Source organism: Spermophilus citellus, assembly GCF_964194105.1.
Source record: "Spermophilus citellus genome assembly, chromosome: 11".
NCBI classification, from domain to species: domain Eukaryota; kingdom Metazoa; phylum Chordata; class Mammalia; order Rodentia; family Sciuridae; genus Spermophilus; species Spermophilus citellus.
In genome coordinates, this window is record NC_138192.1 from 108971514 (window position 1) to 109115692 (window position 144179).

General features: G+C 37.1%; 1 protein-coding gene across 1 annotated transcript; it reads left to right on the plus strand.

Annotated features, from left to right (window-relative positions):
• Window positions 1-4337: 4337 nt before the first annotated feature.
• On the plus strand, window positions 4338-105890 carry PTH2R (parathyroid hormone 2 receptor). Its single transcript, XM_081260631.1, has 13 exons — window positions 4338-4733; window positions 36375-36477; window positions 43805-43915; window positions 44043-44158; window positions 53529-53626; window positions 55621-55810; window positions 56986-57139; window positions 63360-63420; window positions 70913-70976; window positions 89927-90021; window positions 97103-97241; window positions 98768-98809; window positions 104573-105890. The coding sequence occupies exons 1-13, from the start codon at window positions 4659-4661 to the stop codon at window positions 104963-104965; spliced, it is 1641 nt and encodes a 546-aa protein (XP_081116757.1). The 5' UTR covers window positions 4338-4658; the 3' UTR covers window positions 104966-105890.
• The last annotated feature ends 38289 nt before the right edge of the window (window positions 105891-144179 follow it).

Consider the following 144179-nt stretch of genomic DNA (forward strand, 5'->3'; position numbering starts at 1 on the left):
CAATGGGACAGGATTGATCCCAGTCACAAGTGGTCTAACAGTTAATAAAAACAAACTGTTCTCATATTCTATATTTGCAGCTAGATAAAATCGTCACAGCATAAGAATAGGAGTTTGATATGGAGGGGGTTCATGCTACCCCCAAACTTAACAGTATTAGAAGTAAATATAGCTATTTATATTTGTGACTTGGACAGGGCTGATGCTTTACTTGGTGTCAGCTGATGCAACTCAACTTGGGTTACCCCCCCATTTCCAACTCTTTCTCTCTTATGGCTATCGAGCTGTTGCTTGCAATATCAGTTAGAGGGGAGTCCTGAGATCCTCAGTGGTCTCCATGGGAATTTCCTACAAGCTTATAAGAAGACTTCCCTCACAGCGTTATGGTGGAATTGCCAGAATCAAAGTGAGTCCTAGAGCTTAGAAGTAGAAGGTGGCAGTCTCTAAGACCACTGTTCACTTCTATTGTATCAAGCAGCCATGGAGCTCAGAATCATGGGAAAGAGACATAACCCTCCTCCCCTCTCAATATGAAGTGTATGCCAAAGAATTTGGGGACTTTTTAAAGTTGTTCATGGATATTTATTTATTTATATGTGGTGCTTAGAATCAAGCCCAGTGCCTCACATGCTAGGCAAGCACTCTACCACTGAGCTACACCCCAGCCCCTTGGGAACATATTTTTAAAATTTCTGCAGATAATGCAAGAGGGAACAGAGGATAGAAGAGCATTAAGTTTTGAAGGACAAACCTGAGTTGGTGCCATTAGCTGAGGAGAGGTTTTCATCTAATTTTCCAAGAAACAAATTAAAAACATGAACAATTGAACAAGTTAGGGCCAATGTAGATTTAGGAGAGAGGAAATGGGATGGCGCCAAACACATAATTGTACAACTTTTGAATTTTATTTGGTTTTATCTTGACCAAGTGGGTCCTGGGTTTATTAATTATGTTCTTTAATCCTAGGGAAATTTTAAGATTTTCTGTTGCTTCCTTTTCATTATTTTTCTTACCCTACAAATTAATCACTGAGTGTTTTACAATAGATTTTGCATATTAATAATTATAAATTGAATGTGATTGCTATATGAAAGTATTCTGCTGCTGAGGGCCATTACCAAGTAGGAATGATGCATCGATTTCCTTGCCAGGGTACCCCATGTTAAATTTGCTGTGACCTTGCATGTGTGTTTGAGAAAGATGACCCTACTCAAGGACGAGGGTGGATCCAGGATTAGGGTGTATCCTGCAGTTTGAGGAAGTATAGTATCCCGGTCCTTGGGTTTAGGGCGTTCCCAGTTTAAGACCTTGGGTTTTAGGGAAGTTCGATGTTGAGGATTATTGCTGCTGGAAATAGGGCGTTCCTGCTACCTGAGCTCCCGTTGAGCTCTCGTGAGATTCAGAGAGCATTTTGGGAAAAAAGCCTGGTGGAGTAGGTGAATTGTGTGGCAGCTGAACTGGGATTGCCCCAGAACGTGTGTGGAGGCCGGTGTGAGTTCGGGAATAAAGAGTTGCTGTTTGAATCTACAAAGCTGTGTGGTGGCTCGTGATTCTGTGCCCAGCCAAGACTGCGGCATTCTGCAAATACCAAGCTTACTGTCCATTTGTATAATTCTATACAAATGAAAATTTCTTTGACATTGTAATTATCTCACTTAATTCTCATACAGTCATTGTGAGGTGAGCTGTTTTCATTAATAACAGTCTTTCCAGATTAAATGGAGAGAAAACCACTTGCACGTGAGCCATGCACATTAGTTTGGAGTAAAACAGAGGTCCTCACCTGGTGATGTGCATTTTCCCTTCTGATATACCTGATGAATAATATCACATTTAAATGGCCAGGATTTTTTCCCCTGCTTTTATTGCTCTTATTCCTGTGTTTCAGCCAGGAAATGCTCAGAACTGTCTCAGAGGCCTAATTTTTTTATAGCTTTCCCAATCTGACAGTTGGAAACTTAGAGGGAACATTATCACCAGTTTGATAGGGGCCTTTGACATCTGGGCTTGATGAATGGGATTCCACCCTGGGTGAAATGGAGAGGATCAGTCAAATCATCTGCAAACACAAATTTAATTCCCAAACCACTCTAGCAGAGCAACCTAACGTGGAGCTGAAGTTGCAATTTTAGAGACATGAGCAAACTTTCTTCCTCCACCTCCCTCTAAAATATCTTTCCTATTAAAAAGATGGATTCTTTCTATGCCATGTTAACTGGTATTTGGAGAAATTGTTAGAGAACCATTAAAAGTTGACACTCTAAAATGTTAAATATCAAATTATGAAACTAGGAAAAAATTAGAAAAACAATCTGATGAAAAGATATTCTAATTTTTAGTATTTAGTATTTTTAAAGTTTAGTAATTATTTAGTGTTTTAGTGATTTCTTGGCATAAAAGCTAAGGAAGAAACTATAAAAAGGATCGACTGATTTAGATTTATAAATTCTTAAAAAACTTCAACACTGAACAAGGTATTAAAAATTAGTACAGTTGGGAGCAGTTGTGCACACCTGCAACCCCAGTGACTTGGGAAACTAAGGCAGGAGGATTGCAAGTTCAAGGTCAGCCTCAGCAATTTAGTGAGGCCCTAAGAAACTTAGTGAGGCCCTATCTCAAAATTTAAAAAATATGACTGGCGATGTGACTCAATGGTAAATCATCCCTGGGTTAAATCCATAGTGCTGCCTCCCCCGCCAAAAAAAAATTAGTGCAAAAATAAAGTTGGAAAAACATCTCTTCATTTATGTCAGAAAAAAATTTAATATTCTAAATATACTCAGTACTTTTCTACACAAACAGGAAACATTTAAATTCACCATAGTCCTTTGACCGTCGCAGCCTGTGGTCACAAGACCAAAGTCGTCATCATCATCATCATCATTGGCAGCAGCAACACTAATCCATCACAGCTGACACTGGACATGTGTCCTTGACCTGGCATTGTTCTAAGTACTCTGTGAACTCATTTAATTTTTCCAAGAAACTCTTGAGAGAGTACAATGGACTGAATGTTTATGCTCCCCCCAAATGTGTATGTTAAAGTCCTAACCTCTCAGGTGATATTATTAGGAGGTAGAGCCTTTGGCAGGTGCTTTGGTCAAGACATGATCTCATATAAGACCCTAGGGAGATCCCCTACCTCTTCTGCCACCTGAGGTACTGTGAGAGGATGATGGCAGTTCAGTGGACCCTCATCAGGCAAGGGCTCTCTTATTTTCCCCATTTTGTAATTATAAATTGGAGATTAAAACAAAAAGAGGTCGCCATCTAATTTGCCCAGCATTATGTGGCCAGGAAATGGCAGAGTTAGGATTCAGACTCAGAGTCTCCAGCTTCAGAGGGTGGGCCACTTCATTTCTTCCCTTAAGAGGCAAGAACAGAAGCCTTAAAAAAATAATCAATGGGCTAATAAATGTATAGATGTATGGTCAACCATACTGATAAACTAAAAATTAAAGCAATAATGAGATGTCATCTTTGCTAAATTATCAAGTTTCTGAAAAAAACACACAAACTAGCAAACAAGGCAAGAGTGCAGGGAAATGCTTCACCAGAAATAGAATGGGTTCATGTTTTTAAAAGTTCACAATAAGCCTTCAGTTTAAGCATACCTTTTTTACAGTTTTAATTTTAAAAAAATTTACTGCAGACAATATTCAGTGATTTACATAAAACTACATGTTCAAGGATAATCATTACAGCATGCAGTGAGCCTGAGGAAAAGCTCGGGAATATGCATTTTGATAAACTTGGCAGCTAACTCTGGTGTTGGAGGTCAGACTGTGACATAGTGGACCTGCAAAAGCCAAAAACAAACAAAAACCCTCCAAACAAAACAAAAACAAAACAAACCTATAAATAACAGCAACAAAACAAAACAAAACTTTGCCAGGCATACCGGATCATGTCCTTGGCACTGTGATGGTCTCAGGATTGAGTTCCTTTATTATCAAAATTCTGTTTTTCGTAGGTACTTGGGGATGATTATATCACGTGCCATACACATACTGTAGTATAGGGGTTAGGAGGAAATCAGAGAACTTTAGAGGGCTGTACATTGTTCAGAGCCAGATTCGGACCCGCCTGGCCTCAGAAGCCTTTTAAACTACACGGTTGGGAGGTCCCTTGGCTGACAGCTGGTTAGCACGCGTTTGTGCAGGAGGGAACTTTTCGATCACTCCTCGGGGACCCAGGGCGCCCCTAGAGACGGCTCTAGGACACAGGAACTAGTGGAGGGAAACGAAGACCGTGGCAGTGGACGGTGGCGGCAGCAGCATCTCTGGATCTGTTGCTCTCGAGGCTCCTGGGCTGCGGGACCGAGTGATTCCGAGGAGCTCGGGTAGCGGTGGGGCGCTGGGGCCGCCCCTTTCCCGCAGGGGGCGGCGCAGGACTTCGAGTGGAGGCCGGGACGCGAGCGGTTCCGTCTGGAGGACGCGACCTCCCGGAGCCGCGGGGCGGCAGGACCTGGGAAACGGATCTCTGAAACGCTCGGGGTGCTGGCGGTGCGATCCCGAGCATCCTGGTTGGTGGCCCCAGGCTCTGCTGCCCCAGCTGCGTCTCTCTCCCGGCCAGAAGTTTGCCACGCGCCGGCCAAGTTGGAGAGTCTGGAGGCTCCAGGAAGAAGCTCCCCTCTTCTGGCTCCTGCGGTTCCAGGCATGGCCGGGCTGGGGGCTTCACCCTACATGTGCTGGTGGCTGATTCTCGGCAGCTGTCTCCTCGCCCAAGCCCAGGTAAGCGCGGTACCCGCGGCACCTGCTTCCTGAGCCTCCCGCGTTACCAAGACCCAGAAGGCGCACGCGGGCTCTCACGCTCACACATCCACACACCCGCACCCGGCAGGTTTGACAGGCAGGTTAGTGGAGCTGCAAGGCGAGTGCTGTCCAGGGGCGCGCACTGTTGGGATCAGCATCTTGGCATCTGCAAACTAAGGGGGTATCTTTGAACAGCGGAGTTCTGCATCAGACCTGCATGGAAGGTGAAGGAACTTTTCTTTCTCCTAGACCATGGTATTCGTTTAAATAATCCAAATGAGTTTTGGCTGCTGGAAATTTACCATCGCTTTTGAGAACTTAAAACTTCTAGATCCGATTGTGCCACTGTCTGAAAGGATCACTAGCCCTGATACAGGATCACGTACCATTAAAGCAAAGAGACTAGATAGAATAAAACTATAGTGTTAAATGTTAACAAGCAGCTCGGTTTGTTCCTGTTAGGAATAAGTGGTGGTTGTCATTTTCCTACTGTATTATTGTTTAGGGATTTGCTGAGTGATCTTTCACAACGGAGCCTCTTTAATGCACAAAGCACAATTCATCGGCACTTCCCCCCCCCCTTTTTGAGTCAAATCCAATGTAAGGTTTACAGTTTTTCAGATGAGCTAGAAAGAAATGCATATGGTTGTGGGTGTTACGCAGTGTGAGACCTGTGAATTTAAACGGACTCAAGGTTATTTCTGTCCGATTCGGTAGAGGGCGCATTTGACCGTCAAATGAAGTCCCAAATTTTATTTAAAAAAATCTTTCGTTTTACAAAATGAAGGCGTTGAGGGATCAATGTATGTTCTGGCATTTTCTAAACTTAAAACTATGTTCTTGAATTTCAAATAACTGGTTTAAATTTTAATCATTCTAAATGGTAGTTAACGGCGGTAGCGCACTCGTCTGGCATGCGTGCGGCCCGCCCGGGTTCGACCCTCAGCACCACATGCCAACAAGGATGTTGTGTCCGCCGAGAACTAAAAAATGGATATTAAGGGAAGGTTCTCTCTCTCTCTCTCCTCTCTCTCTCTCTCTCTCTTAAAAAAAAAATCGACCTATCATAGTCAAAAATCACATAAAGTAAAACTCAGGAGTTTCTAGAAAATAAATGTCTTGGGATTTACTGGGATTTACCTATCATGAGCAGGATATTTCATGTAAATTTATTTTGTTAAAAATAAAACAATTTGTGTCTCATACATTGATTAATAATATTAGCAAAGGCTGCTTAAAAGAAGGGTACATTCAAAAGTCATCAAGTTAACAGAAGGAATATGAATTTGGAAAAAGTCCCCAAGGATTTGGTGATACATTTTCATTACAGCTATTTAAACTCTGGTGATCTCTAATGTACTACATCTCTAATGTACTACATTTCCTCTCATATTTGGAAAATATGCTTGAAACCACCACCTCCTAGTATAAGGGGCAAATTAATTCTAACCATTTATTTATTTCAGAGTTCTAGATCATTTCTAAGGAAATGGGGAGATATTACATAGTACAAATTAAAACACTATGGAACCACATAGAATATTCCCTTTTCTTTTTGCTTTCAATAATACAGACACTGAACATCTTATAATAACTTTAGATCCAGTTTCTCAACTTTGATACTATTGACATTTTGGGTCATGCAATTCCTTGTTTTGGGGTTTGTCTTGTATATTGTAAGATATTTAGTACTATCCTTGTCCTCTATCTACTAGATGCTAGTGGCATCTCTCCCCCACCACCCAGTGACAACCAGAAGTGTTTGTAGATATTGCCAAATGTCCTTGGGTAGCAAGATCACTCCTGGTTGAAAATCATTACCTTACACTGATTGGTATTTAATTATGTTTATAGGTAAAGAATTATATAAAATGGCAATTTGTGATAATGTTTCATTCATCAATTTTGGGGGCTTTAAAGAAAACTCGCAGATATGTTTATAATTCTCTGACCTTCATGTTTATAATTCTTCAAAAGAGTCACATTGGACTAAGATTCTTTTAATTCTATTATTTTTGGTTTATTACATTAAGTTACAGTCATTATCTGCTTTGAAATTCAATAGAGACCAAACACATTCTGTGTATTATTTACTCCAAGATTTAGTTGCTGATTTTATTAGCCCAAGTATGAGAGACAGGCATTTATGAAAATGTTTCAATTTGCTTTTTAAAAGCACCTAGTTATTGATGAATAGTCTCCTAGCTTAAATTATAATGATAGAACACCAAAGGGAACTCACCAAAGCAGAATGAATCTGTGTAGAATAAATACTTAGTATAAGAAACATCAGATCATATGACAAAATAGATGATAGACTAGTGCTCATCAATTGTTTGCAAGACCTCTGTGGGTTTTGGGTGGTAAAGATGCTGCCTTTGCCTCAATGCCCAGTTCAAAACCCAAGCCTTCATTTGTTGTGTGTCAGTACAGAGCCTAGCAATGCATTTCCTGAAGTCAAGTTATCGAATGGGAATGAGGACCATTATATAAATGTGCTTGGTACTTTCATTGTTGTGCGAGTGGGTCCCTCTGGTAACAGACATTGAGATGGAGTTAGGGGTGCAAGAAGTTTGTTGGGGGAGGGGATAATGCCCATGAAAGATAAAAAAGTGAGGAAGCGGGATGAAGCAGGTATAGCTAGCAAACTGGGACAGTTTCAGCCACGAATGGAGAGTCCTGGGGGCAAAGGTTGCCCATGGGGAGTCCCAGGTTATGAAAAATGGCCAGGTTCTAGTTCCTGTGCTCAGTCATCAGCTGGAGTTTATTTAAAAGATCAGAGACTTAGCTCAAAAGCTGAGACAGATGCTTCAAAGCACCTCAGCTGGAGGCTGTCAGGGAACTGTTCTCTTTACAGATGAATGACTTGTTCTTTTTGGAAGGACCATCCCTTCTTGACTGCCTCCATTACAAAATTATCAAGAAATAACCTTGGTTTTGCTGGGTTTGAGAATGGGATGGTTGCTGCATGACTTGGTTGCCTACTGTGGCTCCGAGACAGCGTGAGTGTTGGGAAATGAATGCAAATCATCACTATGACTGGAAAAAAACACCAGAAGCTCATGATGTAGAGTCGAAGTATGTGATTTTCTCATGGTACTTGGTGTGGGCAGATCCCAATGGGCAGATTTTGGTTCCTAGTTCTTACTAATTTTTCCTGCATGGAGTCCCAGTGCTGCCATCAGCATTCTGGTACAGGAGAAGGGGCATTGGACTGGAAACCCAGAAAGCTGCACTTAGATTCCTGCCCAGGTAATACCCAGCCTCCTCTTATGTGCAGCAAGGAGGGTGAGCTCTAATGACCTCTAGAAAGAAGATTCAGCGGGGCTGGGGATGTGGCTCAAGCGGTAGAGTGCTCGCCTGGCATGTGTGCGGCCCGGGTTTGATCCTCAGCACCACATACAAAACAAAGATGTTGTGTCCGCCGATAACTAAAAAAAAAAAAAAATAATAAAATTCCCTCTCTCTCTCTCTCTCTCTTTAAAAAAAAAAAAGATTCAGCATCTACTAGAAAGTAAAAAAAAAAAAAAAACAACAAACTCTTACTGGGTAGAAAAAAAGGGCAATTCTTCATGCCATTTATTTACTTACCAAGTACCAAATGCTATACCAAGTACTTTATTCTCTTACTGGATTCTTGTAGTAGCTTTGTGAGACAGGTACTATAATTACTTATATTTTTAAAAATGAGATTACTGTGCTAAGAGATGTTAGTATACTCAACGCACATGCCTAACAGTACTGTAGCCATGATTTATGCTCTTGGTTCTGTCTTCAGAGCCTAACTCCCCTATGGGTGCCCTTGCCGTGGGGTCAGTTTGGCACTGTTTAGCTTAAGTATGTATACATACGTTCTATCACAGCAATACCCACCCCTGGGAATCTAGCCTTTGGAATTTCTCACACAGGTAATGATCATTGTGGCAATTCTATGATGTTAGAGAATTGGGCACAGTCTGAGTGTTTTAACGGTTTATTATGCAGCAATAAAAAGCAATGCATTAAATGTATGCAAACCAGCATGGTGAGATTGTAAGAACAAGATAAGATGTGACAGAGAAACAATGACATGTATTTCTATACCTTAAAATATATGCATACCCTCCTCTGTGAAGTGTTTGTTCATGTCCAAGAGCTTTGTAATGTTGTGAACATCCAATAAAAAAAAAAAGAAAGCAAAAGATTAAAATCTTTGTTTTCTGCAAAAAAAAAAAAATATATATATATGCATACAAAACAGGAATACATGTTGTGTATACCCATATCAAAGATGTGTGTGTCTCACCTAAGTGTTTGTAGAGAAGGAGGGGGATAGAGATAAAAGGGGGCAAATCAATCAAATACGCTTACACTCTGCACCTCTCTGAGTTTCTTGTGTTAATTGGAAAATGTGGTTATAGATGGAATTACCAACAGGTCATGACTGGTAGAATTAAGCATGAGGATAGTCACGGGACATGGGCGTGTCCTCCATGGTTAGCTAAGCTGGGAGACCATCCTTAGCACAGTTAAATGGAAACATGACTGTGTCACTTTATTGTGCTTATTACTACCAGCACGGTTATAGCTGCACATCCCATACTTGGATTGTTCTTTTTCTTTCCTGTTGACAGCCAGACTGTTTCCATTTGTCCTCTAGTTACATGGCAGCATTCTCTTCCTGAAGGGGTGGACTTCTCAGTAGCTGCACTAATTACCCGTAGTCTCTTCAGTCCCAGTAGCCCACAGGCAGATGTGGATTTTTCCTTGGCAGTGCACACAAAGTAAACTTCATTTCTCCAGAATGTCTTCAATTCTTTGTGAGTAAAAATACGACTTTCCAACTAACATCCATGCATTCTGTTTATTTTCCATCTGGCCTCAATTGTCATCTGCCAGAACACATCCATGTCCTTCTTTCTTCCCTCTCTGTATTGTTTTTTTTTTGTCTTTCTCGGAGCTTTCTTTAATATACTGGGGATCAAATCCAGGGGTGCCTAACCACTGAGCCACATCTCCAGTCCTTTTTATTTTTTTTTATTTAGAGGCAGGGTTGTGCTAAGTTGCTTAGGTCCTTGCTAAGTTACTGAGGCTGGCTTTAAACTTGTGATCCTCTTGCCTCAGCCTCTAGAATGCTGGGATTACAGGCCTGCACCACTGCACCTGGTTTATTCTTTAAAATTTGTAATGCCTGTGTGATTTTAGAAAGTGCATTTCATCTCTTTGACTCTTATTTCCTCCACTGTAAAACAGAGGCAATAATAGCATCTGCCTATAAAATCTAAGAGTCTTGAATTTAAAAATATATATGAACAAGCAGAAGCCTTAAGCTTTATGAGAATTAATATGCCAGCCCTTTCCTCTTTTTTTTTCCCTAGCAGATTAGTCAAGATTTCATTTTAAGTAGGTGATTCTTTAGAGAGTATTTCTGAATCTGATTGGGAGCTGCTGAAGGTTTTCAATGGAGGTGAGTGTGTGAGAATTTTGCGAGGCTATTTCCTCTGCCTGGCCATGCTCTTTCTTTTATTCCTTATGGCTTCTGCTTCCTAACTTCTTTTTGATAGCAATTGTACATTTTACTTATAAAGCGGATGACTTAGAATAGATCCATTAATATGAATACTTGATTGATAGCTCCCTCCCTCTTTCATTCTGAAGGTAGAGTAACTATCAGAAGCTCTTTGCCTTAGTCCTAATAATCCCTGGTGTAACCTTGTAGAAGTTGAGATGCAAGGAAGAAGATTGTTAGTAGATGTCTAGATGTTGGATTATAGAGCTTAAGAAAGAATGTAGAAAAGGTATTTAGCATCATTAGCCTGTAGAAAATCCCTGAATCCACATGCACAATGACAATATACTGGAATTAAAAGGCTGGCCAAGTTGCTTAAAAGGGACATGTAATTTTTCTTTCTTTTTTTTTAAAATAAGATTCTTATTGGATTGTAAACTCACAAGGGCAAAGGACTATATAATAAACCATTTGGAACTCCTTGTGACAATTACCATAGTGCCTTTGGGTTACAGGTTCCCCATAAGTGTTTGAATATGCTCATTTGTATTTCTTTAATTCCAAGAAAATTCGTCTTCTTTGATCTCATCTTGGAACTCAAATCTCTAACCATTTGCTCCAGTTTTAATTTTAGAAAGGGTCCCTCTCTTCTGGGGCAGAAGTGGGGTACTAATGATGCAACTGAACCTGCATCTGGTCACAATGACATGCAGAGAGGTGAGTGCTGCTGGCCTGGTAATGCATGTCTCTTGGAGAGTTTGATGTTTCTGGAATCTTTTGCCTTAGTAACTGATAAAGGAGCAGGCTGTCTCTAGCGAGGTTGGTATTCTATGGATTGATGGAGTTTTATGGACTTTCGAAGAAAGAAAAGTTGTAGCTCCCTGGGGTGGAAGGGGACTATACAAATAGGAAAAGTTGGGGACTGTGATATCACAACTGAATCTGTAGTCTATGTTTTCTCCTCTCTAGCTAGTACTTAATGTCTCAAAAAGACTTAGCTTCTTCATTTAAAAGTGGTGATGGTCTGATACCAAATTCATTGCTTCTCAGGAGCAGCATTTAATGCACTGCCTATAACATAGTTTGTTCTCTGTAAGTGCTGGCTATCAGGGTTGTCATTGCTGCCATAATCAATGTTGTCATAAATTCTGTTATATTTTCTAGTCAGTTATTGCTGGTATATAAAATCTCAGTTACTTTTATTGATTGATTTATTATATGTACCAAGTTTATTCCTGAACAGCAACACTTTTCTCCCAAATCTGCACCTGTTATTTCTTTTTGTCATTTACCTTATCATATTGCATTAACTAGAACTCTCAGTACATCATTGAATGGTATTAATTACTGTGAGCACCTTATGCTTCCTCCCTCAATGGGATTGCTTCTAGAAATTTATCAGTAAGCATGATATTTGCTGTGTTAATCAAAATGACATTAAGCATGTTATTTTTTAAAAAAAACAGGTCACATTAGTCAGGCATGGTGGTGCACGCCTATAATCCCAGCAACTTGGGAGGCTGAGGCAGAAGGATTACAAGTTTGAGACCAGGCTTAGCAACTTAGTGAGGCCCTAAGGATTTAGCAAGACACTGTGTCAAAATAAAACATGAAAAAGGGCTGGGAATGTGGTTCAGTGGTTAAATGCCCCTGGGTTCAATCCCGGGTACCAAAAAGCAAAGCACAGGTCATATTAGTTATACTGAGTGTCTGCCATGGATATTGAACTACTTGAGAGAAAACCAGATTCATAATCATTTTTCCACAGTTCGTAGTACCTAGAAAATGCTCATTAAATATTGTTAAATATTTGAATGAGCATAGGAAGGTGGTCATTATATATTACTACTTGAATTAGCAAATATGTAAAATACTTTTGTTAATATAATAAGACACAGCTTGATAACAAATGAAAATATTCAGTAACCCCCAAATAGCCTAATTCTTCCTAGCCAAATATAGAGGTGATAAGATTGGAATACACTTATATGTGTAATGTCCCTGAAGGTAAATTTCTGCCCCTCCTTTATGAAACTGCTTGTATCTGATTGCAAATTGGCTGACATTTCCTGAATGAGAATAATTTATACTACTTGTTACTTTCTTCACTTGTGTAATGAGACTACCTCTGTTTTCTGAGATGGCTGTTTTTTAATTTATGTTTTTAAATAGTTCTTTTCCTCTGAGAGCAATGATTTCATAATGCATTTTAAACAATTTTGTGGGCATGAGCTAGGTCTGCGTTTGCATCGCCCCCTGCTTCGACTGCTGGAGAAAATGCTTTCAGGAAGGCACCATGCACATAATGAATATCAAAGTGAACTCCACTCAACGTGTATTCTAGTGTCTTATTTTCTGGATGGATTAGCATGTGTAACATCATATCTAGAGTTTTCAGTAGTTATGTAAACAAAACTTAAGCACAGTTTTCATGTTGATTAATTGAGCTTGGAGTTCTGTAAAGGCTGAAAGAAACTTTGAGTAGACTCATGGGGCTTTTTTGCAGCCTCAAAAAATATCTCCTTAAAATCAATCTTAGAGACAGCATCCTTCTATTTCCCATTATATTAGGAATATATCAGTAATAACTTTTTGTATGTGAGTATACTGAATTTTTATCACTCATGATAATTGTGTTGTAAAAGCCCAATGTCCATATAGCACTTCCTGGCCTACTGAGGGCCAAATCCATAGTTTGGATTTCTTTATATCTATCTCCTAACATATGGTCAATAGATGGTATTTTGTCCATGTTAGGTCTCAACAAATACTTGTAGAATAAATATACTTATGATGCCTCACTACTAAACCAGCCAATCAATGTAGAATGAAATGATCAACTAAAATTGTGTGTGTGTGTGTGTGTGTGTGTGTGTGTGTGTAAATATGGAGGTGCCCTTCAGTTAAAATTCTTCTTTTCTAGGTCTTTAAAATAAAATTGCACTGGACTGCTAAGTATTATATTTACTGTGCAGGCTCTTGGAGTGAGGAAGACATGTATCAACTCTCAAAGAATTTCCACTCCAGAGAAAGAGACAGATTTCCAATACTGTAAAAATGAGCTCTTTGCATCTGCTCTGGACTTCCATCTCCCTTCCTCAGTAGGAGGGAATTTTATTTTCCTGATGTATTTGTCTGTCCTTTACTTTCATATCTATGCAGTGTGCGTGGTATCTCCTCAATTAGAGCAAAAAAAAAAAACCCAAACAAACAAACAAACAAAAAAACCAAAAAACTACCTGATTTCTGCCACAGCTTCCTCATGTTCAGCAAATTTTTTTTCCATTTTGCTCTTCCATCATGTTTATTTTCGTCAATTATAGTTAGGCAGTGATAAAAGTACAAATCTGATGATAACAGCAATAATAATAGGCCACATTTATGCAGTGTTTGCTATATGAAAAAGTACTTAATTAGGTGTTCTGTATGCCTTATTTTCTGTGACCCTCAAAAACAACCTATAAGGAAGGTAAATGTACCTTTTGATCTTTTGATTACCACATCCCACTACATCCTTCCATTCCTCACCAATTAATTGTTCATTAAAAAAAAAAAAAGGGCTGGGGTTGTGGCTCAGAGGTAGAGCGCTCGCCTAGCATGTGCAAGGCCCTGGGTTCAATCCTCAGCACCACATGAAAATAAATAAAATAAAGGTATTGTGTTCAACTACAACTAAAATAAATAAACAAACAACAACAACAACAAAGATAAGTGATAAAGTAAGGATTTATTGAAAAAACTGCAAAACTGAAAATCCCTGTCCCTCATTAAGTTTGCATTCTCTCCTTTTCTAGAAGCCTGTCCTACCTGTGAATTCAAATATATCTACCAAGAAATTTCTTAATAGATAAATGTATAATAGGGACAATTTTAAATCAAAAGCAAATAAGTTTTGCTCTTTGTATGAGTTCTGGAAAACAAAGATTGCTTTCCACAACAAACATGCAAACAACAACTCTTGGCCCTTCAACTCAGCCCAGGGTCCAAGGGCCTCTCCTGGGCCAGACACTCTTGAGAGTCACTGGAAACAACAATACAATGAAACACATGCCCACATTTTCAAAAGCATCATGCAGTCATTTTAGAAATGCTTCTAAATTGGAATTGGTGTTTGAAATAAGCTTTGAGTGATAATGGTTTCTGTAGGAGAGGAAGTCAATCTAATCAGCTACCTCTTGTGTTTCTCCTCCTTGTCTGTCTAAAAGTTTGTCCCCAGATTACACTTAGATCTCATGATCTTCTCATATATAACTTTTTTTTTTTGGCTCTCATTGGGTTTTACTTTGCTTCCAGTAACAACACACAAACTCTTAACTCTTTTAGAAACCCTTAATTGTTCCCAGATCTGTTATGTATGTGTGCATGCATGTTTGGTACTAAGGATTGAATCCAAGGATGCTCAACCACTGAGCCACATCTCTAACCCTTTTAATTTTTTTTTTTATCTTGAAAAAGGTCTGCCTAAGTTGCTTAGGGCCTTGCTAAGTTGCTAGGGCTGGTCTCCAATTTGCATTCCTCCTGCCTCAGTCTCCTGAGTTGCTGGAATTACAGGCATGTGCCACTGTTCCCAGATCTGTTATTTAAATTGCCTCAGGACATCTTCTTATTTTTTTCCCAATATATTCACCCAACTGAGAATAATTTCTCTGACTGTGGATGTGGCTCAGTGGTTGAGTCAAGTGCTTGCAGAGCACTAGTGCTTCCTCAGGGATGAAAAAAAAAATGTGCTTGTTTGTATATATGTGATTCAATAAAGGTACTTTTAAAAAAATAAAGAAATAGTTTCTCCTTGGCTTCCTCTCTTTCACCTGTAAATATGACTGTTGTCTGATGAATAACTATAACTTTATATCAAAATTTAGGGAAACTGAGGCTGAATTCCAGTATAAGTCTTTTTTTTGAAAGACCACATAAAATTGTTTAATTGATAAGGCCTCATAGTAAATTTCCTTTATGCTCCTAATCTGTATGCATAGTTGTTAAAACATGGATGCACACAGTTTCTACTGTCTATAAATTTATGTTATAGTTTGTTGACTTATTGTGAATGGTGATTTTACCTCATTGCTTTTGCTCAAATATGGCCTTCTCATTGCTGATGGATATGAACCATATTACTTTTCCCAGTCTCTACTCTTCCCCAGGTTGGCAAAGTTGTGCTGTATGACAGATATGTTGCCTCGGGTGTGACCCTAATTACAAATGGGTATAACTTTGGCCACTGCTACTGTTATGTATTGACTTGTAATTGGCTTAAAGCCTGATTTTGTATAATTTTGAATTCTGGTAGCCAACTGCCTGAAGGAAATGATCTTCTTGATCATCTGTCATGTCCAAAAGCAGGTCAACACTGTGTGGATAGTCATAATGACTGTCTGCTTTCATTCTCCATTAGAGAACTGTGCTTCTGTAGAATTGTCTTGAATGACAAAAGGAGTGAATGAAAATTCTACTGGGAGATAGGGAAACTGGTTTGTTGTCCATGTTTTAGTAAAAATTAACTGGACAGCCACTGATAAGGGGGCAAACTCTTCCCTTTTTAAATTTATTTTTAATTTTTTTTATGAAGAAAAAAACATTTTGAAGTCTAATATACAGAGGATTCGGATTTCTTTAGGTTATCAACACAGCATTAGCTTTAAAGAGAACTTTTCACATTTGACTCAATTGGGTTTTCTGAATTTGATGTGGTCAGGTCCTTTTTCCTGACATTTTATTTTTTTATATTGGTGGTTCAAAACATTACATAGTTCTTGATATATCATATTTCACACTTTGATTCAAGTGGGTTATGAACTCCCATTTTTACCCCGTATACAGATTGCAGAGTCACATCAGTTACACTTCCACTGATTTACATATTGACATACTCATGTCTGTTGTATTCTGCTGCCTTTCCTATCCTCTACTATCCCCCCTCCCCTCCCCTCCCCTCCCCTCTTCTCTCTCTACCCCCTCTACTGTAATTCATTTCTCCCCCTTGTATTATTTTTCCCTTTCCCCTCACTTCCTCTTGTATGTAATTTTGTATAACCCTGAGGGTCTCCTTCCATTTCCAAGCAATTTCCCTTCTCTCTCCCTGTCCTTCCCACCTCTCATCCCTGTTTAATGTTAGTCATCTTCTCATGCTCTTCTTCCCTACTCTGTTCTTAGTTACTCTCCTTATATCAAAGAAGACATTTGGCATTTGTTTTTTAGGGATTGGCTAGCTTCACTTAGCATAATCTGCTCTAATGCCATCCATTTCCCTCCAAATAATATAATTTCGTCATTTTTTAATGCAGAGTAATACTCCATTGTGTATAAATGCCACATTTTTTTTTTATCCATTCGTCTATTGAAGGGCATCTAGGTTGCTTCCACAGTCTTGCTATTGTGAATTTTACTGCTATGAACATCGATGTAGCAGTGTCCCTGTAGCATGCTGTTTTTAGGTCTTTAGGGAATAGACCGAGAAGGGGAATAGCTGGATCAAATGGTGGTTCCATTCCCAGCTTTCCAAGAAATCTCCATACTGCTTTCCAAATTGGTTGCACCAATTTGCAGTCCCACCAACAATGTACAAGTGTACCCTTTTCCCCACATCCTTGCCAGCACTTGTTGTTGTTTGACTTCATAATGGCTGCCAATCTTACTGGAGTGAGATGATATCTTACGGTGGTTTTGATTTGCATTTCTCTGACTGCTAGCGATGGTGAGCATTTTTTCATGTACTTGTTGATTGATTGTATGTCCTCCTCTGAGAAGTGTCTGTTTAGGTCCTTGGCCCATTTGTTGATTGGGTTATTTGTTATCTTATTGTCTAATTTTTTGAGTTCTTTATATACTCTGGATATTAGGGCTCTATCTGAAGTGTGAGGAGTAAAGATTTGTTCCCATGATGTAGGCTCCCTATTTACCTCTCTTATTGTTTCTTTTGCTGAGAAAAAACTTTTTAGTTTGAGCAAGTCCCATTTGTTGATTCTAGATATTAACTCTTGTGCTATGGGTGTCCTATTGAGGAATTTGGAGCCCGACCCCACAGTATGTAGGTCGTAGCCAACTTTTTCTTCTATCAGATGCCTTGTCTCTGGTTTGATATCAAGCTCCTTGATCCATTTTGAGTTAACTTTTGTGCATGGCGAGAGAAAGGGATTCAGTTTCATTTTGTTGCATATGGATTTCCAGTTTTCCCAGCACCATTTGTTGAAGATGCTATCCTTCCTCCATTGCATGCTTTTAGCCCCTTTATCAAATATAAGAAAGTTGTAGTTTTGTGGGTTGGTTTCTGTGTCCTCTATTCTGTACCATTGGTCCACCCGCCTGTTTTGGTACCAATACCATGCTGTTTTTGTTACTATTGCTCTGTAGTATAGTTTGAAGTCTGGTATCGCTATACCACCTGATTCACACTTCCTGCTTAGCATTGTTTTTGCTATTCTGGGTCTTTTATTTTTCCATATGAATTTCATGATTGCTTTCTCTATTTCTACAAGAAATGCCATTGGGATTTTGATTGGCATTGCATTAAACCTATAGAGAACTTTTGGTAATATCGCCATTTTGATGATGTTAGTTCTGCCTATCCATGAACAGGGTATATTTTTCCATCTTCTAAGATCTTCTTCAATTTCTCTCCTTAGGGTTCTGTAGTTTTCATTGTATAAGTCTTTTACCTCTTTGGTTAGGTTGATTCCCAAGTATTTTATTATTTTTGAGGATATTGTGAATGGAGTGGTTTTCCTCATTTCCATTTCAGAGGGTTTGTCGCTGATATACAGGAATGCCTTTGATTTATGCATGTTGATTTTATATCCTGCCACTTTGCTGAATTCATTTATTAGCTCTAATAGTTTCTTTGTAGACCCTTTTGGGTCTGCTAGGTATAGAATCATGTCATCTGCAAATAGTGATAATTTAAGTTCTTCTTTTCCTATTTTTATGCCTTTAATTTCTTTCATCTGTCTAATTGCTCTGGCCAGTGTTTCGAGAACTATGTTGAACAGAAGTGGTGAGAGAGGGCATCCCTGTCTTGTTCCAGATTTTAGAGGGAATGCCTTCAATTTTTCTCCATTCAGAATGATGCTAGCCTGGGGCTTAGCGTAGATTGCTTTTACAATGTTGAGGTAAGTTCCTGTTATCCCTATTTTTTCGAGAGTTTTGAACAAAAAGGGATGCTGTACTTTGTCGAATGCTTTTTCCGCATCTATCGAGATGATCATATGGTTCTTATTTTTAAGTCTATTGATGTGGAGAATAACATTTATTGATTTCCGTATATTGAACCAGCCTTGCATCCCAGGGATGAATCCTACTTCATCATGGTGTACAATTTTTTTGATATGATTTTGTATCTGATTCGCCAGAATTTTATTGAGGATTTTTGCGTCTAGGTTCATTAGAGATATAGGTCTGTAGTTTTCTTTCTTTGAAGTGTCTTTGTCTGGTTTAGGAATCAGGGTGATGTTGGCCTTGTAGAATGAATTTGGAAGTTCTCCCTCTTTTTCTATTTCCTGAAATAGCTTGAAAAGTATTGGTATTAGTTCCTCTTTAAAGGTTTTGTAAAACTCTGCTGTATACCCATCCGGACCTGGGCTTTTCTAGTTGGTAATCTTTTGATGGTTTCTTCTATTTCCTCAATTGATATTGGTCTGTTTAGGTTGTCTATATCCTCCGTCTCAATCTGGGAAGATCATATGACTTAAGAAATTTATCGATGCCTTCACTATCTTCTATTTTATTAGAGTATAAGGATTCAAAATAATTTCTGATTATCTTCTGTATTTCTGAAGTGTCTGTTGTGATATTGCCTTTTTCATCCTGTATGCTAGTAATTTGAGTTCTCTCTCTTCTTCTCTTCGTTGGCATGGCTAAGGGTCTGTTGACCTTATTTATTTTTTCAAAGAACCAACTTTTAGTTTTATCAATTTTTTCAATTGTTTCTTTTGTTTCGATTTCATTAATTTCAGCTCTGATTTTAATTATTTCTTGCCTTCTACTTCTTTTGCTGTTATTTTGCTCTTCTTTTTCTAGGATTTTGAGATGAAGTATGAGATCATTTATTTGTTGGTTTTTTCTTTTTTTAAGGAATGAACTCCATGCAATGAATTTTCCTCTTAGAACTGCTTTCAATGTGTCCCATAGATTCCAATATGTTGTGTCTGTGTTTTCATTTATCTCTAAGAATTTTTTAATTTCCTCCTTAATGTCTTCTATAACCCATTGATCATTCAGTAACCTATTGTTCATTCTCCAAGTGATGCATGATTTTTCCTTCCTTCTTTTATCGTTGATTTTCAGTTTCATTCCATTATGGTCAGATAAGATGCATGGTATTATCTCTACTCCTTTATATTGTCTAAGAGTTGCCCTGTGACATGATATATGATCTATTTTTGAGAAGGATCCATGTGCTGCTGAGAAAAAAGTGTAACTGCTTGATGTTGGGTGGTATATTCTATATATGTCAATTAAGTCTAGGTTGTTAATTGTGTTATTGAGTTCTACAGTTTCCTTATTCAACTTTTGTTTGGAAGATCTGTCCAGTGGTGAGAGAGGTGTGTTGAAGTCTCCCATGATTATTGTATGGTGGTCTATTAGACTCTTGAACTTGAGAAGAGTTTGTTTGATGAACATAGCTGCACCATTGTTTGGGGCATATATATTTATGATTGTTATGTCTTGTTGGTGTATGGTTCCCTTGAGCGGTATGTAGTGTCCCTCTTTATCCCTTTTGATTAACTTTGGCTTGAAATCTATTTTATTTGATATGAATATGGACACTCCTGCTTGTTTCCGAAGTCCATATGAGTGATATGATTTTTCCCAACCTTTCACCTTCAGTCTATGTATGTCTTTTCCTATCAAATGCGTCTCCTGTAGGCAGCATATTGTTGGGTCATGTTTTGTGATCCATTCTACTAGCCTGTGTCTCTTAATTGGTGAGTTTAAGCCATTAACATTTAGGGTTATTATTGAGATATGGGTTATTCTTCCAGCCATATTTGTTTATTTATGTTACTGAATATGGTTTGTTTTCCTCTTTGATTATTTTCCCCCCTTTACTGTCCTACCTTCCACTGTTGGTTTTCATTGTTATTTTTCATTTCCTCTTCCTGTAATGTTTTGCTGAGGATTTTTTGGAGAGATGGTTTTCTAGCTACAAATTCTTTTAACTTTTGTTTATCGTGGAAGGTTTTAATTTCATCTTCCATCTTGAAGCTTAATTTTGCTGGATACACAATTCTTGGTTGGAACCCATTTTCTTTCAGTGTTTGAAATATGTTATTCTAGGATCTTCTAGCTTTCAAAGTCTGAGTTGAGTGATCAGCTGTTATCCTGATTGGTTTACCCCTAAATGTAATCTGCTTCCTTTCTCTTGTAGCTTTTAAAATTCTCTCCTTATTCTGTATGTTGGGCATCTTCATTATAATGTGTCTAGGTGTGGATCTCTTATGATTTTGCACATTCGGCGTCCTGTAGGCTTCTGTCTCGTTCTTCAAGTCTGGGAAGTTTTCTCGAATTATTTCATTGAATAGATTGCTCATTCCTTTGGTTTGGAGCTCTGTGCCTTCCTATATCCCAATGACTCTTAAGTTTGGTCTTTTAATGTTATCCCATATTTCTTGGATGTTCTGCTCATGGTTTCTTAACAGTCTTGCTGAGCTGTCTATGTTCTTTTCAAGTTGAAATACTTTGTCTTCATTGTCTGATGTTCTATCTTCTAAGTGTTCTACTCTGCTGGTAGTATTCTCAATTGAGTTTTTAAGTTGGTTTATTGCTTCCTGCCTTTCTAGGATTTCTGTTTGTTTTTTATAACCTCTATCTCCCTGTATAGTTGATCTTTTGCTTCCTGGATTTGTTTATGTATTTCATTGTTGAAGAGATCTTTCATTGTCTGATTTTGCTGTCTAATGTCTTCCTTGAGACTCCAGATCATCTGAAGCATGTATCTTCTGAATTCTTTATCTGACATTCCATCTGCTGCAGAAATTACCTCTTCTAACGTTGAGTTGACCTGCATTGCTTGTGGTCCTTTCTTTCCTTGTCTCTTCATACTGTTCGCGTTTCTTTCTGCTTACTGAGACTGTTGTGTTATTGAATTTTCCCCCTATAGATTTGTATTACTCTTGTATAGTTGCAAAGTCTCCCGCGCAGGCGCGGGCAGGGGCTCTGCTCCTCCTCTAATTGGGGCACTGTGCCTACCACATCGGTAGGCCGCTGGGCCTGTTCTGCTGGTTGGTAGCAGGTGCACCTACCTTGCAGGCGCGTGGGGCGGCTCTGCCACTCCCAGGTTGCTGGGCCTGACCTGCTGGTGAGTTGCAGGTCCGGCTACCTTGCAGGCGCGGGCGGAGGGCACACACCTATTTGTATTTAGACAGTTAGGCGAAATGGAGGACGTAATGCTTGGGATGAAAGTTGGGGGGAAGGGGAAGGTAGGTGCTCTTGAAAAGAAAGAAGGAGAGGGAGATAGATAGCATAGAGGAGAATGGAAAGAGCAGTAAAACTTGGAAGGGGAGAGAGAGAGGGAAAAGGGAGAGAAAAAATTAAAATGAAATAGGAAATAAAATTCGGTCTTAGAGATCCATTTTCTTCTCTTCCCATAGGCAAAGCTGTGCCCTCCGGGCTGAGTTTTGCCCTCAATGTGTCAACAGCAATCCCTGTAAGGCGGTTCCTGGGAGTCTCTCAATCCTGTTGGTCCAGAGCCGTTTCACTTCTACGGCCCCTCCTCCCCTTCCTCCTGCCAGCCAGCCAGGTCCTGCTCACCGGAGGCAGTTCCCCAAGGATTTGGTTACACTTTCAGCCCCACGGAGTGCTCTATTTTCCTAACTACTGAGCACTCTCGCTGTCATTCATCTAAGACCCAGTGCTGTGGAGCTGTGGTCTGGGAGTCAATTGTTTAATTTTTCCGGACCCCTTTGGTGGGCACACCTTCGGAATCTGGCAGCTAAGACCACTGGTGTCGCTGCTGGTGGTAATAGGAGTTGGGGGTCGAGGATCCCCTCTACTTCCCTCAGCCCCTACAGTCACAACCACTCTGCTGGCGGTAGGAGGAGTTGGGGGTTTGGAGTGTCCTCTGTTTCCCTCCGCCCCTACCGTCACACCCTCTCAGTTCGCGGTTGGGGGAGTTGGGGGTGGGGAGTCTTCTCTGCTTCCCTCTGCCCCAACAGTCACGCCCACGTCACTGGCAGTAGGGGGAGTTGGGGGTCGAGAGTCCTTTGGCCCTTATGGTCACGCCCACGGAGAGATTTTGAAGTTTCCTGGTTGTTTGTATCTGGTGTGGGTGGGAGTCACACACCTGCTAAAGTAGATTCCGCTGGGAAGGAATCTCTTTGGCCGAACTTTGGTGACTTCCCCTCTCTGCTATGGCGGGCCCCTGGCTCCTTGCTGGAGTATCCGAAGGGAGGGGTGGAACTGGCTTGTCTCTGGTCTGACAGAATCTCTGGTTTTAGTTCCCAGTTCGCTATTTCGTAAAGGGTTGGTTAAATTCCCTTCACGCTGTCTCGGGGGGGGGGGAGCCGTTTGCCGGGTGGGCGGGGCTGTTAGTAGAGCCGGGAGGGCACGGGCTGTCTTCTGGGCCAGGCGGGGACACTTCTCGCTGCACCGGGCCGCCGGGGGCTGCCTGTAGAGCCAGGCAGCTGCGGCCGAGTGGCTAAGATCCGCTTTCTGAAGCGGCTGGTGGCTGCGGGATTGTACCTCTGCACCCGCCGGGGGGCCGCCTGTAGAGCCGGGCAGCTGCGGCCGCGTGGCTACGCGCCTGGCAGGCATGGTGGCCATTCGCAGAGCGAGAGCAGGGCCTCCCCGGGACGGCGGGATGGCGGGTGCCGTCTGCGGGTTCGGGCGGGCCGCGCCGCTCTGGGCCGCCGGCCGCTTGCAGAAGCGGCTGGTGGCTGCGGGACTGGACCTCCTCGCCCGCCTGGCCGGCTAAGATCCACTTGTCTGGGACAAACTGACACTTCTAATAAACCTACCAATTCCCTGCAGGTCCCCTCTTAACGGAATTTTGCTAGAAGTTCCTCAGTAGGTAGACTGCCGCTGTTCCAATGGGTCTTTCTGATCCCGTTAATGTGGAGACATTGGAATCGCTGCTTCCTTGCCGGCGGCCATGTTGGATCTCCTTTCCTGACATTTTAAATTCACAAATAAATACTATTCTATGGATAATATTTTGACTTTTTGGATATCTCCTATATAGTTACATTCAATTAAATAAAACATTATGTAATAAAAAAGAGAACTTTTCACATTATAATGTAATTATAATACATTATAACATAATATAATTTTTTGCATATGATATATTTTTTGGCATTATGATATAATATAACTATAAAGATAAATATAATGGGAGTTCAAGAAAAAAACACCCACATCTCCCTTTAGTCCTTGGATCTATGCATATTCAACATACATACTTTTCATTGTATCATAAGTGAAATTTTATATATTACATTTTCCCATGATACAATCAATTTTTTCATGTTACTGCAACTACTTTCCTGTTTTATAGATTCATTTTCTTTCCCTCTCATTACTGTTCTGTCACCTCCCAGTTCCACTTAGATTGTAAGGTATGACCTTCTGTCCCTTTCTCTCTAGCTCATTTGAAAACAAAGTATAAAGTATAAGCCTTATTCTAGTCTTGCTTGTTTAAAAAGTTACCACCAAGCAAACATGTGTGCACATATGTGTGCAGGTGTGCACACACACACATGAACAATGTTTACAAAAATGTAAGATTGGTAATTAGAATTTTAAGTTATGTTACAAAAGTGCAGAGAGCTGCCATTTGGGATCTTGGTTGTATCTTCTCACATGCTCTCCTTGTGACACCAACATAACAATTTCAGACCCAGCCACAGAGCCAATGGGCACTATCCAGTATTGCTGATATGCAGAAAGAAAAATTAGGCTTAAAGGAATGAGGGCATCCAAAAGATTCTGAGCTTGGGAATATTAAAGTGAGTTATTTCAGAATGGATTTGAGTTTTGTTATGATTTCAGTGGTGAAAGAAGTATACTTAAATATTCCTGCATTCAGCATATTTGACATGGGGAGTGTAAGATATTGATGAAATTGGTCCTGTATTATTTTCACATTTCTAACAAGTTCTATTATTGAATAAAATCTTTTATTGATCAATAAAATCTTTTATTGATCCATATTACCTAATTAGCTACCTCGAGTAATTTCACAATTAAAACCAAAGTAATGTTCACTTCATAACCTACATGTTTGATGTAGGTGGTGATAATCATAGTTACTGATTTTTTAAATTGAATCTTGTCTGTATATAGATAAATATCCTGTATAGATACATCACGCATCAGATTCCTTTAAGTCCTCTGAAGCAACAGCCAGTAGACAGCTTCTTTTTCCGATTATCTTATAAATCTTTTGTCAGCTAATGGGGTGGAGCCTCATTTGTTTCAATTATTCTCATTAGAATAGGTAATTTTGAGTTGGTGCAAATTTTATTCCAGAATTTTTACCCACTAAAACAAGAATTGGCAAACTATAGTCTGTTATTTGAATCTGGCCCACCACCTATTTTTATATGCCCTGTGAACTAAGAATGGTTTTCACATTTTTAAATGTTTGAATAAAAATCAGAAGAAGCAGGGCTGAAGATGTAGCTCAGTGGTAGAGCACTTGCCCAACAGCATGAGCCCCTGGGTTTCATCCCCAGCACTACAAAAAAAAAAAAAAAAAAAAAAAAGTAAAATAAACAAATTAATCAAAATCAAAAGAAGAACCTAGGTTAATATAACATTGAGGTAATACTTGTTATATGTACTTTTGATATGACTTTTTTATGAATGCTGCTTTACCTCTATGGTTTTCTTTCCTAAAGCATTACCCCATTTCAATTATAATAAAACCAGTATAATGTCTGGGGAATAAGTATCGGGATATATGAGAATTCCCTGTACCATCTCCCATAATTTGCAATTTTTCTGTAAAGCAAAAACTGTTCTAAAATTAAAAAAAAATTTAAGTTAAAAGTATATTTTATAGATGTGAAAATTGTATGAAATCAAAATTTCAGTGTTCCTAAAATGTTTTATATGAATACACATTAATTTGCTTACTTATTGTCTATAACTGCTTTCATGTGGCCTGGTAGAGTTGAGAAGTCATGACAGAACATTGTTTTCACGGCTGGTTGGTCCATTATGTTTTGCAGTGATGTGGTTTTAAGCCAATATTTTTTCAGTGCTGCTGCATGCATCGCTGTACATTTTTGCTTTACTTTTACTTTTTAAAACATTACCAGTGCAAACCCATTAGGTCAATCTGAGGAGGAAAACAGAATTAATATTTTGCTTCTAAGACACAGTGTAATACAGATGCTTTTGTTATCAAATCAACTAAAAAAGTCTTGTTATTCAATGATACTATAGTTGTGCTAATAGAATGTAATATATGTTACACTAGACTAAGTACAATGTTCCCAACTCATAGTGTAGCACTGAGTCAGAAAAATTTGATGATTTAAGATGGGATATTGAATTGCAAAATTTCTTTAATAAATGAGGTAAGCCAATCAAGGAAGGACATTTACCAAAGACAAACTATTTAAATCATGTTTGATTATAGCAGCTAAAGAAAAGTATCCCGAGAAAGGAGCTAGTTTAAGACTACTTATCTTTTGGAGAGAATAGTTGCTTAGAGTTGAATATGTTGTAACAATATTAATAGTCAATTAGAAAGCAAAGCAAATGATGTTAAGGGATTTTCCTGGGCTTTTGATGAGTTAACAGATGTTACTGATATTGGTTAGAGGTTTATTTAAGGAGTCAATGCTGAGTTTGGTGTTACTAAAGGATTTGCCTTTATGAATTGTCTCTGTGTGAACTTTTCCAAATAAGTTGAGAAAAAACACTAATTTACTTCAATCTGAAGTAGAAGCTCCTAATATGTGTTATAAGTGATGGTGTTAATAACTTCTGTGGAGTAGAAAGAAAGTTCTACTTGCTTAACCTCTTTTCTGAAACAAATTAGCTGGACAAATTTAAAGCTTGGGAAAATGTAAAGTGTTATTTGTTGTACGATTTATTGGCAAGTACTTTGTGGAAAGTATTTGAATCTATCATGTCATTGAAGCAATAATGTTAATAGACAATTTTGTTCACTCTTGTGGACTTAACTATGGTTAAATTTTTGTCTGAAATAGAAGTTGAATATTTTGACTTCCCTGCCATGTCTTAGTCCTGGTAACATTTTACATTGATTTATCTGAGCTCAGGGTTAAAATGTTGAAAGTACATGAATTGCTTTTTCAAGGTATCTGACACATGTACCCCTCAGAACAAAGGTGGAGAAAGAAAGAAAGAAAAAAAGGATAATGCAAAAAAAGTTCAATTTTAACTATCTAACAAGAGATTCTTGAGTTTTGGTACTTTTTTTTTTTTTTTTTTTAAGAAAAGGCTTTTTAGTAATGACAAGTGACTCCCATGTAAGTTTCAAGAAAATTGTGGACATTGTTAAAGTCTTTCCTAGATCTCAGTAGTTATCTCTGAAAATGCATTTTATTTAATTGTAAAATTAGTCCTTTTTTGCTCTATCTTGGAAGTTGAGGACTAGGGATGTGCATAAGGAAGGCAGAAAGAGGAACGTGATATGCCATATCAATCTGAAGTAGAGGTTTGAAATTGGAGGGTAGTTATTTGTTTTCTGTCTTTGATGTTGACAAGACACAGATTTATGTATTTAACCAAATTCCAGATCCATTTCTCTCAATTAATTTGCTCATTAAACACAAGTACTTGTTGAGAAAGAAGTACTATTCATGTTAGAAATCTATGGTCTAATAGGAATGGAAGGTTATTAGAATGAGCTGGAAAAAGTAAGAGGAGTTGAATAGTAAATCCAGGAGTAACTATGTAGGTCAGCCATTCTTGAAGGTAGAGAAGTCAAATATCACAAAGATAGATCAGTCTTACCGTCTTGGCAAACATGAAAAATCAATCCCAGCTCTATATGAATACACATTCCTAATGAACACTTTGGACTTTCTGTGGGTTCTCTCATTTTTAGACAAAAGCATTTACAGCATTTGGTAATTCTATTATGAAAAAACCATGAGAATTTATTAAAAACCATTGAATCTAGAAGTACACCAATATGACCAGGAATGATATAAGAGTATAGTTTGGCTTGTAGTTCCAGAGGTTTAGTCCATGGTTGGCCAAGCCCATTGTTCTGGGCCCAGAGTGAGGCAGAACATCATGGTGGAAAGTTCTGGGGGATGAGCACTGCTCCATTCATGGCATCAGGAAGCAGAGGAAAAGAAAGCATGAGGGGAAAGGGCTCATGATGAATCCTTCTAGGGAAGGCTCCTGGTGACTCACCTCCTCCAGTCATGTCCCACCTGTCCACAGCTACCACCCAGTCAGTCCATTCAAACTAGGATGGACTAAATAGGCTACAGTTCTCACAATCTAATCATTTCACCTTTGAACATTCCTGACGTAACACAGGAGCTTTGGGGGGACACCTCAGATCCTAACCATAACACTAGGAGACTATCTTGTGTTTAATTTAAAATGTGGTCCATGTTTCTCATATTTATAGTTAAACTAAACAATTCATTAAAAACTTCATGAGTTTGAAAAAAGGTATTTCAAGAGAATTATAGATTCACATGCAACATAAGAAAGCATATAGAGGTACCGAATTCATTTCACCTAGTTTCTCTCCGTGGTCACATCTTTCATAAGTGTAGTACAATATCTTATTCAGGAAATTGATATTGATAGGACTTACCTACCTAATTCAGATTCCAAAGGCTATACATGCATGTGTGTGCATGTGTGTGTTTAACTCTATGTAGTTTTATCACACGTGTAGTTGCATGTGATGGCCCATCTTGGTTCCAATACAGAGGCATTCCAGCACAGGAATGTCTTCTACTATCTTTTTATAGCCATAAACACTTCCTTTCCCTCTCCCTTCCAACACATGGCAACTGCTGATTTATTCTCCATCTCTTTTTTTTTTAAAAAGAGAGATTAATATTTATTTATTATTATTATTTTTTAGTTTTCAGCGGACACAACATCTTCGTTTGTATGTGGTGCTGAGGATCGAACCCGGGCCGCACGCTTGCCAGGCGAGTGCGCTACCGCTTGAGCCACATCCCAGCCTCCTTATTCTCCATCTCTATAACCATTATATGACTCTTAGAAAATAATCATGCTTCATCTCTAACTGGTAATTGGAGCTCTACAAATATCTACAATAAATTCACATGTAGTTAAAATGAAAGAGAAAGGAATGAGTAATAGGTTGAAAGGGTGACAGCTCAATGTGATCTCATATCTAATGTTGTCATTTAAGTCTTTCTGAGACACACTATAGATATTTATTTTTAACTAGTTTTCAATTGATTTCTTGCATGAACAAGGCATTGGAATTTTTTTAAACAGCCAAATGTATAAAAAATGTCATTTTGTGAAAGGATTAAAGAATTGGGAGCCCTGATATTTATAATATCTGTATGTGTGCATGTTTGTCTGTGTATTTGTGAACAAATTTATGCTGTGTATTTCATCTGTTTGCTTGTTTTATGTTGAATTAAAAAGAAGGAAAAATGGAAATACTTTCATAGTGCTTTAGTTAAAGATGGATGATTCAATAATATCCCCAAAGTTCTCAGTTTATTAGAACATATTCTTTTTCTCTATTTTAATCCAATATTACAGACAACAAATTCAGAATAGTTAAAAACTTATTTTCATTTTCAAATTCCTTTTGTTTGGCTATCCCCAAAGGAATCACAATCTTGACAGTGATATTAGCATTTAGGAAAGTAAAATCAAAATAATCCTAAGTCTATATGAATTCTTGAGGTCCAAATGAAAGCGTGGAGTAGAGAGTTAATAAAACTGATTTATGATTTGGCCCATCAATCCTATTACGTATGAAAACCCCTGAATTCCATGCCAAATTTCTTATTATAGACCACTTTACCTTTCTCATGGACTATGGAAAATAGTATGTCTAACAATATTACTTAGAGCTCTTCAGAGAAACAGAACCAGTAGGAGATTAAATATGTGTGTGTGTCTGTGTGTTTGTGTGTGTGTGTGTGTGTGTGTATATATATATATATATATATACACAATAATTATCCCATATAATATCTATTATATGTGTCAGTCATTTCCTCATAATATATGTAATATATAATATAGATTATGTATAATATATATTGTATAATATATAATTTATATTACATAATATGTTACATATATTATGAGGGAGTGACTGACACATTATGAAGGCTAAGTAGTACCAGGATCTGCTATCTGTAAACTCAGGATATTGTCTATCTTGGTGTAAGTGTACTTGGAATGAAAGTGCATTCTCCATTGCTGTGTGTTCTGTAAGTGTTTGTTAAATCCTGTTGGTTGTTAGAACCTATTGGTTGACAGCCTTGCTGAGTTCTGTATCCTTGCTGGTTATCTAAGTTGTTCTATTAACAGTTGAGAGAGGGCTGTTGAAGCTGTAATAGTGGATTTAGCTCTTTTTCAGTTCCATCAGTTTTTGCTTCACCTATTTTGTAGCTTTGTGATACATACAGATTTAGTATAGCTACATCTTCCTGGTGGAGCGACCCCTTTATTATTACATAATGTTCCTCTTGGTCTCTGGTAATTTTGTTTGCTCTGAAGTCTGTCTTATCTGGTATTAAAATAGCTGTTGAAATGGGGGTGCCACATTGTTACTGCTCAGTATACATGGAAGTTTAGGTCCCCAGGCAGCACTCACTGGTACCAGATGGGTGGGGGAATGAGTTCTGCAAGGTGGCAGGGGTGCCTCCTTGCAGCCTTGCTGGGGTGGAAATCTAGGCTTCCTGCTTGGCCTTTGCCAGTGTGCGTTGTGTATAGGACTATAGTTTTTTTTGTGTGTGGTATTTGGCTTGGGTCAACTATTAATGTGCATGATTTTCTGTGCAGTCAGGCTGCCTTTCCTTCCTTTCTGTAGAGAACAGGCTTCCCTTGAGGCTGATTTTTCTGTACCTGTTACTGTTCAGAGTTTCCAACTACTTCAACTCTTAACTTAGTGATATATGAGTTTAAAAAAAAAAAACCAACCCAGGGAGCCTACTCCTGGGTCCTTCTTCAGGATCCGAGTTCCCCACCTGGTCTGCTTTCTCCTCTCTCCTTTCAGAATTATCTTGATGTTCATTTTGTATTGAATACCAAGGGCATTTTTCATTACACTTTCTGGGAAGAATAGGGGAAATATGTCTACTCCATGGTGCCAGAAGTGGAAGTTCAGAATGCTTCCTTTTAAATCCATCTAATTTATGGATTCATGTTTGCTTGAAAATGGAATAAACATTATAATTATGATGATTTTCATATTCTGACATTAACAATTGGTATCTCTAATGACAACTTTAGAGATTTCCAATGACATACACATTATCAAATTAGGGCTTCTTTTAGCCATTAAATGTGTGATGTTGGAACTCAGTGTTTTTTATGTCAAATCATAAATGATCATTATCCAGGACTGCTTTTCTAAATGTTGTGTTTTGTTTTGGATGCAATTGTTGCTTTTGTATTAATAGACATTGACTTGGAAAACTTCTTTTGTGTTTTAAGTACATTATCATTTTCATGTCACTCCATAGTAAGGAACACTGGTAACAAAGGAAGAAGAGAATACAATACCGAGGACATGAAGTATATTTGTGCTCTCAGTAGAAATGACTAAAGATGAATGTAATAGACTATGAATTAGACAATTCTAATCAAACTTACTACTGACTAAGCTATGACATTTTTCAGAACAAAGTATCATTAGAAGCTGTATACTACAAAATGTTTATATTACTGAAATGCTTACCCCCACCAGAAAAGGCTGCATCTGCCCAAAGAGAAACAAAAATGAATACGTTCAAGTAAAAATGGTACAAGGGGTGATCTGACAGGTTCATGTTTGATAAATAAAGTCACATTTCTCTGAATCAAATTTATAGTTCTGAAACTTGGTTAGGGCTTACCCAGTATTTCTAGCATTTAAGGAAAAGACATAATTATTCAACTGGATAAAAGGCAGAAAAACAAAACAAAAACCCAACTTGAATGCTTGAATGGTGCCCGACTACTCCTCAAGAACAAATGGTAAGGAGTCTTTTTTTTTTTCCTGTCATGCCCATTCAGATGACTCATCTGTTGTCATTTCATTCTCTCTTTTTGAAATCTGAGATTTCTGATTCACTTTTAGTGTAGTGACTTAGAACTATGTTGTATTATCCTGACAGCTAAAGACCCTGGTATGTATTTTCCCAAAATTAATTTTTCCTTATTCTCATCTTTCTGAAAACAATTAACATAAATGTAGATATTGAGCTATGAATATAATTCAGAACTAGATAATCCTCACACTAGATATCTGTTGACTGAGCTTCACTTTGTCTTATAATAGAAAATAACAAACTAATAATGTTCAGAAATAATGATAATTTGTTCATGCTCAGAATAATTTTTACCTTAGATTTTCTTTCTGTATTCTTCATTTTACCAGTATATCATTTTATGTATCATTTAAAATCATGATTATCAATAATTTCTATGTATACTTTGTATGGTCAATGACATGAGCATGTATCTCTGCTGTTCAGCTTATAATGTTTTATTGCACAATATCAAAAAGTTTGTTTCCTCACTTCCCTTAAAGAATAGTTCTAGAGAATGAGTATATTTGCAGCTGAAATGAAAGATTTGGGATTTGTAAATTATTATATTATTGGGAGTTGTTATTTAGGTAAATCTATTGGCTTTATAATCTCCTTTGATTCAAGAATCTTGAATTCCCCAGTAGACAGAGATGTAAAGCTTTGGATCCTATTATTATTAATAAATTTAGAGCAAAGACTACCAGCATAAAATTGTGGTTGTTTAAAAATATACTTATGAAATTTTAGATACGACCCATTAAGAGGTAGAGAATTATGAATTAGACAATTCTAATCAAATTGAATTGATTTCCCTCCTCTCAAATGAGCATTGATGAGTCACTTTTTTTTAAAAAAACTTGTTCTTTTTAGTTATACATGACAATAGAACATATTTTGACATATCACACATACATGGAGTATAACTTCCCATTTTTGTGGTGTACATGATATGGAGTTAGACTGGTCATTTATTTATACATGGACATAGGAATTTTATGTCTGATTCATTCTACTGTCTTTCCCATTCCCATCCTCTCTCTCTTCCCTCCATTCCACTCTGTCCAATTTGGTGAAACTCCTTCCCCTTTACCCGGCCCCCAACCTCCCAGCCTATTATGAGTCAGCATCCACATATCAGAGAGAACACTTAGCATGATAGTTTCCACTTGCATCCATTTACTGGCAAATGCCATAATTTCATTCTTCTTTATGGCTGAGTAATATTCCATGTGTATATATAACACATTTTCTTTACCCATTTGTCTGTTGAAGGGTACCTAGGTTGGTTCTATAGTTTAGCTATTGTAAACTGCTCTGCTGAAAACATTGATGTGGCTGCATCACTGTAGTATGCTGATTTTAAGTCCTTTGGGTATAAACCTAGGAGTGGAATAGCTGGGTCAAATGGTAGTTCCATTCCATGTTTTCTGTGGACTCTCCGTACTGCTTTCCAGAGTGGCTGCACCAGTTTGCAGTCCCACCGACAATGAGTTTACCTTTTCCACACATCCTCACCAACATTTATTGTTCCTTGTATTCTTCGTAATTGCCATTCTGACTGGAGTGAGGTAAAATCTTAGAGTAGTTTTGATTTGCATTTCTGTAATTGCTAGAGATTTCGAACATTTTTGCATGTATTTGTTGACTGATTATATATCTTCTTCTGTGGAGTGTTTGTTTAGTTTCTTGGCCCATTTATTGATTGGACTATTTATTTCTTTGGTATTCAGTCTTTGGAGTTCTTCATAAATCCTGGCGATTAATGCTCTATCTGAGGTACATGTGGTAAAGATTTTCCACCATCAGGTAGGTGCTCTCTTCACCATCTTGATCGTTTTCTTTGCTATGAAGAAGCTTTTTGATTTGATTCATCCCATTTATTGATTCTTGATTTGATCTCTTGTGCTTTAGGAGTCTTATTGAGGAATTTGGTTGCTAAGATGACATGATGGAGAGTTGGGCCTACATTGCCTTCTTTTATGTGAAGCGTCTCTGGTCTAAAGCCTAGGTCCTCGATCCACTCTGAGTTGAGTTTTGTGCAGGGTGAGAGAGAAAGGTTTAATTTCATTTTGTTACATAAGGATGTCCACTTTCCCCAGCACCATTTGTTAAGAGGCTATCCTTTCTCCAATGTAGGTTTCAGGCACCTTTGTCTAGTATGAGATAACTTGTCTCTGTGTCTTCTATTCTATTTCATTGGTCTTCATGTCTGTTTTTGAGTCAATACTATGCTGTTTTTGTTACTATAGCTCTGTAGTGTAATTTAAGTTCTGGTATTGTGATGCCTGCTGCTTCACTTTTCTCGCTAAGGATTGTTTTGGTTATTCCGGGCCTCTTATTTTTCCAAATGAATTTCATGATTGCTTTTTCTATTTCTATAAAGAATGTCATTGGAAACTTAACAGAAATTGCATTAAATCTGTATAGCACTTTTAGTAATATGGCCATTTTGACAATATTAATTATGCTTATCTAAAAACTTGAGATAACTTTCCATCCTCTAAGGTCTTCTTCAGTTTCTTTATTTAGGGTCCTGTAGTTTTCATTGTAGAGGTACTTCACTTTTTTATTAGATTGATTACTAAATATTTTATTTTTTGAGGCTATTATGAATGGAATAGTTTTTCTAACTTCTCTTTCAACTGATCCCATCACTGATGTATAGCAATGCAATTGATTTATTGGTGTTAATTTTATATCCTCCTACTTTGCTAAGTCCTAGAAGTTTTCTAGTGGATTTTTTTTGGGAGTCTTCTAAATATAGAATCATGTCATCAGCAAATAGGGATAGTTTGAGCTCTTCTTTTCCTATTCCTATCCCTTTAATTTCTTTCTCTAATTTCTGGCTAGAGTTTCCAGGACTATGTTGAATAGAAATGGTGGAAGAAGGCATCTCTGTCTTGTTCCTGTTTGGAGAGAATGCTTCCATTTTTTCTTCATTTAGAATGATGTTGGCCTTGGGTTTAGCATGTGTAGCTTTTACAATGTTGAGATATGTACCTACTATCCCTAGTTTTTTTCTAGTGTTTTGAACATGAATGGATGCTGAATTTGTCAAATGCTTTTTCTGCATCTATTGAGATAATCATGTGATTCTTGTCTTTAAGTCTATTGATGTGGTGAATTACATTTATTGACTTCCATTTGTTGAATCAATTTTGTATCCATGGGATGAAATCCACTTGATCATGGGGCACTATCTTTTTAATATGTTTTTGTATGCAATTTGCCAGTATTTTATTAGAAATTTTTACGTTTATGTTCATCAGGGACATTGGTTTGAAATTTTCTTTCCTTGATGTACCTTTGTCTGGTTTTGGTATTAGGGTGATACTAACTTCATAGAATGAGTTTGGAAGGGTTCCCTCCTTTTCTATTTCATAGAATAGAGGAGGAGAGGTGTTAGTTCTTCTTTGAAGGTCTGGTAGAACTCCACTGAGAATCTGTCTGGTCCTGGGCTTTTCTTTCTTGATAGGCTTTTAATGGTGTCTTCAATTTCATTGCTTAAATTTGATCTGGTTAAATTTTCCATGTTCTCTGGATTCAATTTGGTTGGGTCATATGTCTGTAGAAATTTGCCAAAATCTTCAAGATTTTCTATTTTATTAGAGTATAAATTTTCAAAATAGTTTCTGATTATCGCTTGTATTTCAGTAGTGTCTTTTGTGATTTTCTTTTCCATAATTTATTAATTTGCAAATTCTCACTCTATTTTTTAGCATGGCTAAGGATGTATCACTTTTATTTATTTTTTCAAAGAACCAAATTTTTGTTTTGTTGAGTTTTTGGATTATTTCCTTTGTTTCAATTTCATTGATTTCAGCTCTGATTTTAAATATTTCCTGTCTTCACTTGCATTTGGCATTAATTTGTTCTTCTTTTTCTGGGGCTTTGAGATGTTATGTTATTTATTTGTTAACTATTTATTCTTTTAATGAATGAGCTCAATGCAATGAACTTTTTTTCTCTTAGCACTGCCTTCATGATTTTGATATGTTGTGTTGCTATTCTCCTTTACCTCTAAGTATTTTTTAAAAAAATTAATTTCTGATTTCTTCTGGTATCCATTGGTCCATTGGTCATTCAAATAGTGTATTATTTATTCTCCAGATGTTAGAGTAGCTTCTGTTTTTTTTTTTTTAACATTGATTTCTAATTTCATTCCATTACAGTCTGAGAGAATACAAGGTATATTCTCTCTCTCTCTCTCTCTCTCTCTCTCTCTCTCTCTCTCTCTTTCTTTCTCTCTCTCTCTCTCTCTCTCTCTCTCTCTCTCTCTCTCTCTTCCTTTTTTTTGTATTTGGTAAGAGTTGCTTTGTGGCCTAAGATGATGACTCACTTTTAACATATAGAATGTGGTGCAACTAACCACAAGTAACATCTAAGAGTAGGTCATCAAAACATTGTGGTTTCTTCCTTGCCTTCTCTAGAACTAAATTCATGGGAAGAGACTCAACATTAAGGCGAAAGGATGACTGGAGGCCTTTTGGACTAACCCATTTAGTAGATAAATAATCCAGAGCCTAAAGCTGTTGAATGTTTTGTTCATATTTCACTTATAATTTTTTGGTAGAGCTAAATTTGGTCCTTAGTCCATTTCAATTTCTGACATATTGTGAAAAAAACAATATCAAGTCTTCAAGACTTTCCAAGAAATTTTCATTTATTATTTTTTATAGTTATTTTTTTGTTATATAATTATCTAATCATATTTAATCCATATTTTCTGCTATGACATTTTTTTTTCTTTAGGCCAATCAGGTAAAATCATCTTTAACTATTATACACTGATGGATTTTGAGTTTTGTCTCTGATAAAGAACTGCTCCAGGTAGCTTGATGTTAAAATTAACTTCCAATTATATTAGAAGATGGAATAATGAAAGCTTGTATCATGGCTTTTTTTAAAAAAAAAAAAAAGGTGATGGGAATGTTTGCATTTTGTTCATTTCCACAGCTGGATTCTGATGGCACCGTTACCATCGAGGAGCAGATCATCCTGGTTATGAAAGCGAAAGTGCAATGTGAGCTCAACATCACAGCCCAGCTCCAGGAGGGAGGTAAAGACCCTGACAGAACTGCATTCCTCTTGTGCCCCCATACAGTTTTAATTGAAGAAAAAATTTTTATTGTTGCATATTTTTTATACAGAATAGTGGATTTCATTGAGACATATTTATACAGGCACATAACATCATCTGATCAATTTCTTTCCCAGTACTTCCCCTTGTCTTCCTTCCTCCCTCCCCTAATCTCCTTCCCCTGCACTACTGGTCTATTTTCTCTCTTTCTTTTCTCTCAAATCACTTTAATATATTTATTTTTTTGCCTTTATACATGTACTTTTATTTTTTTGCATTACAATTCTTAATACCCATATATACCACACTTTTTGTATCTCTGTTTTAAAGTATGTTGACACCTAATTCAAGTCTTCATACATGTACTTTGTATAATGATGTCCATCACATTCCACCATCCTTGCTAATCCCCTGCCCCCTTCCTTTCCCTTCCACCCCTCTGCCCTATCTAGAATTCATCTATTTCTTCCATGTTCTCCCTCCCTACCCCACTATGAGTCAATCTCCTTATATCAGAGAAAACATTCAGCACATTTTTTTTTTGGATTGGCTAACTTCATTTAGCATTATCTTCTCCAATGCCATCCATTTACCTGTAAATACCATGATTTTGTTTTTATTTTTAATGCTGAGTAAAATTCCATTGTGTATATATGCCACATTTTTTTTATCCATTCATACTGAAGGACATCAAGGTTGTCTCCACAGTTTAGCTATTGTGAACTTCCTTTTAATAAATAATATAAGCAGTTTAGGATACTTTAATTATTTCCAAAGTATATGCTGTTGTCATATAGGATGTTGTTTTATGTTATTTTAATTTTTCTTCTTCCAGGAAATATCTTTTATTTATTTCTTTTTTGAATTTTTTTTACATGAAAATGTGCTCATTGTGCCTTCAGTTTTTGTCTGAAAATATCTTGAGTTGCAATCCTGAGCAATATTTTCTTCTGAATATGTAACCTTTGTTATTGAAAATTATTTATTTTTAGTCCGTGAGGATATTATTTCATTTTGCACCCTAACTTCCATTACTACTATTGACAGATCAGTTCTCAGTCTTTGTTGGCGATTGGCCTTTTCTCTCTGGCTCTTCTTAAGAGCTTCTCTTTGACTTTGATGTTCTATAGTTTTACTCTGAATTCACTGGATTTCCTGAATCTAAGGATCTGTCTTTATTCAGTAACAGGAACGTTTTAGTTATTTTGTCCTTGAAATTTGCTGTCCTCCATTCTCTCTGTTATCTCCCTCAGGAACTTTTAAGTAGACAAATGTGAAACCTTCTCATACTACCCTCAGGGTGTCCATGTCTTATATATTTTCGTTTGTTTGTTTGTTTGTTTCTCTACGGCTGTTTTGGTAAATTCTTCAAATATGTTTTCTAGTTTTTTAACTCTTTGTTCAGCTTTGTCTTACAGCTCTTTAATCTATTCATTAGTTAATTTTGTTTTTTACTTTCTGATATCTTCATTTTTTTTTTTTATGTTTTTGAACTGGAGCTTGAACCCAGAGGTGCTTTACTACTGAGCAACATACCCACCCTTTTTATTTTTATTTTGAAACAGTCTCACTAAATTGCTTAAGGCTTTGCTAAATTGCTGAGGCTGAGTTGTGAGTGTTGTGATTCTTCTGCCTCAGCCTCCTGAGTTGCTAGGATTACAGGTGTGAACCACAGTGCCTGGATTTCATATTTAATTTTGATGGTCTTTTGTACCTTCAGCAATCTTTCAATTTCTTTTTATTTTCTTAGACATATATTTTATATTCTGCACTTGATAATTCTAATAGCCACAGATTTTGCCGGTTCATGATGATTATCACACCTGATAGCTTATTTCCTTATGTGTCTAATGATTTATGATGAGGAATTTTTGGTTTAAAGCATCTTCCTCCAGGGAACATTTGTGTTTGCTTATGGAAGGTGCCTAGAGGATCTATTGATGTAAGTCTATCTTAACTGAGTTTAGATAATGTAGGAGTGTTGGATTTGATTAGAAGCTTCTAGAGAACCATTTTTTTTGGGGGGGGTCACTATTTCCTATTTTACCTCTAAATATAGCCAAAAATGAAATGAGTCAATCTGTTTCTGAAGGATGTTTTTGTCTCTTGTTCACCCACTAAGGAGGGGGGTGTCATCTTTGGGGGATACTGATTTTATAGAGGGGTCTCCCATCTAATTTTCCCAAGTTATTAGGGCTCAGGCTCAAATTTCATCACCTGACTTTATCAAAGCACAAGCCCGAAGCCAAAAGATTCGTAGCGATCTGTAAGGTAACCCCTAATTGTAGTACTTGTTGCCCCCATAGAATAATTTCTGGCTTTAGGTTTATTCCTTTACTTTACAACCTGCTAAATCATGTTTTCACAGAAGACTTTTCTATTCATCCAGCCTTTGTAGGTATCTTGTGCCAGGAGACAGTTTTCTGAATGACCTAATAGTGTCCAAACAGGAAATCACTCATTTTACCTTTAAATAACACTGACACTCATCCTAGACATGTAAATCTACTGACAAGGATCAGCTTCATCATGAAGGAATTTGATAATTATCTATAAGGGCTGAAAAAACTATTTCCCATGACACCTCATGAACTTTTGAGCTGGAATATACTTGGAAATTACCTGGGCCAACAGTATCTTTGATGTTCCTTAAATAGTCAACACACATGTACCCACAGTGTGTTGCTTCTGTAGTAAGCACTGAAAAGCCTGAATAAGATTCTGTCCTTGCCCCATGGGCTTGATGGCTGCACAGGGAGGGTAGACATGTTTTAGGCTGGTGTGCAATTTTAACAACAAGGGTATTCACAACTATGTAGTCACTGCAAAATATGTAATCTGGGAGGGATTAGCAAAGACTTATTGGAAGAATAATCATCTCTTTATTTGAAGTCTTAAAACTTAGAGTGGCATTTTGAGTTCACTGATTAATTTAAGAAATTTTCATTTTAAAATGCTCTTAAAATTGAGCATTCATATCAAAATGTTTAAGAATAAGCTCTTGTTCTGCCTATAATTTATTTTAAAATTATACCAAAAATAAATTAGATGAAATAAATATCAGAAACTATTAAAACTGTCAATTCTAAATTATGGGTATGTATTTTCTGTTATATTTCTGAAATTTTTTTGTAATAAACTGATCATAAAATTTTCCTAAAGTTTATGAAAGAAAGAAATGGCAATGTAAACATGAATACCTCATTATAAAACTATTCACATATTTAAAAATAAAAAGTGAAATATTATTCATCCTGGTTCTTCTTCCAAGGGTGGTTGTGTTTTGTTATGAGTAACTGAAGAACTAAAAAGAGAAAAAGCTAGAGTCTCCAAATTTTAGGCTGTTCTGTGTAAATATCACGGTTGAACAAGCTTCACTAATAATTAGTTTTTCCTGGCACACACAAAGGATTATAGAGCTATAATTAATGGTGTTAATTTATAAAGAAAGATTGGTGACTCATTAGGCAATTAATTAATTTCTTGCCAAATAATGAAAGTTATTTACTCACGTGATGATCAAGGAGAAGATGCTAATTACCATCTCTGTATTTTCTATGCTAGGTCATGGCTTTCTCAATCTTTTCATCTTTTTGTGACTATTTATCATTCTTGTTGTCAAAGAACCACAAAAAAATTAACCTGATCTGAACATCCATTATTCTGGGGGAGGTTGGTTTTCTGAATTTTGGAGGGTGTATTTGAGTACATGTGTGGGTGGGCTGGTGTCTCACAGGGCACTAGAAAAATCTCCCTTAACGAGAATGAGGAAAAATATTTTTCCATAGCTGTTTTAAAAGCAAGTATTTATAGAATAAACTGGTCATTAGATTTTACTTTTATATGAAGACTGTATTCTATCATGGGACTAACTCTTGGCAGAAAATAATACATGACATCACAGTATGCATTTTAGAGGGACAGTTAGTTACAGAAAGGTAAGAACACATGTTAAGCTCCAGTTTATGCAGTTTGTATAGTAGATATTGGGTACAATCTATTGCACAGTTGTGAATTTTCCATTTCTGTAACAAATACTTGACATATTTTATCTTAGAAAGAGAAAAGATTTATTTTGGCTCACAGTTTTGGAGATTTTAATTTATGACTGATTGGGCCTCTTGCTTTGGGTTTATGGCAGCTCATCATGACAGAAGTATGTGGTGGAGCAAAGCTATTCAACTCATGGCTGGACATGAAAGGAAGAAAGAGGACAGGATGGAGATCCCACTCTCCTTCAAAGGCACATCCCCAATGACCCGAAGACCTCCCACTAGGCCCTGCCTCTTAACATTTCTCCCATTTTCCAGTAATGCCAAGTTGGTGACTAAAGCTTTAATCCATGAGCCTTGGGCAGGGGGCATTAATTTTCAAACTAATAATAGTTAATAAGCAGTTGATAGAACAGATACATAAATGACAAAGTAAATGGATGGCAAGGTGCATGGAATTCTATCCAGATATAGAAGACAATCTTGGGCAAAGTTGATGGATAAGATTGATTCATTCTACCCTGTATTAGCAAGAAGGAAAATCAACCAACAAAAAAGACCTGATAGTGCTGCAAAGAGAGGCAGGTGGTGCTGTGCTCCTGAAGCAGGAGCCCGTGGGATGAGCTCCTGGGTTGCCTGTGATATGTGAAGCCCAGGTTTTCATTGTGTGAACAAAGTGAGGCTGTTTCCAAGAAAATGTTCTTTTCTAACAAAAGTGTGGTTGAGGAAGACATTTTTCTTTTCTCTTCAGCAGTGCACAGAGCAAATAGATATTTGTTTCTGTGTGACAGGTGGACGCTAAGAAGTTAATTTCAGGTTTTTCTTATTTTTTTTTTCACAGAAATGGGTGTTTGTGTGAGATTGTGTTAGGCTGATGATTCAAAACCCAACAAATAGTGTGATACCATGACACTGGCTAGAACAGAAATCTTCAACGGCAGTTAGTATAACAACACAGTGGTTACAACACATCTGGGAGAATTAGAATGTATAGCATTTATGGTAGCAGAATAATGAACCCTGAAGACATCCACCACCTAGTACCTGCTGTTAGGCGTGCGTGCTACACACACGACCAACTGGAAGGTTATGGATCTTAAAGTGGGGAGATGATTCTGGATTATCTGGATGGGCCCAATGTAATCAATCACCTGTGCCCTTAAAAGAGGAAGATAAGGCAAAAGAATGAGTTTGAATTGTGGCAGAAAAGGAGAGCAGTGGAGAGATCCAAAATGTGAGAAGAACTTAGTCTGTCTTGCTGATTTTGAAGATGGAGGAAGGAGTCCATGAGATAAAGGATGCTGACAGCTTCTAGAACTTGGCATGAATCTTCGATGACAGCGAACAATTAACCTCAGTTCTGCAACTTCAAGGAATTGAATTCTACCAACAGCTGACATGAACAAGGAGATGGATTTTCCTCAAGAGCCTCTGGAGAGTAATGCAGCCCTGCTCAGCCCTCGATTTTGGTCTTGCGAATCTATCAGCAGAGGTCCCTCTGAGCCTGCCAGACTTTTGACCTACAAAACTATAGTGAGAAAATAAATTTGATTTTAAGCGGCTAAATTTGTGGTAGTAAATTAATCTGGCACTTATTGAAAGTATGTCTTTTTGCCTTGCTGGGATCTGACATGACTGACAGGCTCTATTCTTGGATGTTCAATAAAGAACTAGTAGAAAGAAGCCCAGCAGAGCACAGAGTATTGACACTGAATGTTCCTTAGGCCCCACCAAGTGCCAGAGGCTATTCCAGGAAGGTAGTTAACATAGGAGACAAAACAGTCAAAAAATCTCCACCCTCACATTTTTTAAATCCTATTACTTTAGAAAGCAATAATTAAGAGAATGATACTGAAGGCAGTGAGAACTCAGGTGTTAGGGAAAGGAGAAAAGGGGATAAGGAGTATTTTGGAATGCAGTTTTAAGTTGGAGAATTTACTAAGAAGTTGACCTTTGAGCAAAAATCTGGAGGAGGTAAGGAAACGAGTCTGGGGGCAATGTGGGGAAATGGCCCTGGAATCCAGGAAGAGCAAGTGGCATTGTGGAGGTGAGAGCTGAGGCAGGAGCTAAAGTCAGTGAGAGGCAAGGGCAGAGAGTAGGTCTGCAGGCCCTTCACACATTGCTTAGACCTAGGTTTTGCCTCTGAGTGAGATGGGGAGTTTTTGGAAGACTTGGGGCTATTGTGTTAAAGGGTGTGTGTCATTGGTTACCAACTTTTTTGAGTTGAGTAAGATGGAGCACTCATATGTATGTACAACAAGTTACAGGAAGTGGGTTCATTGCTTATAGACAGGCTGCAAAGATTAACAGTAGCCTAGGATTTATTCTGAGCCAGTTCTCCAGGCTCGGAAAGCTGTCCTGGGTGGATGGAATCTCCATTGCTGTTATCCCACTTGCACTGCAGCTGAGTTGCTCAGGAAAACCACCCACAGTGGGTTGTATACCCCAGGGAACATCTGATGCTATTAGGCTCACGTGTTGGAAGACATCTTTTTTTTGGGGGGGTGGGAGACTGGTCTGTTCTAGCCAGTCTCCCTAGCACATTCTACATAGTTAATCTTGAGAACTGCAAGCAAAAGGGGGGTGGGGGAGGACTGGATGGCTCCAGTCTACCTAAAAGACTCCTGGAGAGAGAGAGAGAGAGAGAGAGAGAGAGAGAGAGAGAGAGAGAGAGAGAGAGAGAGAGAGAGAGAGAGAGAGAGAGAGAGAGAGAGAGAGAGAGAGAGAGAGAGAATGAATATGAATATCAGGGAGACCTGCCGAAGACTATCTCTGTAATTCTGGCTGGATGGTGGCTGTGGACTGTCATGGTGGCAGTGGAGGTTATAAGAAAGACAAGGCTCTGGATTCATCTTGAGAACCACAGAATTTATGAGAATTTTGTTTGAGATGAATATTAGACTCAAAGAAATTATAGGTAAAAAGATAAACCTGAATCTTAAATTTGTTTTGTGTGTCATGTTCTTTAACAGCATTTAAAAAAAAATCTAGAGTAAAAATGTAGCTGGTATATATGACAGGTAGAAGAACTATACTATAGTTGTTCACAGTGGTTTCCAGTGTTTTCTATATACCAATTGCTGTAACTACTATAGTGGATATACTGGAATAGTCTGAATATTTTAATTTTGCTAATCAAAGTTTCCTATTAATGGGTCTATGAAGAGACCAGGTAAGTGAATTTTGGGACATTTACATGTTAGTTACCAGTTTGTTTTACTTTTTGCCACAGGCAGTGATCTGAAATTTTGCATTTTGAATGCATTTGTTCTCTAATTTTTATTTATTTGCTTTCTATTTTTTTTTCTCATCAGAAGGTAATTGTTTCCCAGAATGGGATGGACTCATTTGTTGGCCCAGAGGAACAGTGGGGAAAATATCAGCTGTCCCATGCCCTCCTTATATTTATGACTTCAATCATAAAGGTATTGAGTTTTTCTGAAACTATTAATTTGAAAAAGAAATTGTCTTTCTCCTCCTCTGCCTCCTTTTTGGTAACAGACTCTATGGGAACTGAAACTGAGCATCTCAGTACCCTCCATGTTTTTACAGGAACCGCCTTCCGACACTGCACTCCCAACGGAACATGGGATTTTATTCACAGCTCAAATAAAACATGGGCTAATTATTCAGATTGCTTTCTGCAACCAGATATCAGCATAGGAAAGGTAATCATGTTTTTGAATTTGTGAATCCCTAAGGAAAAGCAGAATAATGCTTTTATGTAATTCTTGATTGTCAACCATTACATATAAAAACCATTTTATTCTATGACACACATACCATTAAAGGTAAAAGCAATATTGGAATCCTTTTAGATGCATCTGAACCTTTGTGGTATTTTCCTTAAGTTAGAGGTTTCTAGCTGAGATACATACATATATACTTATAAATAACTGTGTGTATATATTTTGTCACATTATTTTATATATAATATTATATATACAATATTATGTTGTATATAAAAATCTACATAGGTAGCCAGCAGCATGATTCATGATTTATTCTTAGTTACTTATGGATGACTACATCTCATTCCACTCTCTATATCCTGAAGGACCTTTGCATTTTAGAGAGGTATTTTCTGTCTCATAAGATTTGCCTGAAGGTGATTTCATTAGTAGATGAAAGGTTAGAGCAGTAGCATTCAAGAGGAACAAGAGTATCATCTGAGTTTTGCAGCACAATACCTTTATTTCACAGATGTGAGTCTACTGAGAACCAGAGATGCAGTGTTGGTTAAAGCTTGCTGGTGGAAGGGTCTAGAGCAGAGCCCTGGTGTCCTAACTTCACATCAGCATTGTGTGCAGTATAGCAATCATATGTGAACTTCAAAAAAAAACTTCAAAAAAATCATATGTGAACTTCAAAACTTCTAGAGTTACTTTTAAGTTATGTTAGAGAGTTTAAAAGTCATCCTCAAATTCCTATCCCTTTGACCTGTGAGTAGAGATATGGGATGAAAATGCTTGTGATGCTAGGAATGGATTTGATAAATTGATGGATAAGTAATTTTTAAGAGGGCCCTAAGAACAGTCCATTGTATATAAACTCCCTCACATTTTACTTTTTTTTTTTTTCGTGCCTATTGATTTTGGGAGGGAGTGGAGAGAGAACAGTAGAGAAAAGTGATGAGTTGAAGGTTTCTTTGTTCAGTTTTACAAATAGGTTGAATTTTCTTAACTTTCTTTTCTGTCATCAAGTACTAATACCTTAATGAGCTCTTCGATAGCTTGTTTAAAGACCTTCAGTTTTGTACTTCAAGGTTTGAAATTTTTTATATAAAAATAGTCAATATGAGGAGATTCTTATAGATTCCACGATGCAACTCAAGCTAACTTTGAGTTAATATAAATACTTCAGAATGATTGGAGCTTCACTGACGAAAACAAGCACTCCCCGGTATTTAGTGTACTCCGTGATGATCTTTAGCTGTGTGTTAAATGATGACAAAGATAGTTCTTCGACAGCTTTCAGTTGGCTGTTAAATCATTGTTTTATTCACACAGAATTCTAATCTTATTTATTTATTTGTTTAGAACTGAGATTGAACCCAGGGGCACTTTACCACTGAGCTACATCCCCAGTCCTTTTTTTAATTTTTTTTTTTTATTTTGAAACATGATCTTGCTAAGTGGCTGATACTGGCCTCAACTTGTGATCCTCCTGCCTCAGACTCTTGAGTTGCTAGGATAACAGGTGTGCACCAACCGCCCAACCAGAACTCGAATCTTACAACCATTTCTTTGTGATTAATGCATATTCTAAGTATCAAAATAATAAAAATGGTTAATAAACCTAAGATATATTCTGTTTCTATAAAAATGACTTAAAGGCTAACTAAAACTTTAAGAATTTTGTTAACATAAATTAATTTTATCTCCTTAGTGAAAACCATATTTTCAATTGTTTACCAACCTTAAGGTATAATTTAAGAAGACTCAAAAAAAGAAAAAAGCCACACCAAATATTCTCTAATAAGAAAACTAGGTGGCTCCCAAAGTTTAATGCTCAGTCAGGCAAAATGATGTTCCTTATTTATGAGATATAAATTATTAATGGTTAATATAAAAATTTTTGTAAGGAAGGAAATGTATGAAACTGAAAAAGTATGTATTGAGAATAAATGACCCATAATTTGATAGAAGAATAAGTGCCACATCACTATTGGGAAAATACTAAACTATTTTTAGCATGAAATTTTTTTAATTCTAAATAATTTCCATATCACTTGTTGGCCAAATGAGGTAATTATTTTTAATAAAAGAAGAGAAGGAACTCTAATGATAGGCCACAGGTTACTAAATTCTTTAGAGTATGATATTTGAAACAATGGCATACTGTAGAAATTATCATATAATATATCTCATGTCTAAAGGCTGTATGTACTTTTGAATGCAATTTAGCAATACATATTTAAAAACCTCAAAGGGGTCATAACCTTTGATTTTATAATTTCACTTCTACAGTTAAGTATAAAGATTTGGGGTGGAGAAACTGAATGAAAAAAATGTTCATTGAATAATAAGTCATTACAGTGAATATTTTGAAGAACTTAAATTTCAAGAGAGGAACTGGCTAAGTATGCCCAAATATGTATTTTTATAAAGAGTTTGTGGCATTGGAAAATTCTTTTGTCATGTAATTATCTGGAAAAAACTTGAGTATAAGTTTAGGATTCAGATCCTTAAAAGGATAGGATAGGGTATATAGAAAAAGAATAACAAAAATACCTATGGTGCTAGCAGTGTTTCTTTTGTTTGGTGAGAACTTGGAAGGCTTTTTTGTCTTCATTATCTATTTTACATATTATCTAGTATTTTCTATAACATGTTAATGTTTTATTAATATAAATAATATGCAATGAATAATATTTTTTTTAAAAAAAGGAATAAGAGGTAAAGTCCTTTGCTTCCAGCCAGAATATAGGCAGGTATAATGATAAGATTACGTTGTATGAGATGCAAAATTAATAATCTGTAAAAATTCACCAGTAAAATGAGGATTTCAAAAAATCTAAAGGCTGGGTCCATAGCAAAAGAAGAATAACCAGACCATAGATTGAGAAGAAAAGAAAGGAGGAAAGCTTTTTAACCACATTCAACAGACAAGGGCTAGCATAAGGGCATAGAATTCAAAGCAGCAAGCTCTAGTCACAGTGAAGTCCCATGGAGCCTTCACAGAATGGCACTGTGCCTAAGGCTGGGACAACAGAGCAGAGTAAGATAAATCTCTCAAGATGTGCACAGGACCTTCACCGAGTGAAAGAGAGTCTAAGCTGAGGGTATGGTACAGAACAGAGGAGCTGGGAGACACCCCTTGAGGTGCATGGAACCCTCACTGAGTTCAGGACTCCTATAGCCCAAGGGCCAGAAGAAGAGAAACTCAATTTTATCCCCCAAAATGTGCAGGTCTACAAGGCAGTAATCTGACAAAGGAAGCTGAGGAAGACCTGCTAGGCACATAGGGACTTCATCTCAGGCAAGACAGTGTTGGCTGAAGACTGGTAGGGCGGCAGCTGGAACAAAATCTCCTGGACTCAGAAAACCAGCTGGCATGTTCACTGAAGCCACTTCTGTTTAACATGGTCCTAACCAAAAAGTTAGGTCTCCAGATTGGAAAGGAAGAAGCAAAGTTGCCTGTTTGCAGATGAGATGATCTTATAAATAGAAAACCCTAAAGATGCCAACAAAAATTTATTAGAACTAATCAATGAATTCATTAAAGTTGCAGGAACAAAATCTCTATAAAAAATCAGTTGTGTTTTCATAAACTGACAATAAACTATCAAGAAAAAAATAAATCAAGAAAAAATACTGTTTATAATAGTTAAATAAAATTCTTAAATAAATAAAAAATTTATTATTTAACAAAGCAAGTGAAAGACCTGGATACTGAAAACTATAAAACAATGATGAAAGAAACTGAAGAAACAAATAGGTGGAAATATCTTTTCTGTGTTCACAGATTGGGAGAATTAATATTGTTAAAATGTCTATACTACCTAAAATGATCTACAGATTCAATGAAGCCCTTATCAAAATTCTTATTTTTTTTTACCAAAATAGAAAAATAATTTTGAAATATGTATTGAATCATGAAAGACCCTGAATAGCCAAAGCTATCTTGAGCAAAAAGCAACAAAGCTGGAGTGTTCACATTATCTGGTTTCAGAATGTGCTACAAAGCTGTAATATTCAAAACAGCATGGTACTAGCATAAAAACAGACACATAAACCAATAAACAGTATAGAGAACCCATAAATAAATCCATACATTAATGGCCAACTGATTTTCAACAAAGACGCCAAGAACACACAGTGAAGAAAGGGTAGTGTTTTCTGTAAAGAGTACTAGGAAAACTGGATATGTACAGATAGAAGAATGAAATTAGGCCCTTAACGTACAAAGCTCAACTTGGAGTGGATAAATTTAAGACTTGACATTGTAAAACAACAAGAGGAAAGTATAGGAGGAACTCTTGATGAAATTAGTCTGGGTAATGAGTTTTTTGGATATGGCCCCCCAAGCTCAGAAAATAAAAACAAATAGACAAATGGAATTGCCTTAAACTAAAGAGCTTCAAGAAAACCAGAAAAGCAATCAACAGAATGAAGAGAAAACCTATAGACTGGGAGAAAATACTCACAAAGCATAAGCTGATAAGGGGCTAATCTCCAAAATATTTAAGGAATCCAGAAAACTCAAGAGCAATAAAACAACACATTTATAAAACTGACAAAGGATATGAACAGACATTTCTCAAAAGAGGACATACATATGGTCAGTGGATATGAAAAAAATGCTCAGCATCACCAATCATCAGAAAAATGTAGATTAAAGCCACAAAGAGAGATATCACCTTACATTTGCCAGAATGGCTTTATCAAAAAGACAAAAGATATCAAGTGATGGAGAGGCTTTAGAGAAAGGGAAGGTAAATGAGTATAACTATTACGGAAAACAGGGTGGAGATTCCTCAGAACATTAATAATTACCATATTATCCAGCAATCCCACTGCTGGAAATTTGTCAAAAGTAAAGAAATCTCATGTTGAAGACATTTGCACTCCCGTGATCATTGCAGTGTAGTTACGGTTGCCAAGATATGGAAACAACCTCAGTGTTGTCAGAAAGGAAAACTAGTCTGAACTAAGAGGAGAAATAGTGAAATCTCAGCATGTAGGAGTTTTTAAACATTATTCTCATAGATCCATTAGACAAAAATTTCCATATCTTTCAAACAATGATTAAGTGGACATTTATAGAACACTATACCCAATAACTACAAAATTCACATTCTTTTAAAGTTTCACCAATATTATTTGTTGGTTTACAGAGTAAGTTTCAGCGAATTTCAACATTGAAATCAGAGCATAATTTTTGACTATAAAAGTGTTAATTAAAAATCAATTATAGTATTTATATAATTTATAAGTAGTTGGAAATTATATGACTCATGGTACAAGTTCAAACTGAATAAACCAAACCAAAGCCCAAAATATGAAAAACTGTGGAAAATACCATAAGCAGAGCTTAGAAGTAAATGTATAATTTTGGGAACTTAATTAGGAAAGAAGAAAGGTAAGAATTTAATGATCAAATATTTCACATTAAACTATATAAAATAATTCCTAGAGGGCTGGAGTTGTAGCTCAGTGGTAGAATGCTTGCTTTGCACACATGAGGCCCTGGGTTCAATCCTCACACCATATAAAAGTAAATAAATACAAATAAAGACATTGTGCCCATCTACAACTAAAAACATATTAAAAAAAAGTAATTCCTAGAGTGACCGCTTAAAACTCTACCAAAATATACACCAAATGGAATTCTAAAAACTATTCAAGCAACACACAGGATTGCAAGAAAAATAAAACAGAAACGAGAAATAGTACAACATAAAATAAAAAAAATAAAAGGATGGATTTAGCCTTAACATATCAGTATTATATTAAAAATATATGGTATAAATACACTAATTAAAACACGACTAAACTACATACTATCTACAAGAAACTCATTAAAATGTAATGATTAATCGGATACAAAAATACATCAAAAAAATTGTGCACCATGATCAAGTAGGATTCATCCCTGGGATGCAAGGATGGTTCAATATACGGAAATCAATAAATGTTATTCACCACATCAGTAGACGTAAAGATAAGAACCATATGATCATCTCGATAGACACAGAAAAAGCATTCGACAAAGTACAGCATCTCTTTATGTTCAAAACATTAGAAAAACTAGGGATAACAGGAACTTACCTTGACATTGTAAAAGCTATCTATGCTAAGCCTCAGGCTAGCATCATTCTGAATGGAGAAAAATTGAAGGCATTCCCTCTAAAATCTGGAACAAGACAAGGATGCCCTCTATCACCACTTCTATTCAATATAGTTCTCGAAACACTGGCCAGAGCAATTAGACAGACGAAAGAAATTCAAGGCATAAAAATAGGAAAAGAAGAACTTAAATTATCACTATTTGCGGACAACATGATTCTATACCTAGAAGACCCAAAAGGGTCTACAAAAAAACTACTAGAACTAATAAATGAATTCAGCAAAGTAGCAGGATATAAAATCAACATGCATAAGTCAAAGGCATTTCTGTATATCAGCGACAAAACTTCTGAAACGGAAATGAGGAAAAACACTCCATTCACAATATCCTCAAAAAAAAAAATACTTGGGAATCAACCTAACAAAAGAGATGAAAGATTTATACAATGAAAACTACAGAACCCTAAAGAGAGAAGTAGAAGAAGATCTTAGAAAATGGAAAAATATACCCTGTTCATGGATAGGCAGAACTAACATCATCAAAATGGCGATATTACCAAAAGTTCTCTATAGGTTTAATGCAATGCCAATCAAATTCCCAATGGCATTTCTTGTAGAAATAGATAAAGCAATCATGAAATTCATATGGAAAATAAAAGACCCAGAATAGCAAAAGCAATTCTAAGCAGGAAGTGTGAATCAGGCGGTATAGCGATACCAGATTTCAAACTATATTACAGAGCAATAGTAACAAAAACAGCATGGTACTGGTACCAAAACAGGCTGGTGGACCAATGGTATAGAATAGAGGACACAGAGACTAATCCACAAAGTTACAACTATCTTATATTTGATAAAGGGGCTAAAAGCATGCAACGGAGGAAGGATAGCATCTTCAACAAATGGTGTTGGGAAAACTGGAAATCCATATGCAACAAAATTAAACTGAATCCCCTCCTCTCGCCATGCACAAAAATTAACTCAAAATGGATCAAGGAGCTTGATATCAAATCAGAGACTCTGTGTCTGATAGAAGAAAAAGTTGGCTCCGATCTACATATTGTGGGGTCGGGCTCCAAATTCCTTAATAGGACACCCATAGCACAAGAGTTAATACAAGAATCAACAAATGGGACTTACTTAAACTAAATTTTTTTTTTCTCAGCAAGAGAAACAATAAGAGAGGTAAATAGGGAGCCTACATCATGGGAACAAATTTTTACCCCTCACACTTCAGATAGAGCCCTAATATCCAGAGTATACAAAGAACTCAAAAAAATTAGACAATAAGATAACAAATAACCCAATCAACAAATAGGCCAAGGACCTGAACAGACACTTCTCAGAGGAGGACATACAATCAATCAACAAGTACATGAAAAAATGCTCACCATCTCTAGCAGTCAGAGAAATGCAAATCAAAACCACCCTAAGATACCATTTCATTCCAGTGAGATTGGCAGCCATTCTGAAGTCAAACAACAACAAGTGCTGGCGAGGCTATGGGGAAAACGGTACTCTTGTACATTGCTGGTGGGACTGCAAATTGGTGCGGCCAATTTGGAAAGCAGGATGGAGATTCCTGGGAAGGCTGGGAATGGATCCACCATTTGACCCAGCTATTGCCCTTCTCGGACTATTCCCTGAAGACCTTAAAAGAGTGTACTACAGGGATACTGCCACATCGATGTTCACAGCAGCACAATTCACAATAGCTAGACTGTGGAACCAACCCACATGCCCTTCAATAGATGAATGGATAAAAAAAATGTGGCATTTATACACCATGGAGTATTACGCAGCACTAAAAAATGACAAAATCATGGAATTTGCAGGGAAATGGATGGCACTAGAGTAGATTATGCTAAGTGAAGCTAGCCAATCCCTAAACAACAAATGCCAAATGTCTTCTTTGATATAATGAGAGCAACTAAGAACAGAGCAGGGAGGAAGAGCAGGAGGAAAAGATTAACATTAAACAGAGACATGAGGTGGGAGGGAAAGGGAGAGAAAAGGGAAATTGCATGAAAATGGAGGGAGACCCTCATTGTTATACAAAATTACATATAAGAGGTTGTGAGGGGAATGGGAAAATAAACAAGGAGTGAAATGAATTACAGTAGATGGGGTAGAGAAGATGGGAGGGGAGGGGAGGGGGGATAGTAGAGGATAGGAAAGGTAGCAGAATACACCAATTACTAATAGGGCATTATGTAAAAATGTGGATGTGTAACCGATGTGATTCTGCAATCTGTATTTGGGGTAAAAATGGGAGTTCATAACCCACTTGAATCTAATATATGAAATATGATATGTCAAGAGCTTTGTAATGTTTTGAATAACCAATAAAAAATAAAATGTAATAATTATATACATACGGTGGAATTCTATTCAACAATAAAAAAGAGCAAACTATTTGATAGGGACAACAACTTGGATGGATCTCAAGGACATTATGGCCAATTTCAAAAGGTCTCATATGATTCTACTTTTATATAACACTACAAAATGACAAAACTATGGAGATGGAAAACAAATCAATCATTGTCAGGTGTTTGGAACGGTGAGAGAAGAATAGTAGATATGATGTGTAGGACTATCACAAGGTATAACTTTGAGCTGATGGAGTATTTCTACAATTTAATTCCAGTGATGATTGCATACAGATATATATGTGATCAAATGACAGGGAACTACAAATAAGCATGTTGGACCACTGTCAAATTCCTTGTTCTGATATTTACTATAATTATGAATGATATAAACCATTGCAGGACCTTCCTTAGTAAATTTTTCACTTCTTGTGCATCTATCATTCCTTTAAAATGAAAGAAAATTAAAAAGGAATGAAGTACTAACACACATAACATTATTGGTGGTTATCAAAAGCAGCACATCAACACAAAGAATATATACTGTATAATTCTAAGAAGTTTAAGAACAGTCCAGAAGTATATGAAGCATGTGAACAGAGAAAGCTCATTCATGGTGACAGAATTGGAGTAGTGGTTACGGGGTGTGGGGGGGTGTTAGGGGGCAGGTTTCTACTAGCAAGAGGCATAAATGAACTGGGTTTATCAAAACCCATCAAACTGCTCATTGAAGATCTGTATATTTTATTGTGTGTGAATTACAGCTCAGAAAAGCTAAAGAGAATTAGAAATAACATCCCCAAATGACATATTGTTCTTACCAGTGTTTTGGTAAAATGGCCCTATTACACATGTGACTATCTCCTCCCCTGCAGCAGGAGTTCTTCAAAAGCCTCCACATCTTGTACACTGTGGGCTACTCCATTTCCTTGGGTTCCTTGGCTGTGGCCATCCTCATCATCGGTTACTTCAGGTGAGTTATTCTCAGCCACTTTCTCCATGAAGTGACATGCTCTGATTCCTATCCACAGAAAACATGGGTCTCATAATCTGTGCCACCAAATATTTTACCAGAAGATTTTTAAATTAAACCTGATGTTAATTATATTATTTGATTCATTTTTGAGACAAATATAGGAAAAAATGTTCAACATCTCTAGCAATTAGAGAAGTGCAAATCAAAACTAAGATTTCATCTCATTCTAGTCAGAATGGCAATTATTAAGAATACAAGCAACATTAAAAGTTGGCAAGAATGTAGGGGAAAAAAGTACACAGATACATTGCTGGTGGGACTGCAAATTGGTGCAACCATTATGGAAAACAGTGTGGAGATTCCTCAGAAAACTTGGAATGGAACCATCATTTGACCCAGCTATCCCACTCCTCAGTTTATACTCAAAGGACTTAAAATCAGCATACTATAGTGATACAGCCATATCAGCGTTTATAGCAGCTCAATTTACAATAGATAAACTATGGAACAAACTTAGGTGCCATTAGCAGATGAATGGCTAAGGAAAATGTGTCATATATACACAATGGAATACTACTCAGCCTCAAAGAAGATTGAAATTATGGCATTTGCCTATAAATGGATGGAGCTGGAGAATATCATGCTAAGCGAAATAAGCCAATCTCAAAAAAAAAAAAATCAAAGACCAAGTGTTTTCTCTGATATGTGGATACTAATTCACAATAAGGGGGTGTGAGCTAGGGAAGAATAGAGGAACTTTGGATTAGACAGAGGGGAGTAAAGGGAGGGGAGGCGGTTTGAGTGTAGGAAAGATAGTAGAATGAATAGGATATTATTACCATATGTGCATATACGACTACTGGACCAGTGTAATTCTGCATCATGTACAACTAGAAGAGTGAGAAGTTATACTCAATTTAGTATGATGTGTTGATGTGTCAAAATGCTGTCGACTGTCATGTATAACTAATTAGAAGAAGAAGAAGAAGAGGAAGAAGAACAAAAAAAAAAGCAAAAACAAAATAATAGCAAACTAAATCTAATAGCACGTTAAAAAGATGACTTACCATGACAAAATGGAGGCAAGATTGTTTCAACATATGCAAATCAAGGAACAGATTCAACAGAAGGAAGGAGAAAAAAATGTGATTTTTTTTTAAATGGAAGGATCATATGATCAGACCTGTGGGATTATAAAGGGCTTCCTGAAAATGGTCTTGAGAATTTGGCCTGGCAGTTCTTGTTAAATTTTAAAGATCAAGAGTCATAGGTTGACCTGGAAATGGAAACTTTGTCTTTTGTCTCTTCATCCAGGGTTTGTTCCCCTACTCCAAGCTTGGCTCTGGTTGTTCAGAACAATGGACAAACTTTTGTGAGGAAAACAGATGACTAGAAATTCAGAAAGAATTTCTCAGAACTCAGCAATAGTTCTTTGATTTACATAATAACTCATTACAGTATTTGATTGTAGATTCTCTATAATTGGTAAACAATTATTTTCAATAGAATTGATATATTCTAAAATAAAAGGTTATGTAAAATTTGTTTTGGTTCTATAAAATACTCCTTTATTAGTAGATAGTGTTGAATCTCTTGAAAGTCAAAACCTATTTATACATTGTAATAGCAATATGTACAAAAAAATAATTGCCGTACACACCTGATAATGCTCTCTGGCCAAATACTGATGTCCTGTGAAGACACTCCTGATGAGGAGCCAGGACATGAATAAATCCATGTCCACAATGTGTTAATAATATAATATTAATAATGTAATCACTTCCTAAGCATATAAATTTAGCTCATTTTCATTTGAACTTTATCTCTTATATTATGAAATATAACCCAGAGCTATTCAATATTGTTTCTGTCTTTGAGTTCACCATGCTTTTTTTGGGGGGGGGGGGAAAGGTTGGGATCCTTTGGGTATTTTATTTCCCTAGTTCTCATTTTTTTTTTCAATTCTAAATACTGGCTGTTTCTCTGCACAGACGATTGCATTGCACTAGGAACTATATCCACCTGCACTTATTTGTGTCTTTCATGCTGAGAGCTATAAGCATTTTTGTCAAGGACAGAGTGGCCCAGGCTCACCTGGGAGTAGAAGAGCTGCAGTCCCTGATAATGCAGGATGACCTACACAATTCCATTGGAGCACCTTCTGTGGACAAATCACAATATGTAAGTGCGTCAAATTTCACAGCCCACTAGATGTCAACTTGTTAAGTCTTATTTTATATGATCTCTAAAGTAATTAAATTAGACTTCTAATATCTATTTCCTCAATTCTGTCCTCTCAAGTCTAATCACTTATTTTGAATTATCAAAAGTGGTTTTCTCCAAGACATTCTGGAATGGAAACTGCAAAAGCATGCGATTCAAATGGCATATGATGTATGGTGCATAGCAACGGCCATGGGTACTGCTTTTAAAAGTAAAGACTTGTCAGCAAAACCAGAACCTTGGGATGTAAAAGCCCACGACATTTAGTTCCTTTATTATATACTTGGAGTCTCATTCCCATATAAAATTCCATGGTACTTGAGTCTCCTCTTAAATTAGTAAGTAGTCACCCAATAATCCAGCAAATTTGATCACTGAAGCAGTGTATCTGGAAATAATTTATAGTAGATGGATAATCCAGCAAATTTGATCACTGAAGCAGTGTATCTGGAAATAATTTATAGTAGATGGATCATCTTGATGGTACAGATTAAAGCCCAATCTGCATCTCTGCCTTTACTTGGTAAATTTATAGTCCCTGATAATCTGGTTCTTGACTGGCCTTGTGACTTGCTTTACCAACTAGCAGGAAGTGGCAGTGTTAGTGAGGCAGATGGAGGTAGACTTCTGTGAGCCGAGTCTGGATGAGATGGGCAGAGATCATCCCAGATCAGCAGACCTACTCACCAAACCACAGACTTTAGACATATTAAATGGTTATTGTTTTAGGTCATCCACTCTTGGGGCAGTTTGTTTTGTTGAAATAGTGGCATCAGAAAGACCAGAATAAAATTCCTAGTAGAAAAATGGATCATATTTTTTTCTATATACTTTTTTATACTTCTCATTTTTTATGATGATCATATATTATTTTTCTTAAGAGAAAAAAATAATGAAAAAGTGATTTTTTTCTAACTTTTAATAAAATTTTAATTTTAATAATAGAATCTAGCCTCATAGTCTTAAAAATGCTGTGTTGAAATAACTTTGTTCTGGTTTGTTTCAATGTTCTTGATTTTTCTATGCACAGAAAAATAGTAGACTTTGAGAAAGCAACTGAAGAAGTATTTTTTAGTAGTCTCATATACAATTGAGAGTTCTAATATGATGCCATTCTGGCTTATTTATAACAGATCGGGTGCAAGATTGCTGTTGTGATGTTTATTTACTTCTTGGCAACAAACTACTATTGGATCCTTGTGGAAGGTCTCTACCTGCATAATTTAATCTTTGTGTCTTTCTTTTCGGACACCAAATACCTGTGGGGCTTCATCTTGATTGGCTGGGGTAAGCATTTCTATCTCCTTTCCTTTAAACAGGTTATGGATTTATTAGCCCTTTTCCTGAAATATTCCCTCCTCATCTTGTCATTATCCCCTCTGCTTTTTCTTTCATGGTCCTATTCTAAAATGAAAATTATTAAGATAAATTCTATAATCCTCCCAGCATTAACCAACTTTTCAAGCTTAATTTATATTTAGTGTTCTTAGGCCAAGAATCTCATGAAAGTTCTTTGGAGGACATTTAAGAGAATGCATTGTTAGCCACGTGCACTTAGAACTGCTTGGCTCATGCCCTGTGTCGGTGTTCTGCGTTATCAATAATTTCTCCCTAAATTTTTTTATTTGTGAATTTCTAAGTGATAATAATATGTTTTTGATTTGTATTTCTAAGTCATATAATAAGATTGCCAGAAATGACCATAGGACCATCAGGACTGCATTTAACATAAACAAATTACAAACTAATTATGAGGACTTACCATGTCTTTAGGAGATTATTCAAATTACTTTTGGCAGAGTAAATTTAAAGAAAAATGATATTCAGCTACCATCCCCCAAATGACAGTACTGGAGCAATTCGCGGGTTAGGCACTAATTCAGCATGACACAGAGAAAAAGATGTTGTTTGTTAAAATTTGAGGGAAATGAAAGTTCATATGTGGTGAAAATAGAGAAGGGTCTGGAGGTTAACAAATGCAGATCTGAATTGCTATTTTAATGTTCATATTATGAGGTGCTCAGCATAAGGACAAAAAGTCACTAAGTGGCTCAAGATTAATTTGAAGGTGTTTCTTTCCCCTCCCTTCAAAATAGGAACATTCCTTTGCCTTAATATTATTTGAAAATGTGACATATATGAAATTTACTGCTAAGCTTTAAAAAGACAAAGATCAATTCACAGCAACACTTCATTTATTACGAAATAATAAAATAAGAAGTTTTTATTTCTGAAGCTAGCCAGCTCATCTGATTAAGGCTCTTTTAGATAGAAGTTACTAAAAAAGAAAAAAAAAAGAGTCTCCTTTTTTAGAACACTTAGGAAATAATTTCTTGACAGTTTTTGATAGTTTGTCTTTGAATCAAAATTATCTGTGTACCCACATAATTACTAGACGTTGATAAAGGTTTTGGTAGAAAATTCAGTAATGAATGTGGAAGTTTATCTGAGTTATATTTTGTTTCTTGACTGTCTACATCAGTGGTCACATGTGTAATGAATCTTTTTTTCCTCTATTACTGACCTGACAGCTAACTGGTGCAGACCTTTTACCAACTCTATTTGTGTAATATCCCTTAGCCTCTCCCTTCTTAATTAAAGTGAGGATTTTGTCATAATGAAACTTAGGAAACTAGTTTTCCAATCTTTCTATTAAAAAAAAAGAATAAAAAATCACCATGGTGCTGGTGAATTTCTACGTAAGTATGGTCTTCTAACCCTTCTTTACAACTTTTATCAATTTGTCCACAAAAATTTTGGCATAGAAATGACAACTAAAATAGATAAGCATTGTTATCTGAAATCTTCATTTTGTGGACTAGCTTAAGAATGCACACAAAAGCAAGTAAGATTTTCATGACAGCTCACTGTGAGAGCATTTTCCATGTTCTATTATGATCATTTAATTAGTCATAGTCTCAAAAGACTATGATACCCACTCTTCATAGAATTATAGTTCCATGGCTAGTTTATCTATATTCAATTTCTCTCTTTGCAACTTCATCCTTTTAAAAATTAACAGTCTAGGTCATTTACAATCAAAAGAATAGTAATAGTACTATTTCTCTCCAAATCATAGCTACCATTTAATGAAGGACATATCCAAATCTTTTTGATTAGTAGATTATTTTTCTCCTACCTTAATATGAGTGCCTGATTTAAAAATATTTTCTTTGCTGGGTTCGGTGACGCACACCTTAATCCCAGCAGGTTGGGTGGCTGAGGCAGGAGGATCATGAGTTCAAAGCCAGTCTCAGCAAAAGCTAGGTGCTAAGCAAGTCGGTAAGACCCTGTCTCTAAATAAAGTACAAAATTGGGCTGGGGATGTGGCTCAGTGGTTGAGTGCCCATGAGTTCAATCCCTGCTATCCCCTCCCACTCCAATTTTTTTTAACTTTACATCTGACTCATTTTTCCACATTTGTTTTCCACATGATCAAAACTATAGCTGCTTTGCAGGATTCTTTGTTGGAATAATTCAGAGTAAACCAAATTTCACACTTTTTCTCCCAAAGATATTTTCTTTTTATTGGTTTCACTAAAAAAGAGAACTTGCTTTGCTTTTTTTATTGCTCATTTGGACCCAATTATTATAGCTTCACATTCTCTTCATACTTAAATAATTAGAAACCTATTATTCACATTGTAGTGAGATGTGGTTACATTATTTATATTGATTTTGATGATTCTTAGTAATAAACTGGAAGAAAAGGAAAATTACAATCTGAAGAAGAGGACCCATAGTTGACCTTTACTAAAATGAAGACAGAGATTTAAAGTGACTTTTTTACACTTTTTTTTATCACAAAGAAAATGTACAGAAGAATAAAGGCAAATATTGATTTTTTTTCTCCAACCAAACATATACTTACTTTTCTCTCTCCCTTTCTCAGTTCTCTCACAAATAAGACACTTTACTCTTGGTTCCATATCTTCTTTTATCTACATATTTTTTCTTTATTTTAATTTGGTATCTTAAAGTTTTAGGACTTATTTTTCATCTTTACTGAATACGGTGATTAACTTTTATATCAGCAGCTATCCTTAATTTTCAACTGTCAGATGAGACACCAGTATGTGAATATTATCATATAAAAGTATCTCTCCTGGTAATTCCATTCTGACTTTCTTTTTACAACTTCATTATTTTAAAAATAATTTAGTCTAGGGCTTACTTAATAAAAAGAACAGTAATTTCCTTCAACACTCTCTATGTTCCTAAATCATAGTCATGTCCCTGTTGCCAAGCTTTCATGTCAAATGTTTTCACATTCTATGTTCTCTGAAAATAGCCAAGAAGGCACTTCCAGTTTTATTATCTTTGTGTAAATGTTCTTAACCTAGCAAACACTTTTTCATCATCATTTGTTAGTAAATATAATTTAAATACAGTCCCTTAGTCTATCTTGTGTTACTATAACAAAATACCAGAAGCTGGATAATTTGTTTAAAAAAGAAACTTAGTTAGCTCATTAGTTCCTGAGGTCCAAGAGCATGGGCTTCTGGTGAGGGCCTTGTGGTGGATAGGATCAGATGGCAGTTAGTACATGTAAGAGAGTTTATATGGTAAAGATGGAGCAAGAGACTGAGCCAGTAATGTCAGACTCATTTGATAGCAGCCCATTCTTTCAGTAACTCATTTATTCCTGTGGATCCAACCAATTCCCATGAGATGGATGTTAATCTCTTTTAAGGTAGTTCCCCCAGTGACAAAATCACCATTTATTAGTCTCCACCTCCTAAAGATTCTATCATCTCTTAACACTGCCATGTTGTGAATCATAAACTTTCAGGACCTTTGGAGCCAATTCATATCCCATATAAGAAACATGCAGTTTGACATTTTAGGTTATATTGTTTATTCATTTGACTATTCTGATAGTATGTATTATATTCAAAAATTTAATTAATAAGTTCTGTTATTTCAAAAGTTATTTTTACTTACTATGAAAATTAATCAATTTTAAGTAAATGCATATATTGATATTTAAATTTAACATTAAAATAAATGTTTATTTAAATTAACATTAAATTTAAATAAAGTTAAATTTAAAATAACACTTAAATTTCAAATTTATTTTCCTATATTTATGTGTTCTAAAATATGTAATAATGTGATATTGAAATTGGTGATCAAAAATCCTCAAAGAATACCAAAGCAGTTTTCTGTTCTTTATTCATCTGTGGTTATCTCTATACTAGTCTTATAAATATGGGTGTGCCGAGAGTGTGAGAAAAGAAACTTCATTAAGACATAGGGTCTGATATATTTGTTATAATTATCATCTAAAACACAATGGCCACCCAAACATCATTAACCAATATTGTGTAGGGCATCATTCAGGAAATTGCTGGACCAGGAGAATGTTGATGCATATCTGAGAATGAGAAGATGCAAACATTTGGACCAAAGATAGACACTTTAAAGGCAGCAAACAGTAGAACACCAAAGGAATCTGTCAGGGTTTCTAACCATCCCATTAGAAACATCCATGCCTTTTCCATTGCATGGAATCATTGTTGTTTTTCTAAAATAAGCATTAATTGAGAACCAAGTTTGTTTTTATTAATTTTTTTCTCTCATCAATATACATCATTGAGGAAAACATGGATCATCTATTTGATCAATGTTTCTTCTTCAGAGACTAGAATAGTCTTTAACATATAAACCGGTACTTAGTAAGTGCTTCATGGATGAATAGTTGGATGGATGGATACACAGATGGTTGGATAGGAAGAAAGAATATGCAAGCTAAACCAAAGAAATAATAAAAATATCTTAAACCACAGCATTTGAGCAGATTAAAAAAGAATTATATGCAAACAATAAGTAAAATTTAAGTGTAGAATCATAAAATTCAATAGTCATATAGACAGGCTGAGGTTAAATTTAATTGGTTAGTTGGTCACTAAGGAGACCAAAGAAATTCTCTATAATGGGTATGAGCTTATTTTCAATTTGTGAAATGTTTCTTTGTCTGAGGCTACTTCTGTTTTCACTCAGTTGCTTATAAAGAAATCTTGAAAAATTACAAATATGTTCTTACAAGATAAAGAATTTAGTAGTATGCTTGATTTAAAAAGTTCATAGCTAGATTAAAAATTTTTTCTTGCCTTGTATGGTACTTCCTAGCATCTGCAGTCTTTTAATTATGTTCTTTTTATTTCCTTTACTTAAACCTCTTTCAAAGGCCATAAAATTAATACTCCCACATTAAAATTCTTATTTCCCTACTGACATGTTTGTAAAAGTTTTGGTTTAAGTTTTTTTTTTTTTTTTTTTTTTTGTGATGTTGGAATTTAATTAGCTACAGCATGAACTGAAGGGTCATTCTCTACCGGGGAGCAAAGGACTCATGCAAAGTCATTATAATGGATTTGATATTGCAAGCTCATAGATGGTTATCATTTATAAAGAACAAATGTCACATGCTCAGAGCATCAAAATATCATAAGGGTCACCTTTGTTGAGCCATTAACGCATGCAAATGCTTTGTCTTGAGACAATTTGGGAGTCAAAGAAAGGAAAAGGCCACAGTGGTTATGATTTCCTGATTTTATAACTTGCCGTGTTCATGCACTGCACTTTAAGAATAAAAAGAATGTTCTAATACTTAAAAAAAGAATTAGAGCTTTATAGTTATACATAGCAGTTGGGTTCATCCTGACAAACATACACACGGAAATTGATTTCAGGTTATGAGTATCCTCTTCTCTCTCCCCATTTTACTTCCTGTCTCCCCTCCTCTCTTCCCTCTCCTCTCTCCACTATTAGACTTCCTTTCTCTTGTCTATTAATTTGCATTGGATTGATTCTTTGTGTTATCCTATCATTCCCTCCCCCTTTCCTTTATTTTACTCTAGCTTCTGCATGTAAGAGAAAACATTTGACCTTTGAGGTTCTGAGTTTGGCTTATTTCACTTAGCATCATATTCTCCAATTCCACTGCTTTTGTTGTTGTTGTTGTTTTTACTCCATCTGCTATTATTTTTATTTATTTATTTTTATGTGGTGCTGAGGAACAAACCCAGTGCCTCACACATGCTAGGTGAGCTGTCTACCACTGAGCAATGACCCCAGCCCCTCCACTGCTTTTAAAACAGCAATTTATCTCAGCTTCTCATGAGTATCTTTGGTTGCATCTCTTCTTAAAAGCAGGTGGCTCTCAATGTGCCTGAAATCAAAGTGTTCAACCCTGCCTCCTTCTGACCCCAAGAACTTCAGTCTCCTCCAAATGTGTCTTGGCCCTAAGTCCCTCAAATGAAAACATGACCAACCATCATCTTCAGACTCCCAGGGATAAATAACGTCATTGTTCTCACTCATTTCTCAAATTGACAAGATGAAAATTAGGTGGACTTTTCTTATTCACATGTCAACATTTTTTTTGTATCTTTTTTTTTTCTTTTTCAACTGCTAATGGTATATTCCTGTGTGTGATGAATGTGAAAAAATATATCCTTAATCTTAAGAGAAATGTGGTCTCTGAATCCTTTTCTGGTTACAGGGTTTCCAGTGGCATTTGTTGTGGCCTGGGCTGTGGTGCGAGCAACTGTGGCTGATGCCAGGTGAGTGAAAAAAAAAAAAAAGTTCCACAAGAATGGGAAGTTAGACTCCTTGTATGTATAATATGTCAAAATACACTCTACTGTCATACTGTCATGTATAACTAAAAAGAACAACAACCAAAAAAAAAAAAAAAGAAGAGAAGGAGAAGGAGGAGGAGGAGGAGGAGGAGGAGGAGGAGGAGGAGGAGGACCACCACCTCAGGTTTGGAGGAGGAGGAGGAGGACCACCTCAGGTTTCCTCCAGACTCAGGTGTTCTGCTTAGAATCCACACTGGCTGCTCTTCTTCATGCCATTGTCCTTTAGGGATGTCCTGTAGGAAGTTGCCTTGACCCAATGGTAGTCCCCAATCCAGTACTCACAAACTGTCCATCCCACAGGTCACAGATCAGATTAGATGCTAAAACTCCATGGTTTATGAAGTCAGTTAAAACATACTGTGAGAAGCAAAGGGAAAGGAGGTTAAGGGGGACACACTTAGCATACGGGGTGAGCAGGTGGAGGGATCCCACTACCTGAGTTGTGGGAGAGGCAAGGTTCATGCTTCCTCGGCCTTCCTCACAGATGAGGTTGTTATGAGGACCAGAAATAAGGCGATGAGAGTGTGGCAAGGGCACCCAGAGAGAAAGTGCTCTGGACCAGTGACACATACTTACGGTGTCAGAGACACCGGCCAAGGACACTGGCCATAGCTATCCCTTCCCAATTGACCTCTGAGCAGCTCTGGGATTTATTTTTATTTTGGGGGCAAAGGACATATGAGAATGTTTTTCACCCATCAGTGGCTAAATTAAGACCTCAAGAATATCGAGTACTTCCTGTCTACCAGGAATGGTTGGTGTCTCTTGTCTGTTTAATATCATGAACGTTGAGTGCCCTGTTGTCTCATACGTCCTTAGTACCTGACGGCGACACATAAATGCTCTGTGTACTAATCACTTATCTATATTTAATGAAAATTATAGGTTTCATCCATCTCATTTGTTCTCTTCTAATAGTAGATTATACTATTTGGATTTGTCTACCATGGGCAAATTGGATTAATATTTTCTATGTTATTATTATTATTGCTATGTTTACACAGGGATGTGAGAGATCTCAAAGACAACTCGCAGCATCTGTTATTTGATTCTTAGGGGAGGGAGGTTGAGTCAGTAAGTAGGTACTATTGAGGCTACAGTAATCATATTCTGAGATATGTAACTGTGTAATTGTGTTTTAGAGATGGTAGGATCCAAGGTATTTTCTGGTCCAACACTAATTTTAGACATAAATAAAATGAGACCCAGAGACATCATGACACCTTCTCAGAGCACACCACCAGTTTTTAAGCAGAATTTTTGACTTATTCATTCATTTAACACGTATTCTAGGCCTTTACCACAAGAAAGCATGTATACTCACAATTCATTTTATATTGAATTAGATATTTAGCTTTCTTTTTTCTCATTTTCTTCCTTAAAGAAGCATCTGCAAATTAATTTTGAAACATTAAAATCACAAGTCTTTACTGAAAAAGAAGCAATATAAATTTATTTTTTTTGAGGTCACAATTCATTAAGCACATAAAATGTTACAAAATATAACTGATGCTAAATATTTCTTTAAAACAAGTGAATTAATGTGAATGTTAAATATAAGTTAGATCATGTGGCTCTGCTGTGCAGAATATTTCACTTTTCTTCTTCCTTACTCAGAATAAATCTTGAATTCTACAGTACTCTCATTTGAGATAAATGAGTGAAGGGATCATTTTATATTTTATTTTGCACATAAACTATATTACTACTTATTTCATGATTTCAAAAAGAAAAGAAAGCTTTTTAGTTTTCTTTGGGTGAAATTTGACTTACATAAAGAGCACGTCACAAAGCTCAGCTGAAGAGAACAGACTTCACAGCTCTCCGAAGAATGGATGGGTTCACTTCGTGACTTGTGCATTTGAGACTCAACTTCTTCTGGCTTAGCTTTTCAAAGCTAGAACTTTGGTTTTGTCCACATTGTGGCCGTTCAGAGATAAGCAGATTGAACCCAGTTCTAAAAGATATTAGAAATGCTATTGAATATATGTAGAAGTTCCTTCCCATTCTAAAATGCCATTGAGAGTGGGACTTAGCTGAGGGAGGCTGAGATAATTCAATAGCTTAGGCAGGATAATAAACTTAGAGTGAATAATTTGACACTCCTTCTTTCTTTCTTTCTTCTTATGAAAGCGGCAACACCATACAGATGCCTTATTCCCTTCTCCTTGCCTCCTTCAAAGGAGACAATAACACTAATGAGTGGGGAACCTGGAGCTTCTTTGCCATATTTTTGTTTTACCATTCAGAAAGAGAGGTTACTGGTGACGAGTTCTGCTCCCTCACATGTTGAAGTATAGCATTAGAGCAGCATGCCAAGGCAAGCGTGTAAAGTAGGATTTATTTAAAAAGGGGTAACATAGACTTCTCCCAGGAGGGAGAAGGGGGTCATAGCTGTTATCCTGATATTCCAAGAAGTGAGGGTGTTCTGCCTTTTTTATATGTCCTAGGCTTCCTTTGTTACCTGCTGTCTTCCCCTTATCTCTCTCCATCCTGCATAGATTCCCAGGAGATGCTCAGGGGTAGGATGGCCAAAAGGTGAGAAACAGATGGACAGGGGGAACAGCCCAGGACACATTAACTAACAACTTTTACAACTCTCTCTGGGAAGGGACAATTCCTGAGACCTGTTACCTTAGCAATGGATTGAAGCAGAGGCAGATTATCTTAGGGTGGAGGAAGGGCTCTGAAGGCATTAATATGTCAATCCCTCAGGGATGGCCTCCAATTTCCTGGACCCAAATTGGCCTCCTTGATCCATTTAAACTGATTTCCCTATTTATACTGACTGCCTCTTTTAATTCTGGCTTCATGGTGGGGCTTCTGATGAGAAGATACTCTAACATCTGCCTAGGCTCTGGGGTTGGGCCTCTCTTTATAAAACTTTTATTTCTTTTAAATGTTTTTATTAGTGCATTATAGTTATTCATAATAGTGGGATTCATTTTGACATTTATAAATGCATATAATATAGTTTTCTCTAATTCTGTCCCTAGTACTTCTCTTGTTCTTCCCTTCTTTCCTCTCCCTTGATCCCTACCTCTATTCTAATGCTATCTTTTCTATTTTCAAGATTCCATCTTTCGTTTCTTTCTCTCTAGCTTTACATGAGAGAAAACATTTGACCCTTGACTGTCTGAGTCTGGTTTATTTCACTTAGTGTCCTTGATGTTCTCCAGTTACATCCATTTACCAGCAGATAACATTATTTCATTCTTATTCATGACTGAGTAAAATTTCATTGTGTTTCTATACTACATTTTCTTTATCCATTGTCTGTTGATGGACACCTAGACTGGTTCCTTAACTTGCCTATTGTGAATTGTGCTGTTATAAACATTGGTATGCATGTATCATTATAGTATGCTGATTTTAGTTCTTTTGGATAGATTTCAAGGAGTAGGATAGCTGGACTGTAAGATGGTCCCACTTCTAGTCTTTTGAGGAATCTCCATACTACTTTCCAAAGTGGTTGTATTAATTTGTAGTCCCACCAACAATGTTAAGTGTACTTTCCACACATCCTTGTCAGGAATCATTTGTATTCTTGGGGTGATTGTCATTACAACTGGGGTAAGATGAAATCTGAGTGTAGTTTTGATTTGCATCTTCCTGATCACTTAGGATGTTGAACATTTTTTTAACATATATTTGTTGGCAATTTGTATTTCTTCTTTTGAGAAATGCCAATTTAGACCTTTTGTCATTTATTGAGTGAGTGAGTTGTAAGGCTGTTCCTCCTTCCCTCCCTCCCTCCCTTTCTTCGTTCCTTTTTCTTCTTTCCTTTCTTTTCTTTTCTCTTTTCTTTTCTTATCCCCTCCTCTCCTCTCCTCTCCTCTCCTCTCTTCTCTTCTTTTCTCTTCTCTTTTCTTTTCAACCAGGGATTTAACCCAGGGGCACTTAACCTCTGAGCCACATCCCCAGCCCCACATTTTTTGGTATTTTTTATTTAGAGACAGGATCTCACTGAGTTGCTTAGCGCTTTGCTAAGTTGCTAAGGCTGGCTTTGAATTTACAATCCTCCTCCCTCAGCCTCTGGAGCTGCTGGGATTACAGGTATGTGCCATTGCATCCGACCTGTGTGTGTGTGTGTGTGTGTGTGTGTGTGTTTTGATGTTAAGTTTTTTGAATTCTTCATACATTCCGGATATTAATCCTCTAGTGGCAAAGAATTTCTTCCATTCTGTAGGTTCTCTCTTCATGCTCTTGTTTTCTTTGCTGTACCAAAGCTTTTCAATTTGATGCCATCCCACTTGTTGATTCTTGGATTTATTTCTTGAGCTTTTGAAGTCTTATTAATTAAGGAAGTCAGTATGTGGGCCAATATATTAGAGTGTTGCACCTGTGTTTTCTTCTAGCGGTTTCACTGTGTCTGGTCTACTTCCTAGGTATTTGATACACTGTAAGTTGGTTTTCATTCAAGGTAAGAGATAGGGAGCTAGTTTCATTCTTCTACAATGGATATCCAGTTTGGGGTGCTGGACTCCTCTTGCCTTCTCTACTCTTACTGATTGTCAGTTGTGGAGAGAATGCAGTATTCAATTAAGTCAATTCACTGGGTTCCTCTGGCAGAATCAGTGCATCTATTTCCAACCCTGATGTAGAAAATTCTTTTTTTTTCCTAGTCATACATTTGTGCTTCGTACCCCATCCTTCAGAATGGCATTTTCCAGCTAAAGTGTATTTTAAAAACTCTGAACAGAGATTTGTGTAAATGAACATAGTGTGAGGTAGGGCATTGAAAAACTAATTAAAAACAAGGATTTGTAGCAGTTTCTTTAGAAGGTATAAAATCTCAGTTACCTATGTTATATCAAAGGGTAAATTTGAAACATTGACACTGAAAACCATCAAAATCAAGGTTTTCAAGGTAGCTGATTTTGACTTTCTAAATACAAGTTTTTTTTTAAGAACTAGAATTGCATAATTGAATCTCATTGTGTTCGGAGGCATCATTCTGAAGTGTCATCCAAGTGAAGAAAGGACTATGAAGTTATTATCAAATGTCAAGAAATGTATGGCACCCAAAAGCCTTGTAGCTAGTAAATCAGTGTTTAGTTTATTATTCAGACAGTACATTTGCCACTTTCCTTATAGAAAAAAAGCTTTTTAGGGTAGTATGTTACATATTTTGCACAAGTCTAACAATATCTTTTGTCTTTTTGATCTGGTTGAGTAATGTGAAAAATAGATGTCTGTACAAATGGAAGGAAATGTTCAATAACATGAAATTTCTGTGCCTCGGGTTTCCATGTCATTCAAACATTAACTTCACCCACTTTGCATATTTCTACTGTAGTGGACCAGAATTACACTTTGGGGTGGGGTCTGCTTGATTTCTATGGTACATTATTGCAATGGAATATATGACTTATGTGACAAGTGTGCTGTATGACTGCTCTCTTTTGGCACTGATATAAAAATTTATATATAGGTGTGCTAGCTTGGGGTTACTATAGCAAAATACCTGAAATAATCAACTTTAAAAGAGGAGGAGTTTATTTTGACTCGTGGTTTCAGAGGTTTCAGTTGTGGTTGCTCAGCCCTGTTGGTTTGGGCCTGTGGTGGCACAGTACACCATGGTGAGAGCATGTGGAGAGGAGGCTGCTCATCTTGGAGCCTGGGAAGTAAAAAGAAAGAGAGAGAGAGAGAGGAGGGATTGGGGTCCTAATAGCTCATAAAGGACATGCCCCTAATAACCTAACTTCCTTCCATTTGGCCCTGCCTCCTGGGACAACCTTTTAAGACACGGGCCTTTGGGAGATAGTCAAGGTCCAAACTACAGCAATAGAGGAAAATAAGAATGTAACTTCTGTATTTGTTTTATATTCATATAGTTTCTGTATTTGTTTTATATTAATATATTCATAAATACAAAAACTCATCAATTCCATTTCACTAAACAAGCTAATTTTTATTTCTATGGCAAGAATAGTCAGCATTTAGCTTTTTGTTGCATTTTCCTGGATAAGAATGATTTGCCTTCTTGTCAGAAACACTAGAAGCACATTCAATAAGGCAGTAAAAGATGTTATATCTATAAGAGGAAAGGACAAAGGAAGACAGCCACATGAGAGACCGAGACATCTCAATGTCTGCCTTTTTGCATATTTTGATTTTTGAAATGAGAACATATTAAATTAAACTTTAAGAAATTGTTAGGTGTGTATGGAAGAATATTCCTTTAAGACATAGTTGAAAAAGTTTTATTATTCATAACTTGTTCACAAATAAAATGTAACTTATTTATTAATTAAAAAATTATCATTATATCCCCAGAATTTCTTGATATTATTTACTGTTTGTACAGTCACTGCTGTGTTTTCTCCAAGGAGAAATAAATAGAAAGGTGTTATTTATGTGTTTTTAATTTAAAAAAACTGTTTAAATTGATACATTAGAGTTTTAAGTGGAGCTAGATTTTTTTAAAATTAAAACTACTCTATGCTCTTCATTCTAGTAGATGGGGTGAGACTGAGACAAACTTACCTCAGATTTCATTTATGTCAATGCAAGCCGATGAATATTTGTTGATTATCTACCTATTATGTACTTTTCTAGGCACTTTTAATACCTCACTACACAAAAGCAGTAACGATGCCTACCCGTATAGAACTTGAATTTTAGTTAGGAATCATAAAGTAAGTATAAGAAATAGATAAATTATGTGGTATTTTTATTAAGTGCTGCTAAGACAATTTTTAAAAAATTCAATATAAAAATTATGGTTGATATACAAAATAAAGTAAACATTGTCAAAGATTTTAAAAATCCTTATTAAATGAAGGAGCTTATAAGATGTCATAATTGGTTCAAAACAGAAATCAAAGAACAACATGTTCATATTCAGGAAAACAAATGCCGAAAATTTACAAATAAATACAAAAACTCATCAATTCCATTTCACTGAACAAGCTAATTTTTATTTCTATGGCAAGAATAGTCAGCTTTCAGCTTTTTGTTGCATTTTCCTGGATAAGAATGATTTGCTTTCTTGTCAGTGTCCTACAATTTATGAACTCACAAAATAAATAACGTCTGATAGAATGAAAAATTTCTCAACAAGATGTAATATTATATCTCATTTCAATGGTAGTAAAAGCAAAGTATAAATTGTACCACATTTAGAAGACTGTACTTGATGTGGCTCTACAAACAAGGTTTTGACTCTGGTCACTATGAAAGTAATATGTTGATATTTAGAATACCCTGCTTATATAAGGGCCATTTAAAACATGAAATCAGGACTGTTACACGTTCTTTCACTAGTTTGGATGTTTCAAGATTTTTTTCATCTCTTTGTCTCCTTAATCAGAAGCTTAGGGCTAGAGATTTTGGTAAAACCGAAATGTTACTTAATTTTCATTACCTTTTGCTTTGCCAAATTTATGAAAAATCCCTTTTCATATTTCAGGTGCTGGGAACTTAGTGCGGGAGACAGGTGGATTTATCAAGCTCCAATCTTAGCAGCTATTGGGGTAAGTTGAAAAGCTTGTATAATTTTTTTAAAGGTGAATAATGAAACTGCTGCTAAAACCCAGAGAAAGTTTGTCTGTCCTGATAGTCTATAATAGGTTTGGGAAACTCTCTCATGTATAACAATAGCTTTTGGAAGAGTTGGGTTGGGGATCAGACCCTGATTTGTGGTTAACATTGAGACCCATACAGAAATCATGGGTCCTTTTAATCAGGTAGCATTTGGGAACAGTTCCAAGATTTCAAAATATTTATGAATATATATATATATATATTCATATATATGAATATATATATATTTTTCAGAAGATTGTAATTCTCTTTCCCCATTTTAGCTATTATATCTCCACTTCAAGTTTTCTGATGACCTAGTAATGATTTGGGATGATGGAGAAAGAAAGTTGGAATAGCAGGAGACCAGAGAAATTCCTGGGAGAGGACGATAATATGATCCATTATAAAGCATTACCTAAAGCTTGTATTTTATTTTTTTCTGCTGAGGATCACACTCTGGCCTTCACACGTGCTAGGAACCTAAAACTTTCATTTGATGTATTTTTCCCAAGGAGTTCAGTGGATTTTGGGGGTTTTGTTTATTTATTTATTTTTTTTTTTTTGGCATCAGGAATAAACCCAGGGATGCTTAACCATTGAGCTACATCCCCAGCCCTTTTCTACTTTTTATTTTGAGACAGGGTCTTGCAGAGTTGCTTAGGGCCTTGCTAAGTTGCTGAGGCTGACTTTGAACTTGCGATTCTCTTGCCTTAGCCTCTTGAGCTGCTGAGATTATAGACTGCCTTATCATGCCCATTGAGTTAAGTGGATTTTATACTAAGAAATATCCTGAAAAATCCTGCTAGTAGGTAATAGGGAAAAAGATTAGAGTTGCCAATGCATCTTACACAGGACCTTATATACTTGTAAGATTTCTGCTGTCTATTGCATCTATGCTACTAAGGAAAACAAAACTGCACAATTTTTGCATCCAACAAACTCACCAAAACGTTTACTCTTGACCTTCCTTGAGACTTTATAGCATCAGTTTCGCTGTGGTTTGATGAAGAAGTTACACTGTCATGTGGTTTCCTGATGTTCATGGACGTAACACAGGATTATGAGCCTCTTAAAAACAGGACTTTTGTTCCAGTCCTAAAACTTTAGTCATTAAAAAATAATTTAACAATCTGGTTATTAACTGATTTTTTTGGGGGTATTCTTATTTTTCTTATTTTCTTTTCTTTTGGACAAAGTGTCACCCAGTTTGTCAGCACATTGCAGGTGGAACCAAGATGGGTAGTGATTAATATAGCTGAGGTTTTGTAGGATCATCCAGGGAATTAGTTAAAAGCTTATTTGCTTCACAGGAAATATGCTAAAAGAAAAATAAAAGAAAACAAAAGAATCTGTATTTTATAGACCCATTGATATAATATTTAGAAGTGGAAATAAAATATAGAACATTTTTGGAGAAACCAGTTTGTATCTTTGCTAAATATCCTGTTACCAAATTAGACCCAATTCTGTTTAAGGAGAAGTTAAAAAATGGATTAGGGACAAAAGAATGACTTAAAATTATCAACTCTCTTCATTTTAATTTTTAATGTAATGACATGCTACTATGCTAATCTAGTGAAAAGCCATCCCAGAACTACAACTGTGTTCCAGAGAGAACATCAGTAAATTTGAAAATTTAACTTTATAAAGTAGCGTCTGGTGTTTACCACTTCGATTTCCCTTTGATCCCCTGGAACTCTTCCTTATCCATATTTCCATGACTTTCATTTTCTTACTTTCTAGTTTCTCCTTTTTAGGGAGAAAACTTACATCTTATTATTTATTTATTTATTTTTATATCTTCACTGCCTAGTACTGGTACTACTAAATGAGAGATGCTCATTTAATGCTCTTAAATATACCTACATTCTAATGTAATGATTAATTTTGCTTTTTTTTCATTTGATGAAAAGGAAATACCTATTAAAATCCAAGGGATCCTTACAACATTATTAGGAAATAAAGCAAAGGCAGTGAAGAAAAGCCAATCACAGGACGTTTTCCACTGTAACAATTGATGTTTATCCAAAGCTGTGTTTATAGATATAAGTGACTCACATCATCAATATGAATGAAAAGTTTATTTGCTGGGGTTTCTAAATTGTCGTGAAGTTAGGTGATCCAAGAGTGCTAAAAGCTTCACCATTGGTGAAGGGAACCAGATGTGGTGGTATACTCGGTATGTTTGAAGAAAACTTAAGTGGACGTCCATTTTCACCTTGAACTAAAGTTATAACAGCTCTAAAGCAGGAATTCCAAAATACATTCCAGTATTACAAAGTCCATTTACTCAACAATCACAGGGGCACCTTTCTGTTTACCTAGAGTTACCTTTTCTTCTCTTTATTATAATTCAGGGATGTAAGAATTCCCTTGAAGATTTTTAATTTACACACAGTCTACTAATGTATCTGAAATGTTTCCTAAAATGTCAAAAATTGGGCTTGAAATCAATATCTCACTTGGTTTTACCAACAAGTTAGAAGAGGTTGAGTTATGAAAGAAAAATTAAAAAGGCAAGTGGAATCCTGAGGGAAATAAACAATAGAATTACAAAGAGAGTTAGCAATAAAGTCAGGGAAACATCTCGAGAGACAAGAAGATAAACCCGATGAACAGAGAGCTCCTGAGGCAGATGTGGCCTTTGGGAAGAAGGACGTGGAAGACTCCTGTGGGTGATGATATGCCAGGTAGTGAGACTACCAGGGCAATGGCTCAGAGCATGCACGGAAGTCCCAGAGAGCCAGTAATTAGAGGACATGCTAGGACCCCCCAAAAAGTGGGACTGTTTTTAAACCTGGATTCCAAGGACACTGATGTGTTTACTAGGAATTCCAAAGGGCTTTATAAGCAAGAATGGCATTGAGAAAGAATAAGTTCACTTAGCATCTACTTGGGAAGAAAGTGGGCATTAGTAATGAACACAAAATCATGAGCAAAGAAAGTAGTGATTCATAGGGCAGATTTGTTAATTATTATTATTTTTTGATCAGGAGAAGTCATAAGAGATTTTTGATGGGTCTGACCTAAGGCTGTGTGTCAAGAGATGAGGCTGCATTGAGAGCAGGGGCCAGACTCTGAAGGGGCTCATACACCCCACTAAAGAACTGAGACCTATGGAGGCCCTGGGTTCCACCCCTACTTCTGCAAATGAATGAATGAATGGATAAATATTAAAATAAAAAATAAAATAAATGGAAAAAAGGGATTAGATTTCTTATTCAGAAAGTACCAGAACTTGGTGGAGACCAGTGGTGGGTAGTCAGGCAATAAAGGGTGCCTGCATAACTACCTAGCTAGTGACCATGATAGGGATAGGGATCTGAGAGCTGGGAGGCAAAGAAGACCAAGAACTGGGGTTTGGAGTTCTGAGTGCTTTGCTTTTACACTTGGACTTTATTTTCCTCATTTCCAGGACCCAGTCCTTGTACCTCCCCTCACCCCCTGTCATGTCACCATCTGTTCGCGCTGCCTCAGCTCCATACAATGCTCCCCCGTAACTTCTGTGAACCTGCTGTACTGTTTCTCACCTCGGGGCCTTTGTCTGGGCTATGCTGTCTGCTTGGTATGCTGTTCCTCCTACTTGTCACCTGCCTGCTGTCCTTCCTCCCTTCAGGTCCCAGCTTCAAGGTAACCTCCCCAGACAGGCCTTCTCTCCATCTGACTGATGAGTGTCACAGTAGTTAGGAGCACAGTCTCTGGGCCCGGCTGCCTTTGTTAAGAGTCCCAGGGCTGCCCTTTTGTAGGGTGTACAAGGTGGAAATGGTTGTGCAGGCTGGTCTTGGCCAAGTTATTCAAACTCAGGGTCCACTTTGCAATTTGTAAAATAGGGAGAATAGTACAGGTGAGGTGAGTGAATAATTGGACAGCCTTAGAACAGTGACTGGCATATGGAGAACTATGAGCATTTTAGGTACCATTATTTTTATTTGTTATGTGTTAATCACTTGCTCACAGCCCAGGCAGACTCTCTTCACCCCGTTATCATAAAAATGAAGTAATAGAAATAATGTCACTTTCTGGACAACAATAATGCTCCTACTTGTGCCTTGTATATATCTGTAAGTGTCTCTTAGACATGACAGGTCTCCCAGGAACCATCTGGCTTCCTGACTCCACAGTCATGAGGACACCATGAAGACTCTTCTGGCCATCTGTCCTTCTGATTGGGAATGTCCTCTCTTCCTTATCCGTGAGGGCTAGCATGACATTTCTTTGACTATTATTTATAAGACCATTAAGACATTTGTTAAAAATAATGTATTTATCTCTTATAGAATTAAAGGTTATTTTTTTTACCATTGTTATTAAGATTTTTAGTATTATCTGTTTTTGCAATTGGAAGGTTTTCTTTTGAAACCAAATAGATATTTAGATTTTGATAAAGTCATTAAACTCTTAATTTTGTAACTTTTCAGGTAAATCATTCCATGATTCTCCTGTTCAAAAAAAACATGAGGTGAGAAAAGTATAGCCATGATCTTATTTTCACTTTCACTTTCTTGCTTCCTATGTGAGGTCTTGTTATTGAATTCAATAAATATTTGATTAAAAAGAAACCATCCCATGGTCTTCCCAGTGACTTGCTGGCAAACCAGGCAGACACCGCTGTGCTGAGCCTGCCTGGCACCCTGGGTCTGTTTTCTCTGGGTCTGCGTGGAGATGGAAAGCTGTGTAACTCCAGTGCAGGACTGGTCTGGACACCAATTTTTGTATATGCTCAGAAATCGCTCCTTAGTGCTCCACACTGCAGTCTGGTCTTTCTTGGGAGTGAAGCCAAATATGCCAGAAGTTTTGAGCCTGGACTCTTGGCCAGACACCCCTTATTAGGATTCCTCTTAATCATTTTTTATTTTGTTGTCTGTGTGTGTGTGTGTGGGGGGGTATATGTGTGTGTGTATGTTTTGATCTCAAGTAAAAAAAAATCATTTCCCAGACCAATGTCATAATATCAGGAAGCATTTCCACTGTGTTTTCTTCTAGTTGTTTTATAGTGCCAGGTCTTACATTGAAGTCCATTTTGAGTCAGTGTTGTATTTGGTGTGAGTTAAAGGTTCAATTTTACTCTTCTCTGTGTGATATCTAGTATCCCCAGCATCCCTAGAACTCTTTATTGAAGGGACTGTACTTTCCCATGTGTGTTCTTGGCTCCTTTTAGTTGACCATGGATGTGTTAGTTGACTTCTGGGCTCTCTATTCTGTTCCATTGGTCTATATGTCTATATTTATGTCAGTACCATACTGTTTCGGTCTCTATAGCTTTGTAATATATTTGGAGTCAGGTAACATGGTGCTGCCAGCTTTGGTGTTGTTTAAGATTGCTTTGGCTATTCAGGGCCTTTTGTGGTTTCAAGTGAATTTTTGAATTGTTTTTTTCCTACTCTTAAGAATGTAATTAGGATTTTGATAGGGATTGCACCACATCTATAAATCTTTTGGGGATTGTATGGACAAATTAATTCATCCAACCCATAAATGTAGGGCGTAGTCTCATTTATCTATGTCTTCTTTAATGCCCTTCATCAATATTTGTAATTTTTAGTTCATAAGTCTTTTACCTCTTTGGTTAATTTGATTCCTAAGGATCATATTTTCTTTGCTGTTGCTTTAAATTGGATTGTTTTCTTAATTTCCTTTTGGATAGTTTATTTTTTGTGAAATTTTTTGAGTCTTTTGGCAGCTTTTAACATCTTCCCCAGGGAAGCAATCATTCATCCTCCATATCTTCTCTATGGTACCAGTCTTGGATTTCAGGTCAATTGGTTGTCCTGCAACTTTGCTTTCTGATGAATTTTTAAAAAGTTTAATTTTTTTTGTTGTGTGTATTGCAGATTATCTAACATTTCTTTGTATAAGGATGGGAGCAAGGCTTCTTCTAGTCTTCTACTATCGGGGAAATGTAATTAAAAACAAAATCTTCCCCAACCCCTGAAATCCTTTCTACAAAGGTAGTAGAGAAAGAAAATGCTTTTAGTATTAAAAATGATTAAACCAGAATGAAACGTGTATCACAGGCAATCTGTTAAGATTGCAAAGACAAAGAAATCATATTCTTTTCCACATGCAATCATGAGCTATGTAATGCTTTAAATAATCAATAAAAAATTAAAAAAAAAAAAAGAAATCATATTCCTTTCTTAAGTCAAGCAAAAACAACCCTTTGTATACTTGCTTTCAAGAGGAATGGGTAACTAGTTCTCAAGTAAGAGGACATGTCAACACCATTTGTTACACATGATTCATACTAACTACCCGGTAATTGTGATAATTACCTGTGAGCTAATTGTCTTTATGTGGAAGAAAAATAAATTTGTCACCTCTTTGTGGCAAGAGGTAATTTTGCATTTGAAGATATGTCACTGTAGAAGTTGGCTCCTGCCATCCCCCCAAAGCCAGGAGCTGGTGATATCTCCCTTAAAGTTTATATTTTAAGGAGGTGGTTCCAGGTTTTTGAGAAAGACATTCCTGAGTGGTAAGGCTGACAAAAAGCCTATCTAATCTACAAATCAGAGAGATACTCTGAGAAAAAGAAAAGGAGGGAAATATCTGTTTTCAACAGGGAGAGTGAAACTTCTGATTTTTGATTTATATTTGTCTGTACACTATCTCCCAATCAGAAGCTGAAGTCTCTGGGCTAATTTGAATGTGAAATTGTTTTGCAGTGATTTCCAGGGAAATTTTCATATCTATTTTCTCTTGGGATTTCAGACCTTTAAGGGGGTTTAGAATCGTGAAGCCCATAACCCATAGTTTACTGTACAGCCAGTGTGTGAAAAAGAGCTCAATTTCTATAGTATGGTCCTCCTTCCTCTTGGTTCCTCTGTGTTGTGAAGCCAGAAAGGATAGAGATCATAAATTACAGCCAATGCAAGATAATGCTCACCCTGTGCTAGGTACTGTTTTAAGCATCTTTTATTTATATTGATTTACCTAATTCCCAAACAACTCTAAATAAGGAAACTGATGAAGGCCATGTAGCTAATAATGGCGAGGCTGGGATCCTAACTTCAGGATCGGTGTCCCCACTACTGAGCTCCATGCACTCCTAAAAGCATCCTGATAATGCAGCAAACCCCTGCCCATCACTCCTGATCACATCCCTATATACACTGCCCCAGTGCATTGTTCTCCTGCCAGTTCCTTGAACTCATCCACTTCTGCCAACTCAGGGCTGTTCCACTTGTCTTGTAGTCACTCTGGAAGGCTGGGGTGTGCTTCCTTCTCTTTCTTGCTTTGAATGCCATCTCTTCCTTGTGGCCTCTTTGATGCTCCTCAGTCTAAAAGAGATCACCTTTTTGGATTTTCAGAGCACAGTGTGGTGTTTGTCCTTCTTGACGTTATCACTGTGTATAGCATTTCTGATTGCCTGTCGATATCCATCTTATCCACTAAACTGCAAGGTTTATATGAATAGGTTACGGTTTGGAAGAGGTGTCCTCCCCAGAGCTCCTGTGTTCATGCAGGAATGTTTGGAAATGAGATTATTGGATTTTGAGAGCTGTAACTTGATCAATCCATCCTCATTTGACTCGACTAACAGGGTGGTAACTGGAGGAGAAGAGCCGCTGGAAGTTTTCATCTTCCATTTTCCCTTACCCTTCCCATCCTCCTCTCCTTCCTGGTGCCATGAAGGAGCAGCACTCCTCCACCATGCCCTTCTGCCATAATGTGCTGCCTCGCTTTGGCCCCAGAATAATGGAGTTGGCCATCTATGGACAGAGGCCCCCAAAACTGTGGTCCCTAAGTAAACTTCTTTCTCTAGGTTGTTCTTGTTGAGTATTTTAGTCACAGAAAACAAACAAAAAACAAAACAAAACAAAAAAACAAAATAAAACAAAAGCCTGACAGAATAGAAACCATGTTTCCCCCTAAACGTCTAAACCTCTACATTCCTAGTGTCTAGCAAGATTTTCGAGGCACATAGTGGCCACTCAATCAACCCTTGTTGAAAAAGTAAAATATGTGTACAAAGAAGACATCCTAGGGAACTGGAACAGAGAAGAGATGAAACAAGAGCACAATGCAAGTAAAATCACAGAACTTCTGAGTCTGTTCTAGGCAACCTTTTCATTTTCTAGAGAAGTAAACTATAACCCAAGCAGATAAAGGTCACACAGCTAGTGTGACAAAATACAGACTACTATCTGCAGTTTTTAACTATGTTCTTTTCACTTGTATTTAAAAACATGTCAGACTGTTTCTTGAATTTATGGGAAAAAAATCTATCCACTTATATGCCTATATTTACACTTTAAAATAATATATTAACTATAAGATAGAAAATTTGTTTGGTTTTTAGTGTTATATTTGCATATAACATGGTCTTATACAAATAGATAGGTTCTGTATCCCAATTTTTATTTTTATTTTTTTTTGCCTAGAATTTTAAATTTAAATTGTGTCCCTTACTTAATTCTGGCTTTGGTTATTATAATAATGTAGATCTATTCATTGGATGTTTGTATATCTGAAAATAAAATCTGATAAATTGTAGTCAGAATTTCTAAATGATGTGAGGCAAACTAAATTTAGGAGAGAAAAGGAAGTCTGAGCCATCAGAAGTCATATCAAGAGGATAAGTATTTTTTATTAAGTTAATTACATATGCCTAATACTGAAAATTTAACACAAAAAAATCTAATGCTAAGATATTATCATTTAATTAAAATACATTTAAAGCAGCCAACATAATTATAAGTTTATCAGAAATCTTGAGTTCTGCAGTTACCTCGAGCTCATGGAACCTCTGACAGGTTGGGTAATGTATGATAATAAGAACACACCTTATTGGAAGCTTGCTGTGGGCACTGGGCCAAGCACTTCATCTAATAGTTCTTTTAATTCTCACAGCAGTTCTATAGGGCAAGCACTATTCCTCTTTTTTTTTTTTTTAATGACTATAGTGATATTTTTATTTATTTATTTTTACTTAAAAATTTGTTATATATGACAATAGGATGCATTACAATTCATATTACACATATAGAGCACATTTTTCATATTTCTGGTTGTATACAAAGTAGAGTCACATCCTTTGTGTCTTCATACACATACTAAGGGTAATGATGACCATTGCGTTCCACTGTCTTTTCTACCCCTGTGCCCCCTCTCTTCCCCTCCCTCCCCTTTGCCCTATCTAGAATTTATTTAATCCTCCCCACCCCCAGCATATTATGAATCAGCATCCTTAAATCAGAGAAATTTTTCACCATTTGGTTTTTTTGTGATTGGCTAATTTCACTTAGCATTATATTCTCCAGCTCTATCCATTTACCTGTGAATACCATGATTTTATTCTCTAATGCTGAATAATATTCCATTGTGTATATGTACCACATTTTTTTATCCATTCATCTGCTGAAGGGCATCTAGGTTGGTTCCACAGTTTAGCTATTGTGAATTATGCTGCTATAAACATTGATGTGGCTGTGTCCCTGTAGTATGCTGTTTTTAAGTCCTTGGGGTATAGACTGAGGAGTGGGATAGCTGGGGCAAATGGTGGTTCCATTCCAAGTTTTCCAGTGATTCTCCATACTGCTTTCTATATTGGCTGCACCAATTTGCAGTCCCACCAGCAATGTATGAATGTGCCTTTTCCCCCACATCCTCGCCAACATTTGTTGTTGTTTGTATTCTTAATAGCTGTCATTCTGATTGGAGTGAGATGAAATCATAGAGTAGTTTTGATTTGCATTTCTCTAATTGCTAGAGATGTTGAACATTTTTAATGTATTTTTTGATTAATTGTATATCCTCTTCTGAGAAGGGTCTGTTCAGTTCCTTGGCCCATTTATTGATTGGGTTATTTGTTTTTTTGGTGTGACTTTTTTTATTTCTTTATGTGTCCTAGAGATTAGTGTTCTAGCTGACGTGTGTGTGGTTAAGAATTTGTTCCCAATTAGTAGGTTTTCTATTCACCTCACTGATTGTTTCTTTTGCTGAGAAGCAGCTTTTTAGTTTGAATCCATCCCATTTATTGATTCTTGATATTAATTCTTGTGCTATAGGAGTCTTATTTAGGAAGTTGGGACCTAATCCCACATGATGAAGATTAGGGCCTACTTTTTCTTCTCTTAGATGCAGTGTCTCTGGTTTAATTCCTAGGTCCTTGATCCACTTTGAATTTTGAGTTTTGTGCATGGTGAGAGAGGGGGGTTTAATTTCATTTTGTTGCATATGGATTTCCAATTTTCCCAGCACCATTTGTTGAAGAGGCTATCTTTTCTCCAGTGCATGTTCTTGGCACCTTTGTCAAATATAAGATAACTATAATTTTGTGGGTTAGTCTCTGTGTCCTCTATTCTGTACCATTGGTCTACCAGTCTATTTTGGTGCCAATATTATGCTGTTTTTGTAGCTATTGCTCTGTAGTATAGTTTAAGGTCTGGTATAGTGATGCCACCCGCTTCACTCTCCTTGCTAAGGATTGCTTTAGCTATTCTGGGTCTCTTATTTTTCTAGATGAATTTCATGACTGCTTTTTTATTTCTAAGAGGAATGTCACTGGGATTTTGATTGGAATTGGATTAAATCAGTATAGTGTTTTTGGTAGTATGGTCATTTTGACAATATTAATTCTGCCTATCCAAGAACAAGGGAGATCTTTCCATCTTCTAAGGTCTTCTTTAATTTCTTTCTTTAGCGTTCTGTAGTTTTTGTTGTATAGGTCTTTCAACTCTTTCATTAGGTTGATTGACAAATATTTCATTTTATTTTTTTGAGGCTGTTATAAATGGGGTTGTTTTCCTTGTTTCCCTTTCAGAGGATTTGTCCCTGATATACAGAAATGCGTTTGATTTATGGGTTTGATTTTGTATACTGCTACTTTGCTGAATTCATTCACTAGTTCTAGAAGTTTTCTGGTGGAATTTTTTGGATCTTCTAGGTATAGAATCATATCATCAGCAAATAGTGCTAATTTCAGTTCTTCTTTACCTATCTATATCCTTTTAATTTCTTTCATCTGTCTGATTGCTCTGGCCAGTGTTTTAAGAGCTATGTTAAATAGAAATGGTGAAAGAGGGCATCCCTGTCTCATTCCAGATTTTAGAGGGAATGCTTTCAATTTTTCTACATTTAGAATGATGTTGGCCTGGGGCTTAGCATATATAGCTTTTATGATGTTGAGATATGTTCCTATATCTTTTTCAGGGGGATGGGGGCATAATCTAGATAAAATTCCACAAGACATTTTGTTTTCACTGTATTGATTTTACAGTTGTCTTTTCTTGCTTCTCCCCTATGTAGTTAATGGTATGGGATTTAAATTTTAATAACTTAATGCAAGTGAAAGGTATTTAGTAAATATTAGTGGGTGAATAATATTGATATGACAAAATCATGGTGGTGGTATCCTAAGTGATCCATTTGGAGAACACTGAACTAGATAAATTTATTCAACAACAAAACCTGAAATTTCTCTAAAAGATCTGACCATTGTAATCAGGAAGTGTCCATAGTGGTAGGATTTAGGTTGTGTTTTGTGGGATCAGGCTCCATAAAATTGAACTATATCACATTTTAGTTATTGCCTCTGTCTCCTCATGTGCTCTTCTAGGACAGGGACATCTCCTGTTTTTTTTTTTTTTTATTTTCCTAGAGTGCTTGCTACTTGTTGGTGCCCAGAAACATTGAATGAATGAAAAACGCACAAATATATTTAACAAGGTTACTTCTAGTGGATCCTATGAAGTTATAGTTTGATCCTATGAAGTTATATTTTATAATCATGCCAAAAGTCTGAAACATTTGCCATTATAGTAGGTACTTACCTACTATCATTTAACATGTAGTTTCCTTCACAAAATGAATTTCCTTAACTAAAATGAGTATATCAATAATGTTACAGTTGTCACTATGACTGGAATACTCTTACACAGAGAAGTATTTGACTTAGAATCACAGGGCTTTGGAACTTTAGGAATGCTAGATTTTGTTGAGTTTCACTAAACTTATTAGTCTACAGCAATAAAATTTATGTCCAAGGTCATACAGTTTATTATTGAAAGAGGTACAGCTCATAATAGTTTGTGTAGACTGTTTCAAAGTGTGAGCAACTGTATGAATTCTATTTCTAACTCTTAGAAGCTGACTTTGCTATGATTAGCCCTTCATAGCTTTTGCTTTCTAAAAAGGAAATTAGATATTCTAATGTTGACTTCAGAGGCTTATTATGGGGACTAAATAAGATAATGAAAGTGCTTAGTGTAGCCTATGAGAAGCATTCAATTAATAGAAACCTGTAGCAGCAACAACTAATACACTGGTAGCATGAGGATAGCAGGTTTGGTAATGACAGAAATGGGGGTGTATACAGTCTTGTTGAAGTCTGCCTATGTCAATCATAAAGTTACGAATAAGGGGAGGACTTCGAAAAGGAAACATCAAGTAGGTGAGATCTGAATGAAAAGTACAAAAGAAAAGTAGAAATCACCCAAGGGACAGAGTAGCGAAGGGTTTCCCAGCCTAGAGATTAATATCTGCCCAGGTGTAAATGGAAGGGCCCTGTTTCCTGTGGAACGAGGTGCGACTGCAGAAAATGTGGGAGATCTGACTGTAAGTTGGATGGAAGTGGAATCGTGATGGGATTCCTATTCCAGGCTAAGTACATTGAAGTTTTCCTTAAAATTATGGTGAGGCATGAAGACATTTAAAGCAGATTTGACTGGATTTGAGTTTTGAAAAGAAAATTCTGGTGGACAGATCAGATGAACTTGTTTGGAGAAGTGGTATCTGTTAAGAGAGAAAGTGATTACTCACCTTTAAGTGCATGGTCCTATCTGGTTGACTCTGACATCAATTATGATATTTTGATATTTCTATGTGAGAGATTGTACTCTTGATGCAGCCTTCTGGAGAAAGAGACAGGGCTTACAGAGTTTCATTAAAATGCAGACAACCACAAACCACTGTAATCTGCTAATGGGAGTAACTAAGAGGCACAAATACTGCAGCAGCTTGTGACCACAGTCCATGGATTTTACTGTTTTCATGGAGTTCAATCAGTTTATTAAAACTGTTCCTTTGGAGAAGACATGAAGCCTTAATTTCCTTGTGCCATGTGTTGCTTCATCTTAGCTGAATAGAAATGTGAATATTCAATAAGGAAAAAGATTTTTTAAGGAATCAAGAAAAGGTAAACATTACCATCAATAAAATGTATATGTATACTTAATTTAATAACATGTCTTTTATACCAGAAGGACAGAAAAGTCTTCCAGGATCACTTTTCTTATAGTTGATACAGTTAAGCAGTATTTATGGAATGGTAGTAACAAAATAGAAAATCTAAAATTCAAGTCTTTGAGCAACCCCCATCTGGCATTAAAAAAAGGAACCAAAAGCTGAAAGTGGAACTCAGGGTCAGTTATTCATTGAGACATTTGAATTTAGATGCTTGTTTTCCTGCAGGCAGTAGTTTGCTTTCTGGTAACTGCTCAAAAACAAGTCATAGAATCAAAGAAAACTCGAGCTGGAGAACACTTGGGGATATTTTGCCTGATGTTAATCTGACAACATCATTGCCAATATTTTTGACCTTTAACCCCACAGAGAATTGATGCAACCATGGAAACTGATAGTTGACATTATAGCAGTGAGTGTCGCGAAATTACAGATCGCTTTTTTGACAATCTCTCTTTCGAGCCACTTTTTAATGGCATGTATTTGCATGATTTTAGATGTGTGCTTCACAGCACCATTGTGAATCCAAGCTAAGAACTAATCTCTGTGTTCAACAAATAGTCCGTGGTATTTGTCACAGGCCTTGCTCAGTGTGTGAGCAATGATCTAGTTGGAATGACTAACCAAGCAGTGACTCTTGAGGAGGCTGCATAATACTTAGAGCACATTAAATAGACAGCGCCAGATTTTCTTTTCTTTTCCCTCTCAAAATATGTTTTGTTCCACACACCTGTCAAAGGATATCTCGGAGAATTCTGGCAGAAGGAATAAGATGGTACCTCTCATAAAAGCCTTTGGAAAAATTTGAAGTGATAAGTTTTAAAAATATCACATCCAGTGCTTTTTTTTTTTTAAGATATGAAAAGAAGCAGACACAAAAGGTTCCAGCTCCTCTCTGTTGTTCATGATTCATTTTTCCCCAGTTGTGATTAAAGGAGGCTCACACTCCAAAAACAAGGGATAGGGAGGACAGGGATGATAGGTAGAGAAGAACTTTTAAGAAAAATGGATAGAAATTAACCTCTAATCTTTGACAGAATTGCAAATACCAAATGATTTTTTTTTACCAAGAGAAAAATCTCCCTTCCAGAACCCTAAATGAGGCAGAAATAGAACTTCAAATGAAAGTTCTTAAGACTTACCATAGATGTCGTCCTAAGTTGTCATATGAATTCCAACTGATAAGAAATGAGCTACGTATTTTGTTTTTATACCTGTCTCATAGATAATTAATTATAGTGCTTAATAAAGATCAGAGAATTTCTCACCTACATTTAAAAGTTCAGTTCAATGTTTAGTACTAATATGCATATAAACAAAGCAAAAACATTTCTTATGTTCATGATATTGAAAAACTTGGAGGTGAATAGATGAGATGTATTCAGTGTCTCTGAGCGGCACTAATACATTGCATCTGTCTTTGCTGCCCTGATTTTAAACGAGTCTAGTTATACAGCAAAGGGGGAAAGGAGAACCAACGCAAAACCCTCTTGCAGTTGGCGGCTGGGCTCCCCCTAATTCATGAGGATCAACCACCAGGTACAGGATGCTGGGAGTGAGAGGGGCTCTGATCCTGGGAGATGCTGGAGTGGGCTCACTGCAAGCTCCCAAGACAGAAGGATGAGCTGCCTCAAACAAACTTGGTACCCCTTCCCACATTCACTCACCAAATGATTCAGTCCATCTTTTCTGCAGAAAGCAAGGGGGAGAGAAAGGAAATGCATATCAGTTGAATCTCCTCCCCTGAAGGGAAGAATCTGAACTGGGGAGACTTAGCCCTCCCCAGCATGTATCCAAAGACCCAGATGAAACTTTCAAATGTAGAGCAATGATTTTGTAGGCCTTTTGTAACAGTCAGCTCTTTTATACCTAAATTTTTATTTCTTTCTCTTAGAGATACCTACAGGTTAAAATCTACATGGACATGCTGATTTTCCCCAGTATTAGAGTGTGCATATCTTGTTTACTCATTTATTCACTTGCTCATCTAACAAATCTTAATTAAATACCAAGAACACTGCAGACACTCTGAGGCAGTGGAGATGAGAGGGTGGGGAGTTGGATGCCCATTTATCTACACATAACTTAAACTTAGTCAGTAAAGTAGACATTTAAATGGGTGGCATGCTTTGTTGGGGCTGGAGTCTCGGGAATAGCTGCTGACACAGAGTGACATTCAGCAAGAGGCCTGGAAAAAGCTGATCTGATGAATATGAGTGAGGGGAGGAGTGTGGAGGAGCCTAGGCAGGGAACTTGGGGCAAAGTCTCAGCAGAAGGCTAGTTGGAAGAGCCAGAGATTTCGTGGCTAAAATTTTGCATTCTCTATTTTAATTCATTTGTGGTTCACTTGGAACAAATCTTTAAATTTATATAAATCTCTGAGAAAGAATCCCATTTCTATATTTGCATTATTTAAAAGCCCGATTTACAAAACACTCATTCTTTGTGTTACTGGCTTTAATGCTTATTAGCAGTCATTTTATTCTTTTTTGGTTTTGTTTTCTTTATCTGTACTTTGCTTGACATAGTTTGTCAAGCAAAATTTGACCTCTAAGAAGGTTTACATGAGATAGGCAAGGGCATTCCGAATGATTTTCTCTTATAATAATGATAATAATAAATTTATTTATTATTGTAGATAATAATAGTAATAATAATAATAATAATACAACGAGTAGTCTCCTCCTCTTGGTCTTGTTCCCTATAAGTTCTCCTACTCCATATGTTACTTTTCCATATGCAGACTCTTGTCTTTCTTTAGAATTTCTCTTGTGTCTTTATTGATTGATTCTATTTTTCATGATCTTTTCTTAAGAAAGAGAATACTCTGCCTGTTGGCTCTCAGTTCCATGTCCTCTCTTATCACACAAGTCTGAGAGGACTCTCTGGGAATCTTCTAAATCGTGGGATCTATTTCCTGCTCTGTTGGGTCTACTGTTGTTCTAAATATGGATTTCAAACCTTGGCTATATTTCTTTACAATCTTTTGTTAATCTATTCTGCTCTTAAAAAAATGTGTCTCTGTTTTAATACTCTATTAAGTCCACTCATTTGATGGGCAGAAAAATGTATAGTGGCTAAAAATACAGTCTGTGGATCCAGGCTGCAGGGACTGCACTAGGACTCTAGCTTTGTTGTTCTGTGTTATTTGTGTAACCAACCTGTGCCTCAGATACCTCATCTGTCAAACAAGGACAATAATATGCATGTCTTACAGAGCTGTGTGAAGAATAGTCAATTCATATAAAGCATTTAGAATATTAATTAGTTAATAACTTAATTTCTAATTACTCTACATTCTGTGTTTTACTAAATTATTCAGAATAATTTCATCTAAATAATTGTTACATGCATCAATATATCTGCGTTTTGTTTCCCAATCTTTTTTTTTTTTTTTTTTTTTTTTTTTGCTGGGGGTGGTACTCGGGACTGAACTCAGGAGCACTCAACCACTGAGCCACATCCCCCAGCCCTATTTTGTATTTTATTTAGAGACACAGGGTCTCACTGAGTTGCTTAGTGCCTCACTTTTGCTGAGGCTGGCTTTGAACTTTGGATCCTCCTGTCTCAGCCTCCTGAGCCACTGGGATTACAGGCTTGTTTCCCAATCTTTTGAGGCAGCAAGTTCTATTCAATCTTAGTTCCCCCTAATCCTTAATTCTTTCCATAATTCATTTGGGTGTCCTTAAATGTATCTTCTCAGTTATTAAACGGATGGATGAGTTGGTGTGTATTTCTTCCAGTCAGCTTTCTTGTGGGTTGCAGTATTTATGTGTGGTTGACCCATCTGAGGACAGAGCCCTCTGTTCTGGGCATTTTAAATATGGTGGAGCTAACTAGAGAGAAAAAGAAAGGAAAAAGAAAAAAAAAAGTGTGAAGGGATCTCATGAAACAGACCAAAGACCAGTAGAACAGAGAAAGGGGACTAGGGAAGGGAGGAGGGAAAAGAAAGAGGAAATACTGGGAAAAAATAATCAAATTATATCGTTATGTTATGTGCACATACAAGTACTTAACAACGAATCCCACCATTATGTATAATTATAAAGCACCAATATAAAAAATATGGTGGCGCTGAAGGTTGGCCTATTGAAGAAGCATTTATTATTCTTTCTTTTCAAGGAAGAGGGAATTACAGTCCATAGCTGGCATTGTTTTCACAGTTCTTCCAGCTTCAGTTCCTAACACTTAGTCCTGTACACACTTCCTCCTTAGCCCTTCCCAATGTCTTCACTCCAGCCATCCTGCACCAACAGGGAACTGACTGTCTTGGGGAGAGAGAAATTAATGGTGCATGTAATAAATTTAGTATTCATAAAGTAGCACCCATGTGATAAATAACTTCTTACCTTCTTTTTGATAAAGGTTGTATCTGTGAACAGGTTGTGGTAGTGGGTGAAGATGGAAATCCTCAAGTCTCGTGGTTTGCATCTTTTTATCCACCTGAAAAGGAAGTAGGAGATTGTGGTTGAGAATTCACTGTTTGAACTCACACAGACCCGGTTCAAATTCCAGCTGGTAGCTGGGTAGCCCAGGTCAAATCAGCTCATCTCTTTGAACTGGAGTTTTTTCATCCATAATAAATGGACATAATGAAAGTGCTCCAGATTCATGTGAAGTTTTAGAGAATTCAAGAAATGGCAGTTATGATTAATTTGGAAACATCCTTCCATTAACTCACCCCCAACCCCCATCACCATTTGTATAGAAAGCTGAAATTATGGACAGGTGCCTACAGGGCTGTCAATGGTAGGGTGATAGCAAACAGGGTTGCAGGGGGCTCAGGGCTGATGCAGTAAGCTGACTTGGAGACTGAGGCATATGAATCACCCAATAGCCAAATTCTCCAAATTCCAGAAACAATTGAGTAATGTCTCTGCAACATGGCCTATCTCATGTATGCAGAACTTGATGGTCCTCTTTCCTGTCCCCTGCTCTGGTGTTGATGCAATGACTGCTCTGGGCAAGCTACATTCTCATTATTCCTAAGACTAGCACTTTCTGGACATTAGCCACCTCCCTGAATGAAGGGACCCAAGGGGTTCAGGCTTCCATCTCTTTATGACCCTTGATGTGGAGACCTTTTCTTCTTCCTGTTGGATCTCTTCACCAATCTCAAAGCCCTGTTTCTCTTTTTCGAAGACAGAACTTGCTTGTTTCTATTGGTGCTCAGCACCCATAACATTTCAAATCTAATTTGTTTTTCTAGACCTGTGGCCTTTCCTTCTTCTTCTTGTTTTAAACTTTAATATACATTCCCCAATGCTTTGCATACATTATAGGAGAGACAGTATTCTCAAAATAACCCTAGAGACAGAAGCTAAGTATTAATTCATTAAAAGGGGAAATCACATTTATAATAAAATAATTTGTTGTTGTTGTTGTTATTGTTGTTGTTTTTCTACCAATTTGCCACAGAACATAGTTTGAACTTTGGTTTGGGAATTAGAAATTGGATCCTGGCAGATTCCTTTCTGGAATTTGTGGTTTCTAGTACTGTTGAAACTTTTTATTTTTCTTTGTATTTTTCTTTGTGGTTTTATGAAGGCAAATCAAGAATCACTAATCTTCCAATGTCTTGTCACAGGCTCATTTATGTTTATGGAATGGGTAAATTTTAGTCTTTGCATACAAAGAGGTTCAATTTTATGTACATTTCTATAAAAATGTTGATGACTAATTTAATAATTCTTCATAATGTTACTTTCTCTTTCAGCTTAATTTTATTCTGTTTCTGAACACTGTCAGAGTTCTGGCTACTAAAATTTGGGAGACCAATGCAGTCGGGCATGACATGAGAAAACAATACAGGTAACTCCAGAACAGGTCTCTATCAGAGGAAATATTTTAGTTACTATTTAAAAAAACAAATATCAATTGATTTGAAATGTATTTAAGGGATTAAATTTATCAATGTGTGTTTGTGTCTCATTTATGTAATTTTAGATATATGCATATTTTCAACATGTAAATAATCCCAAACCTTCCTTCATGCTTAAATTTTAAGTATATTTTTAATCAGTTTTTAGTAGGTTGGTATTTTTCTATAAATCATATGAACTCTTGGACAATCTCTTATTGATGATTTAGAGAATTTTGTCTGCACTTAAAAATGTGTCATAACTGGCAATAATCAAGAAAGAAGACTTCTTGTTTTGTGTCTGATCCTTTTATTGAATTGGCACCTACCAATATAAACTTTCAAGAACTTTCGAATGTCCTAATTGAAGGAGGTCCGTTATTTAGCCTTTCATGAAAAAAAAAAAAGGGAAAATTGAGTATTAATAAGAATCACGTCAAACTATCTTAGGAGTATGTCCATTTCTCCCAATGATCATTTTGGATATTCTGAGTAATAGTGACCTCTATCCAACTAAACATGCACATAACCAGGTGGATGTGGATTAGTCTTTTCAATTCCTAAAAAGGTAACTATTTCTTTCTGCCTCAGGTTGTTATGAAGTGTTATCTCAGTTACAGAAAGGAATAAACCATGGTCAACATTTTGATTCTCTTTCACTTATGTTCTTTAAGCCCTTTGCTGATTATATTTAGGCAGCATTTGTTGCTGAGCAGCAATGACTGCAGGTATGACCTGGAGTCTAGACAGGATGCATGGTTTGGACTAACCACCAGCTCCCAGCTCCAGATATTTACAGTGCTGCAAATGGTGGTATTGTAATATAAGTTGTGTATAAGAGTTTATAGCAAAGAACCTGGGCTATACTATTTTGTCATGTGTTAGGTCCCATTGGTGAAGGCAGGGGCTAAAGGATGCTAGAACAATGGAAGGTATAAATAGCCTTTCAATCTTCATAAACTAAAAAAGTGCAATGGTATTTGGAAACTACTTATTTCTTTAGTTCTGAATATAAGCTGATAATTCTATAGTTCTGAATGATGTGAGCTTGTGTTCTTAGGAAAAAAATTACCCAAGATATTTGAGAAACTGAAGGGAACAAAGATTGGCTTATCTTTAATATTAATTGAAAAGAAAATATTTAGAGTTAATTCATGGGAAAATTATTTCTCAGAATAATTGAGAAGAATAATTTAACTACTATTCAGAATTCAGAATAAGTTTTTAATAATCTGGTGTTCAGAAGTTTTTAAAGTTTGAAGTTGTTAATGACTAATAGAAGTCAGGGAAAGTTTATTTTCAGCTATATAGATCTTTTTTTCATAGCTGAAACATATTTAATAATCTTAATAATGTCCAGAGTTAAACCACATATAAAATATAGTAGAAAAAGAAAACTTTATTTTTTGAAGAAAAAATATGGAAAACTACTTGGCAGCAATTTGGAAAATCAATTTAGTATTCAGTTTCTGAGGCCTCAGATTGTCAAGTTTCACCTTTTAAGTAGACTTAAAAAATGAAATTTGTGTCCCTGTCTCAATGAGGTTTTTTGGTATTTAAATTTATATCCACAGTTGTTGAGTATTTAAATTTATATTAATTCATTTTTGTACTTTAAAACATATTTCATTTTGTTATTAGCTTTCTCTAACAAATGTTCAACTATTCTTGATAAAATAAAACAATACAAAATATAAAGTGTCCAGTGATGACATCTAAAACAGCACATTTCAATGCATAATACTGTGAAAGACTAAAAAACGCCTTAGAGCTAAGATCCTCTCCAGGTGAGGATGTGGTTACACACATCCTTTACACTCAGTCTTTTAAAAAAGACTTTTGAAAAGTACCTAAGACTCCTTTGTTGATAAAGTGGATTAAAATGGAAATGAATGAATACAATCAGTTTTTTAAATAACTTCATTTTAAGATAATCATAGATTCACATGTAGTTGCAGAAATAATTGAGAGAGGACTCATATATCTTTCTCTGAGTTTTCCCCAGTGATGACATACTGTGTATAGTTTACAGTTATTTTAAAACAAGATTGACGTGAAGAAAATTAATCTCTCAGATTTAATGGCAAATTCTTACATTTTTTCCCCTTTTAAATCACAATTTGATTCCTTTGCAAAGTAAGAAAAGTTGCCGGGATTGGAAAAACATTTGAACTATGAAAGATTACATACGCAAGACTCAATGAGAAAGAATATTTCAATATTTTGGTTAATTTGATTTTTCCACTCAATGACAAACAAAAATCATATTTCATGTTTATTGTTTTTAGAATAAATTCAACCAATACTTACATGCACAATGATAGTAAAGAGGACAGGTTTTAAGACTGAATCATCACTTACTGTATAATCTGGGTGAGTACTTTTCTCTGAACCTCTAACCTGACCTGGAAAGGGGGTAATGATAGCTCTCTCACATGGATGCTGTCAGAATAACATGATGCAACCAGCGCAAGATGCAATAGGGACATGGTGTGACCTCCTTGAAACCACAATCTAGTGGGAGGGAGAAAAGGAGGGTAAGAAGGGAGAGAGAAAGGGAGAGATTAATTTAATCTCCCTCTTAAAGGAGAAAGGTACCAGTAGGCATGTATCTATGAGATGCTATGTGCACAGAAAGAGAACAAAAATTAATTAAAAACCAGGAAGGTTCAAGAAAATTAGTATTATTCCCTTCCTTCCTTCCTTCTTTCCTTCCTTCCTTTCTTTCCTTCCTTCCTTCTTTTTTTTTTTAAGAAAAATGTGATTGTCTAAAGACATGTAAAGATTTTCCAGAGCACTTCATTGGGGAGACATCACTTAGGGATTGATAGCACAAAAAAATGGGCATCTATTTTCTAGGCAGTACACTGAGTTCTCAAAAACTATTTGACTCCTTTGTTTTCTTCTTGTGGCTTTCCCTGTGGACACAGACCATAACCCATTTCCAGCAAGCCAGAAGACCACCATTAGTGAATCATCCCTAAATCATCTCATTAGACAGCTGTGCCTTTGCAGATAGCCAAGCCATGAAGATGTACAGTGTGCACTGGTGACCAGATGGACACTGAAAAAAATATTAGTGTCCCGAATTGCTGGATGCCCGATCTTAATGTGAACAGATAGATGATGATGTGTGTACATTTGCTTGGCACATACCCCTGCTTTAATTCATTCATTTCCATTGCAGAATACATTCCAAAAGAGGATGTGATCACAGTTTACACAGAGATAAATGAACACACTTTAAATATTTAACTCATTCATCAATGAGGGAAGTGGTATAATATTGCAAATGGTAAAAAAGAGAAGATAGAGTCAGATAATGGATGCTGAAATGAATTTACAAATGGATGCACACCAGAAAAACTTGTTAGTAACTACAGAGCTACACAGTTAGTGACCTTCTCAGGCATCCTTTGCATTTCTGTGGTAGGCTGGTTTCTAAGGTGGCTCCTAAGATTCCTAGCCCAGGTGTACATGCCTTGTATAATTACTGTCCCCCCATCACCTGGAGTTTGGGTAAGACTCTTGATGAGACAGTTGCTCTCCCCTTAGTTAGGTTACATTGTATGACAAAGGAAGTGGGCTAGTCACTTCTCTGATGTGTTATATAGATTCCACCCTGGAAGCCTGGAGAGATTCTCCTGTTGGCTTTAAAGAAGTAATCTGACATGCTGTGAGAGCCTGTGACCAGGACCTGAGGGCAGCCTGTAGGAATCGAGTGACCCTGTTTGCAGCCAGCAGACCTCTCTACCATTGTAATAAAAGAAGGTCTTCTAGAAATCTAAATGAGTGTACAAGAGAACCCTGAGGTCCAGAGGAGACTTCAGCTCTGGCTGACACTGGGATTTCAACCTTGAGAGACCCTGAGTATAAGACTCAAGTATACCATGCCTGAACTCCCGGTACTACATAGAAACAGAGCAATAATAAATGGGTATTGCTTTAAGGCAGTAGTTTTGTGGTAATTTATTATATAGCAATAGAAAACAAATATAATTACTATCAATTTTCTGCATATCAACTTTTAGCTCTACACAGAGATTAAAAAAAAAAGTCAGACAAAGATGGAAAAATCCAGAGGATTCAGGTAAAAGGGTATTTCCTTTATTCTGTTGCCTAATGCAACTTTCCTAAACTTTGATGTTTGAGACCATTTCATGATCTATTGCTTTTCTCTATTTTTTGTTTTAATCTAGTTTTGGGCTCTTAGCCACACATAATAAGAACAGAGTTAGCTTGATTTTGAGAACAATTCCAAGGGGGATTTACTCTTCCTCTTGAAGAGGGGAAATATAATTTTCTTTTCTGAGTGATGTTAGACAAAACATTTAAGCTTCTGCAAGTAAATTTGATATTGTCACTTTGTATATGATTAGCTGGAGTTAAAATGGCTTGCAGGTATTCAAAGTGTCCTGTAGTCTTGTCACGATGGGAAGACAGGGTTTATGGTTCAGGTTCAGGAAGACAAGCACATGCAAAGATCTCTGAAAGCTAAAGGTCAGAGAAACCCATTGCTCCTCAGGAATGTCTTGAATTAAATGGACTTAATGTAGAATTTTCAAATTGAATGGACTTTAGGTAATGCAAGGTATGAGGTATTTGCACTAGGAGCAGCAGAGGAAACCAGGGACCTTAGGGACAGGTGGATGGCACTGAGCCTAGAGGAACATGTGGTCCATGCACTCCTGAGAGAGAAGACAGACGACAGAGAATGAGGTGGAGCAAATGTGCAACTCTAGACATCTCAATAGGTATTACTATGTGATTTTGTGAGACTCTTCATCTTCTATAAGAGTGGTAAGAAGGATGTGATAGAAAAGTATGAATGATGATCCCTGGTAAAGCATCATAATATTAGAGTTCTGTGGACTTCTGTACCCTATTCTGTCATTGCAGAGATGAGGAAACTGAACCACTGTCAGCATGGGTATTTAGAAAGTCTAGAATCTGAATTCAGTTCTCTTTAGTCTTAGTCCACTGTGGCCTCAACTTACCTAAATAATTTCTTTTTCCAAGAAGAAAATTAAATCAATAGATAAAGCAGCTGGACACAAGACTAGTGAGAACAAAGGAAGGTTGAGATTATTAGGTATAAATGATTCATAGAGAAAGAGGGCAATATGAAAAACAAGTAAGAATGAAGACACATTTGGCAATTTCTTGGGTAAAAAAGTGCAAACAAAACAAAACCAACCAACAATCAGAAAGTGGTGCACTTGGATGTGCTAACTAGCTATGGCTGCAAAATTAATGACCACACAAAGTGGCTTAAAAAATATACTTGCCATTTCTGTTTCTGTAGCTCAGGAATCCAGGGCTAGGTCCTCCACTTCAGTCTCTTTCAAGGCTGCAGTTGAGAGGCCAGTTGGGGCTGTGTCAGGGTTGGACTGGGGAAGTTTACATGACTGTTAGTAGGATTCAGTTACTTGCTGGATATGGTTAGATGCCACCTTTTCTCACCACTTGGGCCTCCCGGCAGCAATTCACAATGCGGCAGCATCCTTCACTGAAGAAGCAAGAGAGAGAGAGAGAGAGTCTGCTAGGAAGAGGAAAGTTAAGTCTTATGCAACATAATCACACATGTGGCATCCTCTTATCTTTGTTAAAGTCTGTTGGTTAGAAGCATGTTGCTGGTCCTGCCCACATCAGGAAGAAGGGACTGACAAGGACATAAATAACAAGAGGTAGGGTCATCAAGAGACATTTAGAGTAAGACCATCTGTATTTGTTGACGATTCTCCAGGGAGACAGAACCAATAGGATAGATGTAGGTAGGTAGGTGATAGAGATATACTAGAGGGGGTTTTGGGGGGGGGAGTTGGCACGCATGATAATGGAGGTTGAGAGACCCAATGACAAGGCTGCTGAAAGCTGTAATACCAGGGACACCAGAAGCATGGTTCAGTTCAAGTCCAAAAGCTTTAGAACAAGGGGAGCAAATGATAGAACCCTCAGTCCAGGGCAAAGTCTGGAAAACCTAAGGGGCTGCTGGTTCAAGTGCCAGAGAACAACAGCTGGAGAAACTGGAGTTTCATGTCCAACTACTGGAGAAAAAGAGAGCTGTCCAGAAGAGAAAGGACAAATTCACCTTTCCTCTGCCTTTTTGTTCTATCTGCGTCCCCAGCTGATAGGATGGGGCCTGCTCACATTCAGGGCAGGTCTTCCCCTCTCAGTTCACTGACACACAGCACTTCAAAGCCACAGAGAGGGGTGGAAGAGGAGGTTGCATGGGAGCAGGAAAGCAAGGATAAGACCCCAGTGACTAGATGGCCCCCTGTAGCCTCCCCTGCAAGCACCTTCATAAACACACCCTGGAGAATCCTCTGCCACTTCTCAGGGTTTCCCTTCATCCAAGCATGTCAAAACCTACAATCAACCACCACACCATCCTCTTGGAAAAACCCAGGAAGGATTCCTCTAAATACAAAAGAAAATGTGTATGACAAGCCCATTAAGGGAAATAATATCACAAAATCACCTAGTCTGAAGATAGGAAAAAAAGTAGACAAATAGAACTATGTAGGTAATAAAGTTTAAGATAGAGTAGTGTATGACAGAGAATATTCTGAGGAGTCAGGTGGAAATAAGTGCATGTCGCTCATAAAGAAATACAAAATATCTTCAAGAGTAGTTGATTTTAAGATGAACAAAACATCCAAATCCTGTCCAGGAAGATGAAGGCAGTTAAAGTGGATGGAGGAGATCTGCATCTTTAAATCTCAAACATAAGAGGACTGAGGACAGAAGCAAAGCACTTAACAACTTTGTAAAAATAGCCTCCTGTAATCAAGAAGAGTGAAATGAGTGGAGATATTTAGGGGATATTAATCATGGGAAGTGAGAATCAACTACCTGATTTAGTATAAAATTGACAGGAAGAGAAGGAAGGTGGTGGTGGGGGGCCTAGCAGGAGTGGTGGAATCCAAAGACAGGTGGCTTCTGTTAACAATGCTTAATTTTTTCCAGCAAGCTGCCTCTGCTGAAAGAACACTAGGCTGATGAATAAAAAGGCTTGCTGCTGTCTTTCAGGAAACTTGCCAAGTCCACGCTGGTCCTGGTGCTGGTCTTTGGAGTGCACTACATTGTGTTCATCTGCCAGCCCCACTCCTTCACAGGGCTCTGGTGGGAGATCCGCATGCACTGTGAGCTCTTCTTCAACTCCTTCCAGGTAAAGGGGGGCATCTAGTCACTTGGGTCTTATCCTTCACTTTTCCTGCTCCCATGCAACCTCCTCCTCCACCCCTCTCTGTGGCTTTGAAGTGCTGTCTTCTGGGGCCTTCAGGGCACAGTGTTCAATGGCACTTGTGGTTTTCCATCCTGGAGGTCTGGTTAATTCCCTGACCCCAGCAGAAGCAGCCCTGGAGCTGTTTCTCACAGGAACAAGCCTAGGCAGCAAGATAAGCAAGCATATTGTTATAAAATATGTAACTCCTGCAGAGCTTTTGTGTGTGGAAAATAAAGGGAAGCCAAAGAAGGCTCTGGCAGGGAAGAGTGAAAAAAGCAGGTGGGGAGGTTTAAAAGGTAAAAAAAGAGGAAAAGTTTGCCACTACATGTTTTATCTCTTTTGAAATAGGATGGCCATGATCCCTTGCGCTGATCACTTTTCACCTTGCCACCTCCTACCTCCTTGAGTCTAGTCTATACGTAATAGTCTGAAGAATCTTGAAATATAGAAATTTGACCATGGTACTTAACTTGCCAGAAATATCCACATATTTAAAGTTGAAATGCAATTTTCTGGCATCCACAATCCTGCCTGGATGGAGATGGTGTGAGGTAGCCCAGGATGTTGTAGGCACCCCAGTGTGCTATCATTGCCACACTTCTGTTCCTCAAGAGACTCACACTTGCTGTTCTTTTTGCCTGGAATGCTTCAGACAGCTGGTTTCTTGTTCTTATCATTCAAACCAACTTAGATGTCACGTCTTCAGTTATATATTGGTTCCTCATCTGCTGTACCTGTTGGTCTCTTTATCACTATTTATATTACCTGCAAATGCTTATCATCTTTTTTTTTTCTCATATGGTTATTTGTTTGTGTTTTGTCCATGTTTCCTCTTTTCTGGAACTGTTTTGTTTATATTTGCATTGTCTTGCTGAGCCAATCCCAACACACTGTATAAGCTCAATAGAGATTTTTGAGTAAATGAACAGGTTCTTTTTACTCTCATCATATTTTATTTTATGTCTCTGGTTTCTAGCATTCATAATCTATACATATCTTTTACCAGTCTGGGGATGGGAAGATGTAGTCCTTGAGTGGCAACATAGATGAAACTAGTTAATAGCAATCAGTTGTAGCTGAGTGTGGTGGTACATGCCTGTAATCCCAGTGGCTTGGGAGACTGAGGCAGGAGGATTGCAAGTTCAAAGCCAACCTCAACAACTTAGCGAGGCCATAAGCAACTTAGCAAGACCCTATCTCAAAATAAAAAGAATAAGAATAAAAAATGGGCTGGGGAGATGTAGTTCAGTGGTTAAGTACCTCTGGGTTAAATCCCAGTACCCCTCGCCCCCCAAAAAAAGAAAAGAAATCAGATTTTTGCTGTCTTGGAGCATTGTATTTAGTTAGTTATTCCATTCAGTTAGTGAACACCAAGGAGAGAATTGTAACAAATTTAGTGTAAATATAAGGGTTTGGAAACATTAAGAAAAAGAAATTATCAGTGGGCTAACAGTGTCTTTGTTTTGCAGGGTTTCTTTGTGTCCATCATCTACTGCTATTGCAATGGAGAGGTAGGTCTGAAGGAATCCCCGAAAGTCAATAGAACTAGCCCCAGATAAGCTTGTACTTCAGTCCATTGTGTGTTGCTATAACAGAATACCTGAGAGTGCATCATTTAAAAAGAACAGAAATTTCTTTTTTTTTTTTTTGGAGATGCAAAGTTTCATGTATTTTATTTTATTTATTTTTTTTATTGGTTGTTCAAAACATTACAAAGCTCATGACATATCATCTTTCATACATTTGATTCAATTGGGTTATGAACTCCCATTTTTACCCCAAATACAAGTTTCAGAATCACATCGGTTACACATCCACATTTTTACATAATACCATATTAGTGTCTGTTGTATTCTGCTACCTTTCCTATCCCCTACTATCCCCCCTCCCCTTCCCTCTCATCTTCCCTCTCTACCCCATCTGCTGTTATTCAATTCTCTCCCTTGTTTTTTTCCCTTTCCCCTCACAAACTCTTATATGTAATTTTGTGTAACAATGAGGGTCTCCTTCCATTTCCATACACTTTCCCTTCTCTCTCCCTTTCTCTCCCCCCACTCGTCTCTGTTTAATGTTAATCTTTTCCTCATGCTCTTCCTCCCTGTTCTGTTCTGAGTTGCTCTCTTTATATCAAAGAAGACATTTGGCATTTGTTTTTAAGGATTGGCTATCTTTGCTTAGCATAATCTGCTCTAATGCCATCCATTTCCCTGCAAATTCTATGATTTTGTCGTTTTTTATTGCTGCGTAGTACTCCATTGTGTATAGATGCCACATTTTTTTAAATCCATTCATCTATTGAAGGGCATCTAGGTTTATTCCAGAGTCTAGCTATTGTGAATTGTGCTGCTATGATCATTGATGTGGCAGTATCCCTATAGTATGCTTAAAAAGAACAGAAATTTCTTACAGTTCTAAAAGCTGGACGGTCCAAGTTGGGGCCCGCCTCTGGCAGAGGTGTTCTTGCTGCGTCATTGCACAGTGGAAGGCAGTGAGACAAGAGAGATTGCACTGAGAAGGATCAAGCTTAAAACCTCAAGCTCTTTCCTAACTGGCATTCATATATTCATGAGGGTGGAGCCCTCAGGACCTAAATGTCTCTACTAGTTCCCACCTCAGAAAAACTGTTCTCTTGAAGATTAAGTGTGCAACCTAAGTACTTTGGGGCAATACATTCAAACCAGAGCAGCATATAAATGGTCATCACAATGTGAGCTGAATCTCTTTGGAGGATTCCCAAGATTTACAAGACAGATGGATAGGGAGAATGAAGGCAATTTAATCATACATTGCTTCAAGAAGATAAGCATTAGTGTAAATTAACTAATGTATTCCTTTTCTAAGCACTTTGAAATGACTCAGTTGCAAACCCTCATATTAAAAGCAACTTGTTCTTTGTATATTCTGGATATTAGGGCTCTATCTGAAGTGTGAGGGGTAAAAATTTGTTCCCAGGATGTAGGCTCTCTATTTACCTCTCTTATTGTTTCTCTTGCTGAGAAAAAACTTTTTAGTTTAAGTAAGTCCCATTTGTTGATTCTTGTTATTAACTCTTGTGCTATGGGCGTCCTATTAAGAAATTTGGAGCCCGACCCAACAATATGTAGATCGTAGCCAACTTTTTCTTCTATCAGATGCAGTGTCTCTGATTTGATATCTAGCTCCTTGATCCATTTTGAGTTAACTTTTGTGCATGGTGAGAGAAAGGGATTCAGTTTCATTTTGTTGCATATGGATTTCCAGTTTTCCCAGCACCATTTGTTGAAGATGCTATCCTTCCTCCATTGCATGCTTTTAGCTCCTTTATCAAATATAAGAAAGTTGTAATTTTGTGGATTGGTTTCTGTGTCCTCTATTCTGTACCATTGGTCCACCTGCCTGTTTTGGTACCAGTACCACGCTGTTTTTGTTACTATTGCTTTGTAGTACAGTTTGAACTCTGGTATCGCTATACCTCCAGATTCACACTTCCTGCTTAGAATTGCTTTTGCTATTCTGGGTCTTTTGTTTTTCCATATGAATTTCATGATTGCTTTATTTATTTCTACAAGAAATGCCATTGGGATTTTAATTGGCATCGCATTAAACCTGTAGAGAACTTTGGGTAATATTGCCATTTTGATGATGTTAGTTCTGCCTATCCATGAACAGGGTACATTTTTCCATCTTCTAAGATCTTCTTCTATCTCTCTCTTTAGGGTTCTGTAGTTTTCATTGTATAAATCTTTCACCTCTTTTGTTAGGTTGATTCCCCAGTATTTTATTTTCTTTGGGGATATTGTGAATGGAGTGGTTTTCCTCATTTCCATTTCAGAAGTTTTGTTGCTGATATACAGGAATGCCTTTGATTTATGCGTGTTGATTTTATATCCTGCCACTTTGCTGAATTCATTTATTAACTCTAGCAGTTTCTTTGTAGACCCTTTTGGGTCTGTTAAATATATTATCATGTCATCCGCAAATAGCGATAATTTAAGTTCTTCTTTTCCTATTTTTATGTCTTTAATTTCTTTTGTCTGTCTAATTGCTATGGCTAGTATTTCAAGAACTAAATTGAATAGAAGTGGTGATAGAGGGCATCCCTGTCTTGTTCCAGATTTTAGAGGGAATGCCTTCAATTTTTCTCCATTTAGGATGATGCTAGCCTGAGGCTTAGCATCAATAGCTTTTACAATGTCGAGGTAAGTTCCTGTTATCCCTAGTTTTTCTAGTGTTTTGAACATAAAGGGATGCTGTACTTTGTCAAATGCTTTTTCTGCATCTATCGAGATGATCATATGGTTCTTGTCTTTAAGTCTATTGATGTGGTGAAAAGGATTTATTGATTTCCATATATTGAACCAGCCTTGCATCCCAGGGATGAATCCTACTTGATCATGGTGCACAATTTTTTTGATATGCTTTTGTATTCGAAAATTAAACAATAAGATAACAAATAACCCAATCAACAAATGGGCCAAGGACCTGAACAGACACTTCACAGAGGAGGACATACAATCAATCAACAAGTACATGAAAAAATGCTCACCATCTCTAGCAGTCAGAGAAATGCAAATCAAAACCACCCTAAGATACCATCTCACTCCAGTAAGATTGGCAGCCATTATGAAGTCAAACAACAATAAGTGTTGGTGAGGATGTGGGGAAAAGGGTACACTTGTACACTGCTGGTGGGACTGCAAATTGGTAAGGCCAATTTGGAAAGCAGTATGGAGATACCTGGGAAATCTGGGAATGGATCCACAATTTGACCCAGCTATCACCCTCCTCGGACTATTCCCTGAGGATCTTAAAAGAGCGTACTATAAGGATACTGCCACATCAATGATCATAGTGGCACAATTCACAATAGCTAGACTGTGGAACCAACCTAGATGCCCTTCAGTAGATGAATGGATAAAAAAAAATGTGGCATCTATACACAATGGAGTACTACGCAGCAATAAAAAATGACAAAATCATGGAATTTGCAGGGAAATGGATGGCATTAGAGCAGATTATGCTAAGCGAAGATAGCCATTCCTTAAAAAACAAATGCCAAATGTCTTCTTTGATATAAAGAGAGCAACTAAGAACAGAACAGGGAGGAAGAGCATGAGGAAAAGATTAACATTAAACAGAGACGAGTGGGGGGAGAGAAAGGGAGAGAGAAGGGAAAGCATATGGAAATGGAAGGAGACCCTCAATGTTACACAAAATTACATAGAAGAGGATGTGAGGGGAAAGGGGGGGGGAAACAAGGGATAGAATTGAACAATAGCAGATTAGGTAGAGAGGGATGATGGGAGGGGAGGGGAGGGGGGATAGTAGGGGATAGGAAAGGTAGCAGAATACAACAGTCACTAATATGCCATTATGTAAAAATGTGGATGTGTAACCGATGTGATTCTGCAATTTGTATTTGGGGTAAAAATGGGAGTTCATAACCCAATTGAGTCAAATGTATGAAAGATGATATATCATGAGCTTTTCAAATTCTTGAACCAATAAAAAAATATAAAAAAAATAAAAGCAACTTGTTGGAGTATAGGTTGATATTTGCATCGACAGTGAACTTCGAATTCCGGTAAATACTGAAACATACTCCATTTAAAGTTCTGTCAAAAATTCAAATATAAGTTTTCTTGGGCACATCCATTAAAATACTTCAATATTTTTTTTTTAAACTACAAGCTGGGAGTTGAACAGAGAGGGGTCAGCACATTGAATGATAGATTTTATCTTTTCACTTTTAACATGTTGGATGAGTTGCTACCTTTCTTCTTTCAAATTTGCAACTTGCTACAAGTTTCAGAAGTGCAAAGATATTTCCAGTTGCTATAGATCAGCTAATGCTTCTGACCACATTTGGGGTTTGGACATTGTGGGATGCTAGGTCAGTCTCTTAAGTAACAATTCATTAATTCCCCAATTTTAGTTCTGTACCGTTTTTACCTCATTTTGCAGGAAGGGGGAGTAAATTAGGTCCTTATTTTTTGCCATGATGAACAGATAGGAGGTTGTTGATTTAGGTGATGTCAGCTTGCCACGTTTTTACTGCTTCCCTTAGAACTTGCAAATAAGCTCCTCTGGAAATGGGCAGTAGCAGGACAATTGAATCTTTAGCAGCAGAAATGGAAACAAAAGCCCTGCCCTCCTGGGAATGTGTTTGAAATGACCGCTTTTCCATGGAATGTCCTTCTTTCCTCATTTTTCTTTCTTCATTTTGCCTATAGATTGCTAGGGTGGCAGTTCCACTCCAAGCTGAGGACCTCCCTGCCATTCCTCAGTCGTCAGTCATTAAAGTGGTGGAAACAGATTTTGCTCAGGAACTACTGAGAGTAGGGAAAAGATCTGAACTCCATCTAATTAGGGCAGGAGCATTTTAAAAGGGGAATGAGTCAGAGGATGAAAAAGTATAAAGTCGGCCAGTGTGGATGTGATAGGCCAGCTGTGCCTGCTGGCTGCAGGGTTTTGTCCTCCCACAGAGACTGGGAGACAGAGGCCTTATCCTTCTTGATGATTTCAACTTGAAGGAGTGGTTCTCAGGTCCTTCAGAGAGAGGCTTCTGAGAGGCCAGGACTACATATTTACAACTGTGAGCCCTTGTTAGTAAATGTTCTAAGAGGTCAGGGAACTGTTATCTGGTGTATTTGCCAGGACACATCTTCTGGCAGCATTAAGCTTTTTCAGGCAGGCACTTTAAGCAGGGATGTGATCATCCATAGGGTCCACTCTAGAAGTCACAAGAGTTTGGTCAGGGCTTTGAATGGAGTGGCCATGTGCAAAGGGTTCTGCAGTCCTCAATGTCACTCTTTGTAGCTTATTTCTCTCCCAGACAAATGTCTGCTTTCCTCTCCAAATCAGATACTTCTATTAGCTGCATTGCAACTTCTAGTTAAATACTAACCTTGGACAAGTCCCTTTATTTCTCCCTATGCCTCAGTTTGCTCATCTCCAAAAATAGCCCCTATTCTGAAGATTTTTTTTAAAATAACATTGTATCTTTTAAAAAGTATTATTTTTAAAGTCGTAGATAGACACAATACCTCTATTTTGTTTTTCTGTGGTGCTGAGGATTGAACGCAGTGTCCCACACGCTAGGCAAGCGCCCTATCCCTGAGTTACAACACCAGCCCTCTTGAAGGTTTTTTTGTGGTTGAGAGGGAATGTATCTCTAAAGTCCCAGGTGCAGAGAGGAAGCTCAATAATGATTATTATAATTGAAATCAAGTCATACATCCTTGTAACAAGACTGCAGGGTCTTTTGTTTCTGATACATGTTTCCTGTCGTTCAGGTTCAGGGTGAGGTGAAGAAGATGTGGAGTCGGTGGAATCTGTCTATGGACTGGAAAAGGACGCCACCGTGTGGCAGCCACAGATACGGCTCCGTGCTCACCACTGTGACTCATAGCACCAGCAGCCATTCCCAGGTGGCTGCCAGCACTCGCCTGGTGCTCCTCTCTGGCAAAATGGCCAAGACAGCCAACCAACAGCCTGACAGCCATGTAACTTTACCTGGCTATGTGTGGAGTAACTCGGACCAGGACTGCCTGCCACACTGCATCCAAGAGGAGACTAAGGAAGGTATTGAGAGGCAGGCAGATGATATTCCAGCGGAGTCTTCCAGGCCAATGGAATTTAGTCTAGTCACAGAAGTAAGCCAAGGAGAAACCAAGGATGTTTTCTGAGTCAATGATTGTGGCAGCTGGGCATGGTGGTGCACACCTATAATCCCAGCAGCTCAGGAGGCTGATGCAGGAGGATCATGAGTTCAAGGTCAACCTCAAAAAAGTGAGGCTTGCTAAGCAACTCAGTGAGACCCTGTCGCTAAATAAAATACAAAATAGATCTGGGGATGTGGTTCAGTGGCCGAGTGGCCCTGAGTTAGATCCCTGGTACAACCCCCAACAAAATTCCTCTGCCTGAGCCTGAGCTGAAAAGTTCAAGTTAAGGTGTTACTTAATGCTTTCAGGCTCTGTAAGGTGTCTCCTATGGGCACAAAAGAGGAAGTGCCAGGGAGGTAGTTACTTTATTTTGGCATCAAATTCTTTTCTAAATTAATGTGTGGTACTTGCCCTGTAGTTGTTCATTTTTTCTGCTACATTTACATAGAAAAGCTTTCAATTGCTTGGCACTAGCTTTCTCTCATAAATATCACCCTAAATATGATAGAGATCATTTGATGTGTATCATTATTTTCCTTGTGAGAAATTAGTACTCTCTTTTCTCTTTCTCACTTTATTGTACTTCTGTCATTACGTTTGTTCCCGCTGTGCATGGGAGCAGCTAGGATCTGAAAAATGCATGTTGAAAGATTAAAGATCTAAGAACATGTATGCACTGGAAATTTAGTTGGCTGGACATGGGCCAAATAATAAATTTATAACAGTTATGATGATTCTTTCCTAGAAACAAGGGAAATTGTCCCCAAATGAATATTTCACATATCCCTTCTTTTGAATATGCTCCTCATGACCAGCCAAACCTCAGACCTTCCCTCCTCTTTCTTTGCAAACCACAACAAATCAAGGGTTTTGCTCATCTGTAAGCTTGGGTCTGCAAACTGGTTTTGTTTGTACTTACTTATGTTAGTAAATTACACTGCATCTATATCTTTTTATTTTTTGTTCTATTACAGATGGCATTTTGGATAAATTAAAAGTTTGTTTTAAAAATGAATTTTGGGTCCCTTTAAAAATTTCTTTTCATCCTCTCACAGTATTTTTGAGAACTAACCAAACTTTTCTTCTCCAGATCTGCAGTCATTAGTATTTAGCTCTTGTGCTTTACCGAGCTTGAAATGTCAATAAGCATAGAAGTTATGAAAATGTTTTTTGGAGTGCATGCCATGAAGCAGACATCCTGTTAGGTTTTTACAACTTCAACCTGGTTGATCTTCACTACAAACTTAGGAATAAGTCTTACCACTGTCATCATTTCCACAGACGACTCCCAGAGTAGAGCAACTTGCCCAGAGTTACCTAACTAGTCAGTGACACAGCTTCATTCACTTCAAGTCTCAGGTGCTTATAGCCATTGTACTATACTGTCACCAATATATATGTAGCTCATTGGCCAACCAAATAATTCAACAAATGCCTTCTGGGTAGAGAGTGTTATAGGAACTTGTAATATATTTTAGCTTCCGTTCCCTCATGAAATTTCTGTCCCCTCATGAAACACATATAGGAAATGAAAAGGATCACAGAGCAACATATACCCAGGCAAAATGACACAGTTGCAACAGAATGTCTCATCTGTTCTACGGAATGATTTAACCAATTTGCAATAGTGTCATAATAGTGCTCTGATGTCTACATACCTTTTTGAAAATACTCTACTTCTTTTCCATGCATTTTCCTTCTTCATTCTCTGTGCTATAGTATAGGTCATTTACTTTCCTTCCTGTTTATAAAGGTGATATTGTGGGTATTTAATTCATCTGATTCAATTCTGTGTTGTCACACCCTAGTCAGGAGGAAACCGTCCGTCATGAGCTGAGTCAGAGATTAAGTTCAGCTCTTTGATAATTTTCTGCAAGTTTTAATAAAACTGCTTAACTTATTTTATAATTCAATTTCACCATTTAAAAAAAATGAAGATAGAACTAGGTGCAGTGGAGCATGTCTGTAATCCCAGCAGCTTGGGAGGCTGAGTGAGACAGGAGGATTATGAGTTCAAAGCCAGCCTCAGCAACTGTGAGGCGCTAAGCAACTCAGTGAGACCCTGTCTCTAAATAAAATACAAAATAGGGCTGGGGATGTGGCTCAGTGGTTGGGTGCCCCTGAGTTTAATCCCCAGTACCCACAAAAATAAAAGAAGATAGTATTAGTCCACTTCCAAGAAGTGTTCTGATGAATAAGAGAAGTCATATGTTAAAATATTTTCTAACATGAACATTTCGTATAGATAGTAAGATTAGGTAATTGTTTATTATCATTTCAAATTATTATTTTTTGTCTCTTTATACTATAAAAGTCCCCAGTGGTCATTGTAGTGTTATAAAGAATTGTTAGAATAGAGACATTTTGATGATAAGGAAAATACCAAGTTATTGCTTCTGAGTCAACTCCAAATTCTAAAGCTAGATCACTACTTCTTTACATTTTTAACAGCTGTGCGTAGAACCTTCAGACTTTCCAAGGTTCTCTTCAATTTTACTTATTCACTGATTCAAGAAACACTTAGAATCTATGATGTGACAGATACTCTGCTCTGTACTGAGGCTAAAATAGAGAATGAGGTACAACTTATTCCCTCTAGGGACAAAGAACCCCTGAGTTGTGAGGGCTCTTTGTCTTGTCTAAGTGTGCACTTATCTGTCCAGGTTTTCAAGGTGCTTGTATTCAAATAGTCAGCCTTTTCATCAGGTAAAATACTGGGCAGTTACAAACGAGTGGCTGATCTAGATGCAAAGTCACAAACTACTGGCCCATAAGGTAACTTTGCTTCATACCTATGCTTTATTTGCTTATCCAAGAAGTTTGAAAACATATTATTTAGTTGCCAACATCTAAAATTTGTATAATATCACATAATCTCTGAACAATTAAAGTGCCAGAGGATCTCCTGAGAGTGGAGGTTAAATTGGCTAGCAGCCTCTTCAGACAGGGCAAGGCCGACATTGGCCCAGTGTTTACTTAGACTTGTCCATTTATTTCCATTACATTCCTGGGCTTTGGACACATTTGACATGTGTCTCTTAATGTAGATGATGAACTTGAATAGAAATAAGCAATGGTTTTGAAAAATATTCTTGAGGAGTGGTAGCCTATGTAGTTTTAATTTTTTTCTAATAAAATCAAGTAACCAGATAGTTTTAGATGTAATGCTCTTGAATTGAAGCTTTAAATATCAATGCTCTGTTTAAATGAGCACAGTAAGAGGAAAACCCATCACAATTTCTATATTCATACTTCAGATCCCAACCACACTATTTGAATCTTCACTTTCTAAGTCATGACACCGAGGTACTTAATGCTAATGTGACAGATATTTTTCTTTTTGGAAATATAGCAAGTTCTAGATGCAAGAGATTTAAATGGTAGGATAGGTTACAGGAGTTTGTGATGATAATCTTGTATGACTTATTGACAGAGACATTAATACTATACACTAGAGATAACCAATTTTTACTGCCCAATGTATAAACAGAAAAAGTTTTGGTCATATAACTTTACTCTGGTTAAATAACATGGAAATACCTTTGGGTTGCGTGTTTTAAGTTTGTCACAAACAAACAAACAAACCCAACAGTCCTGTTTTCAAACTTTTGGAAGAAAGTGAATAAGAGTGAGATGCATAATGTTACACTCAGGGATTAATATTACATAATCCAGAAATGATCTCTCTTAGATATTTCCATAGGCATCTTTGTGTGGCCCTTAAAGATGTCCACATCCTAATCCTCAGAGTCTGTGATTGTGTTAGATTCTATAGCAAAGGCAGATAAGGTTTGCAAGTGGACTTAAGAATTGCTCATCAGTTGACTTTAAAATAAGGAGATTATCCTAGATTATGTGGGCAAGTCCAATTTAGTCCCAAAAGTCCTTTCAAGTGGAAAGAAAGGCAGAAGAGGAAGCAGACTTAAGTGTTGTAAGAACTCTGACTCTTGTTGCTGGCTTGGAAGATGGAAGAAGGTACTCCAAGGAAGGAAAGACAGTAGCCTGTAGAAGCTGGACAAGACAAAGAAACAGATTCTCTCTTTGAGCCTTGAAAAAGGAAGACAGCCCTGTTGACATTACTCCAGTGAGACTCCAGTGGACTTCTAGTCTATAGAACTTTAAAATCAAAATCTGTGTTGTTTCAAGGTACCAAGTTTGTGGAAGTTTGTTATGGCAGACATAGAAATCTATTACAGAGATTCATGTCAATTTCTAGTATGGAAAGAATTCCAGTGGTTTATTAGATTTAGGCTGTATTACTGTTATTTTCTGGGTTACTTCATGGAGCTCAATTATTTTGCCAGTCCTCGTGGTAAGTTATGTGCTGCATTTACAAGGAAAAAAGCTATCTAGTTTGTCATTTGTAACCTCTGTGTATCAACAATTGTTTTATCTTAGAAGTGTAAATATTTATATTGTTGATTTTGTTCAAGATATGGAGAAGAAGATTAACATTAAACAGGGATGATAGGCGGGAGGGAAAGGGAGAGTTAAGGGAAATTGCATGGAATTGGAAGGTGAGCCTCAGGGTTATACACAATTACATATAAGAGGAAAGGAGGAGTAGGAGAAAAATTATATAAGTGGAAGAAACGATTTATAGTAGAGGGGATGGAGAGAGAGAAGGGGAGGGGAGGGGAGGGGAGGGGGGACAGTGGAGAATGGGATAGACAGCAGAATACATCAGTCACTAGAAAGGCAATTTGTAAATCAATGGAAATGTAACTGATGTGACACAGCAATCTGTATACGGGGTAAAAATGGGAGTTCATAACCCACTTGAATCAATCTGTGAAATATGGTATATTAAGAACTATGTAATGTTTTGAACAACCAACAATAAAATAATTAAAAAAAAAGATATGGAGAAGACATTCTCTTTTCCTCTAGAGTTTTAAACATCTTGTTTTATGGGTTGAATATTCATCGTTTCTCTCTTTAGATCTGCTCTGGCTGTTTCTCCAGTCTTAGGCCTTCTAAGACATTGGTTTGCAGGGAATCAGGTTTGCAGGAAAGCTCTTCTCTATGCATCTAGAGAAATTCTAGGCTACAAAGATGGCCTCTTAAAAGTGCTTAGGAATAATGTAGATAAGCTATTAATGTACACCTGCCGCCTTTGAAGAATCGAGCATAGTGTTTTTGGTATATTTTATCATACACAATGCTCCTTAATTTACAATGAGGTCACATTTTGGTATACCTTTTACAAGTTGAAAATACATTTAATACACTTAACCCACTGGAAGAGCATAGCTTAGCCTAACATACCTTAAATATGTCCAGAATACTTACATTTTCCTGTAATTGGGCAAAATCTTCTAACACAAACCCTACTTTATTATAGACTCTTGAATACCTCATATAATTTTTTGAATACTGTACTGAAAATGAAAAACAGCATAGTTATATATGTTTGTTTTCCAACCGTCGCAGGGTCTAATATATTGTTAGTTGAACCATCAAGTTAGGGATACCTATAATCATTGTGACACACTATGGTATTGTTATTCTCATTTTAAAGATGTAGAAACAATTAGGTTATTTGCTCCAGATCAAAGTGACTGAGTTAGGGTCTGAACTTAGTTCTGTTTGACTCCAAGGCCCCTGATCTTTCACTCATGTGGTCTGTTTTACTTTCTTTATCAATGCCTAATAGTAAGCCAGGTCAAAAAGGGAATAAATAAGAATTAGTTTAAACTATGTTAATGGTAGGATTACCAATAATTATGGGAATGTGAAAAACAATAAAAACACAATGATAGTTTGGAATAAAAGCATTTTTACCTCCCAGTATTTTATTTCTATCAGAACAAAAAATAACTTTTGAATCTAAATTTTCCTTTTAATCGAATCCAAAGTCTATAATTAGACATAAAGATCTATATTCTCTTCTTAAGTTGCCTCACAAGAACATGAGAAATTTGCCCACATATTTTTGCAAAATGACTGCACAGCCATCTTTATTCCCCTCTATTGCATTCAAACATAGCTGTTTTTGTTGATTTCCACTTATTCACTATTATCAAAACTACCCAGAGCAATGGAAGTATCTATAAATGGTGCAGAAGCCAGGTGAAAGGAATAAACATTCTTAACTCCCAATGAGTCTTAAATTAATGCAATTAACATTTAAATTCAGCTCCTCCTTAGAATTCTAATCTCTTTTAAAGCCACATTTTAGTTTAGTAGCTTATGTAGCTCATTTAATTTAAATAGCTAAATAGGAAAACAAATTTGTACTTGAAACTATGAGTTTGCATTACCTTTATTCACATTATTAGAATGTACAGCAGGCTCACATTGAGCACCCCAAAGCATGGCAAAAGAACTGTGCCCCAGAAAAATGCTAATCTGAGCAGGAAAGTCACCCCAGTTTAGCTTAATTTAAGGGGCACTGGAGATATTCCCTTTCAACTCCATTTTAATTGACTATTAGGGCACTTAATGTTTTCAAAGCTGGAATAACTTGGAGAGAATGCTTCACCAACTCTAAGAACTCTTGAAAATCAGCACATGCATCAAAAAAATCAGCACATGCACCATGTGATGTAATCTTGCTGTATCTTTTTTTGGAGTCTGAACATGGCAGAATAAAACAAGAAGATTTTCACCTTCCTTTCTTTCTTTCTTTCTTTCTTTCTTTCTTTCTTTCTTTCTTTCTTTCTTTCTTTCTTCTTTCTGCACACATGGAAAATGACTACTTAAAATAGAACTATTTAATCAAGTGTTTTTTCCCTTTAAAAAGAAAACCTAGATTGAGGGACAGTTTACAGGATTCTTGGCCAGTGCTCCTCAAGACTGTCAAGGTTATGAAAAAAGAAGGAGACTGAGGAGCTTTCACAGGTCGGAGGAGACTGGGGAGATGTGATTACTAAATTCAGTGTGTACTCATGAGACAAAAAGAGATTAATGTTACAGCTGGTAAATCCAAATACAGTCTGGAGTTTAAATGGTAGCACTGTGCCATTGTTGGTATTTGAGCCCTGATATTGTAAGATGTTAACAGTGGGAGAAACCATATGTCAGGTGTACAGAAATCCTGTATTATCCTTGGAACTTTTCTGTGAATCCAAAACTATTCCAAAATAAAAAGTCTATTTAAATTTTTAAAAGCAATTTAAGTATAAATTTAGGAAATAAATATGGGTGTAATAGTCTAATTGCAGGCCTGGGGCTTTGCTGTATCAACTGTAAAATCATCAGGCATCTAACACTCGCCTCTCTGAATATTTCCTTTTTGACACTTTCCTTTTGAGAAGGTATCAGTTTCTTTTCTTCTTCTTTTTAATATCTTTATTTTTTAGTTGTAGATGGACAGTACCTTTATTTATCTTTATGTGGTGCAGAGGTTTAAACCCAGTGCCTCACACATGCTAGGCAAGTGCTCTACCACTGAGCCACAGTCCCAGCCCCAAGAGGGTATCAGTTTCTATAGTGAAATCCCTATTATGTAATTCCCTTTGTGAAAGAATAGTCACAATCATTCCTTTGTTCTCCTTCTATTATAATTTTCATACACATATTCATCTATTGATTAAAGCTATCTGTCCATGTTTGGGACTATGGTTTGCCCTGTGACCTCACTTCTCTTACAGATCTAAGAAAATTGTTGATTTTCAGGTCAGTGTTTTACCTGAAAACACAGAGTGGGAAAAGCTTCTTACATGTGGGACTGGACACTGAAAGATGATATGCACATTTTTTTTTTTAGTACCAGGGATTAAACCTAGGGGCACCTAATCACTAAACCACATCTCCAGCCCTTTTATTATTATTATTATTATTATTATTATTATTATTATTATTATTATTATTTAAAATTTTGAGTCAGGGTCTTGCTAAGTTGCTCAGAGCTTCATTAAATTGCTGAGGGTGGCTTTGAACTTGCAATCCTCCTGCCTCATCCTCCTGAGACGTGGGATTACAGGTGTGCATGTCGCTTCTGGTGTAAGATGCACTTTTGAATAACTCTCAAGCTGGCTAAGAATGAGCTAGAAAAGATTTAAATAGAAGTGAGGAAAGCTGTTAGGATGCCACAGCAATTAGGATGACACAGGTGAGATGCTCTGAGATAGTCAATTACAAGAAAGGCAGTTGGAGTAGATAGGAGAAGGTGTTTGAAACATGGAGGAAGGTAGAATAACTAAGGAAAAGCTGGTGATTTGGTTTGGGGCATGTTGAACTTGAGATGCCTGCAGAAAGTTCTGGTTGTTCTGATCTTAAAGGTGTCTAGATATTCTGGAGCACAGGAGAGAGGTGGGTGCTGCCAGGATTTTGGTTTCAGTTCCTTTGTAAATGGTTATTACTTGTAGAGAGACATTTCCTCAGAGATCCGAAATGACAAAAGCCCTGATATGACTGTGAAGTTCTTCGTTATAATCCTTCTTGGAGGGCATTTATCCATATTCCTATTAATATTGTGAATAAAATGCAGACAGGAGCCTTTTAGCTTATTTGACAATAAGTAAACATGAAGGTGTTACTTAGTTACTATCTTAATAAATATGGTGCTATGTCCATAGACACTGTACACATTCACTGTGTCCACACCCCTACTTCGGGCCAGCAGACTACTCTTTATTGAAGAGAACAGCTACACACTAACAAGAATTGAGCCTTTACAAGACTGCTCAACTTTTCCACTTGGTTTTTCAGAATTTTGTCATAACTCAATAATAATGCTATTCAATAACTAAAGTTTCAGCCTAGACCCGATTATCTCTTGTGGGACAAATTTGCTAATTGAGTTTCTGGTATCTGGTATTATCAGATGATAAGCTCATTGGGTACAAAAACTATGATTTAGAAAGTCTATTTATTCACTTTAGAAGCAATAATAACTCTACTGAAACAATCTTTTGAATTACCAGTATTCACCATGTGTGAGCTAACTGGGAATCTTCCTTACTTTTGAAATGATCCATGCAAAAAACCAATTCCTATTTTCCTACAAAATGTCTGTGATGGCCTCTGTATGAATAAATCAGTTTGTGATACTAGTTAGCCCATACAGTGCATATTTTAATTACATATACATTATTTGAGTATATATGTGTACACAAAACACTTAATTCTTGTTACAACTTTATGAGGTAAATATTATTATTATCCCTATTTTACAAATAAGAGAATTGAGGCAGAGAGATGTAAAGTAGTCTTTACAATAAAGATTTCCTTAATCAGTAAGGCAAAACTCTCCAACTGAGAAAATTTGGCTAGTAATGTTGTTTAAGTTAAGGCACCTGAAGATGGGAGATGACAGAGAGAACATTACCTTCGAGGGGAGACTCTCTGCCATAACTGGTCTGCTGACAACTCCAGTAGTGACCCTCCCTGCCCACTGAGCTGGCCTCCCTCCAGAGCTCTGCAGGCTATACAACTGAGACTTTCCTAAGTATTAGCTACTAGGCTTCAGTTTAAAGAAAAAAAGTCTGGTCTGAGGCTGTTAAAGACTAGAACGAGCCTGGGTTGGGGTGGTCCTGTCCCTGTCTTTGGAGGCATTCAGGAAGAATAGGAACCAGCCCTTAGAAGCTGTAGAAATATTCATAACAGTGAAGGAATATTAAATAACACAGCCTTATTCTGATCAGATATATTAGAATTTTGTAAATCTAAGAAGTGCTTTATCCTTAGCTAAGAAGCTAAGGATAGGTTTGGATCAAGCTGTGAATGATGGTGATTAAAGGATTAGAAGAAAGATACTGTAGAGGGCATCTTATGTTTACTCACAGCACCTGTCACTTCTCATGGTAACAATAGTCTAAATCTACTTTGGAAAATCATTTGTGCTCCTTTCTCAGCTGTGCAGTTTGGGTGGGATTGGGCCACTTGTAATTCGCAGGTGAAACCTGTTATGTATTAATCCTCCGACTTACTCTTTCTCTCTGGTCAGTTACTGGGCTAGTGGTGAGTGTATGATCACGGAACAATAGAGTAGCTCTCTCCTACTGGACTAATTGTCAGGATGTGTTCCTGGAGCTGTCACCAAACAGAGCTTGACAATGGAGCCATCCCTGAGGAGGCAAAGCTGATACATGCATCCGTTGACATTGTTTGGGGTATGAATCCTTCCATCTCATATATATTGAAGCCAGTAAACTTTCTCTTATTAGTTGAAGTTTTCCTGATATTTGCAGCCAAAGAGGTCTTGATATAAAAATACGTCACAGTTTGAGGAATTTATTTGTTCAACAGATATGTAACATGTGCCAGGCTGTGTTCAAGGATCTGGGATTAAAGTAGTGAACAAGATAGGACTTTGTTCTCAGGTAGTTGTATTCTCTGAACAAAGACAGTGAGACAGTAAGCAAATGCAGTGTGCTGCGATGAGGTAATTTCAGATGCAGTTTGCTGCTTTGAAGAAAATTAATAGGTTGATTCTCTAGAGGGTAAAGCTGGAGGAGATGCCCTCAGGGAAGGGCTCTTTCTGAGAATGTGGCTCAGATATAACAAAGTTCATTTAATTCAGCCTTTCAGAATGGCAAAACAAGTATTTCACATCAACCCTAACCATTGCCAAGTGGGAAAATGAATACATGCACTTAATTAACTACACTTTATTTCCCTCAAGTATTATTTAATTTTCCCTGGATACCTAAGAAAATGTCATCATGTAGCTATATATTTATGAATTTCATATGTAAGTAGATATATGTATTTAATGCATCATTCTTTTATTTAAAATGCCACTTATTCTTTATTCTAATAGAATAGCATGAACACATGAGGGGCACAGCATAAATATACATATCACAATGAAAAATTGTGGTGTTCAGAAGAAATAGATAGCCTGCAGTTCTCCAAAAGGCAATGCAGCATGACATGTGACAAGTAAATCCAACTGTGTAAATTATGAAATATAGCCTAATATTTGATGTGAATGAACCAGTCTAAACATAAAAATGTGTGTCAACACTGTTGAGTAGACATGGCAAGAGGAAACTGTTTGCCATATTCCCCAATCTTACAAAATGATCATTATTTCACTGTTGAATATAGTGAGAGCTATAGGTTTTTTTTTTTAATAGATACCCTTTTTTGGAATTACAAAGTTTCCTTCTAATATAGTTTGCTGAGTGCTTTTATCAGGAAGGGGAACTACATTTTGTCAATTTTTTTCTGCATCTAGTGAGGTAGAGATCTTAATACTTAACAAAATGGTGAATTATTGTTATTTGATCCCCTAATATTAAACCAATTAAACCAACCTATTTTCTACATCTTCGAGAAAAGTTTTTGGTTGTGATGTGTTTTCATTTTTATATCTTGCTCTTAAAGACAGTTTCATTTAGATTCATGAGGATGACTCTTCTGTGGTTTTATTTTCTTGTAATATCTTTGTTTAGTTTTTGGTATCAGGGTAATACTGATCTAATAAAATGAGTTAAGAAATTGTCCTTCTTTTCATTTTTTTTCTTTCAGCATAATTGGTACAGGGTTGGTATTATTTATTCCTTAAATGTTTGAAAGAATTCACTAAGGAATCATCTGTAAATGGAGTTTTCTCTGTAGAAATATTTTAAATTATAAATTCAGTTATTTAAAATTTTGATAGGATGTGATTTCACTTTTCTACTTTTTGATTCAGTTTTGATATTCTAGCTTTCAAAGTGTTTATCTAATGTGGCAAATTCACTGGCATACTGTGCTTCATTCATATTTACTTAATTGTTCTTTTAATATTTGTATTTTTGTCTCTTCATTTCTTATACTGCTATATTTGTTTCTTCCTTTTTCTTAATTAATACAGTTAGAAGTTTGTCAAAATTTTCATTTTTCTCAAGGAATCAGCTTCAAGTTTCCTTGATTTTTCTTTTTGACTATTTTTTAAAAATTCATAGATTTCTATATCTTTATTATTTTCTAAACTTTCTCCTCTTTTGTAGCCTCACTAATTAGAAACATAAATCATTCATTTTAGAACCTCCTCCTTTTCTAAAATTTTTTAGAAGCACTGCATATTTTTTGGTATATTGGTTTTCATTTTTATTCTCAAAATATATTCTAATTTTTATTGTGATTTCTTTCTTTCACTGTCGACTATAGTGCAAGCTATAGTTTGTTAGTCTTTGTATCTATAAAAAAAGTGATTGTTACTTAACAAAATGGTGAAGTTGACCAGTGGGTTACTTAAAAGTACACTATTTTATTTCTAAGTACTTGAGGAATTTTTCAGATATATTTTTGTTATTTATTTCTAATTTTATTGTAATCAATGAATATAAACTCTGAACCACTTCAATCGTTTAAAATGTATTGAGACTTAATTTATGAAACACAGTCTATGCCAGTGTTCCATATCTACATAAAGAGAATGTAATTATATTCTTAAAGAGTTAGTTATAGTTAATATGGATCTATATCAATATTTGGATGTTAGCCATATAATATTCTAATATTAGTCATTGAGGCACGTGTTATTAGTGCTGTTGAGGGGACTTTTTAAAATCCAGCATAAGATGCCTTTAAATCCTAAGACATTTCATTCCTTTTTCAGTAATTCCTTTTTCAGTAATTCATGTAATTTTCAGCTGGAAATTTCCAAGATAGCAGGTGTGGTAGAATTTATTAAGGACAGTTGAGTCACAATCACACTCAATTTCACCCAGATTCCCACATCTACTTGTAGTGATTCAATTTCTAACTAAAATTTAATTTTCATTGGAAATACATTTACTTACCAGCCAGGAAAAAACAAGGACCGCATGCTTGAAAATAGTGAGAGTGGTCTCTGTCTTAGGAATCAATAGGAGAATCTCAGGTGGTCTATGTATTAACATAGACTATTATGTCTATGTATTAATATGGAAAAAAAGTTTAAACTGAACAATGCTCTGGGTAAGGGAAGGTTAAAAAGAAAAAGATATTGAGGGCATTTTCTGGGATGATCAAAATGTTTTATTTTATATTAAGGGTATAGATTACACAGGTGTATACATTTATTAAGATTATACATATAAGATTTAAAAAATCTATACTTCACTGTTAAAGCAAAAATAACATATTTATTCCACATGTAGAATTTTACTTGAGCGGATACCAGTAAAATGATCATATAGTATGTATTATTTTAAAGCCTTAGTGTGCACATTGACTAAACATTTGTTAAATATTTAGGATACTATATACCACAGCAGGGATTCTAATAAGTTGGGCCTGGAGGGACTTAGGAACTGGGATGCTAAGCAACCATTTCAGGTGCTTCTTATAATGATCATTTGGTGGGCGATTAATTCTTGAGAAGTAAATAGTCAAACAATTCCATGAAGTATATTAGGTTTCTATAGCTGGAAGACTTTGTGAAAGAAGTCAGACTTAGGATGTGCATTGATAAATAGGAAAACTCTGTGAATATTAAATAAACAGCAAGCAGCTGTACTCATTTTCTAGGGAAACATTCATTGCCTGAAATCCTGAGATATAAGGATCCATCCATTTTAGAAATTTCAGTCCTATCCTTATTTTATGTATAGAAAGTTAAAACAAAACTGGCTTCTGGCCTATGTATAACCATGATAACCTTTAATTTTTTTTTTGTGAAGAGAAAGTAGCAAAAGATGGCTCTATAAGCAATAAAACATCTCTTTGTAAATATCCAAGTGAAAACTAGTTGAAGAGAGAAATTGAAAACAGTGAGTCAGTGAGGTAAGGGATTACAACCCAAGGAAATATATAATGACATGGTTTGTACTAATCTCTCACAGGTATAGTGGGCAAGATAAGGCATATTTTCTTTCTTCTTTTTTTCAAAAAGTCACTGTCATGGTGATGAGTAAGTTAGAAGGTGTCATAAGCTATTTTCAAGTGAAGAATTGAACTTTGTAGGATATATTTAGAATTTGACAATGAACGAGGATATAGAATGCATATGTAAATGGTATGTGATTCACATTGTAATAGACATATCATGTATGAAAACTGAGTGGCAATTTCATATCAGTTAGGAGTTAGGAGCCTCCATGATTAGGAGGTTTTGGGAAGTGTCAAGGATCATTACCTTACTCTCCCTCTAATGAGGTTTCCTAGTCAAGGTCTATGCCTTAGTTTATGAGTAATATTAAAAAACCACAGTCATTATAGTCATGGAAAGAACCATGATCCTAAATTAGTAAGACATAACGTAGATACAAAGGAACAGGATAAGCCATATCCTCCTTCCTCATTTCTTACTGTGTTTGTGTTCACGTGTATGTGTGTGTGTGTGTGTGTGTGTGTGTGTGTGTGTGTGTATAGATGTAGGGAGTGTGTATGTGTGTCTGCTTATGAATGAATTCAGCAGAAGTTATGACTGTAGATGATGAAGCTGTACATAATTAATCAAACTCAGGGTCAATGAGAAACATGGTAAATATGTAGTGCTTTAATTGAAAATTTAATGAAAAGCTTAATTTGTACAGAAATACACTCAATTTAAGAGCAGTTGTACATCCAGTGAGAATACTTCAGTAGTCCCTATGATTAATTTTAAAGTTTCTGCATAGATCTAAAAATGTGAAGCATCTGATTCACGTGGCAATGACATTATATTGGGAAATAATATGTCCTCATCAGAAAAAATGTGCATAAGTTTAAATTAATGCCCTTATGAAAGATATTATTAAGTATAGAAAAGATATTAAAACAGAACACTTGAAAATATGTGTGTGTTCATCACAGTGACATTAAGAATCAATAAAAAATAAAGTTACTTTCCACGAATCAGAGAACAGGGTTTCATTTAGACCTTTTAGAAGGATAAAGACATGATGAAAAACTGGTCAGTTACTCCTTTTCATTTAATCCTTTCATTCAAGAAAGGGATGAAATGTTGGTGGCAGGAACAGCCACCAATAGGGAATAAAATATGAAATCTACTTAAATGTATGTGACCAATGAATGCCTAAGTCAGATAGCCTTGTCTCTTTTTAAGGAGAAAACAATATTTTCATGCTCTTGCTTGGTCAGTCATACTGAATTCTTACAGAGTTCATAGTTCTATATTAGCCCTAAAAACTTAAGGCTTAAAGGAGTTGCTACCAAGACAGAAAATATTGCCTTCTTTTGCATCGATGTGTACATAAACATCCTATTTGTAGATCAAATCAAATATTATTTTGTAAACAAGTGAGACTACTTATTGAGAAGCCACCTTTGCTAGATGTAATGCTTCACACAGGTCAGTTATCACCAGACTCCTACTTTACCACAATGCAATTGATGCCCACAGTATAATAGGCAGGCTTAAAAGGTTATTATTCATAGGCTAATGTTAATAGTTGTACTGATGATTTTTATGTTGAGAAATGATTTTTTTACATTAATTGCTAATTGCTTGCTCAACTGGGATTAAACTAGAAAATGAAGGAACTCACCACATTTAAATGAAAGCTATGCAGGGCTGGATGCCAGGGAGAGGAAGCCTCATGAGGTTATTAGGTATGCTACTCTAAAACAGGTGCTCTCACGTGCAGACTTTCCATTTGAAATCTTCCTGTCTAAAAATATTTTCTGTGGATAATACTTAATCTTTCCATTTGGAAAAAAATAAGAAAATACCAAATTTAACAGGGTGTTTTCTAATTACTTTGGTGTCATGTTATGGCACATGGAACACATTTCCCACCTGCTCCCAATTAACTGTGGGGAGGACAGCTAGGCAGAAGACCCCTCCAGGAGCTCAGATGAGGAGTCTCTGGCAGCACAGCCTGGCACTCCTGGGCAGCAACCAGGGGCTCTTTACCTCTGCCAGGTAGCAAATGACTGACTGCACAATAGTACTGGAGGTTTTAATATCTATTTACCCCTAAGTAGTCATTTTCTAACTTTTAGGTCTTCCCATGTCTCCACAGATGAGTGATAATTGAACACTTTTTCAGAATAGTTGATTGCCTAAAATCAAGAAGTTATGAAATATAAATTAGAACATTTCTTGATAAAAAGATCAATGATGTTTTAAAGTATGTGATGCTATTATACACACAGCTAATACAATTTTTTGCTAAAGCTATGCATCTATTTTATGATATCAATTTGTAGAAAGAAATGACCTCCTTTTGAAAATTTACTGCCAACCTCTCTAGCACTATTTCATAGTATATGGGCCCAACAAAATTCTATATTGGGTTCAAAGGGGGTGGAGATTAGCTTGGTTTCCTTTGATTCTTGTTAACATGAATAATATCACAATCACCAATTTATTGGGTCCTCAGTAGGTAAGAGCTTAGTATTTTGTTGATGGATTAATGAGATCAAGGTGTGCATGTGTGTGTATGTATCACTTAATGGAGATGCATTCTGAGAAATGTGTTAGACAATTTTTTGTTAATATCAGACTGTAATTACCCAAAATAAGGTGGTATATGTAGGTCAATCTTGTGACCTCTAGATGCAATCAAGACCCGTGGTAAACGAGAGGTACATGGGCTGTTGCTTACCTGAAACAGTGTACTGCTACACAGCAACCTGTTTTTAAAAGTAGATACAGTCCAAAGTGAAAAAAGATATAGTGTAATAAATGCATAAACCAGTAACCATTATTATAATGATCAATTATTATGTGTGTGTTGTATTTGATATGACCGACAACAGTAAATTTGTTTACATGAGTATTATTACTGTCTAGGGCTACTGGGTCTCCATAGTCTCCATTCAGCAAAGAATAGAAGAACAGGACACAGAGAGAGCAAGCAAGATGCAGATTTATTGCAAAGGTTTTAGAGATTTAGAGGTAGACTTCACTGAAGAGATGGGGTCCCCAGGGAGCTGGGAATCTGGTGGGGGAGTTTGTCCTGTTCTTTTTATGGTCTCTGGAATTTCCTCCTATCCTTTTCTCCTCCTCTGTTTGCATTCCTCACTATTATTGATTGGTACCCCCATGTCCAAGTGTCTGCTTTTTTTTTATTGTATCTCCCACTTGGGAGCAGGAATAGTCTTTCTGATTGGATCATCCACTTGTGTCCATAAACACTTTTGTTAAGCAGAAGTCGACTTCCGTCAGGAGATCCTCTCCGTGATCCTTTGTTCTGGCCCTGTGCCCACCACTTCCTCACTTGCCATCCTTCCCCAACTGCCTCAGCCCTTCTACATCTCCCTCAGCATCTCCACAGGCACTTGGTAATGTGTTGTGCTAGGGCATTATGATGGCTATGAAGTTACTAGGCCATAGAAAAATCTTCAGCTCCCTTATAATCTTATGAAGCCACTGTATACAAGTGGTCTTTCACTGACTAAAACATGCAGCGCATGACTGTGTGTATTCTGTGTTATAAATAAATGCATTTGTGTTTTGATGCTGTTCTCCTTGATAATTTTTTTTATAAAAATGAAAGGCTAAATGTATTCTTCATTTTTAAAAAGCCTCACATCTTTAAATGAAGTGGATGTTTAAAATGTTTGCAAAGTTGAAGTGGTTTTAAAAAAGTGAGAGGGAATATGGAATATAGAGCATATGCATGTAGGCTTTTAATGCTTATTTTTCTGAGCCTATGTCAATATTTTGATTTTTTTCTTACTCTGAGTTAGTTAAAGAACTCTTAGGGATGATACTGTTTATCCTATCATTCTCAGCCTAAGCCACATTCCTAAGAGGAAATTGTGATGTTATGAGGGTTGGAAATATCTCTTTCAGTATAAACCTACTATTATATTTTATCATGCTCCTGAGTGCACTTTCCCTAAGAATTGTCCCATAACTGAACAGGTTCCAGTTTCCTTTTACATGGTATTTTGGTTTAGATATGAGATATCTCCCAAAAGCTCATGTGAGAGACAATGATGAGAGTTGAGAGATGAAATGATTGGGTTATGAGAGCCTTAACCTAATCCGAGAATTAATCCCCTGATAGGAATTAACTGGCTGGTAACTGTAGGCAGGTGGGGTGTGACTGAAGGAGATGGGTCATAGGGGCATGCCCTTGGGTTTATATTTTGTCGTTGGTGAATGGAGCTCTCTCTGCTATTTGGTGACCATGTCCTGACTTGCTTTCCTTCACTACATTATTCCACCATGATGTTCTGCCTCACCTTGATCCCTAAGAAATGGAACTTTGCTATCTATGGATTGAGACCTCTGAAATCATGAGCCCTAAATAAACTTTTCCTTCTCTAATTGTTCTTGTCAGGTCTTTTGGTCACAGAAACAAAAAAGCTGACTAAAACCTATGGGTTGTTTTGTTTCTGTGCATTTTTCTCCTCTTCAGTTTCTCTTCATCTAGATGTGACAACACTGCTTCCTGTTCCTGTGTAAGTTAGTGAACCATGAAAGCAGATGTTGCAGTCTTTCTCCACTTTCATCTGGCACTTTGCTAAAAGGGAGGAACTATGCAAAAATTGACCCCCATTAGCAATACAAAGTAAGCAAATATAGGACTTTAATTTTGCTGCTAGTAACATAATCTGTCTTGCTAGCAAGGATTTTAAATAGTTACTCAACTATGGGTGCAGAAAACATTCTTTTATTTTGTAAACCTAGAGTGATTTCTCCATTTCAGCTGGTCTGCTGTAGAGTCACTGTTTTCCAGGTGTTCCCAGGACTACTGAGGTATCACCAAGACCGTTTTACTGGGTCAGTAAGCTTCTAATCTGCAGGGTGAGGCCAGAGAGTCGTTACCTACTTTAATCAAAAATGATATATCAGAATTAATTATAATTAAAATCGGCTACAAAAATTTAACTGTCTTCTCTGAAATCAAACATTAAATAGCTTTTCAAAAATGGAAGACAATGTTAGTCCCACTATATTTGATTTTCTTTTGGAAAACAGTCATTCTTCATAAAAAGTTGAATATAATGAATATTATAAACAGCATGAATAATATTGCTATTTTATAATGACTTACAAACAATATTCCTAAATATCATAGTATTAATTTCGAATGTATTAAATTTTGATGAATATAATCGATATATATTGATGAATATAATCAATATTGATCATATTATATATAAATATATAAAATATATATAAAAATAAATATTGATGATATAAATATAGATGAATATAATCCCCCCCCCAAAAAAAAAACACCTGTTTCGGGATCTCAATTTTTGAGGGTCCTGAGACCAGAAAAACTGGACATGGTTGCTACCAAGCAGAGAAAAATATATTTTTCTCCTTAAGAATCCAAGGAAATAGAATTCTGAGTTTATTGTCTCAAGTATATATTTTGATGTAGTTTTCATGGTGCTAACTGGCATAAAGGTATAAAAATTCATACCATTCTTAAAATAAATAATGGAAATATTTGGAACCCTGGCTATTTGTTATCCTAGTTGTCTGACAAACTTCTATTAAGTTAAATTAACAATACATTTCCAAATAATTTTTTTGGTGTTATGTGACTTAGACAGTGAAATGTCATGAGTATGCAAAATGGGGCAAAACAATTACTTGGACATTTGCTCTTATTTTCATACCATATCTCTTTTACAGTTGCTATTAGTTTTTATTTATTATTATTATTTTATTATTATTATTGCATTTAGGCATCTAAATTCCTTTTTGAATCGTTATCTTCCTTTTTAAAATTACACAGTAGTCTGAATTCTTTCCTTCCAAGAATTGTAAATTCTTTGTAGCAAGAATTATGTTCAAACATATTGTCTCTAAAATACAAAATAGGGTCATGTATAGCAGATGGCCAACTGTGCTTATTAAACAAATTAGCAGGTGTAAGAAAACTAGTTTGGTACAATTAACTATAAATGCAATGAACTTCTAATTGTTTTCTTTTGGGGGATGTTCAATAAGCAATAATAAGGCATATGTGACTAAATTATTTCTATAGTCCTCTTTTCTGTGTACCTAATGGAAATTTGTCTTTTCACCATTGACTTTTTTATTGTTTCCCTAAAATCAAGGGTTACAATGTCAAATTGTATGTATATTTGTTGTTTCCTGCCGCGTCCGGCGAAAAGGACCGAGTCCGGCGGGAGACGTCGGGGTTAAAAGAATTCACAGGACACCAAGGTTCTTCATCCAGGGGGAGACTGTCTTTATTCTCTCAGCTCATACTTATATATTTCTTTCAGACAGAATGGAAAGTTACTGGTAGGCGGAAGCAAGGACGGAGGGGGGCAGGTGGTCCTTGTCGACTCATACTAAGCCTTCAACCAGGGACCTTATCAGACCCAAGCAGGTCAGGACGTTCCCACATGACTGTTATAGGCTGAATATGAAAACAGAAACCACAAATCTTTCAAGGCCTTGGGAGCTGGCCTCTTTGGCATGCACAACAAGAAACCAGGGCCGGCACCAAGCCCCGGGGGCCAGGGGGGATCCGAGCCAGCAGTTCCCCCTCTTTTGTTTGTTGCACGTCAAAGGGAATCAAGTAGCCCCTGTCTTAGGTCGTTCACTGCCCTTACAGTGCTTACCCGTCTCTGGGGAGGCCCCATTCCCCTGTCTTAGGTTGCAGTGCAAGCGTGAAAGTTGCCCGTCTCTGGGTACTACAAGATCAGCTCGTTATTACCAAGGCATTTAGTGGTAGCGATCCAGCCAGTCATTATTGGGTCTCTAATTGGTTCCGGTTCGACAAGGCATAGAGTCAGAGGAGAGGAATAACAAAAATAAAGAAGGAAAAGGGGGTAAAAGGAGGAAGGCATGAAGCAGGGATCATTGTAGAAAAATCATCTTCGAATCAGTCGGAGACAAACTTCAGCAAGATCATCCTTGGTTTGTAGGCGTTGATAATGAACCTGTATTGGCTTAGAAGTCAGAATGTTAATTTGATCTTTAATAAATTGTGTCATTCTCTTGACAAGGCAGGGGCCTACAGCAACTATAAGGAGGAGACCGAAAAGCGGTCCCATATTGTGAGTGGCGGCATTTGCTTTAGCATTGCCTTCCGCCAGAGGCCCAGGAAGCTCTGAATGTCCTCGGATATGTCCAATGAATAAAGGATCTCGTCTAGCCCAAACAAGAAGCTGAACTGTTTGTAATTGTTCCATGATAGTAGATTGCCTGCCAATATAAGGGGCTGTTTCAATAACTAAGGCTAAATTGGCAACATAGAGACTATCAGTATACACATTAAGTGGGGTGGAATTGTAAAGTTTAAGAGCCATAATTAGAGCCTCAACTTCTGATCTTTGGGCAGACAGTTTAGGAACAGGGTGTCGAATTACTTGAGATCCATCAAAAACAACAGCAAATCCCCCTTTTGCTCCGTCTGTATAAACAGTCTGAGCTCCTGGGATAGGTTCCCCTTTAATAATTTTAGGAAAAATAATAGGACATTTTTTAAGGCCTTCTAGAAGTTTATGTGGGGGGAAGTGATTATCAATTTGACCTTTGAAATTACAGAGAAAAAGACACCAAAGATCATGTTCTTGTTGTAATTTTAAAGTCATATCCTGGGTATAAGGCTGAATGAGAATGTCAAAAGTTTTTCCAAACAGTGCATCACCCAAATATTTGGCTTTCCAGATCAGATTTATCACTAGTTCATAAAAGGGAGTTATCACCCGAAAGTTAGAAGCGGGTAGATGGACCCAATAAATGGGACCTGTTTGCCAAAACACTCCAGTAGGAGTTAATTTTGATGGCAGGATTATAAATGATAGGGGTATAGAATAATCTATCTGGGTAACCTGCATGTCTTGCAGGGCCTTCTCTATTAACCTGAGTGCCTTCAAGGCTTTTGGAGTAGGTTTTCATAGGGAAGTGGGTGAGGGGTCTCCTCTCAAAAGGTCATACAGGGGTTTAAGTTAGTAGTTCAATATACTTAATGTTTAATCAACAATGTGAATTTATTTACCAAAATTAATCTTTATCTTAAACAGTAAGAATTATTAGGCAATAAGGATCTTTCTTTAAAGAAATAAACTTACATTTTAATAGGTGTTTATCATATCAAAATATGGACAAAATTTTTGCTCACATTAGTATAGTTAAATTAGGAAAATAACCTGAAATACCCTTAAATTAATTATAGTCAGTTTAGTATATATAAATCTCTTTTTTAATTGTTCTAACTTTTTACATCATCTGTTTAGATACCAATATAAAACCCCCCCTTTTTTTTTTTTTTTTTTTTTTTAGGAAAATGAATATAAAGACCTTGTTTTACCCAAAGATGATTTCTTTCTTCTTTTTAGGATCCATGTGTGCTTTTTCTTTGTTGAAGCATCTTTTTCTTAAAAGAAAATATACTTTGGAACAATTTCTGAAAACCTTAGAATCTATAAACAAATTATTATACTTTGATAAGAAATATCAATGAAAATATAGTTAAAACCCTTAGATATTTTGTAGAAATAATTATAATAATTTATCATCTTATAAGTTTAAACAGTAACCTTGAGAATTAGAAACTACTTGATTGTATTTTCACTTAAAAGCAAATTTATAGTAAACACACTTATCTCAAATATCTGTAACTGAAAAGGCAGAGTATCTTGATAAATGTAAATATAAAACATAAATTATGGGTTTCCTGTTGAAGAAAAACAATTAGGCAAATATATATTAACTAATCAATTAGGCATGTGCTAATTAATTTATAGATTAACAAATATAGGTTATTTAAATATCTAAAAAATATATATTAAGAATAAGAACTTAACTTATAATTGTATTAACTTTATGTAACCACGTGGTCTTAAAATATTTGGATCCATTTTAATTTATTTTTAACTAGGAGTGCACTCTTTTATGTGACGTCACTTGATGTAACTGAAATAAGATCCTTGAGTATACATTTTTATTTTTATAGTTAGCAATGAAAATAAGGATTTTTTGGTCATCACAGGAACTTTGCCGGCTTGTTCCTGTGGCAAGCAAATGCATCCTCATAACCTCTAAAATTAAAAGTAAAATATAAAGAAGCATATTTGATATCTCTCATCAATAGAATATTATTTAGTAACACAACTATAAAGAAAAAGTCAGGTTATTTAACTTAGAACTAGCTTAAATTTAGGACTGTAACATAGAAACCTGTAGAATTAAATTTTGTCTGAAAAAGATATCTTTCGTTAGCATTTACAGGTAGGCATCTTTTAAAAATACAGGCTCTGAGCAGCTCCGGTAAAAATCTGAAACACAGCAGTACAGGTTAGTGGCTGGAAGGCGGGACTAGAAGTCCTGTCTGAGTGACTGTGGAAGAACCAATCGGTAGCCCCCAAGAGTGTGGAAGGTGGGACCAGGAAGCCGCTCTTCGGGCCAGGCACCCCATGGTTACCATGGTGATGCAAACAACATGGAGTCCGCTGCTCATTTTGGAGGCAAAAGTTCCCCAAGTTTTCCTAGCCGATTACATTTTGTTTGATTTTGTCTGCATTTTTCCCCGCCTGGCTAAGATCTTACTGCGGTAGCAGCTTGTTCTGTCTCTGTACCGCCCCGTACACTCTGGCTTCCGGGCCCGGGGCGGGCCCCTGTTCCCGTTTCCCGACGATATGGGGTTTCCATCAATGTCCCATCTGGACTGGCATTTACTACCCCAGTGTCTGCCTTTACGGCAGCGGGGACAAAGTCCAGGTTTATCTCCGCCAGGATTGTTATGAAATTCCGGGCAATCTCTTTGTAGGTGACCCCTTTTGCCACATTTAAAGCATTCCCTCAGGTTAACCCCTTGATTGTTAGATTTTTGAAAACCAGTCTTAAGGGCCGCGGCCAGAACTTGACCAGTGATATGGGGCCCATCTATATCCTTGCATGCTCTAATCATATCATCAACACTTTTGGCTCGTGAGGACTTTATGGCATTTTGGCAGTAGGTATTAGCATTTTCATAAGCCAATTGCTTAATCAAAGGCATGGCCTGTTCCAGGTTTGGGAATATTTTTCCCGCTGCCTGCATTAGGCGGGCTGTAAAGTCTGAATATGGCTCGGAAGTTCCTTGAGAGATTTTTGAAATTTTAGCCTCTGTTTTGGAGACGGGTCAGGCCTTCCAGGCATGCACGGCAGCTGCGGCAATCTGAGCGTAAACGCCTGGGTCAAAATTTATCTGTTGGTCAATGGTGGCATATTGCCCAGTCCCCGTCAACATTTCTGCATTCCTCTGTGGATGACCTGCATTCTGATTAATTTGGGCCAACTCACGGCATCTCTCATGATATTCACTTTTCCATAACAAAAAATCTCCTCCTGATAAGACAGCCCTACAGAGTTGTTGCCAATCACTAGGAGCCAACTGATTAGCTGAGAAAGACTCAAAGAGGGTTAATGTAAAGGGAGCATGAGGCCCATAATTTATAATTGCCTCCTTAAGTTGTTTGATATCTTTAAAGGCTAAAGGAAATGCACTCTGGCTGGCTGTCCATCGGCATCCAGGTTTTCAATTACTGGAAAAGTTTGAGCCGTCTTAGGCTGCCACTGAACCTCTCCCCCCCCCCACCTGCTGGGGTTGTCCTCGTCCCAATCGGGGTTATAAGGAGGGAGCACAACAGCGATTGGGGCCATAGGTGCTTTAAATCTTGACTTCTTCATTTGACCCTCCAGTTCCTCCTCCTGCCAGCTGTTACCATGGAGCCCAGTTAGTAACTCCCTTATCTTAGAAATGTACTCAGCACTGTGAAGCCCAGCTCAAGGCTAGAGGCCTTGTTTACATATTTTTGTGAAAAACTAGTAAGGGAGTGTCCAGCGCCTGGAGTGCTAATTTTTCAGACAGTAGCCAAATAAAACAGGGTAATATGAAAATAGGAAATTTATCTACATTGAACTCTTTTGTAGAGATTCTTTTGCTGAAAATCCTAAAATAAGCCATGGTGAATATTCTGGAGAAGGTCAGTTAAGACTTTTTTGTGGGCCTATTAGGGAGGGGGAAGATGAGAAGGCAGGGTTGAGAGCAGCTAGGGTGGATCTAAGAATGAAGAAGGAGATATGAAAGAATAATGGGAAAGGGGTAAGGACTCTGCCATTTGCTCTTCCTGGACCTTGCCAAGGACTTGTTCACATTCTGCAAGCTGTTCCTTAATCTTTATTTTATCTATTAACAAAGCATCTTTAACCAGTCTCCATAAAGAGAAAGTGGCGATTGGGATACTTTCCGGACCTTGATCCCTCAACAATCTTTGTAAATCACATCTGACCTGATCCCAATCATTGTTATTAAGAAATCCCCCTGTCAGAAACCAAGGACATGCCTGGGCAATAACTTCAACAAATTCGGTTACAGTTTTTGTTTTTATTTTGGTTCCCTGTGTGTTCAACAGCTCTCTGAGTTCGTTGGCCAGACGAACTTTGGCTGCTGAGTTACCCATGGTAGCTACCTGTTCCTAGTTTAAGTTTCAATTTTTCCCCTTCTCTTATCGAAGGCTTCTTTTCCCCTTCTCTTATCGAAGGCTTTTTTTCCCCTTCTCTTATCGAAGGCTTCTTTTCCCCTTCTCTTATCGAAGGCTTCTTTTCCCCTTCTCTTATCGAAGGCTATTAATCCTCCCTCTTCGTGGAGGGAGCCCCGACCACTTACCTTCCGCTTTCTCGGTAGGAACCTCCAAACTGCCGCGTCCGGCGAAAAGGACCGAGTCCGGCGGGAGACGTCGGGGTTAAAAGAATTCACAGGACACCAAGGTTCTTCATCCAGGGGGAGACTGTCTTTATTCTCTCAGCTCATACTTATATATTTCTTTCAGACAGAATGGAAAGTTACTGGTAGGCGGAAGCAAGGACGGAGGGGGGCAGGTGGTCCTTGTCGACTCATACTAAGCCTTCAACCAGGGACCTTATCAGACCCAAGCAGGTCAGGACGTTCCCACATGACTGTTATAGGCTGAATATGAAAACAGAAACCACAAATCTTTCAAGGCCTTGGGAGCTGGCCTCTTTGGCGTGCACAACAAGAAACCAGGGCCGGCACCAAGCCCCGGGGGCCAGGGGGGATCCGAGCCAGCAGTTTCCTGTTTCTCTAACTTAAGAAATAGAAAAAACGCAAAATAACTTTGTTAAGTGTTTATTTCATGAATTTTAAGTAAGGTTGTAATGATATCATAGAGAATGGATGACTTGGCTGAATCAAGGAGTTAGCAAAATGATTCTTTGTTAAAAATATGTCCATCAAGTTGGTCAAATGTAGACTTTGTATAATAAGATGGTTTTAAAACCATCTTGAAGGTAAAATCTCAGTTTTTTTCTCTTTTAGCACACTTCCAATAAATAACTGTTCATTAAACAGTTTAAACTTGAAAGTTTAAAACTTAAAACCAACTCAACAATAAGTGTAGCCTTCAAAGAAGTCGGAGTTGGAGTGAAACCTTAACTACCAGCAGTTAGAGTGTTGTAGGACAGAGGAGGCTGGACCCCGAGGAAATAGCAGGAAGCTGGTTTCTTGACAGCAGCCAAGTCCAGGGGGTGCTTTCGCCTAAACCAATTGGTCCCTCTGAACCTGGAGTTCAAAATGTTTAGAGCTTTATACTCACTGTGTAGTGGGAGTGGGAGCTCAGAGGCTCACAATCTGCATAAGTACATATAAAAGTAGGTTTTTTTCCTACTGTTCTGGGCAATCATCCCAGGACTGGAAAATAAATCAAGGGCACTCTGCAAAAATCAGTGCCTGGGAAAGGGAGAGCTCCCCCCTGCTTTCCCCACCACCAGATTTTCAGGGAATCTAATTTGTACCATTTACTCTTATCTTTTGGATTGTAAAGGACTTTCCTTAGGCTCTAACTACTGTCCTTTGAAATGCAAATACCTCTGTGAAGGCTCCAGGCCTGGTTAGAGAGCTTGAGTTAGTCTCCCTTACCAGTCTGCTTCTATGTAAACACACTTCTGCAAAAAAACAAAACAAAACAAACAAACAAAAAAAACCACTTTTTTTTTTTTTGCAGAATTCTTGCTGATAGTCTAAGAACAGTTATGGTGAGGGTCTCTGGAGAAGTTTAATTAATATTTTTCTGTGAAGGAGGGGGTGCTGCTATAAGAGGGACTGGTCTAAGATTCTGTTAGAGAAGGTTTATGGTATCCACACCTCAGCTTGATGGGGGATCCTTTTGAAAACTGAATGCAAACTGAAAACTGCCTCATACTCTTAGAACTGTGTGACTCAAAATAACAATGCTAGTAGCTCTGTTACTGAAAGCTCAATCCTTGTACCTGATGCCAATCCAATAATGAGGACATGGTTTTGAGAAAAAGGAAAAAGAAGCTTTATTGTTTTGCTAGCAAAAGAGAAACACAGGGGACTCCTGACCCAAAGGCTGTGATTCTGTCCATCAGCAGAAACAGGGCCCTTTTATAGAGGAGATTCAGAGGAAATGAATTTAGGGAGGAGAGATCAGGGAGGAGAAGTTTAGGGAAAAGAAGATTGGGGGAAAAATAAAACATGTAAGTTCCAAAGCCACAGGGGATATAGTCAAAGCATCAAGTGAACCCTGTTACAGTTAGAAGGATGGGGGAGGAAGGAAAGAGACAGAGAAGGGGAGGGAGAGTCTTGTTTCCCTGATGTGAAGATTGAACACTGGAGAAATGCCTAGGCAAGCGCAGAAAGCAAATTTTATTTAAAGGATAGAACAGAGATAGACTTCTGTGAAGAGAGGGGGTCCCAGAGCTGGGTGACCAGGAAGTGGGGTGTCCTGCCCCTTTTATAGGTTTTAGATTTCCTTTGGTCTCCTGTCCCCTTCTCCTCTTTTCTTGCCTAAGTGACTAGTGATCAAAAGATGGGCCAAAAGGTATAGTGACCCAAGGCCTGAATGAAGCTACCCAGAATGAAGCTGCCCAGGGGTATAGGCAGGAAGGGAGGGGCCTGGGGGGCTTACATTAACCACTGCTTGCCTCCAGGAAAATTTCCTGGAGGCAATTAACCTTGGCAACAGGTTGAGAGAAGAGGGAAGTGACCTGAAGGTATTAGCATGTTATTCCCTCTTGAATCAGCCTAGGCTTCCTGATCCAATGATTTATTACCTACATTGACTGTTCTCTTGTCTCCCTCCCCCGCCAGAGGCAGGACAAATTCTTCAGTCAGATAATCCTTAGTAATGCATGATTTAAAGGTAATATCATTTATTAGTATTGGTACCTAGCTAACTGATATTGTACACAAATTATATTTAATAAATTATTATTCTGTTACTGTATTTTTCAACCCATTATTAAATTATCAGGTACATATGGAGAAGAAATTAATTAACTTAAGTTCTCTCTAGTGAGAAAAATTGAATACTAAAGAATAATACTTTGTTAGGTAAATCATAAATCATTGTAATTTGTAAAATTCCCTGCCTCTCACGCCCAAACCAATTTTTCCTTTTGGGGTCAATATTCCTCCAGTTGAAAAGGTATGTTCTATATGGTTTCAGTTGTTCTTGATTACTTTCTGAGCAGTCGTTTCAAAGTCTCTATAATTACAGATAAAACAAGGAGACTTATGAGTGTGAAAATTACCTTGACCACCTACTTTCTCATTTGTTCATGGGTTAATTGCCTGATCTTATTTTTCTCTAGATAGGAGCTGAGCAAAGTGTAGCTATGTCTTGAAGGAAACCAGGGAAGAGGAAGTAGACCTCTTCCCATGATGCTCTCTATAAAACCAATAAACATTCCAGGAGAGGTATTGAAGGTTAAGCATGTTGATTGGGGAACAGTATAAAGACCAGATACTCAAGCTGTGGGCAGAGATGTGTAGCCGGGGATAGTAAATTCTCATTCTAGAGATATTTAACTATGTGGGAGGATAGAAGTCATTCAACACTCAACCAACCATGCATTTTGGCACAAGTTTATAGTCAGCCTCTCTTTCAGGTCTTGTAGTCTCTTGAGGCTTTAAATTAAGTCATATTTGTGGTGGTTCTTCCTGCAGCAATTCCCTTTATGTGGAAGATATTCTGACTCCTCCTTTTCCCTACTGTCTTTTCCTCATTCCTGAGGACTGCATTAGAGAGTGTAGAGGCCTTGTTCTTTACAGCAAAATTTGCATTAAAAAACCTGCTCTGGAGAATGGAATCCTCAATATTGTTAAAAGCTGTACCTGTGAAGTGTTGGATGTGTTTCTAAATGTTCTCTGCTGTCTGAGATTCAGATTTTATCTCCTTAGCAACAGGAGAACTTAATTCTTCCCTCTGAGAGCCATTTCTTGTCAAACTCATCAACATTTTTTGTCAAAGAAAATGTAAGTCATTAAAGTAACACTGTTATCAGACAGAAACAAATTCCTATCTCTACCCCACTGTTTGGTAGATTTCACCCCCTCATGTAAGAAGCAGAGATAATTTTCTAGGATATGAATTCTGAATTTTTGCTACTAATGAAAAAACACTCTGGATAGATCATGTCTTCAAAGTAAATGACTAAATTATATTAATTATTATTTCTGGATGACAAAAGATTAGGCTTAAAAAATATTGTGTTCTTAGAAATTTCATTATATTCTTTTTTTAAAATTATTTTTTAGTTGTAGATGGACACAATACCTTTATTTTATTTATTGAATTTATTTATGTGGTGCTGGGGATCAAACCTAGGGCCTCACCCATGCTTTGCAAGTGCTCTACCACTGATCCATAACCCCAGACCTCATTATATTCTTTTATGAAGAAATTTCACCAAGATACTGTAGTACATTTCCAAGGATAGTTTCTTGTAATGTGGATACACAATGGTAGTCTCTTTCTTTTGCTTACTATTTTTTTGTTCATTTCTTTTCCATTTATTAGCATAGAAAAACCTCTTTTTTAAAAAAAAGCATTTAACTGAAACCACTGATTAAATTCAGGTTGAGGTGATTGTTCACAAAACAGACCCAAAAAGACCAGCCAGAAAAAATCAGAAAACCTAAAAAACTTGGAGAAGATGAGATTTTAGAGAATGTGGAATGAGCATGACCAGTAATATGAGTTCTCCGTCTGATTGGAAGGTGAAGGGCTTGACAATCTCTGTCCCCTTCTCTTTCTGGTATGGCACAGCTGTTTAGGGATCTAATCTGTTATTTTCCAGGCTTACGAGTTTAAATTCCTCCCCCAAAATCTTCTCCAGGTTGATTACGTGGAGACTATATCCCAGAAACAGTGCTCAGAAGCATCAACGAGTTGCTATTGATACAAGAGTTGAGAGATCACTGGAGGAAGTAGCAACGAAGCACTCTTCTTGGTAGGAAGCAAGTAATACCCAACACACAGATACTTGAACAGTGTAGAAATGTCTTCATTTGACCATTAGGTATGCCTGATGATTAGTCAGTTTTTTGTTGCTGTGACCAAAATACTTGACAAGAACAACTTAGAGGTGGAAACTTTATTTAGGCTCATGGTTTTAAAGTTGCAGTCCATGATGGGCCAACTCCATAGCTCTGGGCCAGAGGTGGAAGGGCATGGTGGAGGAAGGCAGCTCAAGCTGATGACCCAGCCTAATTCCATTTTAAGATTGTGAGTCATCTCATCACAAAGTCATGAAAAGATTCATTTCTGTTCTACTATAAAATTCTAAGGTTTTTATTTGACTTGACCATTCTCTGATGTTTAAACTTGTTTGGAATTCCTGCCCATGCTCTGAACTCACCCATGCCTGGTTCTCCTTGACCAGATAACAACCCTCCCTAAAACCTTAGTGGCCCCTCATAAATTCTGGCTCTCCTTGACCAGATAAAAACCCTTTCTAAAACATCAGCAACTCCTCATAAATTCTGATGTTGGCATTTCAATTTACTCTCTACCTGGAAATATTAAGCCATATAGATCATTAACCTGAAATCTGCCCTCGTATTATGCTTGCCAGAACCCTGTAGCTGTAAGTTCCCAAGATACCTGCCTTTGTAACTTTTTGTGCTATAAAAAACCTCCCTGCACTGAGATCAGAGGCTGTTCTCTATCCTAGCTTTTGGGTGAGACAGTCACTGGCCAGCTTTCTTGTGTACACAATATAATTTGGTTTAAAATTGGAGCTGGTGGTCTTTGTGTCAAGAGTTCAACAAAGCCATGGCAAACCGAAAGCAAAGAGAAAGTTCAACTCATCAGAAACAAAATATATAGCCCACAGGCATGCCACTAGTGACCTACCTCCTCCAGCCACACTTTACCTACCTACAGTTAAAACAATTAATTCATCTCAGTGGAGTAATCCACTGATTAGATTACAACTTTCATAATCGAATCTTTTCACCTTTGAGTGTTCTTGCATTTTCTCACATGTGAGCTCTTGGGAGACAACTCATATCTAAACCGTGATACCTATGATGTGTCAGTTTCAAAGAAATTTAGCAGACTCATTTCTATCTGATATAGAAAAATCAGTTAAATTTAACAGAATCAAGGGTTGTGTTCTATCACATTTAACAGTCAATTTTAAATCTTTTTCAATGTACTTCTAAATTATTAGAATAATTATAGATCATATTTTGAATCATATATATTATATTATATAGGTAATATATTCTTATACATGCTTGATATTTGTTTTGCTGTAATTTTCAAAGACTTTACAATAACACCCCTAAACCATCTTTATTTCTTTGCCCAAGAGCTGCTTCTATAAATCATTCGTGAATAAACATTTCACACTGTATAGCTGGTGGTGTGTCTGCCAGAGAACAGTTCAGTGTAGCAGCATTATAATACTCTTAAGCAATCTTTTTGAACATTTTAACTCATTTCCCCTTTGTTTTTAGTGAAAATGAGTGATTGGAAAATGGTAAAAGATGACTGTAATAATACTAGAGCACAGGACTTATGAATGCAGCATTATTAAGACAAAGGTGGGAAACATGGAGGCTTGAAAACAGTAAACTTTCCACTTAAGTACTATGTGATAAACAAATTTTAGGACTATGAATCTGGAAAAGAGTAACAGCCAAGGACTCCTGTCTCATATGTGATGCCAAGCTAAATTCAAGATAGATCAAATAATTATTAGAAAGAAGTTAAAGTAAAAAAAGTAGCAGAAGTTTGGGGAAAATTCTTTTACTGCTTCAGAGTGAAAAAGTCTTGTCTAACTGACTTGAAAGACAGAACCCCTCAAAAATTATTTGATACCAAAACAAACAAAACCCCCAAACAAAAAACTGTACTCTAGAACCTATGAAAAATAAAGTTTAAAAAAAGGATGGATATTTGTAACTCGTATCAAAGACAGCTAATTACGACAATTAGTTTTAGTATTTCCTAATATGTAGAAGCAAAAGACTTTATTGAACTGCCAAAGGATAAAGATACAATAGGAAAACCGGCAAAGGAACCATTATTTCTTAACTCCCTCCTCACTGTGAAGGGATACTTTCCAGAAGATGCCTGCAGACTTTCTCTTTGACCTTCTCTGGATCATGTGCTTTTCCTATAGCACCGATAGCAAGTGAAAATAATTTGTCATTATGGGGTTAGTTCCTTCCTCTGATGCATGTTGGACAGTCAACCATAATGATCATTTCAAAGGCTCGTGTGTTGATTTAGGAAAAACAGACAACAAGGATGTATATTCTATACCTCTATTTGTTAAATAAAGCAAAAGTTTAGTTTGATGGAAAAGAAGGTAAAATTGTCACAGTTAAATGTTGCATGCTTGCCTTGAGTCTCAGAATCCTAGAACCTGTAGACTAGCTACTGGTACCCTGGTATACTACAAAGTAGCTACTTAATAGGAACTATATCTCCAAATTCAGTGAGACCACAAGATCTATGGCAGAGACTGTAGCTTTCTGATTATAAAAAACAATGATTCCAAAGAAAGACTAAATGTATGAGTCACATAAGCAACAAAAATACAACTTGAGATAGTAATTTCTTTGATACAGAATTTTTGCCTTTTTGTATATAAGATGACAGGCGATGAATCACAAAAGTTTAGATATCTTCCATCTGATCATCCTGGAGTAAATGCTTCCAGATGTCACATGTAAAGATGGATTACTAATTTAAAAGTTTAAAACCCTATCAGTAAAAATCATGTACTTCATCTTTTCAATTTGCTTTGTATTATCCGGAAGGTTCTGCCTATCTTAGCTGTCTGGAGTTTATGGGAAAAGTAATGATTCATGTAATACAAGTATGAAAGAAATCTAGACATTATCTACCCTGATTTTTTTTACATTATAGGTAATATTTTGTGTGTATTTAAATAACAAATTTATAAATGCCTTTCTCATATACTCACCTGTATTCTTCTATGAACTGAATGGTACGTGCACTCAGCATTGCATTACTGTTTTGTAGATGGGGAAACTGAGACCATGGAGGTGAAAGACCTATAGCAGAAGCTGCTGGTTCCCTGCCCACATTTTCACTGGAGTCATTGTTTTTGTGCTTACTGATCTTATGACTTCCAACTGCAAGTACCTGCCATTTTTTTGCTTGCAGGCTTTTTATGGCTACCAGAAGTACTGAGGGGTAATCTCAAACATATAGAGCTGGGGGTGGCACACGCCTGCAATACCAGCAACTTGGGGGGCTGAGGCAGGAGGATTTCAAGTTTGAGGCCAGCCCCAGCAATTTAGCAGGGCCCTAGGAAACTTAGACTGTGTCTCAAAAAATAAAAAGGGTCGAGAATGTGGCCCCTGGGTTAAATCTCCAGTACCAAATGGGTGGAAAGAAAAAGAAAAAGCCATGGAGCAACACTTAACAAAGATAGACAGGAGGTGGAGGATACATCATCCGGCCCCTTCACCTTCATGTAAAATTAACTCCAACACACCTTCCAGGCAGCCTCCCTGCATTCCTCAAGGGTTTGCCCATTGCAGTGATCTGCTTAGTAACACACCCTCTCTCTACTGCCTCCTCTTCCTTCTGTGTCACATTTTCTCACATCCTTAAGGGTGCTTCCTGGCATCACCTCTAATATGCCATTTGCTTCAAATTCTTTTTCTGGGGTTGGCTTCTGGACCCAATCCCAGAAACCCAATTTAACATAACAACTCATGCAAGAGCACACATTTTATATGCTGTGAGCCATGAATAAAATTCCCAGGTCTCTTGATTACCCATCTAGGGAGTCTTGTGTATTTGATTACCAATCTAGGAATTCTTGTGTGTTACTATTAGTCTTTCTCCAAAACAAAACATATTTTGAAGAACTAGGGCATTATTGCTGCTTGCTTCTTTTTAAAACTGTTTTTACCATAATTAAAATACCAAAAATACTATCTTTTTGATATTTAATTATTAGCCTATGTTTTCATCTCTCAAAAATTTAAATCAATATCTCTGTACCATTGCTATTCTTGACCTATGTTGCTAATAAAGCACCTCAATATTATAGATGTTGTTTGCAATAGGTAAAATTTCAATTATAAACTGACATTAATTACAAGCTTTGCAACTAAAATAATTTAAGAACCTGTTATTTATTTGGTGTTGTTCAAACATGATTCGGTCAGACCACAACCAAATGTTATGTTAGAGAATTCCCCCTGATTTGTGTTGCTGTTCTTGTCACTATTTTCATCTCAAGTGTAATCAAAATTATACACAACTGCAAAGGTGAGGTTGTAACTAGCTGCATCCCCAAAGAGATGGGAAAACTATATCTCTTTCCTGGCAAACACTGAGACGTGTTTACTTGATACTTTGAGCAGTGCTAAAATTCATATTTAATTATTTTGTCTTTCTTAAGTTGCCTTGTGTGTCAACATAACATGTTAAATTGTCAAGGTAGAGTCATATGAACTGAAACTTACCCCAAATCAAACTTTCTGGCCATGATTAATTAGATACAGGCAAGTATCAAGCATAGACAAAATGTCCATCCCCAGAAGATACTGGAACCATTCACATTCAGATCAGTTCCCCAAAATATCTTCTTGCTCTGCATCCTTAAGAATTCTTGAGCAATGCATGTAGACACAGTGTGTCTTGAAAGGAGAACACAGTGTATTAATCAGTTTTCATGACTCCCACATCGTCCAACCAGAAGTACTCTGTAAATTGCAGGTTTATTTACCCAAAACAATCCAGGCATTTAAGACACATTCTATAGGTGGAAATTTCTGATAGTAAATATCATTAACTGCTTATAAGAGATATTGATCAACTCATTTGGAATTTGGGTAGGGCAAAGAAGGAAGAGTTGCAAAATAATTTTGAAGTAAAAACATGACTATCAATCAAAATTTTTTATTGGTTCTTTTAGTTATACATAATAGAATCCATATAACTATACAATTATTTAGTTATAGATATATCTATTCGAATTCTTGTGGATGTACATGATGGTGGGATTTGCTGTGATGGTTTCATATACGCACACAGGAAAATTATGCCAGATTCATTCCACTGTCTTTCCTTTTCCTATCCCCCCTTCCCTCCATCCCCCATTGTCTAATCTGTTGCACTTCTACTCTTTCCCTCCCACCCCCTTATTGTGAGTTAGCTTCTGTATGTCAGAGAAAACATTCAATCTTTTCTTTTGGGGATTGGCTTATTTAATTTGATCCAATAATCTCCAGATCTAGAAATGTGAGAGAGGAAAAAAAAAAAAGAAAAAAAAAGATTTTGATGAAAAATTAAACAACTATGTCCATCAGAGTTCAAAAGTTTTTCAGCAGGTAGGTGGGGTTGTCAGTTATATGATGTTAGCTCCACCCTCAGGATGGGTGTGGTTGCCAGGATAAGAGGGCAGAATGGGGTGGGGATGTAAGCTTACTTCTGCTCAGGTTTCTTTGCTGGGTGCCAATTGGTCTGGAGATTTTAAATCAGCCCCCCTCTAGGGCCCAGCAGTTGCCAGTTTACTCTGGAAGAATGGACCCCAGGAATCTTCTTTTGGTTCTTCTCCTGTGATTGTAGGAACCTGTTCTTAGACCACTACATTGCCTGCAGACCCCAGGATTCCTGGTCTCTGATTCAGTCTCTAAACTCAGTCAATCCCGCCCCTGCCCTTTTTGATTCCTGGTTAGGTGCTTCTCTCCCAGCCAGTCTGGCAAGCAGCTGTGTTAGAAGGGGCAGGGGAAGCCAGGTGGGTTTCTGTGACCAGTATTTCCTGTGTAAACCTCTTACATGCTTAATTTTCTCCTGGTCACTCAGGTGCACTGTTTTGTCATGCAGGGTGGATTTGCCTCGCTTATTTTTCAAGCTAGACTAGAGTCTGCCAGTAATCAGCTCCCCTAGCTATCTGCGCCCCCACCATGACTGCAGAATGGTTCCTTCCTCTGTCCTCTGTGCACACTGCTGGGAGAGATGGTGGCTTCTTTCCACTACATGGATACTGTGCAGCACAGCTTATTGTTTTTTGGGGGTCGGGTGGGGGTGGGAAGTGTCTTGGATCTCTAAGCTCTCTGTATCCCGACAGGCCTTGTCTTCCTGAGAATGGGGGATTCCTTTACTTCCTTTATTGCTTTACTGCATTCATGGAGGAACTGTTCTGGCTTGTGCCTACAGCTGCTGCTGCTGTGCACAATAAGGGATCATTCCCTCTTATTTATTACATAAGATCTCTCGAGTCCCCAATCTGTTTTGAATGTTCAGTATTAAAAATCAGTAAAGTCTCCCCTAATTCTTGGTCATTTTCTCACCTTGTTGGAAAGCTGCTTGTGAGCTTTTCTTGGTTCATGCCTCCACACCACCAGGGAAGCGATCCCTCTATTCTGCCATCTTCTCAGAAGTTCCTATATGTGCTTTATGCTTTATAATTAAAAATTCCTTCTCAGCTCTAGCATCCTTTTCTGGTTTACCTCCTATATTCCTTGGTATTCTATTTATAAACTAACTTGGATCCTTCCTTTCAGAATGCTCCATATACATTATCTCAAGACAGATATCATTGGTATTTTGCAACTGAGAAAACAGGGACCATCAAGATTAAACAAACTGCCCAGGGTAGGGAGTGGGTAAGTGGTAGACCCAGACCTTGGTTTAGGCCAGAGCTCATGTCATCTCACCATGCTGCCCCTCCAAAGCAGTAGCAGTATTTTAGTTCAAGCATTTGGTGTCTGAGTTACAAGGAGGAAGAGCTGGGGATATTTTAGGCTCATGATCATCAAACTTGAATACTGATTTTTGAAAAGACAGATATCTTAGATACCAATTAAATTTTCTATCTTATTGGCTGGTTTTGCCTAAATTAGTTATTTTCTCTACTTTTATTTGGAGAGGGAATTGGAGATTGGGCTAATAGGTATATTTTAGTACCTTTCTTGTCTTCTCGTCATGGTCTTCAAAAAGAGAGAAATCGCCATTTCAAATACCCCCAAATGAGATTAATTGGAGTGAATTTAAAGCAGATGGCTCAGTACGGTGAGGTTAACATGTCAGAGGGAAAGTCTGTGATCAAGTTCAAAAGGACCTCTTTCCACTGCACATAATTACAATCCCATCTTCAGTTTTCTTGGATAGATACTGCAGCTACTTACTACTATTTCCCTACTAAATTATCCTCACATGGGGCAAAGTAGGTCACATTATATTTTCTTTTTTCCAATGGAAGACAATGGAATTCTCATTAATCATAATTATATAATCTCATGTCATTGAACTAGTCTTTCCACTTTTAAAGCTAGTATATTCCATGGCAGATCATCCTTGTCTCGCGTTGGGTGGTTCTGAGTTTGCTGGGACTCATTAGTGTGCTGTGAAATTCCTGGCCAGTGGCAAGTTCTCTATACTAATGTTCTCAGACTTTAAAATAAAGTTCATCGTCAAAAGTTACCCAGTGATTTCCCTTTCAAGCAGAGGTGCAAACCAGGAAGCTAGAAGCAGCAGTGATTTGGCATACCAATGATAGGCCAAGTCATAATTACCATTGTCATCTTCTGGTGGAAGCTCTGATGCTCATTGCTATTCTTTGTCATTGAGAGTCCTTGGGGATGGCTCCTGGGCTACTGAATTGCATCTTCCCTCTGACCACCTTGGGGCATGCTTTCCTTTCTAATAGTCACTGGATAGGGAGTGGTGCTTCTTGTTTCCTGTTGCTGCTTCAGGAGCTCCTTCTGTCCATGACCATTGGCTGCCCTCCAGAGCTATGATCCAACAGTCAATGCATGGCACTGGGTGGGAACCCTTGCACCCACCTCCCACCCCACAACTCCAGACAATTGGCTTGAGGGCTTTCAGTTTCTCATATATTTCTCAGGATGTTTTTCCTTTTGGTGACTGATGGATCTAATTTATCATCATTCTTCCTCTTAACATTGTCTGTGACTCTTCAAAATCTTAGCAAAAGTTTCCCAGGGGATAGATCAGATGATAATTTGAATAACTAAAATTATTACTTTATTCTAGAACCCAACCTGAATTCCATGATTCAACTAAACTTATATACCTGCATTCTGTCTTCATTTATGATAAATTCCCTCCTTTCCTAATTTCCTGTTTTCTTATATAAGCAAGGAGGATAAGGAGTGGCCACTGTTTTCTTCCTGGGCCACTATTAGTTCCAATACTCCAAATCATTGTGTCCCTTCTAAGGATTATTATGTCCAGTGCAGCTCACCTGCGTCTGCTCACAGGCACTCCACATCATGCAACAAAAGGCTGTAGGTAGGAACTGTGAATCATTAGACTTCTAAACAAATTATGTTTAGAAATTCTTCCTCTCCTGTTCTGGTTGCCTCTTGCTCTGTTAAACAGTCAAATCTAATTTCTTCTCCATTGGCATATGGGTTGTAACTAAATATTCCAATACGCGGGATCAAGTTATTGAAGTTTCTGACAACCAGATCAGGAAATATCTAACCCTTATCCAGCAGACCCACCCCCGATAAATAACCGACAGACACGGCAAACTGAGCTGAAAGCTATATGCATCAAATATCTAAAAAGGGACTATCTCAAGGCCCATAAGTTGATGCTGGAGAAAGCTGAGGACAGTACACTCAGTTTTTATGTTCCAAGCTATTACTCTGGATAAGGTTCTTCTCACAAAAAATGGATAAATAAAATCATCCATATAGAACAGAAGGCAAAGGAAATACTTGGTGGCAATGCAGAGAACACTTGAGAATACTGTTTCACAATAAATGAAAAAAAATTTAGAAAAGATTTTTGAGTTTTTGCACGTATGCAAAACATTTGGCTTACATGGGAGAAAAGCAGAAACCTAGAGACAGAGATATATGGAAAGTGAATCGCCCCCTATAGGAATGGCATGCAATGACTTTTTTATGACTATGATGTAGATGAAATAAGCTATAAGATAACCAGAAATGCCAATATGCAGTTAACATCCTTTCAATAGTTAGCTGCATTTGTAAAGAAAACTGAAGAACTAGGGTTGTGGCTCAGTGGCAAAATGCTCCCCTAGCATGGGTGAGGCACTGGGTTCAATTCTCAGTACTGCATTTAAATAAATAAAATGAAGGTCCATCAATGATTAAAAAAGTATTTTAAAAAAAAGAAAACTGGAGACAAAAAGTGACTGAAGAGTTTACACTACTTCCTTTACTTTGTTTGTACCTCTTACTGATTGGAACTATGACATTTTAAA

Coding starts and splice junctions, on each gene's coding strand:
- PTH2R (XM_081260631.1), top strand. CDS start 4,659: ATGGCCGGGCTGGGGGCTTCACCCTACATGTGCTGGTGGCTGATTCTC. Junction 36,478..43,804: donor AGCCCAGCTCCAGGAGGGAG/GTAAAGACCCTG, acceptor TTTTCTCATCAG/AAGGTAATTGTTTCCCAGAA. Junction 98,810..104,572: donor ACTGCTATTGCAATGGAGAG/GTAGGTCTGAAG, acceptor CCTGTCGTTCAG/GTTCAGGGTGAGGTGAAGAA.